This window comes from Cupressus sempervirens, chromosome 5, assembly GCF_028749045.1.
Source record: "Cupressus sempervirens isolate cs-2001-9-10 chromosome 5, ASM2874904v1, whole genome shotgun sequence".
NCBI lineage: Eukaryota > Viridiplantae > Streptophyta > Pinopsida > Cupressales > Cupressaceae > Cupressus > Cupressus sempervirens.
Window position 1 is genome coordinate 718,021,183 of NC_143122.1, and position 144,179 is coordinate 718,165,361.

The window sequence follows — 144,179 nt, forward strand, 5'->3', positions numbered from 1 at the left end:
CCTCATTTTTTACATGAAGTCCCCCAAACATTATCAAGCACACTGCATAGAAGTATACCTAAGGGTCTATAAGCAACATTGGGCAGTGATATTTGAGTAGACATATTTCCAAGGTTTTGTGAGGTATTAACAATTGGTCAAGTGCTACAAGATCATATTATTGAGTTCTACAATAAGCTATGTCAATATTAAATTTTTTGGAATTAGCATCCCTTTCTCACCTAATGCCAAAAGTTGCTTTGTTGCTCAGTTCAAATGAGCAAGTTTGAGTAAATTTCAAACTCTTCATCATAGGATCGAACCATATTATTTGTTAGCTTCAATTGGCTAGGTTTAGGATAGTTCCAATCTCATTTCAGCCACAAAGTTGCTTAAACATTATTGAGCACACTACATAGAAGTGTCCCTAAGGGTCTTTAAGAAACATTGGGCAATGATCTTTGAGTAGGCATCTCTCTGAGCTCATGCAAGGTATTGACAATTGGTTAGGTTATACATGATGACATTATTGAGGCTTACAATAATATATCTTATTTATAGGAGATCTAGCTTTTTTTTTGGATTTGGCATCTCTTTCTTTTCTAATGCCAAAAGTTGTAGTATTTCTTAAGGTTGTGTAAATTTCAAATTGTTTATCTTGGGATCAAATTATCTTATATTTTAGCTCTAGTTGGATTGATTCAGGCTAGTGTAAACCTCATTTTTTTCACAGAGTCCCTCAGACATTATTGATCACTCTACACAAAGCGTCCTTAAGGGTCTCTAAGCAACATTGGTGACATTGAAAGGCTAATTACTTTAGTAACTCAATCTAGTAACACTAAAATTGATTTTATTTGACCATTTTGTGGTGTAAGTGTTAGTTTGAGGCTTTTTTACATCATAAATATTCCAAAAAATCTTTGGCCTTCCACTCTTTAAGAAAAATATGTAAAGTTTCCATATTGCAACTTTTGATGTAAAGACGACAAATATGGAAAGTTTTCAAGAATTCTTACAAAACATTATAAGAGCACCTACTTACCTTGGTTGATCCTTTCCCGTGTTGGCTTAAGTATGCATGCCAAATGGGGATCAAACCATAAGATAAGGGCTTCTAGAAATACATCAAAAATAAGTGTACAATTTTAATATTTTGACACAAATATAGAAATCATTCCATATTTTTAATTTTCATGTATTATTACATAAAATGAGTCACATATGAGTTTTATTACATGTTACACTAAATTTGATTAACATGTTACATTTTTCATATAGAATAATGAATGTTCATGTGTTTGATTAATTACAATAAAGTAAGATGAAGTACAACTTTGTATGCACACAATAAAAAATTTGGATGGAAATTCAAGTTTAATGTATATCGAAATGAAAAATATTATGCCATATCAATCATATAGTTATAAAAAGATGTCATGTCTCATAGTTATAATACAAATGTGGAATGCACACAAATGTCAAATGTATACAGATGTCAAATGTGTACAATACAAATGTCAAATGTGCACAATAGAAATGTTGAATATATATAATAAAAATGTCAAATATATATCAATGTTATGTACTCATCACAACTACATATGTATATATCTATCAATATCTATCACTATGTTGGATCATCAAAACTGAGTCTCTTTGATGCAGTATGTGGCTCACCGGGTGTTTACACAAGAAAAATTAAAATGCTATATCAAATATCTTATCTAAAAATAATATGAAAATAAATAAAAATTGGGTTGTAAATTATTGCTATTTGAGTTGTTGATTACCTCACATATTTTTTTCACACTTAGACTAGATGATAACGGTAATGGGCTCCTTTATGGATGGGGAAGAATTCTAACAAAATGATGATGTAGAGTGATGATGGGAGACACAAGTACTGATCAACGAATGCTCACAAGAGGCACAACCAATGATGAAATAGTGCTGGTATGAGGCACAACTTGTATGGTAAGGAATAAAATATTATATTTATATACATAGGTGTTAAGGGATTTCTAGATAGAGTAAAAAACAAATATTAACTAGAGACTGAGATGGATCTCCCATGCTAGTAGGAGGCACAAACATTGATGATACAATGTTGGCATGAGTCACAACCTATATGGTAAGTAATAAAAGGTTAGAGTTTTATATATAGGTTTTAGGGATTTATAAATAGAGTAAAAAAAAAGAACAAGAGCCTGAGCTAGATCTCCCATGCTAGTAGGAGACATGACCACGGATGAATTAATGTTGCTATGAAACACAACCTGCATGGTAAGTGATTAAATATTAGAGTTGTAGAGTAGGTGTTAGGGATTTCTAAAAAGAGTAAAAAATTAAATATGTACTACAACTTGAGATAGATCTCCTATGCTAGTAGGATGCATAAGCACCGATGAATCAATGCTGGTGTAAGAAACAACCTTCATGGTAAGTGATTCAAATGTTAGCATTATAGATGTAGGTATTAGGGATTTCTATCATACATGTGCAAACAATACAAAATGAGATCACAAGAGGGATTCAACTAAGTATCTACATGCATACCTCTATCCTTTTTTGTATTTGACCCTATATTTGATGCTTGAGTCTCCTAAACCATGTTAATAACCCAACATTGTTGATAATTACTATAAAACTAAAAAATTCATGCACTCATTTGTAAATGAAATTATTTAATATGTAAATAGAACACATGTATAAAAGGAAACACCACTAATGAGGTAGCCTTTATAATTTCCTTGATGAAAAAATATAACATGTTATGATATAGTAATGAAATTTAATTGAAAGAAAATATGAAATTTTACCTCTTCCTTGTCCTAGACATCAATAGAGTCAGGTGCATTCACCAACTCTACAAAACTCAATTATTTCTACATATATTCAAAAAAAAAGTTAGCACATATTCATCAATATTGATTATATGTATATAAATTTTTTCATAATAAATTTCAAAATATAAACTTGACTTGTATTTAATATATTTTTGGGTTTGGGTGTCCTTGCTGATTTCTTTTGCTTTTCACCTAAGAACCTTGAGATACATGGGGTGTCCTAAAGAAAAATAATAATAACATAAGAGATGAGAAAAAATTACATCATTTTTTCAACTCAAATTATAAACTTGATAGGTGTGAAAAATATGATACCATGAAGCTTTCAAGGCCAAATCTAATGATAGAAAGCATGCCATCACCAACTTGGGAAATTTCAACCCTCGACAAGCCCTGTAAAATAGTAAAGAGCATTGTTAGAAATAAGAGATAATGTTGTAAATGAAAATAAGGCATAAGAATGACAAGAAGATCATATAAGGGAAAGAAGACACAAGAAGGACATGAAGGTCATTGAATGTTTTATTGATCATTATTCATCATAAGCACTATTTTGTATACACTAACATAAGGGATTTGATAACAATGAGTTGCTTGTTGCAGTGGTTGATTGAAGGTACAAAACCAATGGTTCTTATATGTTTAGTGGACTTAAACAAGGCATGGATGAGATTGGAATGATAGTTGGAAGATAGGAAAAAAAGCCCAATTGGGGCTTAGAAAAGATACAAAGCATAAATTGAAAACAAAGAGACCACAAAGGAAAATAGAGATATGAATGGGCTTTTGGTACCTTTTCAAGAAATAAAAGTGTAGATTCATGACCTCCACACTCCTACAAGACACCCTAGGTGATATGGAGGTTTATAGGTTCTTCAATGGGTATGGGTATATGGAGGATGGAATCATGAGGTTCATTAGATGGGGTTTGGGTAATGATAGGAGAAGGAGATGTAGATAGGAATTTGATGGATTTTATGAATGGGAGAGTTTCAATGATCTAGTAGTGTTGTGGTGTCCACAACACACACCCCATTCCTTGCTAGGAATGGGGACCCCCTACTTTTTTTTACTCTTGGACTCACAGTTCAAGTGTCAAGAGAAGAAAATTTGGTTAAAAGTTATAATTCTAGAGTTGAAATTGAAAAAACACAAAAAATTAAAAAAAATTGAAAAAATTACAAAAAAAAGAAAGAGTCAAAAAACACAAAAAAAAATTAGAAAATGGAAAAAATTGAAATGCAAGTTTCAAAAAAAAAAAAAAAGTTTCTCGCGCGCGCGGGCAGAATGCGCGTGCACCCCAACCCAACACTGGGCTATAAAGCCCCGGTCCACTCCCTTTCTTCTCTCAAAATTTTTTCACTGGTTTCACTTAAGGAGCACGGTAGGGTAAGTCCCCCCCCCCCCCAATAACGTGCATGCACTAGCCTTCCATGCCCGCACAATGCCCCATTTGGGTGTGCGCGCACACATTGTGCCCTCTAGGCATGCGTGCACAATAGCGTCCTTTTTTATGTGTGCATGGCACTGCCCTCAGGTGCTCGCGCGATGGTGTTTGCACGTTGCATGTGCATGACAGTACTTGTGTGGCGCTACCCTTGGGTGGGCACGCAGTAGCACAGCATGGCACTACCCTCAGGCACGTGCGCAACATCACTTTTAGTGCACCCTATTTTATTTTTTTAATTTTATTTTGCAAAATGTTTAAAAAATATAAAAATATAAAAAGTTTAAAAATAAAAATAAAATAATAATTATACTAATAATATATATAAATATTTTAAAACCCCAAAGGGGGGACGTTTGACACTTCCCTTAGGTGTGCACGTAGAGGTGCCTGCATGGCGCAACCCTTGGGTGCACTCGCAATAGCGCAATGTGGTGCTACCCTCGGGTGTGCATGCAACATCACTTTTAGTGCACCCTATTTTATTTTATTTAGTTTTATTTTGCAAATGTTTAAAAAATAAAAAAAATATAAAAAGTTTAAAAATAAAAATAAAATAAAATAATATATGCATACATACATACATACATACATACATACATACATACATACATACATACATACATACATACATACATACATACATACATACATACATACATATATATATATATATATATATATATATATATATATATATATATAAGTTTTAAAACCCCAAAGGGGGACATTTTTTTTACTTATGTTTTTGCACTATCTTGAGACTAATAATGTTTTTTCTCACAATGTACAAGCAACATGATCAGATGGCATCCACGTTTGGAGTAGCACCAAAACCTGTAGTTTTCAAGTTCCAAGGAGTACCCTCAAAGTTGAGGCTACATGATGATTACACTGAGATCAAAGATATTGACCTCGAACACACAAACTTGGGAAATTTCTTGAGAGTTTGCAACAATCTAACAGAAAGTTCAACCATGATGTTTGCACTGATCCATTCCAGATTGGTGAATGCAGCATCACATCCAGGGACTGTATAGTTAGCTAAATTAATCATGACCCTATCTCAACATTTTGTTCCTGATGAAAGGCTAGCTAAGAGTTTCATCGGAGAAGTGGTATTGGATCTGTGACCTGATAACATTGAGAGAGTCTTCCATTTTCTTAGAGCCGATCAGTTCTTCTGACTCTCCTATGAAGCAGCTAAAAGATGGTATAGGAAGCATCACCAAGACGCCATTGATATCATACATTCCTCATACCTCATTGAGAAGCCACCTCGGGGAAAGACAATCAACAAAGTAGATATGACTTGGGGATACATGAAGGATGACATAGGATACTCTATCATTCTCCTAAGAAGAGTCATGGGCTTACCTATAGCGGGTCATCTCACTCCATTCATGGTCAACTTCATTGAGACCATTAGGCATGCAAAGATACCACTTGATTGGCCCACCACACTAAGTAAAAACTTGTGTGAGTAGCTGAGGATGATAAAGGACAAGAAGAAGTTTTATATGACTTCTTATATGGTGTACCTACTTGTAGCAAGGGAAAAAAATTATCTTAGGCCATATAGGAAAGGTAGTATGTAGGACCCCAATGCCTAGTCATAGTCTACCCTCAATTGGTGAAGAAGAAGCTCTCAGCATAGAGTAGGGAGTAAAAAATTGTGAATGATGCGTTTATCTTTGCGATCATTTGATTCATTGAGGGAGATTATGGGAAGAGGTTATCCAATGAAGCTAAACAATAGATCATAGCTCTTGGAGCCTACTTCATCCAGTTTAGGACATTCATGCATATTTGGATAGGTGGTGCATCCATCAATCCTAAGAAGTTCCCAAGATATCCAAGTGATAAGATGGTCTTATTGGAAATTTCTTGACAGATTGAGTCAGCCTATGAGAGGATCAAGAGACAATAGAGACCTTGTTGGACATGGCCATTGGTCATAGGAGCATATCAGGTGTAGAGGAAATAGGATATTCAAACCTTTGAGTGGGAAGGGGAGAACTATCCCTTTGAAGAATACAACTCTCCTCAGCCATATTTTGATAATGTTGAAAAAGTAGAGAATCTTGCAGGAAAGGACTTCTATCATGAGGATGCTATTGAAGATCATTGGATGAATGCCACAAATGACTACGATGTCCACATTAGAGACTATCGTAGGATGACTTTGTATCTAGCAGAAAAGGCTCTCCATTTGACCATCCCTGATGAAATAAGGCTACAAGACTCTAAGGAATTACTAGATCCCCTGTTCAATGTAGATAAGGTTGGTGAAAGACCCATTTTGAATGTAAAAGTTGATAGAGATGAAGGAGATGACATAAATCATCAAGCGAGGCTTGTCATTAGAATGACAAAGAATTAGATCAAGAAACCTTTTCCACTTGACCCAATTCCTGATACTGTAATCTTCCATACACATGCTGACCCAGAAAGGGGTAAGGAAAGAAAAGTCACAATTCCTATCTTTGCACTCTAGTCTCCTATTAGGCCAGAGATAGTCTACCAGCTTGATCACCCAGTGGGATATTATCACCATTCTAAAAGGAAAAGAAAGAGGAAGAGAACCTCAACTTAGAGGATTTAGACAGTACGTGTTGTAGAACTTGTGTCTCCTTAGTAGTAGGAATAGAGCCCACAAGAGTCCTAAGATATTAAAATTACTCAAATCCAGGATGAACCTTAGTTGCCTCCTATTGTGACAAGCCAACAAGGAGAAGGAGAAATTCTAGAGACCTCCATTCCTCCTGTAGAAGGAAAGTCCATTTCTCCTTCTGTCCTAAAGAGACATAAGAGAATACAGATTAAGATAAAGAAAAGGAAAAGGATTAGTGGAAGATTAGTGCCTAATCCATCTATTCTTGAAACCATTTTAGAGGAAGAAATAGATGAGGAAGAAACAAAATCAGAGGAGGAGGAGGAGCAAGTGTCCCTACTAGGAAGAACTCAACTAACAAAAGCCACAAAGTTGGAAAGAAAAAAGAGTGCCATGAGTACCTCGCCACCCACCCAAAAAGAACCTCCAGAACTATCTTCTTTAGAAGATGAAGTGTAGTAGTGGGTGAATGAGCAAAGGGAGCAAGGTGAGGATGTTTTCTCCATGATAGATTTTGATTTCATGCCTATGGGTATAGAGTTGGTTGGAGATAAGATCAGAGATACCCCTATAGGTGAACTCCAATAGGAAGACTAGATGTAGATGCCACTAGAAACACAAGTTCTTGGTCTCACTCCTCCATCTTCACCACAAGTTACGGTGGTAGATAAGGGTTTAGTAACTCCCCCACCTCCAAGTTTAGTAGAGGAATAGGTTCAAAAGGAACCATCATCACAGGAGTAACCAAAGCCAAGGGCTATTGATGAAGTGTCAAAAGAGGGATAGGTAGTAGAATATGTGCAACAACCTCCCCATGATGTTGAGGAGCAAGCTACATGATCTACGAAGACTGAAGTTATAGAAGGAGAATCCTCACAAAATGAGATGACTCCAAGTAAGAGTGATATAGGGAAGGACGTAGTTGAACATAGCCCTTCACCATCAATAGCTGAGGTTGTAAAGAACCACATTCTAAGATGGTTCCAAAAAGAGATTATGAGGAGTGCTAAGCCTTAGTTCCATGCTTTAGAGGATGATATTTGTGATATTGCAGAGATCTTAAACAAAACTGAGTCTCCATTACATGATGCCATGCCATTTGCATTTGTCACTACCATATAGAACTAGGATTTAGTTGCACAAGTGGCTCTCCCTCCTGAAGGTACAGATGCAAAAGCTATTAGTTTGGAGGATTATGAAGTGAAGGATGTTATGTTGGGAAAGCCTACACGGGATTCAACCTGACAGGTGATGACTATGGGAGACAAAGAGGTTCTTAGGCACATGGAGTAGGATGAGATTGAACTCTAAACTCTTCAAAGGCAAGTTGAGATGCTAAAGGAATATCTAGCCAAGGTTGTTGGTCCTCTTGATCCTAAGCACCCCAAGGAGACTCTAAATACCATTCTTAGAGAAGGGGAAGGTGTATGGCTCAATCCATTTTTGAGAGCTTGTCATGAATGGTGAGAAAGCCTTGATGAAAGAGGTGTTACCACGATCATAGAAAATTTGAAGTTACTACATGCTACACAAGAGAACATGAATAAAATCATAGCTATTTTGAGGCAGGGCTTCAGTATCATGGATGAGGTATGGGCACGGATCAAGGATTTGCAAACTCTACAGGCCATAAAAGGGCAAAGGTACCGCACTTTGATCGATGTATATACCAGAGAAGAGCTAGACTTGATTGATGATTGTATAGAGAAGATAGAAAATGGCAATAAAGTAATGGGAACATTACACAAAGAGATCCATTAGCTCAAGGACCAAGCTCGAGAGCAAATTTTGGAAGCAAAAAAGTTGTACAATGATGTATGCTTGGACATATTTGAAGATGAGGAATGAGAGAAGGTATTGCTAGTTGAGGTAGTAGTAGAAAATTTCAAGAAGATATTAGAGGAAGCATCTAGTGATGAAGATATTAGGCAAGCCTTTAGGAAAGAGGAAGCATTTTTAGAGTTGGACACCAAACTTGGAGATTTAGTAGAGACTCAAATTGAGGTGGACAACTATAGATTGAAGGTAAAGGTTAAATATGAGGCTTTAGATCTTCCAGATGTGGCCAAAATTATTGAGATGATAGAGAAATTCAAGGGCAAACATCCAAACATAGCTTTGGGATGAAGAAGAACAAAACAAAGATGCCAAAATTTCAATTTTGACACTTAGTAAAATTTTGAGATTTTGAGACTGTCGAGGTTCGTAGCTCCACAGGTCTGGAGGTCTGCAGCTTCACATTTTCATGTATCTCTGTAGGTCTGCAATTTTTCATTTTCATATAGATTCATAGGTGTGCAAGTACATAGGTCTGCAGCTTTGCAATTCAAAAGTGCACTGATAATTAACTGCCAGTTCCAAAAATAGCACCTTCCATGCATCAGGAGCATATTTTGATGGTAGTTTAACTCCAACACATGCCTAGTAAAGGATCAACTTCTATTTTTGGTGCTACCATGCACCTCCACTTTGATTGATGACTTCCTCCTACTTTCTCTCTCATATTTTCTTTGTTTTTGACAAGTAAAGGGCTCATGCATCCCATTAATGAATAAAATATGGATGGAGTCCCTCTAAGCACCAGATTAATGGTTAGTTTGTATATATTTAGTTTGCTTTAATGTTTTAAAAGAATTTTATTTCATGAAGATATCTCTCACTCTCAACACAAATTGAGGAGATGATTTCTTATAAATACCCCATTGTAAAATGTAACAAGGGCCACTATTATTATGCAATAAAATTATGCTTTTGGTGCTCGCATTTGGAGTGTAGTCATTCTTGCCTAAATGTGTCATATTTTTGTGGATTTTATTCATGATATTGTGATTCAACCAAAGGTTTATTGCATTATTTCTGGTTGTGTGATCTTTTAGTTCTGGTGTTTGCTACAGATTTATGAATTTCATTCATGTAACGAGCTTGAGGAGAGATCATCAAATTGTGCCTACATAACTTTTTGTCTCACATGAGTGCACTTTCCATGGCCTTGCAATTTGATGAAGAGTGAAATATCATTCAGTTATTGAAATTTCCCAATGAGGATTGCATCAGTGGATTCGAGGAAGCACTGCTCCTATTTTCATTGGTTTCCTACCAATTTCTTCAAAAATTTAACTCACAATGTGTTGTTTTCTATAGCTTATGTCCATTTGGGATTTCAATTTCAAGTTATTTAAATTTCATGTTATTTTCTTTCAATTTATTTATTTTCTTTGCTAACCCCTTGTTAGAATAAGAATTCATTTCAGTTGCATTGTTAAAATCACATTCATTGAAAAACTAGGAAATGCAAAAAATATTGTTCTTTTGTGTGTTATTTTGAGATAAAAAATAGATTTATTTCATTCTAAGATCATAGGAGAACTAGCAAAAGCCTCCTCATGAACAATCACATTTATCTTCAATTGAGCAGATTTTGGTACGTTGCAAGACAAATACTAAACCTTGGAGTTGATCCCAAAAAGATTAGCTTTTCAAGAGAGGAATTGTACGATTGATCCCTGACATTGACCTCATGTAAAATGACTGCCCAACAGAAGTGGTGCTAGAAGGAGGGCCCCCTTTTGACTCTCGGAAAGAAAGAAAATTTGTTAAAGTTTCAGAATTCTACACTTCTACAATAATTTGTGCTTCACAAAAGTTTAGAAAATTTTCTTGAGTTGTTGACAAATTCAGATCTATACCTCTATAGGTATGCAAGTCCACAGGTCCGTAGCTATGTAGGTCCATAGGTCCATAGCTTCGTAGGTGCATAGGTGCGCAAAACTCTGTGGTGCACAAAATTTAGAATAAACAGAAAGTGTACTTCTACATAGGTGCACTTTTCTCCAAATAATGATGCAAGCTAGAGGATATTGATCCAAAATCCCCATTTTAGCAAGCATTAAGGTCTATGCCGAGTGTACATGAGTTTTTGAAGCTTCCCACTTTTGTAAACCACATAGTGACAAGGGAACATCTTGAGTTCAACCACTTCCATTCAAACTTTCATCATCTTCCTCAACTCCACCTCTACTCTAACCACTTGGTGGACCACCACATACTCTAATATCTACTCCTCAAAAACCACCATTAGGTCCACCAAACCCTCTAATGGCCTTTTTTGCAAATGATATAGATTCACCAATAAACTTGAGAGGTGCACTCCATGAACTCCCAAAGAATCCTAAGAAGTTTTGCCAAAGATTCATCTATGGTGAAACACGAACTACTAAAGATCATGTCAAGGTTTTCAAAGAAATTTGCAACTGAAAACAAGTCGCTAATGAGGATATGGTTCTTTGTTTATTCCCCTATTCTTTGGGGGAAATTGCCTTTAATTGGTATGTCAATTTGCTACCCGGATGCATTGGAGATTGGGATACATTCAAAAAAAATTTGTAGAACAATTCAAAATAGTCATCAATCTAGCTGTGATACATCAACAATTCATATCAATAAAAAGGGACCCAACTAAGACAGTTTCCTACTTCAACCATCACTTTCATTTGGCCTACCACAAGTTAGAAATGCCATACACCATACTAGTTGAAGCCGTTATTCAGATTTATCTAAATGCTATGGACCCTCTTATGGTGATCTTTTTGAGAAGACTTCCTACAGAAAATATTGAAACATTAGATAAAGTCTTTGCAGAAGCGATCACATTCAGGAAGCAAGCCAATCCTAATGGAGGAGGAATGATGCTTCTAGCACAAGTAGTCCCTACAATACCAACATACCCCATGGGAGCACCCACAGTGCCTAGCAAGTTCATACCTATGAACCTAGTTCCATTACAACAAGAACCTACTCCACAAACTAAAGCGATAACATATCCTGGGTATGAGCCTCCAAAAATAGGTTTCTTTGAATAGAAAGCAACGGTTCCTATGGAAACAAATAACATTCTTATTTTGGAAGTTGGTCAAATGAAGAAGACTATGTCACAAATGAACAATGAATTGACATGTCTTAGATTGTCACAAGGACAAAATAACAACTTCCAAAGAAATAATGCTAGCCCCTACCACAACAATTTTGGTCAAAATTACAAAAGGAACTTCAATGGGAATAACAACAAAAATGTAGGAAACAATGGCGAGGGAAACAACTTCAATCCTCCTGATCACAACAATGGCTTCCAAAGGCAAAACTGATAATGGAACACTGGTCCCAATAATGGAAGCATTCCTGCTAACAACAATGACAAAAATGTTTAATAAGCTGATATCAATCAGTATAATGATAGCCAAAATGTGCCTAACAATGATGGTTTGTACTACAATGGTAATCAGGAGGTGAATCAAAACTCACAAGTAAATGACAATCCTCCTCTTGTTCAATTCAATGCTATGCTATTGGAATCTTATGATTCTACATAGAATACATAAGTGGAACAACAAGTAAATGAGGAATTCTCATTCACGTTTAGCCAAGAACCAGACCTTCAACATGATGAGATGTTTACCTTTTGAAATGAAAATCAGAATACATACAATCTTAGGAATAGAAAGGATCTGTTGACGAATGGGATTCCTCCAAGTTTGCAACCAACTCCACTTAATCCAAGAGCAAGTAAAAATCCACCACCAGTAAGACCAATGCAGGGAGGACAATAGAATCAAAATCAAGTAAACATACTAACAATACTAAAGAACCCTACTTGGTCTATTGAAAAGTACAATGTAGTAGAAGATTTGAAGAAAACTAACGACAATATATCCATGTTTGACATGTTATGGAATTTTCCACAACAATGAGAAGCTCTTATGAAGACATTGGATAATACAAAGGCTTCCAAGAATATGAATGTTTTCCCTCAAAAGACAGTGCCGCAGCAAGAAAATGCTGCAGAAGCAATGCCCACTATGTTGAAAGATAAAGTTGAGGTACCCCCATTTTTGTTGAGCATAAAGATATGTGGGAGGAACCTTCACAATTGCCTCATTGATTTAGGAGCTTCATGTAACATAATTCCATTATCAATAGCTCAAAGGCTAGGAGTTAGTCCTCAACCCTCTAATCGAGTGGTGATATAGTTGGATAAAACAAAGGTAAAAGTCATTGGTGCATTGAATGATGTGCGAATATAGTTAACAACTGACCCTCAAATCTAGGATGTTATTGACATACATGTGGTGGATATCCTAGAAATGTATGGATTGCTTCTAAGCAGAGAATGGATGAAATGTCTAAGAGGATAGTTTTCTACAGACTTCACTCAATTGTGGTTGCTATGGAAAGGACTGAACAATCAATTCAATAGAGATGTTGAGCCCAAATTGAAAACAATAATCATAGATTACAATTCCTTGAATGAGATAGCATTCTTAAAATCAAATTTGGGTTCATACAAAGTGATGGTATTGGATATGGTTCCAAGCAATACACCTCAAGATCAGAATGAAGAACCTATGGTGCCAGTGCCCAAAAGTGAAACCATGACATAGTTCATAGACAGTATGGTGACTAATTTACAATGTTTAGGAGAAGAAGCTGATCCCAACATTCTCCTCCTTCTAGGATTTATTCGATTACAAAAAGTTAGTCACTCTGAATTTGAATGTTCATAATGTCAAGAAGCAGTTACAAAGGTATTGACCCACATGATGAAAAACAAGGATACAAAGACCTCAATAGATGAACTCACAAAAAGTAAAAATTCTATGAACTCATCCCATGTTGTTGAAAAGATAGAAGAAGAAAGTGAAGATCTAAATGTGTCATACAGTGATACCTCTTCAGATGGTGGAGGTTTTTCTTCTCCTCCTCCAGGGGTGATCAAAGCCCAAAGAAGAAGATGATATGTGAAAGGTAAAGGATGGACTTCAATATTCATTCATCCTAAACCTAAAGTTGAAGAAATCAAATAGCTGATAGGGGAAATTCAAGATAAACAAGAAAAACACACACTTCCTTTATCTACAAGTTATGAAGGGGACTCATCAAGTCCTATGCAAGGAAAGTTACAATGGGTTCCTAAGAAAAAATCATTCAAGGCTCAAGTGAAAAAGAAGTTAAGGAAAAATAAGAATAGAGTTAGAAAACCAAAGGAAAATGCAATTTGGACACTCTTCTTTGATGGTTCGAGGTGCAAGATGGGAGTTGGTATAGGAATCAAATTAATGAACCCAAAAGGTAGGTCTTTCTATGTCATATATCGATTGCAATTTAGGTGTACTAACAATGGTGCAAAATATGAGGCATTAATCTGAGGACTCCTCTTTGCACTGGAGAAAGTAGTCACAACTCTTAAAATCAAAGGAGATTCCCAATTGGTCATATGAGAAGTAAAATCCTTATACTCTTGCAAAAAAAAAATATTAATTGCTTACAAGAAAAGGGTATGGGACATATTGGATGACTTTGAGGCCTTAAACATCAAGTCCATTCTAAGAAGAAAGAACATGGTAGTAGATGCTCTTGCCATCTTAGCTAGTGCATTGCAACCAATTGAAAGAACCAAGCTGAAAATATTTTCAGTAGAATTGTTCGCTATTCCATCCATCCCTAATAATATCACAAACTTTTAGGTCTTTCAAGATGATCAACATATACTTGAGTTTATCATGTGTAGTCATCATTTTGAGGGATAGGAAATTGATGATACACCAGATGATAGACCTGAAGATGATGGACTTGAAAATGAAGATAGGATCCTAAATTTAAAAACTAACACTATTCCAAAAGGAATGGTTGAACTTGAACGTATCTTTGATCGTGATGAATCGGCACTCAATAGAAGGGAAACTCAAGAAAAGGGAATCAAAGAATGTGATCCATATAATTTGCGTATTGATGAAGAACCAAGAATGGTATAGAAAGGAAAACTGTGCAACTCACAAGAAAGGGATGACATGCTCAAATTACTCACCAAGTATAAGGATGTCATTGCCTAGAGCTATGAAGAGCTGAACACTTATGATCCTAAGATTATCACACATGACATCCCACTGAAGCCCGATGCCAAGCTATTCTAACAAAGAAAAAGACTAGTAAATCCTCTCATTGAACCATTGATCATGAAAGAAGTAAAGAAGTTATTGGATGCTAAGATCATATTCCCTATCCCCCATTCCACATTGGTGGCCAATTTGGTTCCTGTGTGGAAGAAGACAAGAGAGATTTGTCTTTGTGTTGACTTTCATAACTTGAATCTAGCATCTTAGAAGGATAACTATCCTCTACCCTCTCTAGATGAGGTATTACAAATTGTTAATGGTTCAAAAATGATGTCATTCTTAGATGGTTACTCAGGATATAATCAGGTGATGGTTGACGAATAAGATAGGCTAAAGATAGCTTTCACAGTGAAGTGGGGAACTTTTGCCTACAGAAGGATGCCCTTTGGACTAATTAACGAAGGAGCTAAATTTCAACATGTGATGGATGAAGCTTTCAAAGGATTGATTAATAGATGTATAGTTATCTACATGGATAACTTGATTGTCTTTTCAAAAGATTGAAGTACCCATATTGCTGATCCAAGGCAAGTATTCAATAGATGTCATAATTATAGCATATCTCTCAATTCCAAGAAATTTTCATTTGGAATTACTAAAGGAAAGCTCCTAGGACATGTTATTTCTAAGGCTAGAATATCCATTGATCCGAATAGAGTTGAGTCTATTTTGAAGTTAGCACATCCACACAATCAGAAGGAATTGAAGTCTTTCTTCAAAAAGATAAACTTTGTGCGAAAATTCATAAGTGGATTTGTAAAGATAGGCCATCCCCTTAATGACTGACTCAAGGAAGGGGCTAAGACGAAATGGGTGTGCGAGATAAAGAAGTCATTTGAAGATATCAAGGTTTCCATTTCAATCGCCCTAGTTTTGGTGAGTCCAAATTTCAAGTTACCTATCAAGATATATTCCTTCACTTTCGAACACTCTTATGTAGGGATCCTAACACAACAAAGAGAGAAGGAAGATGAGAGACCAATTTATTTTATGAATTTTCCTTTGAACAATGTAGAGTTGAAATATTCAAACCTTGATAAATAGTCCTTTATGTTGATCAAGGAAATAAAGAAATTCCATCACTACATACTCAGAAGTAAGGTGCATGCAATTGTACTTGATCCAGTAGTAAAGATGCTTTTTATGTAGAATGAACTTGGTGAAAGGAGAGGAAAGTGGATGACCATACTTCAAGAATTTGATCTCAAAACTCAATCTATGAGATTAGTCAGAGGTCAAGGGTTGTCAAAAATGATAGACAATAACCAAGATGGAAATGAAAAGGAATTCAAGTTTGATGATGAGATAGATGAGGATGATTAGAAGAAGATTGTTGCATCATAAGTTGACAGGGAGTGGTGACAGATGTTTGGTATCAAGACATTGTTTATTATCTACTACAAGACCAATGCCCAAAGTGGATGAATAGTTCACAATGTAGGGAACTTAAAATGAAGTGTGAATCTTATATGTTGCATGACAACAAGTTGTATAAAAAGAATTATGAAGGGATTTATTTGAAATGTTTAGGCCATAAGGAGGCAGAAGAAGTCTTGGAGAACTTTCAGACATGGTGCAATAGAAGCAATGGCCCACATGATTCTAAGATCGAGTTATTTTTGGCCCTTGATATTCAAAGACACTTTTGACCATGTACGCTCTTGCCATATCTACCAAACCAGTGCCAATAGAGAAAGGAATCTGGCAATGCCCTTACAACCTGTGTATGAGATACGTCCCTTCGCAAAGTGAGGGCTACATTTCATTGGTCTGGTAAATCCACCATCATCAATTGGACATGCATTTATTCTCACAGCTATGGATTACTGCACATGATGGACCAAGGTAGAAACATTCAAAAATTGCACTGCAAAGGTGGTGATGGATTTTTTGGAAGAACACATTGTTACCAAGTTTGGAATGCCATTTGCCCTTGTGTGTGATAACAGGTTTGCTTTCACATTCGCATTCTTGACCCAATGGGAATTTGAAAACAAAGTCATTTCAAGTTCTCTTCAAATTACTAACCACAAGGAAATGGGGTAGCAGAATCTACAAAAAAGAACTTGATCACTATGATAAAATGATTGTTGAAGAAGAATCCTAGGGAATGACATACACAACTGGAATACACCCTATGCATAGATTGAGTGAGAGTAAAAAATGACTTGGGGACTTCTCCATATTTGCTAGTTTATGGACAAGAATCAGTGTTCCCACTTAATTTTAGAATTCCAGTTTTAAAATTCATGAGTGGGTATGTTGAAGATGTTGAAAAAGTACAAATTAGATTGATGAATCTTCTAGAGATGGATGAAAAATGAATAGCTGCATTGGAGTATTGGCTAAACATCAAGAAATTGTTAAAAGATGGTTTGACAAGAGAGCCACAATCAAATCACTCAAGATTTCTGACCTTGTTCTACTCTAGGATAAGGTGAAAGAAAAGCTGGGCAGTCATACCAAGTTTCAATGCTTGTGGATAGGCCCTTATCAAATTGCAAAAATTCTAGGAGAAAACACATTTAGGCTTAGTTCCTTATAGGGGGAATTTCTTCCCTTGCCCGTAAATGGGCAGTTTCTGAAGCATTATTTTGAAGCCTAAAAGAGAAAAGAAAAGAAAATTTAGTTAGATTTTATTTTCGCATTTAGCTTAGATTTTACTTCTGTAAGTGTGTTTGCGTTCATGTTGTGTGTTTGCTTTCAGTCATGTGTTTCCTTTCAAAGTGTGTTAGTCCTGGGGGGTAAGGTGTACTTGAGATTTTCTCTTAAGATTTCACTAAGCACTTTTTGGTCTCGATTCTAGGAAGAGGTATTTCTTTGTCAAAACATTTAGATGATTGTGTGTCTTATACCAACCAAGCAACGAATATTTCTTGTGGAAATAGGGGATTTTCAATTTGGAAATCAGAGGCCTAGACCACCAAGTTCTCAACACTTTGTAAATTTATAGATTTGATTGTTTAAGGTGTTGTTGATTTGAAGTCAAAGATGGCAAGAGATGATCCAAATTTCAACTAGTTCAAGCAAGAGGGCTCTCCTCGCAAGGTTACTAAGATCATTGATTTGGTCTAAGATTTTTCTTGAAAGTTCTAAGAGAGGAGTGCAAGGGATGTTCACAAGATATCAAATTCGAGAAATGAAATCGATGTTCTGACTACATAGTCTAAGCGTAGTTAGGATACAAAAAAAAAATGGTGTTTAGTCTAAAGGATTCCAAAGATCTAAAATGGCAAAAGATACCTTTGCAAAATGAAGTATCTTGTATTCAAAGTATTGTTTCATCATAAGTAACATTTTGGAGCAACATGGAGCGATTATTCAAAAGCCAAAAATTTAAAAAAAAACATAGCATCCCGCCAAGAGCCATCAAGTTGGTTCTCTCACCTGGTCAAGTAATTGATTGATAAAAAGCCTTCGTGGAGATTCCAAATGAATGAGTTGGGAGGAGTGGAAGATTGTTTCAAGTTGTCAAGAAACTTTGATTGACCGCATCCTGGCACATCAAAGGGAATGAATACACAATGCACACACAATAAGTTTGAAAGTTTTGAGTTTTGAGATTTTGATTGAAGAGTCATCCAAAAGAAGCTTGAGATGTTCAAAGTCTCATTGGTGTTTGACACATGTTGGAAGAATTTTTGTTGATGAAGAAATGCATTGGTCATTTCTTCTATTTTTTAGGCTATTTGCTGTGGTGTCCACAACACATGCTCCATTCCTCGCTAGGAATGGGGAACCCCTACTTTTTTTAACTCCCTGACTCACAATTTGAGAGTCGAGAGAAGAAAATTCAGTTAAAAGTTATAATTCTAGAATCAAAATTGAAAAAATTACAAAAAAATAAAAAAGTCAAAAAACACAAAAAAATTAGAAAATGGGAAAAATTGAAATGCAAGTTTTTAAAAAAAATAAAAAAAATCTTGTGCACTGGCACATGCGCCAAGGAGTGCCACGCACCCTGACCTAGCACTAGGCTATAAAGCCCCAGCCCACTCCCATTTTTCTCTCAAACTTTTTTTGTTGGTTTCACTTAAGGAGTAGGGTAGGGTAAGCCACCCCCCCCCCCCCCCCCCCGCCCCCCACAAGCATGCTCTAGCCTCCCATGCCTGCATAGCATCCACATGCTGCATCCTTTTGGGTGTATGCACAATAACACCTGCATGGCGTTGCCCTTGGGCACGTGTGCAACAACGCCCTATGGGTACACTCACAGAGCGACATCTGTACACTATGTGCGCATGATGATGCCCACATGGCATTGACCTTAGGCATGCTTGTGTGCAACGTCCATGCATTGCACATGCATGATGATGTTACCCTTGGGCACGTGCATAGTGGCACCCTTCTAGCCTGCTTGCATGTGAAAACACTCATGCAGCCCTCTATTGTGTGTACAGTAGTGCTTCATGGTGCTACGCATGGGCACATGCACGGCATCACTTTTAGCATGCCCTATTTTATTTTATTTAGTTTTATTTTGCAAAATATTTAGAAAATAAAAAAAATAAAAAATGTTTAAAACAATTAAAAATATATATATAATGTTTAATAATAAATTTTAAATATATATATATATATATATATATATATATATAAGTTTTAAAACCCCAAAGGGGGGACATTTTTTTTACTTATGTTTTTGCACTATCTTGAGACTAATAACATTTTTTCTTGTAATGTGTAGGCAACATGATGAGATGGCATCAACATCTGGAGTGGCACCCAAATCCATAGTTTTCAAGTTCCAAGGCGTACCCCCAAAGTCGAGGCTACACGATGATTACACTAAGATCAAAGATAATGACCTTGGAGACACAGACTTGGGAAATTTCTTGAGAGTTTGTAACAATCTGATGGAAAGGTCAACCCATATGTTTGCACTGATTTGTTTCAGATTAGTGAATGCAACGTCACATCTAGAGACTATACAATCAGCTAAATTAATCATGACCCTAGGTCAACATTTTTTTCTTGATGAAAGGGTAGTTAAGAGTATCACCAGAGAAATGGCATTGGATTTGTGACCTGATAACATTGAGAAGGTCTTCTGTCTTCCTAGAGCTGATTAGTTCATTTGACTCTCCTATGAAGCTACTGAAAGATGGTATAGGGAGCATCACCAAGAGGCTATCGATATCATACATTCCTCATGCCTCATTGAGAAGTGACCTCAGGGAAACACAATGAGCAACATAGATATCACTTAGGGATACATGAAGGATGACATATGATACTCTATCATTCTCCTAAGCAGATTCATGGGCTTACTTGTAGTGGGTCATCTCACTCCATTCATGGAGAACTTCGTTGAGACCATTAGGCATGCAAAAATACCACTGGATTGGGCCACCACACTAACTAAAAACTTGTGTGAGCAGCTAGGGATGGTAAAGGACAAGAAGAAGTTTTATACAAATTCTTATATGGTGTACCTACTTGCAGCAAGGGCAATGAATTATCCTGGGTTATACAAGAATGGCAGTATGCAAGACCCCAATGCCTGGCCATACACAGTCTACCCTTAGTTGGTGAAGAAGAAGCTCTCAACATAGAGCAAGGAGTATAGAATTGTGAATGATACATTTATCTTTGTGATCTTTCAATTCATTGAGGGAGATTATGGGAAGAGGTTATCCAATGAAGCCAAAGCACAGATCACAGCTCTTGGAGACTACTTCATACAATTCAGGACATTCATGTATATCTGGGTAGGTGATGCATCCATCAATCCTAAGAAGCTCCCAAGATATCCAAGTGAAAAGCTAGTCTTATTGGAGATTTCCCAACAAATTGAGTTATCCTATGAGAGGATCAAGAGACAATGGAGACCTTGTTGGACATGGCCATTGGTCATAGGAGCATATCAGGTGAAGAGGAAACAAGATATTTTGACCTTTGAGTGGGAATGATAGAACTATCCCCTTGAAGAATACAAATCTCCTTAGCCATAATTTGATAATGTTGGAAAAGTAGAGAATCTTGCAGGAAAGGAATTTTATCATGAGGATGCTATTGAAGATCATTGGATGAACACCACAAATGACTACGATGTCTGCATTAGAGACTAGTGTAGGATGACTTTGTATCTAGCAAAAAAGGTTCTCCATTTGACCATCCCTAATGAAATAAGGATACAAGAATGTAAGGAATTAATGGATCCCCTGTTCAATGTAGATAAGGTTGGTGAAAGATCCATTCTAAATGTAGAAGTTGATAGAGAGAAAGGAGATGACATCAATCATCGAGCGAGACATGTCATTAGAATGAAAAAGAATTGGATCAAGAAACCTTTTCAACTTGACCCAATTCTTGATACTATAATCTTCCATGCACATACTCACCCAGAAAGGGGTAAAGGAAGGAAAGCCATAGCTCCTATCTTTGCGCTCTAGTCTCTGACTAGGTCAGAGACAGTCTACCAAATTGATTTCCCAATGGGATATTATCACCCTTCTAAAAGGAAGGGAAAGAGGAAGAGAACCTCTCCTTAGATGATTTAGAAAGAATGTGTTGCAGAACTTGTGTCTCCTTAGCAACAAGAATAGAGCCCACAAGAGTTCTAAGATATTAGAGTTACTCAAATCCAAGATGAACCTCAGTTGCCTCCTATTGTGACAAGCCAACTAGAAGAAGGAGAAATTTTAGAGACCTCCATTCCTCTTGTATAAGGAGAGCCCATTTCTCCTTCTATCTTGAAGAGACATAAGAGGATCAAGATTAAGATGAAGAAAAGGAAAAGGATTAGTAGAAGATTAGTGCCTAATCCATTTGTTCTTGAAACCATTTTGGAGGAAGAAAAAAAATTAGAGGAGGAGGAGGATCAAGTGCCCCTATAAGGAAGAACTCAGCTACCAAAAGCCATAGAGTTGGAAAGAGGAAAGAGTGCCACAAGCACCCCACCACCCACCTAAATAGAACCTATAGAACTCTCTTCTTTAGAAGATTAAGTGTAGTAGTGGGTGAATGAGCAAAGGGAGCAAGGTGAGGATTTTTTCTCCATGATGGATTTTGATTTCATGCCTATGGGTATAGAGTTGGTTGGAGATAAGATAAGAGACACCCCTATAGGTGAACTCCAATAGGAAGACTGGATGCAGATGCCAGCAAAAACATAGGTTCCTGGTCACACTCCTCCATCTCCACCATAGGTTATTGTGGTAGATAAGCGTTCAGTAAATCCCCCACCTCCAAGTTTAGAAGATTAACAAGTTCAAAAGTAACCGTCATCACAGGAGAAACCAAAGCCAAGGGCTATCGATCAAGCATCAAAAGAGGGATAAATAGTAGAATATGTGCAACAACCTCCCCATGATGCTAAGGAGAAATATATAGGATCTAGAAAGATTGTAGTTATAAAAGGAGAATCTTCATAATAGGAGATGACTCCAAGTAAGAGTGATAGAGGGAAGGAGGTAGTTGAACAGACCCCTTCGCCATCAAGAGCCAAGGTTGTAGAAAAAATTATTTCGAGATGGTTCCAAAAAGAGATAATGAGGAGTGCTAAGCCTCAGTTCCATGCTTTAGAGGATGATATTTGTGATATTGTAGAGATCTTAAACAAACCTGAGTCTCCATTACATGATGCAATGCCATTTGCGTTTTTCACTACCATATGGAACCCAGATTTATTTGCACAAGTGGCTCTCCCTCCTGAAGGTATAGATGTAGAAGCTGTTAGTTTTGAGGATTATGAAGTGAAGGATGTTATGTTGGGAAAGCCTACACATGATTCAGCCTAATAGATGATGACTATGGGAGTCAAAGAGGTTCTCAGGCACATGGAGCAGGATGAGATTGATCTCCAAACTCTTCAAAGGCAAGTTGAGATCCTAAAGGCATATCTAGCCAAAGTTGTTGGTCCTCTTGATCCTAAGCACCCTGAGGAGACTCTAAATACCATTCTTAGAGAAGGGGAAGGTGTATGACTCAATCCATTTTTGAGAGCTTGTCAGGAATGGTGAGAAAGCCTTGACGATAGAGGTGTTACCACAATCACAAGAAATTTGAAGTTACTGCATGCTACGTAAGAGAACATGAATAAGATTGTAGTAATTTTAAGGTAATACTTTAGTATCAAGGATGAGGTATGGCAATGGAGCAAGGATTTGCAGACTCTACAAGCCATAAAAGGGCAAATGTACTACACTTTGATCGATGTATATACCAGAGAAGAGCTAGACTTGATTGATGATTCGATAGAGAAGATAGCAGATGGCAATAAAGTAATGGAAACATTACATGAAGAGATCCATCGGCTCAAGGACCAAGCCCGAGAGAAAATTTTTGAAGCAGAAAAGTTGCACAGTGATGCATGCTTGGACATCTTTAAAGATGAAGAATGACAGAAGCTATTGCCAGTTGAGGTAGTAGTAGAGAATTTCAAGAAGACATTAGAGGAAGCATCCAATGATGAAGATATTAGGCAAGCGTTTAGGACAGAGGAAGCATTGTTAGAGTTGGACACCAAACTCAGAGATTTCACAGAGACTTGAATTGAGGTGGAAAACTACAGACAGAAGGTGAAGGATAAATATGAGGCTTTAGATCTTCTAGATGTGGCCAAAAGTACTAAGATGATAGAGAAATTCAAGGGAAAACATCCAAGCATAGCTTTAGGATTAAGAATCTAACAAAACCCAAATGCTAGAATTTCAATTTTGACACTTAGAAATTTTTTGAGATTTTGACCCTGTCGTGTTATGTAGCTCCACAGGTCTATAGGTCCATAGCTGCTCATTTTCATTTAGCTCCATGGGTCTACAGCTCTACATTTTCATATAGGTTTGCAGGTGCGCAAGTACACAAGTTTGCAGCTCTGCAATTTAGAAGTGCATTGACAGTTAACTGCCAGTTCCAAAAATAGCACCTTCCATGCATTAAGAGCACATTTTGATGGTAGTTTAACTCCAACACATGTCTATTAAAGGACCAGCATCTATTTTTGGTGCCTCCATGCACTTCTGCTTTGACTGATGACTTTGTCCTAGTTTCTCTCTCATATTTTCTTTATTTTTGACATGTAAAGGGCTCATGCATCCAATTAATGAATAAAATATGGATGGAGTCCCTCTAAGCACCAGATTAATGGTTAGTTTGTATATATTTAATTTTTTTTAATGCTTTAAAATCATTTTATTGCATGAAGATATCTCTCACTCTCAACACAAATTGAGGAGATGATTTCTTATAAATACCCCATTGTAAAATGTAACAAGGGCCATTGTTATTATGCAATAAAAATATGCTTTTGGTGCTCACAGTTGGAGTGTAGTCATTCTTGCCTAAATGTGTCATATTTTTGTAGATTTTATTAATGAGATTTTGATTGAGCCAAAGGTTTATTGCATTGTTTCTAGTTGTGCAATCTTTTAGTTTTGGTGTTTGCTACAGATTTACGAATTCTACTGATGTAATGATCTTGAGGAGAGATCATCAAATTGTGCCTACATAACTTTTTGTCTCTCATGAGTGCACTTTCCCTAGCCTTGTGATTTTATGAAGAGTGAGATATCATTTGGTTATTGAAATTTCCCATCAACAATTTTATTAGTGGATTCTAGGAAGTGCTGCTCCTATTTTCATTGGTTTCCTGCCGATTTCTTTGAAAGTTTAACTCATAGCATGTTGTTTTCTATAGCTTATATCGATTTAAGATTTCAATTTCAAGTTATTTCAATTTCATGTTATTTGCTTTTGCTTTTAGGAATTCATTTTAGTTGAATTGTTAGAATTGCATTCATTGAAAAACCAGAAAATACAAAAATATTGTTCTTTTGTGTGTTATTTTGAGATAGAAAATATATTTACTTCATTCCAAGATCATAGTAGAACCAGAAAAGGCCTCCTTAAGAACAATCACATTTATCTTCAACTGAGCAAATTTTGGTACGTCGCAAGACAAATATTGAACCTTGGAGTTGATCCCAAAAAGATTAGCTTTTCAAGAGAGGAATTGCATAATGGATTCCTGCCATTGACCTCATCTAGAAGGACCGCCCAACAAGTAGGAGATTGAAGGGTATCTATAAGAGGGGTTTCAATAGTGGTAGGAAATGGAGAAGGATCTATAAGTGGGGTTGATAAAAGAGGGATAATAGCTATGGGAGATGGAAGAGGAATGATGGGTGTTCGAGATGGAAAGGTTTTAGCACTAGAAACTTCACATGATGTAATTAGATGACATGACTTGTCAACTTAAATTGGAGATGGATATTCTATTATATTCCATGTAAAACTCCTTAGAGACTTGGGTGTTACTAGATGAGGGGGACGGTTAGCAGATGTAGATAGTAGAAATATATATAAGTGCAAACTATATCTTAAGGCATCAAATAGATGGAATGATGTAAGATTTCAAAGTCTAAAAGATCCTAGCAAGGATCCTTGGACCAAATAGGGTTGGATAATGTCATAACAATTATGAAACAATATTTAGAGAAATTTTTCTCGTTAGTGCCATAGAAATTATGAAACAATATTTCAAAGCCAATGTATTATTGTAGGTTCAAGAAAATTTAAACATCTAGAGTGTTCTATAAATAAAAATTTATTTATGTTTCTGATATTTAGGTGATTAAATAATACACAAAAACTCTAACACATAAACCTATGTATCCTCTCCACCAAAGACCATCATCATGAAATCATTTGTGAGAGTGAAATTTTGACCTCTAGATACATAAAAGTTCCTCCTGCAATGTACACATAGATGACATGTCAATCCATCCCAAGTAACCTTACTATCTAACACATCACATACATGTTGGCAACTAGAATACACATGGTGATTGGTCCCTAAATATTTTAAGGATGCACATGATGATGATGCTAGTGGCACAAGTGAGGATGAAATTGGTGGTGCAGGTGATGATGATGGAGCTGCCGTAGACTACGATGACCCTAAAGGTGCATGTGATGATGATCAAGGTGTTGTAGGTGAAGTAATACCACCTAATAGTGAGCCATGTTGAATGATGACATCTATCAAGCTGAATGAAGAGTTTGTAAATCAATGAACTCCTTTATAACTCTTCAGACCATAAATGAGACATGGTTTTTCATGTTGTACATCTACTCTCATGTTGTGGCACCACCCTACAAGCCCCAAGTTTATCCTCCACAGACCCTTTCTCTCTACCTTGTAACTCACATATTCCAAAGTAATTTGACTTCTCACCAAGAATGAACTCACATTATAGCTTTCTCAAAAAATATAAAGGAAACTCATAATTATTACATGGTGGTAGGTCAAATACTACATACCACTATCCCAAAAACATGATCTCAAATTAGCGCAACTACATTAATGAATAGAAAAAGTTTTGGTTGTTTTTAATAGGGAGTTGCTAGAATTAGGATCAGTGAAAAGATCTCATATAGAACCTTTCTTGAAGTCCTTATCTTTGACTTGGTAATATGATAATCCATTGATATTAAATGCACAACACCTATCCCTTTATGAACCCTATTTCATAACCTCCCTAGAAGCCTCATTCGCATTTTGGGTTATTTGTTCAAGTGTATCTAGCAAGGTTGAGTGGTAAGCAAGAGTTGATAACCTCAACCTATTCACTATTTGGCTAATGTGAGAGGTATTTTATGTAAGGTAGTTTATGAGGTCCTCTTGCATAGCATTTACATGATCTAATGGTATGCACTAAGCGTTAATAGGGAGTTGTCATTATTGAAGGGGAACACTGACTGGAGGGTTGTGTGCCAGTATCAGAACAAGTGGAGGGTTTTGTGCATGTGTCACAGTGAGTGGAGATTTTTATGGGCGTGTCATAGCAAGAAGATTTTTTTATGGCCACCCCACAATCAATGGAGGGTTTTATGCTTCAAGGGTTGATTTTGTTGTTTGTGTATGTGGAGGTATTTCATGTCTAACTCATTTTCTTATTTTTCTTTATGGATCTGATAATAAAATTATAAATTAAAAAAAAATATATTATAAACCTTGTTCTTTTAACAAATATGAGAAAATGAAAGAAAAAAGAAGAAGAAAACATGAAAATTCACCTTCTTTATGGGGTGGCTTGGTCGAAAATATTGAAAATTACTTCAAAAATGCTAAAGCTCAACATAGTTATGAGTTTTCTATATTCCTTAAGCTCTTCCTACACTATATGGGGCATTGAAATGAGGGTAGAACCATATTTTTTGAGCCACTCATACCTATTCAAAACACAATTGAGTTTTATAAAACTCGATTGGGCTTTTCTTTAATGTTATAAGGCTAGGCTTGTTACCAAGCTTGGCCACATTTTTAATTTTGAAATAACTTGATTGAGTTGTTGAAGATTTGAATTTTTTTTTTGTGGGTGTCCACTTTTTTGTTTGAATAAATGAAGAATGATGGAAAATTTACAGAGGTTTGATGTGCAAAGAATAAGTGATCACAATGTGAGGAAAGAAGGTTGTTTATATAAAAAATTTAGGAAATCCACAAATGGTTGAGATCAATTATGAGATATCATGATTGATAGACGAGGATGAAAGAGATTGAAGAAATAATTGTAAAGTTCTCAATTTAAATTGAAAAAGATAGAGGATAATGCCTGAAGATATCTTCAATTTTATAGAGATAAAGTTTCCAATAATTAGAAATGGAAACTTCAAAATATTTTACAATTTTGACTTTTTAGAAAAAAATAAAATTTCAATTTGTGAGGTTTTTAACAATTTCAAAATCCATAGTTCCTCATAAATTTAATTTTTCAGATTTTAGAAGATTTAATTGAATTAATAATTCAATTCAATTAGATAGATAGAATTAGTTAAAATTAAATGCAAATTAAGTAGAATCTGATTGAAATTGAAATTGAAATAAATTAAGATAAAATTTAATTTAATTTAATGAAGAGGAATCAATTAGCTAATTTTTTTTTTTTTTAGTTTAAGTAAAGTTAAATTTAATTATGTGATAATTATTGATTCATTAAAGGTTACTTAATGGAATAAACATAATTATTTAATTAATATTAGAGAATAATTAAATGATGCCAAGTTTAAACTTTTAGAGGGAATGAGATGATTGATTATTGATTATGATTTTATAACCTTTAGATAATAGTAAAATAATTAGTGCATAAAATACATATTTGCTAGTATGTCCATTTTTGGGTATTTATAGTTAGAGGGTTACGTACTTTATTAAAACTAGATAATATTATGTGCAAAGATTTCCAATTAGGTAAGTTATCAATTTATAAAACAAAAAAAATCATCTAAAAAGATTTTAAACTTGGTACTATTAGATATTTGTAGGTTGGTTAGAACTAGAAGTCATTATGACAGTAATAATTTCATTATTATTTTTGTTGGCTATTCTAGAATGGTATAGGGTACTTTCTTGGGAAACAAGTATGAAGATTTTAATAAATTAAAAACCTTTAAATATTTTGTTGAAAAGGAGAGTGAGAAGAAACTGAAATGCTCAAGATCTGACAGAGGTGGTTACACTTAGATTTTTTTAAGTATTGTGCTAGGAATGGAATAAAGTGATAGTAAGATGTTAAAATATTTTAATATAAAGGTTGGTGAATTTATAGATACATATTAAGTGAATGATGATTTAAAAAAGAAGGAAATAGAGATGAGTCAAGATAGGATGGTTATCTAATAGAAAATGCAAGAAACTATTACACCTAATAATGAAGAAAATGTAGAGGTACAACTAGTGAATGAAAAAGAAGAACATATACCTAACATAGTATTTCCAAGGCATATGAGGTTAAATCATTCTACTAATCATATTATTGGAGATAAAAAATAATGTACAACAAAATGGAAAATCAAATAAAATACATACTTTATTCCTAAGATGGAACCAAGAATAAAAATAATGAAGGCTTCAAGAGTAAGGATTGGACTAAATCCATGGAAGAAGACCTTGATCAAATAAAATGTAATTACACTTAGACTTTGGTTCCTAGAATAAACAACATCAATGCGATTGGTTCAAGCTGCATCTTTAGCAAAAAATTGAACATGATGACGAAGTCATAGAAAGCAAAGAAAGATTAATATGCAATGGTTATGCTCAAGAAGAATTTTTGGATAATGGTAAAAAAATTTCACCATTAGCTAGACTTGAATGAGTAAGAATGATACTTACATATGCCAGTTATAATAAATTCAAAATTTACCATATAGATACAAATTCTTCATTTTTGAATTGTGTATTTGAAGAAGAAGTTTATGTAGAGCAGTTGAACGAGTTTAGTCTATCAAAGGATCAAGACATAGTTTTCAGTTGAAAAAAAAATTATATGGTTTGAAAAAAGATATAAGAGCATGGTATAAAGGTCATATTCATACTTTAAAAATATTGGTTTTAAGAGAAGAATTGAAGATAGAAATGTGTATCCAAAATTGGAAGTTGACCAATTGTTAGTTTCTTAAGTTTGTGTGGATCTTTAGAGGTGATGATAACTTGAATAAGGATTTTGAACATGGTATGAACAAAAAAAAATTAAATTTCCATGATTGACGAGTCAAAAGTCTTCATTGGATTATAGGTAATGCAAATTGTTGCCCCAAATAACTATACAAAATCTATTTCGATTAAGAAAGTCTTCTAAAGTATGAATGAAAAGGTTATTACACTAATTACAATCTACTCTAATATTTTATAGAAGGAAAAATGGGGAATGAACTAAAGAACATTCAAAAACCATTCTACATGAAAGGTGACATAAATATGGAAGAAAACACAATATACATTTATTGGTTCCAAATGTAGATACGATAAGACAATCTCCTTACAACATGCTAGGCATAAAGCCTACCTAGTTACAACCATAAATAAAAAAAAACAATCTAATATCTTAGAAGCATATTCTTACAGGCCTAAATAATGTTATCTATCTTCTACTATTCCATACTACTTATTCTAATCATACATCTCCAATTTATTTGGCTAGAAAGACCACAAGTTGACATATTAGACAATTCATTACAAAATATAGGTCGTACCCCAAAGGAGAAATTAGAGACCAAAAATTTAAGAAAAATAATAGACATGGGGAAAAATATTGGTCTACATATGATCCAAGAAGATATCCCCAAGGTTTTTGAAAGCCTTCATATCACAAAAACCTTGCAAAATAAATTAACCACACATTACTCAATATGAAATGAACATGCTTCGAGCAAAGAGAATGATAACTTTTCAATGACATCAAATAAATTTTTGTGAACACAAGAGAGTGATACATGTAGGTCCTCATCATATAAAAAAATTTTATGAAAAGAAATAGCACAAATTGTAAGGGAAAATTCATAAAATGTTAGATAGGAACAAAATGAAATATTTTTGGTTGATGCAAGATTGCTAAGAACCCAAGATGCTTTTGCATCAATAACACAAGTACTATCAATAAATCTAAGAATATGGTACAATATTCCAAGATAGAGAGGAAAAGAAATGAGGCGATATATAGAGATGAAGTTAAGTGTGTTGAATTAAGCTAGGTGATTCAAATATATAGTGAGTAGAAGGGCTCAAGAATACAAGTGCTAAAAAAAGAAGAGCTGATGTCTAGGTTACAAAGTGAAGGAGAATTGATCAAGTTTTAGACTGGTACATGAGCATCAAATTTAGTTGACTCAAGCTAGGATAACTAGCTATCTTTGATGGGTAAAGGTCCTATTATTCTTGTTTAAAGGGAAATTAGCATCAATGAATATGATAATGAAACTAGATGTAGCTAGTTTAACACTTTCTCCCTAATTGTGATATTACTATGAGGATTTAACTATGTGATTTTGAGTCAAACTCATTGACTATTGTTTCATGAGTAGTGATCCAACATAAACCCATCTCTCATGAGAATAAATGGAACACTTAGCACTCATTGGATCTAGGTGACGCTCATAGGGGTAAAGCACTGAGACTTTTTGGGAGGTCACCCATCCCAATACAACTCTAGCCTAAGAGTGCTTAACTACAGAGTTTCCTCCATGGTTAAACCCAAAGATTCAAACCCCATTTGTAGTTTGAATCTTTTGGTTTAACCATGGAGAAAACTTTGTAGTTAAATATGCTCAGGCTGGAGTAGTAGTGGGATGGGTGACCTCCTTGGAAGTCCCGGTACTTCACCGCTGTGAGCATCATCTAGATCCAATGAGTGCTAAGTGTTCCATTTATTCTCATGAGAGATGGATTAATTCTGAATCACTACTCATGAATCATGGGTAAATGAGTTTGACTCAAAATCACATAGTTAAATCCTAATAGCAATATCACAATTTGACTTGTTGTGGAAATTATCTCCTACTTATCACTTTCTCCCTAAGCCATTCAATACAAGAGAAAAAGGGACTTACAAGTATAACTCTCATTATGACATAGGTTAGATTAGTAAAAACCCAAGTGTGATGGAGGAATACCAATACTTAACGAAATTTTATTTCAGGAAGTACACTAGTAAGGCCCCTTTCATGCAACATTATGTGATCAATTATATCAAATGTGAAAGTGATAATGAGCTAAATAAGATATGTAAGAAAAATAGAGATCTTAAATGTGTATAAATATCCCAATACAGGTGTGATAATAGGTAAATAGTGAAAGGTAAAATGAATGACGAAGGATTCATCTTGAAATATGCTTGGAAAAGTGACTTTTTTCTCTAAACAATGTAGGTCTAGACTTGTTTTTTGAAAATTTGACTACAGGTTTCTGAATGAAATGAGAAACCCCAAACATTTATTTTTGTTGAGGTCTTTCAAATAGGTCAACCTAGTGGAAACATATCCATAACACATTCCACAAGGTCACCATACTCCTCATGAACTATATGAAGGTCGACCTAACTTTTCCAAAAATGTCCCAAGATGTAGTTTTTAGTTCTAAAATTGCAAATTTCATATCTTCTAAATTTGTTAAAAAATTTGGTGTGGGTGGGTGGCTATAGAGAGATTTTTCTTAACAAAACCCCAAATTTTATAATTTCATTATTTTTATGTACTTCTCATGTATCCTAGATTGTTAGTCTAGAATGTAATAGAGCTAAAAATGCTAATAATATACTCTATGAGTGAAACCCTAGATGTAAATGTTCATTTATGTAAAGAGTGTGAAGGTGCAAAGATCAAATATGAAAACTAGTATAGAAATCATACCAAGCTCCAAGGCTAAAGTTCTTTAACTATCTTTGTGATCCCCTTGCATCTACATGATGATATGTGGTTTTTTGAATATTTGATTAAAGAAAAGAAGATGAAGACCTCACTTTTCAATGAAAGAATCAACTTAAATCCTTAGTTTCCACCTTGCAATAGCTCTATGAAATATTGGGGTGTGGATGCATTCTTATGCATTTCTTCCTTTGTGTGAAGAGGGAGTATTTGATGTCATTTTATTAATTACCCCCATAGGAGATGACTGCAATGAGTGAGAATTAACTAGAAGAGTAACATAGGTCTAAGCCTAAAACCACTAGACCCTCTAGGAATATGTCAGCATTGTTGACCTATTATGGAATAGGTTGGTCTAAGGTTGAACTAATCCTAAAAGAGATCGAGGTTGACCTTTTCTCCAAGAGGCTAGTTTCCTGAGTTTTCTTGCTCTTGCATTGGGGATTGTAGAAGCTTGAGGGTGTAATGTGCATCAAAGTTTGATGATTCAATATTAAATCTAAGAAATGAAGGCTAGAAAGAGGAGGATGCTTAAAAATTAGATCCTACCTCAACCCATATGAGAGAAAAGAGGAAATTAAGGAGGATGTATTAGGTGCTATCTCAATTTATCTTAAGAAGAGAAGAGTAAAAAAAGGAAAAGTGCTTGCTCTAAGTGAAATCATGAAATACAACACACTAAAGATAAGCTAAAAGGTCATAAATTAAAGTTCTTCCAATTTAATATGGTACATTTAACTGACACTTTAGCAGTTTATGACACTATGAATATGCAAGCTAAATTAAGAAAAGTATAAATATAATTGGAAAATGATATATCTCCACATGCACAATTTGTAGAAGAAAATATTAGTAACCATGCCCTATAAAACTATAATTTAGTAATAATGAAAATCACCTAGGACTTACTAAAGAAAGATGGTAAAGTTTGTGGGTAGCTGTATGCCCACCTTATTTTGGATTTCTCATTTAGAGAATGTGAAATAGGGTATCATGTTTACCAATGCAAGCTAAATATTTGGATATAATGGTAGGTAGCCTTCAAATAATCTCAAGATAAAATCAAAATTCTCTTAAGCATACTTGGATAGAAAGCCAAGTAAATCATGATTTCAACACATGTAATAATGTTCAAATTGGGGCTACCAAGCTTAAGATATGATTAAAGGAGTGACAAGATGTACTAATAATAATCTTAAATGTTAAAAAAAATTAAAAAGTAATCTAACTTAATGAAATTATATTAAGTGAAGTTACCTTTACAACATTTATTTGTGACATTGTGGTTAAAGGTGATGGTGAAGAAGGAGAAAGACATCAAAGAGAGAGGATATGATATCGATCCAGATGGAGGTTCTTTGAGAGGCCATCCCAAAGGGTATTGAGATTTAGGAGGTAGGTCTTGATTCTCATCCTTGTTTCCTTTTATCTTCCTTTAACATTTGTACCTTTTATGGGTTTAGGAAATGAAGTTATATATCATAGATATGTGTTTTGGATGTTTATGCTAGGAGGTCAACCTATCCCTAGGAAGTTGACCAATTCTTAAGGGCATGCTAACTTAATCCTACGACTATTATGGAACCCAAGAGAATTTCAACCTATTCCTAAGGAAGTCAGCCTATTCCATAGAAGATTAACCTATTCCCAAGGACGTCAACCTATTCCTCAAAGTTCAACCTAATTTTAAGATAGGCTAACATATGTAGCTATAGATGTTATTTTTTGATATTTTGATTTCATGTTATGATTAAAATCCATCATTTATTTTCTGTAGGGATTTTCGATGATGTGAGAACACTATGTGTCAAATCTCATATTAGTATACATAAATGAGAAAATAGGTGAGAGGAACATAGAGGAGACTCAAGATCAAAGAGATTCAAGTCTCTACTAGGTAGCCTAATTGCTTCATGTGAGATTTTTTTGAAACATGCATCTAGCCTTTATGGAAATGTAGGATGACACCAAATGCTCATTCCATCTACTAGTTGGTGAGATGATAGTGAAACAAAAGGATGCATATTAGATCTTACACTTACTAGTTTGTGGATTGACAGTTAGAACACGAGTCAATAAGTCACTAGATGAGGTTAGAGGACATTTTGAGTACTGCATGGGGGTACTGTACATTGAGAGAAAGAAACTTGATTATCTTCATTTGAGGAGCATCCTACTAGGATGGATTCCATTTCTCAGGAAGATCATTCTTTGTGTTGTCTGCACCTTGATGGTACACAATACAAAGGGCACCATGTTATCTACGCCTCAGACACATATTATTCAACATATAGAGAGATATTTGAGAGTTTACACATGGGGACAAAGTATGGTTGCACACATGTATTATGAGATTAGGAATTTTGTGAGGTACCAACAATGTATTTGATGAAGGGTAATTACCTTAATACTACAAAAAATGATAGAGATAGAGAACAACACAAATTTAGAGAACAAAATATGGGCTTCTTATTATCTCTATAGATGTGGAATTATAGAAGTAAAATATGAAAACCCACATGGGTACCTTTCTTACAATAATTTGAAAGACAAATATGCAACTATCACCCAAAACTGCCCTAGACAACCTACAAGCCTTCTTTATATTGGAACTTTTAATAACCTAAGAAGGTTTATATACTAATCCCTAACCCTTGAGGCCGATTGACCTCATATTATATCATTTCATTACACTTTATTACATAGAATCGAATCAAGATAATTTACAAATTTTTTTTTTGGATGGGTCCACTTCTGGAGACCATAACTAGCAAACTATTGACTTAATGGGCTATTATAACCCAATTCTAGAATCCTCGACAAGAGATCTACAATGGATGATGGCGTAAGTGTCTATTAGTTTAGGTTTTTCCTTTATTTAGAGGTATTTAGGCCTTCATCAATAGACCAAATCTTGGATAGCCAAAATTCATACCAAAAATATGCAATAACTACACCAATACATATGATATGTCAAAGATAAACCTCCATATATGAGATTAGAATAATCTCAACACATAATAACAACTTACTTAAGCTAATAAATCTCCCACAAATGGAAACTTTGTATAGGCATAACCCCTATTGAAGACACAAAAACTAGAAAACTTAAAATAGAAATATTTTGAGGTGATGCAAGATTGCCCTTACACAGAGGATGCTCCTACATTAGACTCCCAAGGTAAATTAAGAAGTCACCATATCATGTGTTAGGTTTTTAAAAGAAAACCAAGAAACTCAACCTTATCTCATGCTATCCATAATGAATCCTCCACTAGTCTCCCTTTCCATTTGACCAAATACTCTTTATCTATTTCATTCCTTGTGCTTCTTCTCTCACAACTATCCAATATCTTCTTAATCTCTTGTGTAGCTGAAGTAGATATCATAATACTCCACTGGGCTTCTGCAAGTTTATCTCCATCACCTCCCTCAAATGAACCATGACTTCATCTCCAATGTGAAATTCCTTATACATCATTTTCACATATTCCTTAGCCTTATACTATGTATTCATATTTGTAATGCACTTCCTCACCTCCTTATGGATGTTCTTCAAATGCTCAACAAAATCTTTTGCTTTAGCACTACTTATCTCTCCTTTATCCAAATCCCTCAATTTAGAAGCATTTCTAGGAGTGCTCCTATATACAATCTATAATGGTGATTTACTAGTACTCCTATTGACAAAATTATTGTATGCAAATTCTTCTTATGGTAAAATTAGATCCTAGCATTTTGTCTTATCTCCAACCAAGCATCTCAACAAATTCCCAAAATTCTAGTTCACACCTTTTTTTTGTCCAATAGTATGAGGATGATGGGATGAACTAAACTTAAAATCTATCTTTAAATTCTTCCATAATGTATGACAAAAATACCCAAAAAATTGGTATGTCAATCATAAACTATACTCTTTGGTAGAACATGTAGTCTCACCATTTCTCTAAAAAATAACTCCACCACATGAACAAAATCATGTGTCTTCTTGTAGGGAATAAATTGTGTCATTTAAAAAAATTGTAAACCACCGCACATATCAAATTATGCCTTCACAATGTCCTTGGTAAACCAAGAATGAAATCCTTGTTGACATCTTCCCATGGCTTCCCAGATGTAGGTAATGTCTAACATAGCCCCTTATTTTTCTTCACTTGCTTCACCATCTAAAATACTCTATAAAACTACACAAACTTCTTCACATCTTGCTACAACTATGGCCAATAATAATTCTCAACAACCAAAGCAATAGTTTTATCTCTACCAAAGGGTCTGGAAAATCCTCCACTATGCTTCTCCTTGATGAGACTCTCTTATAGAAATTTTGAGATTATACAACTGACTTCCCTTGAACAACATACAAACTTTGATTATGAAATCCAGCCACTTTGTCTTGTCAATTGTAATAGATTATATACAAGCTTTCCAAGCCTTACTAAAATCAAGATCCTCTAGATACAAATTCTTGAGTTCCTTGAATCCAAACACCTCAATCTACATCTCTATCAATGAAAGTTGTCTTCTACTAAGAGCATCTATAACTCTATTAGACTTCCCACTCCTATGTCTCAAAAATATGTATAACTCTACAAAAACTCAACCCACTTCAAGTACCTCTAATTCAATTTTACTTGAATATTCAAGTATTGCAAAGCTTGCTAATAATTATACAAAATAAACTACTTAGGAAGAAGATAGTGTCTCCACTTATTCAATGCCTAAACTATAGCATTGAATTTCTTATCATAAACATAATACTTTCTTTTTTAACATCATTTATTCTCTCATTGAAATAAGAAATAGGTCTACCTTCTTGGCTCGAAATAACTCCTATTGCAATACCACTAGCATTATAGTATACTTGAATCAAATTATTAAAATTTGGAAGTGCTAAAATAGGCTACTCTATAACTTTTTGTTTCAATAGATTAAAACTCTTATCTTCTCCTAAGGTCCACTTAAATTCTTTCTCATGTCCTCTCATGGTTTCACTCAAAGTCCAAAATTACTACTAGTGTGTCTAATAAACTTTATCTAAAAACTATGAAGTCCATAAAAATATCTTACCTCTATTGCAGTCATTTGAGTAGGCCATTTGAGGATAACCTTCACTTTCTTAGGGCCCATTTAAAGATCTTATGTCTATACTACAAACCCAAAGTACACCAACTCCTTAACAAAACTACGCTTCTTCAAATTTATTAGTGTGTGCTGGAAAAATGTACAAATTGCTGGAAGCCTAAGGAATCAAGCTAATTTAAAAGAAATTCACAAAAGCAACCAACAAACCAAAATTCCAACCACCTCTACTACCCAAAAAGGGCAGCTATGTGTAGCCATTGTTGGTGTATCTTTGATGGATGGTGTGTTTGGTATGCTCTCACAAACACAAAAAATAAGTAAATCCCTTGTGTGGAAGTGCAAATGTGAGTGTGAGTGCAAAGTGAATGTGCAATATGATCCTAGACTATATGAAAAGAAGAATAATTTCAAGATATGACTATGGAAGAAGTCACACTCAAAGGTATTCTATGATGCAATGAACATGAAATGATGAAAACTATCTATGAATGCAAGCTAATAACTAGAATGAAAACTAAAACTAGAATGTAAACTAAATATGAATGCACAACAAAAACTAAGATGCAATACAAAATGTAAATCTTACCAACTATCAAGTCACTAATATGCAGCCTATGAACTCCATATGGAAATGTAGCTATAATGCAAGCTCTCAATGTGGTGATTCTAGACTCAAAGCGACAGCATGTCAATGCAATCCAATAATCCTCTATATGCAATGCTTGAGACAAGGCTTCTATTTAAAGACTCTCAGGAAACATCTAGAGGGTGTCTAAAAGATAAGGATAAGAATTAACAATTAAGCACCTTATCTCATATCCTTAGTTGGGAGGATAAAATGATGAGGTGACACATGTGTGTAGAAAGTTCTCAAGTTGTAGACACCATGTGCTTAAAAAGAAATGTAAACCCTTATGATGACAACTCATAAGAGTACACATACTCTTAGTCTTATAGATTAGGATAAAAATTAAATTAAATGAAATTTAATTTAATTTAGGTCTAGAAGAAATTAATAGGATATGGAGGATTTAAATAAAATAAAATTCATTTAAAAAAGGGAATAGATGGAGAATCATGTGTTAAATTAAATTTAACACATTAAGGCTAGGAAGTATTTAAATTAAATTTAAATACTTAGGCCAAAAAATGTACCTATTTAATTAAAATAATTTTAATTAAATAAGTAGAAGAATGTGACCATTATTAATTAAATTAATAAAGTCATTCGGGACAATTTTTAGTGTCTACAATTAGCAACTTTTCCTCCCTCAACTTGTCAAACACCTTTAAAATTTGCATCAAATGCTTCTCCAATGTCTTCCTAAAGATCAAAATATCATCTAGGTAAACAATGAAAAACTTACCCCAAAAATCACCTAGTACCTCATTCATGAGCTTCATGAAAGTGCTCAGTGAATTGATTAGCCCAAAATGCATAACTAACCTTCTGTACAACCCTTCCTTTTTCTTAAAGGTAGTCTTCCACCCACTTTCATCCAAATCTAGTGGTACTCACTCTTCATATCTATCTTTTTGAAATACACTACTCCACTCTAACAATCCATAATATCATCCATCTATGGCAATGGAAATATGTGCTTCATAGTGATCTTGTTGATAGCTCAAGAATATATACACATCCTCCATTCTCCATTCTTCTTAGGTGCTAATACTACTAGTACAACACATGGAATTAGACTCTCTCAAATCAACCCTTTCTACAACAACTCATGACCTTGTTTGTCCAACTCTTTACTTTCTATAGGTGTCATTCTTTGTGCTGCCTTTTTTGGAAAACTAAATCCACGAATCAAGTCCATCTGGTAAGTGATCTTTCTCACTCGGGGTAATCCATTAGGTACATTATATGATAATATATCTAGAAACTCTTTTGACAAATTTGTAGCTTCTGTAGGTACCTCCTTTACTTCTTCTTTACCACCTTTTCAAATTACTAAAAAATACATATTCTCATGCCTCATATCCTTGAGAAACTCCTTTCCATTAATAAGACATACTCTGGTAGCGCTAGATACATTTTCTTGTTTCTTATTGAATATCTTCAGCTTATGTTTCACTCCATCCTTGGTCAAAGTGTAGGATTTGTAGCCCCCATCATGTATAACATTCCTATCAAACTAGCACAACCTATGCAACAACATATGACATATGTCTATAGGTATAATATCATAGAGCATCTCATTCTGGTAGCTTCCAATCTTGAACTTCTGTAGGCACTACTCATTGACCATAACCTTTGTGTCATCTTGCTCCCGTGGAATATGGTATCTACACAATTATTTCTTCCTTTTGAGATTAGCTTTATGACCATCTTTTCTAACACCATATTATTATTACTTCCACCATCAATTCTCACATTACAACACTTATCTTCACATCTGCACCTTGTGCAAAACAAACTCTTCCTTTGATCATGTTCATTCTCACCACTCAAAAAGACTCTTCCATTAACTAGGACTTCTCCTTTTTTAGCATCTTCAGAATGTGATAATTTGGCATCTTCGTCAACATGCACAACTCTAGTCTAGATTTTAGTTCTTCTATCATTCCTTCCTTGGAAATTGGAACACTCAAATTCTCTATCACCTTCTTCTCCACAGTAATTTTTTTTCCACAAAAACCTCCTCTTCTAGATCCTTTCCCTCTTTCTCTTTCTCTTTCTCTTTCTCTTTCTCTTTGATCTCTATTTTTTTTATCATGGAAATGATTGGAGTTATTTCCCCTCTAGTTCTGAATGCTAATGTTGGCCTCATTCCTTTTCTTCTAATCATCATTTTGTCCTTTGTAATATTGTCCACTAGATCTTCCACCATGACCTCTACCACTTTTTTGGTTATCAAGCTAATTTTTTAATCTTTCCTCAACTCTTACAAAAAATGGTACACTTCCTCAATACTAGTTATTCAAACTAGACTCACCTCATATTGAATGGTTGGCCTCAACTCATTAAGATAACAACCAACTTTATCCTTATCAACTTTCACATGGCTGATTCTAAGGTGAACTTAGTAAAGCTCTATGGTATACTCTTGAAAAAATATTCTCACTTGCTTCAACCCTTGCATTTTCTTCGGTAGGTCAAGCTCTGAGAATAAATTGTCACTTCAATTTAGCTATCATCCATTCCCATCTCATGATTTTGTCCTTCCCTCTTCTAATTTTCTCCAACTGAATCCCATTCCACTAGATCTTTGCATGGCCCTTTAGTTTGGCTTTTGCAAATTTGACCCTATCTAGATCTTCAATGTTTTCATACTCAAAGTATTCCTCTAATTCATTGATCTAATCAATCAATTCCTCCAAGATTTCCCAAAAATGTGGGAACCTCAAACTTAGGTTTATTTCTAATCTTGGAAATGGCCCTAAAAACCCTCTCTTCTTATGGGTACATAATTGCTTCTTCTTCAAAAATTTCTTCTTCTTATCCATCATCCTTACTTCCATCTATTATGACAAGGTTTATTCCTCTATGCATTTGTTCTTCCAATACTTTCATCTATCTCTAGAGGGCTCTAAACCCTTAGGTGTAACACCTATGACTCTTCTACCATTCTCTCTTCATGGAGAATTTTTTTCACTTCTACTGAAACCCTAGTGTAAATTTCCTCACAATCAATGATCTATCCAAAAATTGAGCCCAAACAATGGTCATGATACGAACTACCTTCCAATCGGTGATTCATTTACATAATTAGGAACTCCTAGTTTGATACTACTTGATGAAGGGTGCTCCCCTCAATACTGCAAAAAAAGAAAAAGAAATAAAGAACAACACATATTGAGAGAAACAAATATGGACTTCCTATAATTTTTTTAAATATAGAATTATAGAATTGCAATATGCAAATCCACATGGGTGCCTTCCTTGCAATTGTCTACAAGATAAAGTTGTGACTATCACCCAATAAAATTTTGTAGACAACCTAAAAGCCATCCTTATATAGTTACTTTTAACTTCTTGAGAAGCTTCTAGACACTAAGCCCCAACCCTTGAGGCTGACCAACCTCATCTTATATCATTTCATTACACTTTATTACATAGGATCGACTCAAGACAATTTAAAAATTACATTTTTAGATGGGTTCACTTCTGGAGACCATAACTTGTAAATCATTGACCCAATGGGCTATTATAACCCCATTTTAGAATCCTATGCTATAGATATACATCAATAGATGGTGCAAGCATTCATTAGTTGAAGTTATGCCTTGTTGTGAAGCTATTTAGGCCTTCATTGCTAGAAGTGAAGTTTGGATAGCCAAAATTGATACTAAAAATTTGCGATATCTACATCAATACATATTATATGACCATAAAAGTCTTCCACCAAGCTCATGTGCCAAAGGTGAACCTCCATATATGTGATTAGAACAATCTAAACACATAATACCAACTTAATAAAACTAGCAAGCTCCCACAAATAACAACTCTATATAGGAATATCCTTGATTTAAAACACAAAAACTTGAAAATTGGAAATAGAAATATTTTTGGGTGATGCAAGATTGTCCTTATGCCTAGGATGCTTCTCCATTAATATCATAAACATGTGCATATAGGTGTGGGCCTATGAGCATTTTATGTGCACTAGACTTGTAGAATTGTTAGTGTGAATAATTAATTATTATTACACTTTACTTAAGTTTACTTAGATTAATGAATTATTTTATTATTTATTAGGTTAGACACCTTGGAGTATGCATACTCATATGAGTTGTCTTGTTGACAACACAGGAGTTAGCATCTCATTTTAGCACATGGTGTCTACAACACTAGAGTTTGCATAATCATCTGAGTTGTCATGTTGACAACAAAGTTGTCTGCACTCTAAATAAGCACATGTTGTCTACAACATATTTTTACATGACACACCCATGTTAACCTTATCCTCTCATCATCACACTAACTTCTATTCTCAATGGAGTATAATCCACTCTTAGTCGACATGTGCGTAGTTGTGAGATTTATCACTATGTTGACTCCTAGTCATTCTAGAGGCCTTTATATTCAGGCACTCCTAGTGTGTATGCACATATATATAATATCATATTATTATTTTGATCATACTTTATTGGTCCATATTGTGCTAGTTCTTGAGCTTCTTGATCTTGGATGATTTTTCCCTAAGGAAAATTCTTACATGGTATCAAAGCTGAGGGAGCCTCTCTTCACATAGCCATTGGAGACCATTTTTGCTTCACCTCTTAGATGACCTCAATTTAAATCTAGAGTATTGTAGTCATTGGGAGCATCTAGAGCCAAAGTGGACCTCACCATTGCATCTGGAACATCGACTAAGTGAATTTTGACTATAATTTTTCCTACCATAGGCCATTGTCAAATTTGAGGCTAATTTTTTCTACAAATTAACACCAGAAGGCCTGATTTGTAAATTTAATATGATCATTTTTAGATCTATATAATTTATTTTTTAGATCTATATTTTCTCTACAATATTTTCAAATTTTTGGATTTGCAATTTTCAATCTTAAATTTTTTTTTGGCCATTAGGCCTTTAAAGGAATTTTTTTTGTAGGAACTAGGTGATCAAATCCCAGTGCCCACAATGGAATTTCCTCTACAGATCTAGCACATTCATCCACTTGGAAGAATATTCCAACAAGAAGCAAAAACATACTAGAAACTGATGGTTCATAATATAATTTGACACATATCATAACTCATTGGTGGTTTTGAGTTATTTTAAACAAATGTGACTTCTTGTTTTTAAACTGTGTTTTTCTTTATCTTGGCGTGCATGTGGGACTAAAAGTCCCACACAACACTATTATATTCCCTCCATTGGCTAACACTTCTAGCTCCCACTAGCTTCCAACATTCAATGATGCTCAGGCCCTCAACGAACTCTTGGGTGTTGTTAATCCACCTGCTAGCTCTTCCTTCTGGCATCATCAGTCTGCGTCCTCCCCGCTGACGACTTCAAAAACTCTGGCCCCTTCTATTCTGTAGTAGCCAGATGACAATCCATCCCAATGCCCATTCACACCACACATGTGGTGACTTCAAGCCCAGTTAGCAGCTCCACAACTCACCACATTTGTGCAGATTCAGAGCACAGTTAGCTCATGATCTACCTCCATGTCACCAAATTGACACATCAATAAGCCATTGTGCCCTACATCAGTCAATCCATGTATTACACATAGTCAGTGCATCCATATGCCTAGGCAGTAGTATTATAGTCCACATCAGATCCAATTATACAATTATGTACAGTATGGTCTGCCACATCGTCAAGTAGACCCTTTTTTGCTGATGTCGTCCAATCACAACAATAAATTTGACAATCATTTGACCATCACCAACAACCTAGATTACACTACCACAATGGTTGTTTGCACATCAAATTTAACATAGTGTTTTATTGATTAGACCCCTCACTATATTTAGTTTTGATTTGACAATCCAACTTCGGGAGGCCATATCTTAGTGATCTAGACTCCAAATCAAGTGCCTTTTTTTATGATTTTGGCTAGAATTTTCTGAACTTTTTAGTGGTGCTATTATTTTTTGGTTTTAGTTCATGCTTTTTCTTGGGTTCATAATTGTCTTCATTCATTTCAGCCTATAAATATTTTATAAGGCCTTGCAAATCTATATAGATTCATAATAAATGCAAATAAAGTATCAAATATCTATTGAAATAATGGTAATAGGGAGTATTGCATGGTGAGAATAATTGTAGTTACAATAGTTTAAGACTATAATATAAAAAAATGTAGGGAGATTATGAAAGAGTTTTAATTTGTCTTAGTGACATTAATATTGTCTTGAGAGCTCTTTTGATAAATTAAGGGTAAGAAACCAAACATGTTTGTCATTGGAACAACAAATTCATTCTGAACTCACATATGGGTATGTGCAAGATCATGGTGTGCCAAAAAGTTCCTAAAAATTATGTAGTTCCAGAATGCCTCAAAGAATTTCAAAATCTATTCCAAAATTTTTCCACCCATCTGGATACCAAACCCAAAAGCTAGTACCTTTATAATGCCTATTATTGTTCATATTGTGGCAATTGATCATGTAGTGGGGGTTCATGTTGTGGTGCCTTCTCTAGTAGTTTCCCTAAAATGTTTTTAAAAGTGGCTAAGATGCATAATGCAATGTAATGTTGGTGAACATTTTCGTTAGATAATAGAAAGGTTGAAGGTTGTGTAGGTGGGCGTAGCCCAGGTTTCAAGGGTGAACCACATTAAATTTGTGTGTTATCTGTGTTCTTTGTGTTTTCTTCTATTGTTTCTACATATAACTATTTATTCTTACATTGTTCCAGATTTTTTAAACCCTAACAATTATATCTTTGGATAGAAAATGTATATGGCCAACTTTAAAAATATCCCAAAAATATGTTTTTAGCCTATTCTTGTGTGTTTTTTTACTTCAAACATGTAGCTGACAACTTTGTTTTCATCCAAATTTGATGAAATGAAAAGGGTTTCTTAAGAATGTTCTTATCTTACCATAAATGTAATGTCTATCAAATTACAAGTTCAGTAAGTAATTATTACTTATTTTCTAATGAATTTACTTTTAAAGTGTTGATTGACACATTGATTTAAAAATAACTATAAATTTCAAATGGTACAACATTTTTAAAATCCAAATGTAATTAAAAAAAGAAAATTAAAAATTTTCAAAGTTTTGAATTAGTTAAGGTGATCAAACACGAGAGTTTTTTAATTCCAGAAATACTGTAGTAGAAAAATTAATAATTAATTATTTATTTAGAATAAAAATACCCAAAATATGTGTCACATCTATGAATGAGACTAATTCTTATATATTTAATCTTTTTTTTAAATATTATCATTTGATTTTGATTAAGGTGGTTAGACATACGTCTACTTCTTATTTTTTTCCTAAAATTTTTGTACTATTGCATTAAAATTAATTTTTTTGACAAATTATTATTATTATTATTTTCAAATAAGGCCTAGTAGTTTAGAAACAAAATTTAATTTCCTAGAGATTATTTTAAGCTAAAAATTGCACATCAAGTTGACATGACCTTGATTTGTTGATTTTTCATTGCCACTTAAGGGCATAGTTTGGTTGACCATGATCCTGCACATACCTATATTTGTAATTTTTTAATTTGAGGTGGGATTTTCATAGCTATCTGAACATCTACTCTAGTATTTCATGTCTCTTGTTCTCATTATTTGTGGTATTTTAACTTTCTTTAAAACTATTTCAACTATCCCTATTATTGTACATAAATAATAATAATATTTTGTGTTTATTATATACTTCTTGTCTACTCAACCTATATGTTTTAAATTAAAAATGACATGAACCTTATTACTTCTAACTATTATGGCAATTTCAAAATCCTCTTTAACCTTCAAACCTCAAAAAGTTCTATGGTGCATTGCTATCAAGTCCCTATATTTCCTTGCCTCAACACAATCATGACCATCTTTAGTAGGGATGAGTTTTCCATAGACTATATAGTATGTGCCAAGTGTTTCTGGATCAACTATGTTATCTATAAACATTGATTAAAAAATATACATCATTTATCTCAAACTACTTGGCATGTGACCCTCTTTCTTCTTCATTATCATGCTATAATGGTAACAAACACTAACACCAAGTTCTCCTATCAATGAATGTGCCTACAAGAAGACCACCAATCACTACTTAACCATTTACCTTTAGTCCTTTCTTACCCAAAAAACCAATTACTAACTTCACAAAAACCAAAAAATATTAATTAAGAGCTCATTAAAAAATATATCATGTATAAATAGCTGCCCACTTGTACAACTAAATTAAAAAATTGAATGATTGTTGGGACATCTATACAAGTTTTAATAATTAAATTAGCACATTTGTGAATAAGTATACAATAAATAATAATAATAATTGCTATTTTTGTTAATTCTTTGAACTAGAATGCAAGAATGTGGTAAACAAAAACTCAATAAAAATGACATAGTATGTTGTTATGGGAAAACCCTTCGCTTGAGGGTGAAAAACCAAGCTCCAAAAAGATAGATCCTTTGTTTAAAAAATATATAATGTTCTCTTTCTTATGATTGAAGAATCCAAATAATCAATCAATAAGCTTTTAACACAACATACTGAATATACAAAATTATAAGTATCACACAATGCTTCTCACAATAGATATGTCTTACAACAATTAATCAATGCTACACTAATTGAATAGTCAAAGACCATGCTCCTCTAGAGAATATATTGAACCTTTAAGAAGAATATGCTTTTGACATTTGAATTACACAAAGAACTTCCAACACAATAATCTTTGATGATTCTATGAATGATCTACATATTGAAAATCTCCACACATGATTCATACAACAATATAGGACCTTCCTCAATAATAAAAGAATGAATCAAATAGTTTATTTTTTCAAATGATCAAATGTATGAGGGAATATGAATGGGAGAGAGATAGTCCAAATACGTAATAAATATGAAATGGGAGTTGTGTTGATGTGATAGATGGAAATATAAATGAAGCATATTTATGGGGGTGAGATGGGATCATTGGTTAATAAATATGCAAAAGAAAGAGTGATGAAGTAGATAATTCTTTGTGTTTTATCACACTTTGTGATTAGGAAGAAAGAGTTCTTAAGAATAAAAAAAATGAAAATTGATAGTTTTTGTAATTATCATTTGTTTATTGTAGACAACATATATAGTTAAACTAAAGTATTTATGCAAAATATTTTTCATCTTTATACCAAGTTTGCCAGCTAACTTATTGGGATTCACAAAAAAACAACTTATATTTATAATAAAAAGTACTCAAATGATATTGTATGGTCAAATTGTATTTATATGTCATGTGCCCTACATCCCATAGGCACATTTTAATGTAGTTGAGTGAAGAAATACATTGTGATTTTAATGTAGTTCATTGAAGAAACACCTTGTTTAATAATTCTACTAGATTAAAAACCATATGTGAAGATATAAACATTAGGTATAAAATGTCCAATATTTTTGCAGGTGTACACATTAATTACACCAATTTTTTTCATTGAAAACCATATGTATAGATATAAACATTAAGTGCAACATCTCCAATTTTTTTTTGTATTTTTACACATCAAGTACACCAAATTTTTTCTTTCAAAACCATATGTGTTGATATAGACATTAAAGCACCATGTCCAATTTTTTTCTAAGGTTTTCTCTCTAATGTCAATGTGTATGTTGAAATGTTATCAATGATAGATCTAGCAAGCACAACTAAGTCAATAAGGGTACAAGAATAAGTTATTCCCATGAAGAAGGATCATGTTAGATAATACAAGGGAATTTGATCAAAATAGGGAGACAATCACTAGATTGTTGTCTAACTTTCAAAGAGAAGGTGATCGAAAATGTTATTGTCCTTACAAGAGCTATAATAGTTTAAAGAAAAGAAGAATCAAAATTAAAATAGCTAGGAGACATTGTAGGGAGAATAGTCACATTGGAGAGGGGTTTGATTATCATCAATTATTAAGTTGTTTGTTATATTGTTTTCACAATTAATATACATATGAACCATGAAACAAGGGTTTGATTATCTCATTGAAGGGGGGTTTGATTATCCTGATTTTTATATGGGTCATTATCCCTATGGTAGTACGTTATATGGACCACCACATCTTAGAGGAACATGGAGGTGTGAATATGGAGTGATGGGGACACAACCCAAGAACAAAATGGACACAACAGAAAGGGAAAATTATATTAACTAAGAAAATAAGCTATTACAAATAGTACAGAGAAAAAAAACTTCAGAACATGCCCTAAGGGCTTACGATAGCATAAATCTAGAGATAATTTCTCCTTTCAGTACCTCCTCTCAAACTCCATTCCGAACTGCCTTTTACAATGCCAGAAATCTCCTTAAATAGACCCCGGAGGGTTAAGGACTAGGAGTACATTCTAGAAAGTGCTAGTAGGCATCCACCGACAAAATAGCAGGTTCCAGAAGCTGCGTTAGAAGTCGATGCAAATCTAGAAGAATCTAGAAATGGTAACCGAACTTTCGAGAGGCATAACTTTTGAACCGTAGCTCCGATTGATGAACCGTTTACATTTTCAGAAAGCTCTCAAAGCGCTCTATAGCCCTATGGACAAACTTCACTCGTCCCCCATTTTTTGACCCTTTTTGAGGTCATTTAATGCCCCAAAACTGACTTTGAAGCATTCTTAGGAGGTCTCCAAAACTCAAAAAATTGCAATAACTTTCAAACCGTGGGGCCTTTTGACCTGATTCTTTTTCTGGAATGCTCTAAATCATAATTACATTCATCTGGCCAATTCACACCTTCTAGGTCACCAAAATGATGGCCAAATTGCATGCTCCTATTTTTTCGAGATTTTCTAGCACACTGATAGTTGAACTATGAGAGTTGGACCCTTTATTTGACCCAAATGGGTATCCAAAAATGTAAACACATGAAACAGAAACTAAGTCTAAGTAAATTTTTTTTGGGTGACACAGGATTGCCCTTATACCTCTGGATGCTCCTGCATCAGACACCCAGGGTAGATTGAAAAGTGACCCTATCACTTTATGGATGGTAGAGGAAATCCCAAATGGGAAACCTCAGCTGCTGAAATCCAAGTTGAGTCCTCGATCGGCCATCCTATCCATTTGACCAAATACTCTTCATACTGCTTGTTTCTGGTATTCCTACCCACACGATGATCTAGAATGTCTTCTATCTCCTCCTTCTTAGAAGCAGGAATTGGACATGGCTCTAACACCAGCTCCTCATCTGCACCATCATTATGATACTCTGTTAAATCTGCAATGTTGAAAATGGGAGAAATGTGAATACCGTCTGGCAGCTCCACTTCATATGCATTTCCTGAGTCATGTTTCTTCAGAATTTTGCAAGGGCCAAATTTCTTCATTTTCAGCTTGTTGTAAGTACCGACTGGAAATCTTTCTTTTCGTAAGTGCACCATGACTAGATCTCCTACTTGGAATTCCTTATGTCTTCTCCTTTGATCAGCCCTAGCTTTATACTCTTGATTCATCTTGGTAATGTGTGCCTGAACCTCCTCATGTAGACGCTTGATATGTTCAGAAAATTCTTTCGCTTCAGCACTTGTCCTCTTCCCTTGCTCTATCTTCCTCAATTCTGGTGCAGTCCTTGGGCTATTCCCATATACAATTTGCAATGGTGATTTTCCAGTACTCCTATTTATAGAGTTATTGTAAGAAAACTCTGCTTGTGGTAGAATCAAATCCCATCCCTTGGGCTTATCCCCAACTAAACATCTCAGCAAATTGCCCAGACTTCTGTTTACCACTTTTGTTTGGCCGTCAGTTTGTGGGTGATGCATGGAACTAAATTTCAAGTCTATTCTCAACTTTTTCCACAATGTCCTCCAGAAATACCCCACAAATTTAGTATCTCTGTCAGAAACTATACTCCTTGGAAGACCATGTAGTCTTACCACCTCTTTGAAAAACAAGTCTGCAATATGGATAGCATCATGAGTTTTGTGGCACGGAATGAAATGTGCCATTTTGGAGAACCTATCAACCACCACGAATACTGAGTCATTACCCCTTTGTATCCTTGGCAATCCAAGAACAAAATCCATACTTATGTCCTCCCATGGCCTTGATGGAACAGGCAATGGCTGATATAGGCCAGTATTGTGACTAAACCCCTTGGGAACTTGACAAACCTGACAAATCTGTACAAACTTCTTCACATCCTGTGTAATTTGAGGCCAAAAATAATGTTCTCTAAGAATGGCAATGGTCTTATCTCGACCAAAATGTCCTGCCATCCCTCTACTGTGTTTCTCCTTACTCAGGTTTTCCCTCATGGAACTCCTTGGAATGCACAATTGACTACCCTTGAACAACATGCCATCCTGAATCAAATAGTCTAACCACTTGGTTCTATCTACAACAATAGGTTCTTTACAAGCTTTCCATGCTTAAGCAAAATCGGGATCCTCGGGGTACAAATTCTTGAGTTCATCAAACCCAACTACTTCAACCTGCATTACTGTAAGCAAAAACTGTCTCCTACTTAGTGCATCTGCAACCCTGTTAGATTTTCCACTTCTATGCTTCAACACAAATGTATAGCTCTGTAAGAACTCTACCCACTTCATATGCCTCTGATTCAATTTACCTTGGCTATTTAGGTACTGTAGTGCCTGATGATCAGTATAAAAAACAAATTATTTTGGCAATAAATAATGCCTCCATTTCTTTAAGGCCTGAACTATTGCATAGAAATCTTGATCATAAACAGAATACTTCTTCTTTGCATGATTCAATTTTTCACTAAAATATGCAACAGACTTACCTTCTTGGCTTAATATAGCCCCAATAGCGCTGCCACTGGCATCACAATCTACTTGGAACACTTTTCTAAAATCTGGAAGTGCCAACATAGGTTGTTTTGTTACCTTCTTCTTCAGCAATTCAAAACTTCTCATAGCTGCTACAGTCCATTTGAACTCTTTTCTATCCCCTCTTATTGTATCAGTTATAGGTGCACATATACCACTGAAATTCTTAATAAACTTCCTATAAAAACTAACCAGACCATGAAATGATCTTACCTCAGTAGCAAACCTTGGAGTAGGCCATTCCAAGATGGCTTTTACCTTCTCTAGATCCATTTTGAGACCTTCAGGTGATATAACAAACCCCAAATAGACTAATTCTCTTTTTGCAAAGTTACACTTCTTTAGATTAATTAACAATTTCTCTTCCCTTAGTCTTTTAAGGACACTATGAATATGCAATAAATGTTCTTCCAAAGTCTTTCTGAAAATTAAAATATCATCCAAATAGACAATAACAAATTTTTCCAAGAACTTCTTAAGTATCTCATTCATGAGCCGCATGAAGGTGCTTGGGGCGTTCGTCAATCCAAAGGGCATGACTAACCACTCATAAAGACCCTCCTTGGTCTTGAAGGCTATTTTCCACTCATCTCCTTCTCGAATCCATATCTGGTGATAACCACTCTTCAGATCTATCTTTGTGAAGTACTGAGCTCCACTCAAGTAGTCCATAATATCATCCATCCTTGGCAAAGGAAATCGGTACTTGATGGTGATCCTATTTATAGCTCGAGAATCTGTACACATCCTCCACTCTCCATCCTTCTTTGGTGCAAGTATTGCAGGTACTGCACATGGACTCAGGCTTTCTCGAATCAAGCCCTTCCTCAACAACTCCTGAACCTATCTATTTAGCTCCTCTATTTCAGTAGGAGTCATCCTGTGGGCAGCCTTGTTAGGAAAACTAGCTCCTGGAATCAGATCTATATGATGACTGATTTGCCTTACTAGTGGTAATCCATCTGGAACATTATTAGAGATAATATCTCCAAACTCCCCTAGTAAATCTGAAACTTCAAATGGTATTTCACTACTACCTTCTTTATCTTTCATAGGAATCAAAGCATAGCACATATGTTGATGTTTCATGCCATCTAAAAACTTCCTTCCATCAACAAGACAAATCCTAGCACTGCTACATACCTTTTCATCTTCCTTTTTCATGGACTTCAATTTATGGTGAACTCCATCCTTTGTGAGAGAGTATGTTTTTGCATGTCCATCATGTACTGCATGTCTATCAAACTGCCATGATCTACCCAACAATAGATGGCAAACATCCATCGAAATAACATCACAGAGAACTTCATCATGATAACTCCCAATTTTGAATTTTACTAAACATTGTTCACTTACCAGGACCTTATGATCATCTTTTACCCAAGCAATCCGATAGGGCTGTGGATGTTTCTCCCTCTTGAGCTTCAACTTAGAGACCATCTCTTCTGATACCAAGTTATCAGTGCTACCACCATCAATGATCATGTCACAACATTTATCCTCACACTTGCATCTGGTACAAAACAAACTCCTCTGTTGTCCTAGTTCAATCTCACCACTTAGTAGGACTCTTTCATTTACCAAGGTCTCTCCTCTTTTTGCATCCTCTGAATGTGATGATTGTGCATCCTCATCCACATGAGCAACCCTAGCTTGGCCCTCAGCTCTCCTATCTGTCCTTCCTTGTCATTGAGGGCATTCAAAGGCACGATGACCTTCTTCATTACAATGGAAATAAGTACCACGAAAGCCTCCTCTTCCTTGTCCATGTCCTCTACCTCTTCCTCTCTGATTTCCAAAGTCTTGATCATGGGAGTGGTTGAAACCCTCATTCCTCTGGTTCCTGCTAGTACCCACATCTTCATTTTTCTTTTGGGTTTCATTGCGGCCTCCAGATGATCTACCACTTCCCCTTCCTCCTTGACCACACCCTCTTTTTCTTCCTTCAAACCTTTTATTCAACTTCTCTTCAACTCGTAGGGAAAACTGGTATGCCTCTTCAACGCTGGTCATTCTTACCAAACTTAATTCCTCCTGGATGCTAGGTCGCAACCCACTGATATAACAAGCAACCTTCTCCTTATTTTCTTCTTCATGCCCCGCTCTAATCAAGAGTCGGTAAAACTCCTCTGTATATTCTTGGACTGATCTTCCTGCTTGCTTTAACCCATGCATCTTCTTAAACAGATCAAGCTCGTAGTCCACAGGAATGAATTGCTTCTTCAATTTGTCCACCATGCGATCCCATCTTGTGATCTTCTCCTTTCCTCTTCTATTTTATTCCAATTGAACCTCTTGCCACCAAATTTTGGCATGGCCTTTTAGTTTTGCCTTTGCAAACTTAACCCTATCTGGGTCCTTGATATCCTCATACTCAAAGTATTCTTCCAGTTCATTGATCCAATCGATCAACTCATCTGGTTTCAGATTTCCTGAAAATACACCCACTTCAATTGTAGGTCTTTTCCCAAACTTAGTAATGGCCCTAAAAAGCCTTTCCTCTACAGGATTCAGAACTTCCCCGTCAAGTTCCCCTTCTGGTCCCATTTCTTCTTCTTCATTATCATCCTCACTGTTGTCACCTGCAGCAACATTTGCTCCTCTATGAAGCTCCTCTTGCAATGCCTGGACTTGCCTTTGGAGGGCTCTAACCTCCTCAGGATTAATAGCTCTGGCCCTTCCACCATGATCTCTTCATGGAGGCATCTTCTAACTCAAACCCACAACCACACAGTCTTGGTGCAAACTACCTCACAGTCGGTGCTCTGTCTACACACTCAGGAAAACTTGCTCTGATACGACTTGATGGGGACACAACCCAAGAACAAAATGGACACAACAAAAAGTCAAAATTATATTAACTGAGAAAATAAGCTATTACAAATAGTACAGAGAAAAAAAACTTCAGAACATGCCCTAAGGGCTTACAATAGCATAAATCTGGAGATAATTTCTCCTTTCAGTACCTCCTCTCAAACTCCATTCCAAATTGCCTTTTACAATGCCATAAATCTCCCTAAATAGACCTCGGAGGGTTAAGGACTAGGAGTACATTCTAGAAAGTGTTGTAGGTATCCACTAACAAAATAGAAGGTTCCAGAAGCTGCGTTAGAAGTCAGTGCAAATCTAGAAGAATCCAGAAACGGTAATCAAACTTTCGGGAGGCATAACTTTTGAACCATAGCTTTGATTGACGAACTGTTTACATTTTTGGAAAGCTCTCAAAGCGCTCTATAGCCTTATGAACAAACTTCACTCGTCCCCCATTTTTTGACCCTTTTTGAGGTCATTTAATGCCCCAAACCTGACTTTGAAGCATTCTTAGGAGGTCTCCAAAACCTGAAAAACTGCAATAACTTTCAAACCATGGGGCCTTTTGACCTATTTCTTTTTCTGGAATGCTCTAAATCACAATTACATTCATCTGGCCAATTCACACCTTCTAGGTCACCAAAATGATGGCCAAATTGCATGCTCCTATTTTTTTGGGATTTTCTAGCACACTGATAGTTGAACTATGAGAGTTGGAACCTTTATTTGACCCAAATGGGTATCCAAAAATGTAAAGACATGAAATAGAAACTAACTCTAAGTACATTTTTTTTGGGTGACACAGGATTGCCCTTATACCTCTAGATGCTCCTGCATCATGGAGGAGCATGGAGGTGTGAGTATTTAAGGAGAAGATCATGATCCTATGGAATATGATGATCATGCACCATAAAAACACATTTGAAGATAATGGTACAAATGCATTGATTCATGAAACATTTGGTACTAGTGCTAATGATGATGATGATGACATTGAGGTCATCCATGCTATACCTATACTTGAGAAGGAAAACATGACCCTTTACGAAGGATCCCAGTTAACTCTTCTCTATGTTTTATAGTTGTTAGTGAATTTGAAAGCTACGAATGGTTTATTTGAAATAACAATGTTGTGTGGGCTAAGCTTTGTCATATGCATCATTATAGTTTATAAAAGGTGAAACATGTACCATTAAGATTATTTATACTAATGCTTTATATTTTTTGTAGTAGATTGATAGGTGACTTTTTGTTACCACCATCAAATGTTCTCCCTTGCTCATACTAAGAAGTATGTACCACCATGAATCATATTTGAATGGATTATCAAGAAATAGATGCTTGTCCTAAAGATCATGTTATTTATGATAAATAACTCAAAAATACAATAGAATTCCCCAAATGACATAGAAGCATATTTTGAGTTGATCAAGTGACATAAAAGGAACCTCCCAAGGTTCTTCATTACATCCCCATTATTCCATGATTATTATTCAAGTGTAGTATCTTGGCATAATTTATGGATTATCATGCACAAAATAGAAGTCAGGATGACATTATTCAAATATATGTGGATGTTTCAATACTTATGGACATAGAGAAAAAGTGATCACACTTTAAAGAAGAACCTCAAAATCTCAAGCTTTCTCTAGCAACTATGGTATCAATCCATTTGGAGAGATGAGATCTGTTTACTTGGTATGGCCTATTTTTTTTATCAACAATAACCTTCATTGATGGATTTCAATAAAGAGGGAGCACATTATGTTGGCAATGCTTGTTCTAGGTATTTTCTTATTTTATTGTGATCTACATGTAATTATAAGTCTTGGATTGAAATGACCACAATAATTATATGATGTTGTTCATTCAACTAGGTAAGTACCAAGTGAAAGATGTGAATGTATATATTGTGCCTCTTATGGTTGAGTTTGTGGTGTTATGGAATGGTTTCACTATGTATGATATCTCTAGACCAATTGGACAAAAACAAATTGAATTCCATGCAATGCTTGTGTCGATAATTCATGATGCCCTAAGGTTTAAACATTTCTATGGTATGTCATACTAAAATCTAGTTGTATGTGATAATACTATTTCTAAAAATTAACATATTTAATCCAATTGTATCATTATCTTGTAGGTCTTAAAACAAAGGGAGAATTTTCATGTCCATTGTGTTGGCTTGGTTTTTCACCTAATAGAAATTCATAAAATTCATTGTGAAAATCTAGGTATTATATGAGCAACTAGGGTTTGTATTCTTCATGATCAATTATGTCCTAGAAAAACCCTCACTGTTGTACCCTATTGTCTCATTTTACCTAACGTGTTTGATTTTTAATGCACATTTTTAAAAATTTGATGTGGGTGATTTAAAAGAAAAACCATATATCTTTTAAAAATTCCTTATCTTAATGTTTTTTTGTGATCCTTTTAAAATCTTTTGCTAAATGTCATTTTTCCCTAGCTTGTAACTCATTTTAATCCAAAGTTACATCATGGTTAGTTCATATCAAATTATCTCCTTAGTTCAAATAACCCTTTTGATGACTTGTTATTTCAGCCATTGATTTTTTCCAAGATCAATGAGTATCACATTCTTGTAGATTGAAGATGCAAAGATCTAAACTAAAGAGAACAAATGATAGAATGATAGCTATCCTTATGGATCCCCAAAGAATGGAATGATAAGAAATAATCCCAATTATTGATCAAAATGTAGATCAAGGGTCATTTCATTCTCGCACGATGAAGTTGCTAATAGTTCAAGCTAAGTGACAATGTGATGAACTAACCAGTGGCCTCATGGGCCCATACTATGTTTAGAAAAATTACCTAGACAAAGTGCATCTTTATAGCCACAGATTTAGATGGAGATCAAAAATTGTCATAACTTTGCAAAACCAAAGTACTCAGGTTTTAGCCAAAGTGAGGTTGCAAGACTTTGACACATGGAATTTGTGCAACCAACCTATGTTATGAGTTGCAAAAGAAAGCTATCATTAGAGAGTTCCAGGTGGTGTTTTGATTTTCCATGAGTACTAAGTATAACAAATGTCATTGATTTCTCATAGCCTTTAGATCTTTATATAATTGACATGGTTGTTGTAATCTTCCATAATGAAAATGTTTGGAGTTCATGCAAAGAAAGAATGTGAGACCTTTCCATGTGTCCTTGTGGGCCACACTTTGCATATAGCCATGGGTAGAAATCTTGACCTTCTATTACTTGAATATCAATGATCATCACATTCTCGCAAGATGGAGAAGAAACGTTGTTAACCAAAGTGAGAATGTGAGGACGTGACACATGTCTGAGTGGGCCCAACTTTTAAAAGGAATAGAGTAATAAGAAGGATATCTCTTGATCATAGGATTTAACATGATCGATAGTAGTTGTATTCATGCATAATGAAGGTTCTTGGGGCTTGGCAAAAAAGTGATGCAATCATTAAGTTTAAATTAGGACCATCAGATTGTGCTTAGATCAACTGCTAGTTTTCAAATTTATTGCATGACATAGACAATTTGACTATTGGAGCATTAATGGTGTATCAAAGAAAATTTATGTGAAGGAAATCAGCATAAAATCTTTGATTTATTACATATCATGTTACAAAGAAAAAGAGAATTGATGCATAGAGAATTGGAGCTTAGAGTTCAAATTTTCCACACAGTGAATTGTTGTGAACAAACTATTTTGCTAAAGTAAGAGATTTTTGGCTAAGTACCTAAAACTTTAGTTTTTTGAAGAATTTCTTGTCTCAATTTTATTTAGTTGATAAAAATGCCTCCACAAAGGGTTTTTTTTCGGAAAGGTAGATTACCAACACAAGAACATACATGATTATTTCTTGGAGCAATTACCCCTCTCCACAAACAAAGTAGCAAAAGAAAAAGAGTTGGTTCCTAATAACCCTAGATTATTAATTGACAAAGGTTTTTATAATAAGGAAAACTAGTTAAGGGATGCTGAGACAACAATGGGTAGACTGGAATTGTTCAGAAAATGGTTTTCTTAGAGGAAAAATGGTACCCCATTAAGCAATGCTTAGGTGTTTGATGTGGGAAATTTGGTCATTCCTAGTGTATTCTTTAATGATGATGTGTTGACCATGTTGGCAAAGAGATACTATCCTATGCTAAGGGTTGTCAAGAGCCACACAAGAGATAATCTCTTTAGGGTGACTTCTAAAGTGATTAAGGAATCCTTAATGCTAAAACTTAATCATGAAATGCATGAGAAAATTGATTTTGATGTTCTGCAAACAAGATACGATCCTTAGAGGGCATACCTTTAGTGAGGGCTAGTGCAAGATCATTTTGTAAGAGTAGGGAATCTTCCACTGGTCATATCTCATATGGTCCCTAACCCTTGTTGAATAAATATTTCAATCCTAGGGCATAGACCCTTTATATTTCATTATGGAATTTTTTTTGGTATGGATGAACATGATCACATCCCAGGGTTTCTTTTTTTTATGATTGCTCAGATCTTGCAATACAGTATGAGCTCTATTATTTTTTATGCATCCTACTTAGCTAAGGTGATACACAATGGATTGAATTTTGGAATCAGCAATGGTAAGGTGGACAAACCCTTCTACTGGTATTCTTTACATGTTCTTGTACATAGGAATTTCTATCCTTTCAAAAGATATGAAACTAGAGTTGGAGAAAGATGGGGAGAAGTTACAAATTTATATATCAAGTGTTGATATGACAAGGGATGTCATAGATGCTAGTTTTATGCATTTTTATAGGTATTTTGCCTCCAAAATGAGGATCTTTCTAACTAGAGATAACCCTAGGATACTCGAACCCTTATTAGATTTGATCAGAGCCAAGGATCATGCAAAGAGTTTGAAAGTAACCTATAAATAGGAAGATATTATCCCTTACTCTATACCTATTGTCTCTAGAGTATATGGTTTCTATGGGAAACCTCATGTTCTTCCTTATCAAGTGCCTTTAAAGGTAGGAATTGCTGAGCTTCTATGGAAAATAGGAGGGTTGGAAGAAAGAGCTAGTTGGTAGATCAAGAGGGACAATCTTTCCCAATTTTATAGTTTTCCACAATTTTGTGCTCACCTAGGGAGGATGGAGACATTTGGAAAAGTATCTTGATAGATACAAATGACTTAGTCTCATACTCATTTTATTGACCTTGAAGACTTCTATGATATATTTAAAGATAGAACTAAATCTAAATATTATGAACATATTGTTCAGTTTCCTAAGGATATTATAAGAAATGAGTTTCCTTTGCAAGAATAGGAAGTAAAGAAGGAGAAATGGAAAGTATATAGTAGGGTCTAAGAGTTTACTAATTCTTTAGATAAGAAATATGATCCCCTTGCTTATATTAAATTATGTAGAGATAAGATTAATAAACTTATAGAAACTTTTTATGGATTTATGTAAACCCTTAATGAGAAGAAAGGGATCCTAATACAAGCATATCCAACCCAAGCCATAAAAATTGAGAAAAGGCTAGAAAATAAGATAATAATAATCCTAGGATAATACACTTTACAAAGGAAAGTAAGGTATATTGTGGATAGGAATGTTGATATACAACATGTTCCTTTATACAAGAGGTAATTTTCAAAGAGCCCGCCCTTAGCACCAGTAGCTAAAAGGAAAAAAATTGGAATAGTGTTCTTCATCCAAAGCTAAGGAGTACTCCCCTTCAAAGACCCCATCCATATTGATAATGAAGAGCCCTTAAGGGAACAACTAAAGTAGATGGGAGCTCAAGGTGATATTTTGATAATTGCATCAGAGGTAGAGGAGGTATCACTTAAAGAGCCTCCAATGCCACTCCTAGCCCTTACGTTATATGACTATAAGGGGAATAAATTAACCCTATGGTAGAACAAGCAACAAGTTTTTTTTGGATGATGATAGATTTGTAAGGTCTAGCACCTTTATTCAATTTTTGTGGAGAAATAATATAGTACTTTTTGAGGCCAAATGCAAGAAGTTGATAACAGAGAAATCTACTAGATAGGACTCTAACATTGAAGAGTAAATAGAGGCCAATTAGATGCAAGAATTAAATTAGGTAACCCCTTCAGAGGGAAGATACTTACTGAAGGATTTGAGAGTAATGCTACTACCAAAATGGGACATTGCTAATGCAATGATCTTTGATACAACAAGGAAAGAGAAGGAGACAAAGTACATAACTAATGATGACATAAAAGAAGCCCATAAGGGGGTAAAATTAAACAATGACTACAAGGCCTTGGTGATGTGGTTAGTACAATAGAGAGACAAGGCTAGAATTCAAGAGGTCTTTGATGCTAAACATACTAGAGCTTGATAGTGCATAGGGTAGTAGAAGTGGACAATGAAAAGGTGGCCTAGATAAATAAAGAGATAGCTGATTTTGGGTTAGAGGTAGATGCAAAGGACAAGAAAATGTTTCTTGAACTTAATGCTAAATTTGAAAAGGTACTTGAGGCTTATGATGAAAGGGGTAGAAGAATAAATGAAATGGAAAAAGATCATTTCAAATATTTAAAAGCAATATGGAAAAAGAAAAATAGGAGGAAAATGTAGCAAGATGTTGATTACTTCTTCCCCAACTCCTCCACCACCTACTAGACCCATAGTAGATATTCCTAATACAACTCAACATCAAGGAGGTACTACTATAGATGAAATAGATGAGGAAGAAAAAAAAAGATTTGGGAATCCAACATGAGGATAGAATAAGAGACACAATTTTGTTTCTAGTAGATAGAGTCAATTGTCCCCTTTTTCATTTGGAGTTGTCAAGGTTGGTGGATATGTGGAAAGTGATAAACAATAATGAAGCCACCTTAAGACAACTTTTGAATAAGTGGATTAGTAGAGATGATATCATCACTGCTTTATGTTTCTTTTTCATTGATGTAATTAATGACCAAATAGAGAAACATTTTGATCAAGCACATGATCTACTAACTTTTGATCACAAAAGAGATATGTTGTAGAGAAGATTAAAAATTTATTTCTCAAAGTATCTCTATAAATTTTTGATCTCTTTCCCCATACATTAAAAGGCTTAGGTTGTATAAAAGATAAGGAAGAATGGGTGGAATGAGTTAAAGGGGTTAATAAGTATTAGAATGAAAGATGTAGTCAGAAGAGAAAACTATATCTAGTTGCTAGAACCAATAAAGAGTTAGTGTAGGTAAAACTATTCTTTGATTCATTCTAGGAAGATTTTGTTGAAAAAAAGAAGTTAGGCAAAGATGTGCTGAGAAGAGAAAAAAGATAGCAACTTTCAATTGGCCAGATGACACTGTTTTAACAAGTGTATGGTAGATTAATCTTCAGCTACAAAATTATTACAAGTGGCTTCTCAAAAAGGGCTCATGGATAAAGCAACAAAAATAGAGAAATTGCAGTTGGTTGATATAGCTACTCAAACTGATGGTATGGCAGATAATCAACAACTTGCAATAAAGTTTAAAATATCAGATCTAGGCACAATATTAGAAGATAATGTGGTCCCACAACTTGACAAGAAAAAAAAGGAATAAAAATTATAATTAGGTATAGTGGAGGAAGATGAAACTGCCAAAAAAAAATTGGCCCCACCATAAAGGAATCGAGAAAAGGGATCATTTTGTTATCAAGGAAAAGGCCACAAATTTTGTTTCTTCTCATGCAATTTTTTATATTGACAACTTTGTCTTTTTGTAACCTTTTTACTCTAAAGATACTTGTCCTTTTCCCTCTTAGCCCGAAGCTTGTTACAACTCACACTATATAAGTGAGTTCCCAAGGCTAGAGGAGGGTTCGATTTTCTTTCTACTACACTAGTTTTGTAAATTTTGAGTTGGTCCATGTATACAGTAAATCTATTCCAGAATTGAATGTGAAAGTTAATAGTTGCTAGTCTATTGGTGTTATTTTCTCATATAAATAATCACTGAATTTTCTAAAATCTCAAAGAAATTATACAAATACACACAATTTTTTGTTCATCCCATATCTTGTCTCTTTTCTTGTTTTCATCTTGTTCTCTAAGATTTAATAGAAAAGTTGATTAAGTTTTAGTTGTAATTCATTTTGAATTATATTTCAATTTGATTTTTCTTATGATCTAATAGATTATTTAAATTCTTAATGTAAGTTGAAAGGAAACTATGGTTTTAAGTAAAGATATGATAAGTATAAGATCTGGAAATGAATATTGATAAGTCTTCACACAAAGTGTCAAGACAAGATCAAGAAGTAGGTGTGTGATCACTATGAATTGTAGCCCAATGGATAAAGCATTGGCCATCCTCATAAGTTGATCTAGTTGGGATATTTTACATATTGTAGAAAATTTATACCAATCAATCTTTTACTATTCTATTGATTAAATCTTAAAATGTTAGCCTATACTTGACTCATGAAGCTCTTGGGTTTTGATAAAATAGCTCTTATTTTTAGCTAATTACTAGGTTTTATGACATTGTAAAAGGTAGTTCAAATCACTACTAAATCATGAGCGAACAAAATGGAGACTCTACTAGGGAATTGTTGAAAAACCCATTGTTTAATTTACTATAGTATGTGATCTAAATTTGAACATCTACATTTTCTATTTTGGTTGTGTTTTTCTCATATTTGTATTGGTCTCTTTCTAGTGACAACCCTTGAGAATCTAGAAAATGCCAGTACAACCTGAGGAATATGACTTGGTTACTATTTGGATTGTGCCTTCTCTACATTAAATAGTTACTTTCCTCAAATTGTGTAGTATTAAAATCTTTCTATGTTGGGTCTTTGTGTTAGATATGTTTTAAGAGTTTATTTTTTGTGTGATATCTTTTCTATCTCCAACCCATTTAAAAAAACTAATTTTCCCTTCAATTGGTGGTGACTTAGTCAAAGGTTTTATAGCTATTGGTATATATTCAAAGTGATTCATTCAAAATGGAAGACAAAAGGGAAAAAACATGAGCATTCAAAAAAGCCAATCCAAAAGTTCCCCTATACATAGAGTCACCTCATGTGGGTAGGAAGAACCAAGCAAAGAAAAAGGGAGATCATAGCCACACATAAAAGCCTAGAGATAGTGTCTCTCCTCACTCACAATACCAGCCAGTAATAGAGAGAGAATCCTTATCTCTAAATTGTAAATTTGAGACCACTAGACTTCTAAGAGAAATCTTTACCACCTCACTACTAGAAGAAAGGATTTACCAAGATAAAAATGTCTCCTCTATACAAGAGATTTCTTTTAGACCTAATATGGTGAAATAAGTGAACAATAGGTGGGGATATAAAAATACTCAGAGCAATGGTCTAAATCCTAGGAAAATCCCATACATTGAGAGAGAACTTATAGACCTAGATGACCTAGTGGATTCTAAGATCACCTCTATAGACTAAGATGAGTTGTTGTAAAAAATTGAGACTCTTAGGAAGAAGGTTGTAGAAGAGGATGCTAAAAACATTCATTTAGAAAAAGAGAAGTCAACTATCACCATGAATGCTATTATAGAAATAGAAGATTTTTTAAGAAGGATGGAGGTTATGAAAGAGAAAAACATAAAGTTAGAAAAAAGGTCTTCTACCTTATGTTCTAACATCTTAGGAGATGTTGAAAAGTTGAGGCTAAAATTAAAGAGCAAGAAAGCCTTCTAAAAGAGAAGGAAGGACCTGTCATCTCCCAAATTCATCCCTACAAACCTATTGAACTAGATGTCATAGATTTAACTATAAAGAATTCTAATGAAGGAAAGAAAAAGGCTGTAGGGATACAAATTAATGAGCCCCGAGTTCCCTCTAAAAACCCTATCATGTCCAAGCTTGATTTGGAGCTCAAAAAGGAAAAGAAAAGAAAGGAAGACTTGGCCTAAGAACTTGAAAAGGTTGAAAATGAGGCCCAGGTTGTAGAGACTGGAAGAAAAATACACTTTTCCAAATCCACTTCTTCCCTAGCATCATGGCCAAACCAACCCTCACAAGCGATGTCCTCTATGCCAATTTGTGGACCTACAGTGACTAGCCAAACTTTCTCTTAGTCAACACCTACTTCTTCTTCCACAACAACTAGAGAAACATTTTCAACTCAACAAGCTTAACAAGCTTAAATCCTTATGCAAACCTAATGCAAGGAAGCATATTAAACATTTACAAGAACTTCCAAATACTCCATAAAGTTCAATGATCAACACAATCTCTTCATCCTGATATAGGCATTAACACACGTGAAATAAACTCTATTCTAGTCATGAATATACAGCTATGAAAAGTCATCAATAACTATTCAAATATTGAAAATCATGCCAATCACACCATTCATATTCTATAATAGTTAATTATATATAATTTATCCAATTTATACTAAGATCCAAAGGTGAAATAAAATGTTATGAATGTTTTCCCAAAATTGGTCATCGTGAATCAGAGTTTTGGGCAGTTACAAATGGTTTTTAGCAAAACTTTGATAACTTCCTAGATAGTGCATGAAATCATCTAAAATAAAAATAAATGGAAAGATTATTCAATGTAATAAACTACCATTATATAAATACACTTTTTTCTAAGCTATACATGGCCATACAAGACCTAAAAACAAGAGGACAAACTATCGTGACAACAAAACAATAGATATAAACAATGAAAATATGATACCAAAATTCTTCCAATGCTTTGCACTAATCCTCCCCTTTTTCATGATGCCTATGAAAAAACATTACAAGTTTTAGTAGCCTTTACAACTTCATGTGGAAGTTATAACTACTCAATTTCCTCTTATGACCATCCAACTTCCCATTTTGTGTTTTCACAACTTTTGAAAAGTTGCATTTCACGACTTCTACAATATTTGACTCAAATGACTTTACAACTTTACAACAACATTCAAAAAATATTAGAATATATTAATAATGTAATTTATCACCATTTACCATTTCATGGTTATTATATACAAATTTTATCAAATAACCAATTCAAGACCATAATAAGAGAAAATTAAATACTTTGTAGGTGCCCCTACACCATACTGCCAGACTTGAAATATTTCGATGTCCCATGGAAATGCTTTGGTGAGTGTCTGCAAAAATCCTTGGCCTCTTAGTCTTCACTTGATTAATGGCTCCATTGATTCCTCTTTTTTTCTCAAATGACTCCTATAAATGGAGTTTATGTGGGTACCTTCAATGGTGCTTTCGCCATTACACAATCCACTCATCCATGTTGCTACACAACTACTATCCCTCAATTTGGAGCCCCTTCATGCCTCTCTCCCCAAGACTATTGGTGACACATATTACCATCTCCTATAGCCTTTGGTAGACCTTCATTTCCACCTATGGGAGCTGAATGAATTGGCACCGATCTACAACCACAAACTTGCATAACAAAAATCAAAACAAACTGAACCATTGCCTAGTGTAGATTTCCCTCCATCTACATGCTTAGTATCTTTTGATCTCTAATACCAATTATTCAAAAATTTAAAGAACTTTCAAATCCACCATATAGTTCAATGATCAACACAATCTCTTCATCATGATAGAGGCATTAACACATGTGAGATAAACTATATTCTAGTTATAAAAATATAGTCATAAAAAGTCATCTATAACTCTTCAAATATTGATAATCATGCCAATCCCACCATTTATATTTTATAATAGTTAATTATATATCATTTATAAAACATATAGAAAGATCTAAAGGTGCAATAAAATGTAATGAATGTTTTCCCAAAATTGGTCATCGTGAATTAGAGTGTTGGGCAGTTACAAATGATTTTCACATAATCTTTGATAACTTCCTCAATAGTGGATGAAATCATCTCAAAAAAAAAAAAATGGAAATATTATTAAATATACTAAACTCACATTATAGAAATACACTTTTTTCTAGGCTATACATGGTCGTAAAAAACCTTAAAACAAGAGGAAAAGTTGTTAAGACAACAAAACAATAGATTTAAACAATGAAAATATGATACCAAAATGCTTCCAATGCTTTCCAATCCTTTTTCCCTTTACATCATGCCTATGAAATAGCATAATTTTTTTAATATACTTTACAACTTCATGTAGAAGTTATAACTACTCAACATCCTCTTATGACCATCCAACTTCCCATTTTGTGTTTTCACAACTTTTGAAAAGTTGCATTTCACAACTTCTACAATATTTGACTCAAATGAATTTACAACTTTACAAGAACATTCCAAAAATATTAAAATGGAGTAATAATTTCCTTTATCACCATTCTACCACTTCATGGTTATCTTATACAAATTTTATCAAATAACCAATTGAAGACCATAATAAGAGAAAAATAAATACTTTGTTGGTGCCCTTGCACCAAAACCCAAGGGGCTAGATGAAGCACTTCAAATATCATAGGTTTCCAAAAGATACTTGTCTATATGGAAAAATATAAGCAAATATCCTTTGTTGGAATCCCTAGTTTTCTTCATCCTGTCTCAAATGATCTGAGAGATAAGATCAATAAGTTCTTAGGCAATGATGTTATAACTGGTGAGGAGCATCACAAAAAATTCATTGATGTGTTAAATGAATATGGAGTAGAGCATGAGGATGTAGTTATGAAATTGTTTGTACATTCACTAAATATTCTAGGGATTGGTTTAGAAGACTACTTGATGATAGTATTGGCTCTAGGGATAATTTAGACAAGCTCTAGTTAAGGAACAATATGGTGATAATACCAATACAAGTTTATTGTTAAATAAATTCAATAACATAAAGAATAATCTAAATGAATTGACATTTGATTTCAATGTAAGATTAGAAGGGAATGTATTTAATTTATTCCAAGTAATGCGACTACATGATGATGTGTGTCTTACCACTTATTTCAATGCTTTTGATAGTAAGATGGCATACACTCTAAGAGATAAAGATCCTAGAACATTGAGGGATGCTTATAACATGGCTTTCAACATTAAAAATAATAGGAAAGTATATTTTAAGCTAGAGAGAAGAGATGATATAGATCTTTTCAATCCACAGGGTAATATAAAAGAGGGTGATAAGCCTATTATAAATAAGAAACTTAAGGATGACAAGATGGATCAAGTTTTGACTCTGTTTAAAAATTTGAATCCACTAGAAAATCATGCAAACAAGAAAAACACTAGTGATAAGCCTCAATTTAATAACCATTACAATAAGCAAACTAGAATGTAGAATTACGCCTACACTACATAATGGAAGGATGGAAAGACCATCCCTAATGTTACCCAAGGCACCAAAGATAAAGGTACACCAGACCTACTACAATGAAACTCTGTAAAAATGACAAAAGATGTGCCTTGGTGTATTATATGCCAATCCCTCATTCTCCTAATTATTATGTTGTTGCCCAATCATTCTCTGCAAACTAGCAAGCACAGCCTAAAGAAGATGAGGAAAAAAAGATCATGAAGATGTGGCACATAATATGAATAACCTATGTGATAATGGTTAAGAATATGATCTACAAGATTCTAAGATTGATGTTAGTAGTCAAAGACACATATCAATTGTATCATCAACCAGTATTTTCAAATGATGAGGATGACAATGAGGATAGGATGTGCAATATGATATCAGATGTTGAACATATGAATATGGGAAAACCCTTAAATAAATAAATTGATAGAATAATTGTTGAGATGGTAGCCCAAATTTATAGTACTTACAATCTTAGGAATAATACAATAAACAATGTTGCTGGTAAAGCATCTAGTATTTTCATCAAGGATATAACTTATAAAATGGATGATGGAAATAAACAATATAATCCAGCAATAGTAAATATTACAGATAGTAAAGATAAGAAGTGGGAACCCAAAAGGAAAGTGCATTTCAAAGATGTAGAGTCAGTCAAGGAAAATACACATGGAAATAGGTCAGTTCCATATGCTATTAGATAGATAGAAGAGCCTACTATTCAAGGACAACCAGATAGGTGTAATCTTTCCAAACCTTTTGTATTTAACCCTATAGATATGATTTCCATGTTGTCATAAATTAATATTAAAGTCCCTCTATCTAAGATGTTTAGGATAGAATAACATAAGAATAAAGCCCTCTCTTGGTTAGGAGGATTTGGGAATAGTAACATTGTTGAAAAGGAATCACAAAAGGTTCCAATCACAGTGAAAGATAAAGCAGATAAAGATGTATTTGGATAATTCATCATTAGCCTATATAGTATACATTGACCCTTTCTTTCTCAGTTTAATTATAAATGGTAGAACATTGAAGAATTGCATGATTGATTCAAGAGCCTCAAATACTATCATGCCATTCAAAATTATGAAAGTTCTTGGTTTAAAAGTGGATACAAAATAGGGTAGGTGTAGGGCCATGGATGCTAGAGAAGTCCCTATCATATGAAACATTAATGCATTGCCTTTTAAAGTAGCCACTTATCCAGATGTTGACTTGACAATGATTGTCTTAGTAGTGGATATTCCTTCATGGTATGGAATGTTTCTCTTAATAAAGTGGAGTACTATAATGGGAGGTAGCCTACAATGTGATCTATCATATGCCACATTTCACATAGGAGACAAGGCCATTAAGGATGACAAAGAGCCAAGGGTCACCCATATGATTGAGGATAATATTGACACGGATGCTACTTATTTTCTAGATATTGAGGTAAATGCTTTTAGAGCTGAAATTACCATTCATGAAATTGAGAAGCCAGTCCTAATAATTTCACAAGAAGCCATAAAGTGCATAAATTCATAAAATATTTGGATTATGTATTTTGATGGGGATAACTCGAAAGAAGGATCAAAAGGTGGGGTAGTTTTCATATCTCTAGAAAGAAATACATTTAGATATTCATTCAACTTGAAATTTACATGTACCAATAATATTGTAGAATATGAGGCACTTTTTCTTGGATTAAAAGTGGCAAAAAATCATGGTATCAAAAAACTACATGTTATTGGTGATTCTAATTTGGTTGTGTCTCTGATTAAGGAGACATATGCATCCAAGAAAAATAGGCTATAAAAGTATAGGAATGTTGATCGATAGGAATAACAATAAGATGGCTGATATGTTGGGTAATGTATCCATTCAACTTGATGACATATTATTTGTTCGTGTATCCAAGTTTGAGATGCATAAGAGACCATCCATTCCTAATAACTTTGAAAATTGGCAAGTTTTTGAGGATGATAAAGATATTTTGAACATTCTCCTTAGTGAAGACAAATACAATGGCTAGGAGTTGGATTACAATATATTAGTTGAGATAGTAGATGGAAAGGAAACCATTTTTTGCCAATAAATTTTGTAACTAAAAGAAAACAAAGTGACCAAAGGATTAGTGGTATTAGAAAGCATCTTTTACAATCAAGGAAGAGTTCACTTAGGAATTAAAGATAAGAAACCAGAGGAGATTGAAGAAGTAAACATTGGAATAGTTGAATCACCCAAGAACATATGCATTGGTAAGACTCTATTCCCTATAATTGGAAAATCCTTGATTGATTTTCTGGGAAAAATTAGGCATTTTTTTCATGGTCATATGATGGCCTTAAGGCTTATAGGGAAGACCTTTTCCAACATGTAATACCCCTAAAAGAGAATGTTAATCCTTTCAGATAAAAGAAAAGGCCTGTCAATCCCACATTAGCCTCTAAAATGCAAGAAGAGCTTATGAAGCTAAGTGATGGAGGGATAATCAAGCCTATCAAACACTCTTCATGGGTATCCAACCTAGTGCTAGTTAGGAAGAAAAATGCCAGGTTGTGTTTTGATTTTAGAAATTTGAATATAGCTTACCTATACAATAATTATGGCTTGCCCAATATTGCAACAAGTAACTTGTTTTGAATTAATGTCCATGATGGATGGTTTTTCTGGATACAACCAAGTGCTAGTTGATAAGAAAGAGAAGTTTAAAAAAATTCACAATTCTTTGGGGAACATATGTATATGTTCGGATGGCTTTTGGTTTAATAGATTATGCAGGAGCTACATTCTAGAGAGCCATGGATATTTTATTCAAGTAGTGCATTGATAATTTTATGGTTGTTTATCAAGATGATTTGACAACCTATTCCAAAAGGGTTGAAGAACATTGTAAGCACCTAGAAAATATTTTTATAAAAGGCTTGGAGTAGGGAGTGTCATTAAACCCAAAGAAATACACTTTTAGGATAATAGAAGGAAAATTGCTAGGCCATATAGTATCCAAAGATGGAGTCAAGATTGATCTTGAAAGAGTGGAAGCAATAGATAAGGTGCCAAATACTAAGAATGTCAAAGGTATTCAGTCCTTTTTTGGGAAAGTCAACTTCTTGAGAAGATTTATGAATTTTTTTGCTGAGATCAGTCAACCTATCTCCAAGATGCTCAAGAAAGGAGCAACAATCAACTAGGAAGGTAAGCCATTTGTTGCTTGTCAAGAAATTAAAGATGCCATTAAAATGCACTAGTGTTGAGGACACTAGACTATAAAAAATTAATGCATACATTTTCTTTTGCTTCTTTGCATACTATAGCACCGTTTTTTATTTAAAAGAACAAAGAAGGCTATGAACAACCTATTGCATTGTTTAGCAAATCACTCCAACAAATAGAGTTGAAATATGAGATTAATGAAAAGTGGGCCTATGCTCTGGTCAAAGTAGTGAAAGCTTTTAGATGTTATTTAGTTGGTGCAAGTATTATTGCATTTGTGCCTAGTGCAGTAGTCAAAGATATATTCTCCCAACAAGAGGTATTTTGAAGATTGTGTACATGGATAAATAGAATCCAAGAGTTTAACATTGAGATCCAAATTACAAAACTAGTGAGAGGCTAAAGGTTAGCAAAGTTGATGGCTCAGTCAAAATTTAGATGTTAACCAAAAAAATGTTGCATGTGAAGACTTTAGATCAAACATATGTGACATGGATAATTATGATTGGTAAAAAGATGTTATATATTACATACAACACATGGAAGCCCCATCTCATCTAATTGATAATGAAAGAAGATCTGTAAAATTGCATTTAATCAGATGTATCATTGTCAATGGAAGTCTATAGTGGAGAAATTTCGAAGGGTTGCTCTTGAAGTTTATTGATCGCAAGGAATCTAAAGGAATACTAATTGATATGCATTTAGGAGTATGTGAAGGTCATTACATGGCCAAGACTACTACCCATAAAGTTATGAGGGCTGGTTTTTGGTGGTCAATTTTATTTAAAGATGCACATGTTTTGGTTAGAAAATCTAATTCTTGTTAGAGATTTGTTGGAAATCTAAATTTCATTGGAAATGCACCTTTGAAATCAGTAGAAGTACAGACACCTTTCCAATAGTGGGGAATGGACTTCATAGGTGAAATTTCAACTAAGTCTAGTACTAGTTATTCATGGATTCTAGTAGCAACATATTACTTCACAAAATGGGTAGAGGTCATTCCTACCAGTAAGGATACTAGTAAAGTGGTGAATAATTTCTTGTTGAATAACATAATAACCAAATTTGGATGTCTTAAAATGATTGTGATTGATAATTCCATGTGTTTCAGATTAGAGGAATTTATAAAATTTTGTGACCAATATGGTATTACAAGATCAATGTCATTCTCTTATCATCTACAAATAAAAGCTTGTTAAAAATAATCAAAAGAATTTTGGATGATAATAAAAAGGCATTGGATGCCAAGCTTCATCTAGCAATTTGGGTTGATAGAGTAATAGTTAAAGACACAATAGGTGTTTCACCTTTTGATATAGTATATGGAATCCAAGCTAGAATGCCTCAAAATAACCTAATAGGCCCATATAATTACGTCTAAATGTATGAGGATGATATCATATCTATGACATTCAAGAGAGAATGGATGAATTGGTAGGATTGACTGAAACCACGAAGGAAGCCTCTATTAGAAATGTAAAATTACAGTTGCAAGTAAAGCATAGACACACACACACACACACACAAGCATATTTTTTTTTACCTCTCTATATTTTTTTTTTCATTCATCATCCCCAAATAGAGCCATTGTTGGCCTAGTTTTTCACCTAATAAAAATTCTAAAAATTCATTGTGAAAATCTATGTATTATATGAGCAAATAGGGTTTGTATTCTTCATGATCAACTATGCCCTAGAAAACCCTCACTATTGTGCCCTATTGTCTCATTTTACCCTAGGTGTGTGATTTTTAATCCACACTTTTTTATGTGATCATTTTAAAATCTTTCTCTAAATGTCATTTTTCCCTAGCTCATAACTCATTTTAACCTAGAGTCATGTTGTGGTTAGCCCATGTCTTATTTCCTTAGTTCAAATAACCCTTTTGATGAGTTTCTATTTTATTTGTTGGTTTTCTTCAAGATCAACGGGCGTCATATCCTCACAGATTGAAGATGCAAAGATCTTAACTAAAGTGAAAAAGCGACAAAACAACAGATGTCCTCGTGGGTCCTCAAAGCATTGAATGAGAAGAAATCTTCCCAACCATTGATTAGAATGTAGATCAAGGGTCATCACATTCTCTCATGGTGAAGTTCTTAACAGTTTAAGATATGCAACAATGTGAAGAACTGACAAGTGTCCCTATCGACCCATACTATGTTTTAAAATAGCTTGGATAAATTGCATCTTTATAGTCATAGATTTAGATGGAGATCAACAATACTTGTAACTTTGCAAAACCAAAGTACTTAGGTTTTAGCCAAAGCAAGGTTGTGAGATGTATACAAGTTGAATTTGTGGGACAAGCCTATGTTATGAGTTGTAAAAGGAAGCTACTAGCGTAGAGTACTAGGTCATGTATTTTGATTCACCATAAGTAATGGATATAACAATGGTTATTGATTTCTCATAGTCATTAAATCTTCAAATAATTGATGGATGTTGCATTCTCACATAATGAAGATGTTCAAAGTTTACCCAAAGTGAGAATGTGAGAACTCACCACATGTCCATGTGGGCCACACTTTGCATATAGTCATGGGTAGAAATCTTGACTGATTGTTACTTGTAGACCAACGATCATTGCATTCTTACAAGATGAAGTAGCAAGGTTGTTACCAAAGCAAGAATACAAAGAGGTGACACGTTATTGCATAATGAAGGTACTCAAGATTTAGCCAAAGTGACAATATGAGGTTTTAACATGTGTCCAACTTGATAAAAATTGATACAATCATTAAGTTTAAGTCAAGACCATTAAATCACGCTTAGATCAATGACCAATTTTAATAATTAATGGTGTAACATACATAATTTGACTATTGGAGCATTAATGGTGTATCAAAGAAAATTCATGTAAAGGAAATTTGTGTAAAAGCTTTGATTCATTCCATAACTAATTGCAAAGAAAAAGAGAATCGAAGCACAGAGAACTAGAGCTTAGAGTTTGAATTTTCCACATTGTGAATTGTTGTGAACAAATTGTTTTATTGAACTAAGAGATTTGTGGGTAAGTGCTCAAAATTTAAGTTGTCTGAAAAATTTCTTGTCTTAGTTTTATCCACTTGATAAAAATGCCTCCACAAAGGGATTTTTCTAGAGATGTAGATTATCAACACAAGAACACACGTGATGATTTCTTGGAATAGTTGCCCCTCTCTAATAGTCTTAAGAACCATAGATTATTAATTGGTGAAGATTTTTATGATAAGGAAAACTAGTTAAGGGATACTGAGACAACAATGGGTGGACTAGAATTGATCAGAAAATAGTTTTCTTAGAGCAAAAATGATACACCACTTAAAAATTCTTTGGAGTTTGATGTGCGAAAGTTGGTCATTCCTAGTGTGTTCTTTGATGCTGATTTTCTAACCATGTTGGCAAAGAGATATGATCCTGTGCTAAGGGTTATCAAGAACCACATAGGAGATAATCTCTTTAGGGTGACTACTAAAGTGAGTAGGGAAGCATTCATACTAAACCCTAATCATGCACTACATGAGTAGATTGAATTTGATGATATGAAAACATGATACAATGCTTAGAGGGCATACCTTTAGGTAGTCCTGCTACAAGAGCATTTTGTAAGGGCAAAGAATCTTTCATTGATCACATCTCATTCCCGTAAGACCTTGTTGAAGAAATATTTCAATCCCTTGGCATAGGGCCTTAATATGTTATTGTATAAGGTTTTTGGTATGGATGAACATGATCACATGCCGGGGTATCTTGTTTTTATGATTGCTCAGATCTTGTAGTACAAGATGAGCTTTATTTTTTATTATGCATCCTACTTGGCTAAGGTGATGCACAACATGGATTAAATAGAATTAGCAAGGGTAAGGTGGAAAAACCCTTCTACTGGTATTCTTTACATGTTCTTGTACAAAGAAGTTTCTATCTTTTCAAAAGACATGAAACTAGAGCTAGAGAAATATGGGGAGAAGTTACCAATTCAGCTATGGAGTGTTGATATGAGAATAGAGGTCATAGATGCATTTTTGTGTGTTTTGATAAGTATTTTTCCTCTAAAATGAGGATCTTGCTAATTAGAGATAACCCAAGGATACCCCAACCCTCATTAGAGCCGATCAAGCCCAAGGATCATGTCAAGAGTTTGCAAGTAAGGCATAACTAGGGGGATATTATCCCTTACTCTATATCTACAACATTTCAAGTATATTGTTATTATCCCTTACTCTGTATGTATACAATCTTCATAGTATATGTTTTCCAAGAGAAATTTCATGTTCTTCCTTATCAAGTCCCTTTGAAGGTAGGAATTGTTGAGTTTTATGGAAAATAGAAGGGTTTGAAGAAAGAGAGCTGGTGGATAGATCTAGAGGCACAATTTTTCCAAATTTTATAGTTGTCCACAATTTTGTGCTCACTAAGGGAGGATTGAGGCATCTGGGGAATTTTTCTCGATAGATACCAAATAGCTTAGTTTCATCCTAATTTTATTGACCCTAAAGGCTTCTATGATATGTTTAAAGATAAAACTAGAACTAAATCTTATGAACATATTGTTTAATGTCCTAAGGATATTATAAAAAATGAGTTTTCTTTGCAAGAATAGGAAGTAAAGAAGGAGAACTGGAAAGTATATAGTAGGGTCTTAGAGTTTATTAATGATTTAGATACCAAATATGATCCCCTTGCTAATATTAAATACTAGGGAGATAAGATTATTAAACTTATGGAAAATTTTGCTAGATTTATGCAAACCCTTAATGAAAAGAAAGGGATACTAGTACAAGCATGTCTACACCAAGCCATAGAAATTGAGAAATGACTAGAAAATAGTGTAATAATAGGCCTAGGGAAATATATTTTCTAGAGGAAGGAAAAGTATATTGTGGCTAGGAATGTTGATATATAGCATGTTCCATTATATAGGAGGCAATTTGTAGAGAGCCCACCCTCAACAGTAGTAGCTAAAAGGCAAAAAATGAAACTAGTTCTTCATCCAAAGCTAAGGAGCACTCCCCTTTATAGACCCCCATCCATATTGATAATGAAGAGTCCTTGAGGGAACAACTAAAGTAGATGGGAGGTCAAGGTGATTTTTTGATAACTGCATCAAAGGTAGAGGAGGGAGAACTTGAAGAGCCTCCAATGCCACTTCTAGCCCTTACTTTAGATGATTATAAGAAAGAAATTGACCCTCTAGTAGAATAGGCAACAAGAATTATCTTGGATGATGACAATTTTGTAAGGTCTAGGGCCTTTATTCAATTTTTGTGTAGAAATAATATAGAACTTTTTGAGGCCAAATGCAAGAAGACGAAAACAAAGAGACCTACTAGATAGGACTCTAACATTGAAGATGAAATAAAGGGAAATCTGATTCATGAATTCAGTAAGATAACCACTTCAGGGGGAAGATAATTGCTGGAGGATTTGGGAGTAATAATACTACCAAAATGGGACACTACTAATGTAATGATCTTTTATGTAGTGAGGAAAGAGAATGAAATAGAGTACATAACTAATGAAGAGATAAAAAAAACCTAGAAAGGGGTAAAATTCAGCAATGATCACAAGACCTTGGTGATGTGCTCAATATAGTAGAGAAACAAGGCCAAAATTCAAGAGGTCTATGATGCTAAACATACCAGGAGCTTGACAGTATATAGGGTAGAAAAAGTAGATAGTGAAAAGGTGGCCCAGATGAATAAAGAGAAAGTTGATTTTGGGGTAGAGGTAGATGCAAAGGACAAGAACAAGTTTCTTGAACTTAATGCTAAATTTGAAAATGTACTTGAGGCATATGATGAAGCAGGTGGAAGAATAAATGAAATGGAAAAGATCATTTCAAATCTTCAAAAATAATTGCGAAAAAGAAAAATAGGAGAAGAACCTAGCCAAATTTTGATTGCTTCCTCCCTAGCTCCTCCACCACCCATTGGACCCATAGTAGAGATTCCTAATACACCTAAGCATCAAGGAGGTGCTACTACAAAGGAAATAGATGATGTAGAAAAAATAAAGCTTTGGGAATTGCAGGTAGAGTTGGGAATCCAACATGAGGATAGAATAAGAGACACAATTTTTTTTCTAGTAGATAGTGTCAATTGGCCACTTTTTCATTTGGATTTATCAAGGTTGGTGGATATGTGGGAAGATTTGAACAATAATGAAGCCACCTTAAGACAAATTTTGAAAAAGTGGATCAATAGAGATGATATCATCACTACTCTATGTTTCTCTGTCATTGATGTAATTGATGACCAAATAGAAAAAACTTTTGATCAAGCACATGATCTACTAAATTTTGACCACAAAAGAGATATGCTATAGAGAATATTGAAAATTAGTTTCTCAAAGTATCTCAGTAAAAAAATTGATCTTTTTCCCCATGCATTAAAAGGCTTAGGTTGTATAAAAGATAAGGAAGAATGGGGGAATGAGTGAAAGGGGTTAATAAGTATCAAAATGAATGATGTAGTAAAAAAAGAACACTATATATGGATTACTAGAACTACTGAAGATTTGGTTTAGTATAACCATTCTTTGATTCTTTCCAGGAATAATTTGTTGAAATAAAGCAGTTAGGAAAATATGTGCTAAGAAGAGAAAAAGAGATATTAACTTTCAATTGGCTAGATGACATAGTTTTTAACAAGTGGAGGGAAGATTAATCTTCAACTACACAATTATTATAGGTGGCTTCTTAGGAATGACTCATAGATAAAGCAACAACAACATAGCAATCGCAGTTGGTTGATACAACTACTCAAACTGATGATATGTCAAAAAATCAATGACTTGCAACAAACACCCAATTATGAAAGCCAGGCACAATAGAAGAAGATAATGTGGTCCCACAACCTAATGAGAAAAAAAATTAATAAAACCAATCATCAAGTATAGTGGAGGAATAGGAAACTTCCACAATAGAATTGGCCCCACTAGAAAGAAACCATCAAAAGGACCATTCTGTTATCAAGCAAAAGGCCACAAATTTTGTTTCTTCTCATGTAGTTTTTGATAGTCACAACTTTTTCATTTTGTAACCTTTTTTCTCTATGGATAGTTTTCTTTTTCCCTCTAAATTTGAGGATTGTTGCAAGTCACACTATATAAGTGAGTTCCCAAGGCTAGAGGAGGGTCCAAGTTTCTTTTGGCCACACTAGTTTTCTAAATTCTAAGTCAGTCTATGTATACTATAAATCTATTCCAAAATTGAATATGAAAGCTAATAGTGTTGTTCTATTGGTGTAATTTTTTATAGGTATAATCACTAAATTGTATACATTCTCTTGAAGAAATTAATATAAATACAAAATTTTTTTTTGTTAATCCCATATCCTGTCTCTTTTCTTGTTTCTATCTTGTTCTTTGAGATTGAATAGAAAAGTTGAGTTTAAGTTGTAATTCATTTTGAATTATATTTCAATTTTCTTTTGCTGATAATATAATAGATTATGTAAATTCTTAATGTAAGTTGATAGGACGTTGTGGTTTTAAGTAAAGATATGATAAGTATAAGATCTAGAAATGAATATTGATAAGTCTTCACACAAAGTGTCAAGACAATATCTGGAAGTAGGTGTGTGAACCTTGTGAATTGTACCCCAATGGATAAAGCATTGGCCATCCTCATAAGTTGATCAAGTTGGCATATCTTACATAATTCAAAAAATGTATATCAATCAATCTCTTACTATTCTGTTGAATAAAGCTTCAAATGTCAACCTATACTTGACTCATGAAGTTCTTGGTTTTTGATAAAATAGCTTTGGTCATCCCTATGTTTTTCTAAAGTTAGAATAAAAAAGGCTCAATTATTTGTTATTTATGGAATTCAAGTTCAAAATTTGAATATTGTTTACATAAGAATGAATTCCTAAGTAAACCCACCTAAATCTTGTAGAGTTAAAAGAGGAGAAGACCACAAAGGTCTTGTTAGTTGGTCCTTTTATTTTGCCTCTCATAATACCCATAATGGTTTTTAGTTAATTCCTAGGTTTTTTGATATTTTGAAAGGTAGTTCAAATCACTATTAAATTAGGAGCCAACACAATGTGTTATCTAAAGATGAAATCTCGTCATTGAAAAGGTTTAAGAAAGAAGATTTTTTTGATGAGTATAGGCACTTCCTCCACATAAATCATAAGTATTGAAGTGTCAAAAAACATCTTTTCAATGGGAAAGAAGAGACTACATCAAAGCCACAAAGAATGACACCTCACCTATGGCAAGTGGGATATAATAGAATTCAAGGTAGTATCTCACCACCTAATGGTTTATTTTTGGAAATAATATATTTTGATTGTGTTTTGTGGGCTAATTATGTAATTGATGATTGTGAAGGTCATCAAGGCATCATTGACCACCTTCTAAAGGGACTAAAATGTTATCCTAGAGAATTTAGTAGGCTTCCCTACTATAAGCAACTACAAATTGTTCCTTTGATTAATACTATGCATATTAGAAAAAATGTAATAGAGACACTGTGAAAAATATTGGATGGAAGGTGCAACAAAGAAAAACTTGCAAAATATTTGTAGTGAGAGTCATGATTCTGATCATGCAATGAAAAATATCATTGAATAAAATAGCAATGGAGAATAGATTAATGAAAGTTCCCTTCCTTGGATATTAATGGAGCAACAAAGTAATGCCATAAAAGAAGTTATATGAAAATTTTGATTTCCTTTAGGATTTTATGCACATTTTAGCAATCTCATATCAAAGAAAAATGAATTTGGGCAAGGGCTAAAAACACATGATTGGCATATCTTCATCTAGGTCAGCCATGATCTTTTGTATTTACAAATTGTTTGTGAAACTGCATTCAATTTTCATTGTATTACATTAAAAACAATGAAAAGATTAGTTGACAATTGTTGTAGTATGTGCTACCTCTATTGCTCCCAGAAAAATTTGACAATAATATCAAACAAGTGATATATAATCTTCTAATATGCATGAGGTAAGAAGTAATTTTTTTCAATATATCAAATGAGTAATATATTGTAAAGTCTCATATTTATATATTTTTGTGTCTCAAATCCCTTGTAGTTGGTTGTAATCTAATGAAATCCATAAAGAAGATATAAAATATTGGAAGAAAAGAATTCATTGACTAATGTGTGAAATGCAAAAGTGTTACCTTCAACTTTTTTCAATGCACAAGAACACTACACTATACGCAAGTTGAGGAGATTGAATTGTGTGGACCTATACAACCTAGGTTAATGTGGATGGTTGAGAGACACTTAAATTTTTTGAAGGGTTTAGTTTGACAAGGAGCATGCCCTAAGGGTTCTATGGTTAAGGGATATACAGTATACTAGATGATGGTGTACTTTACTCAATATCTTCCTAATCTTGTAGCAAAGATCCATATAGATTGTATTTGGGATCTCGACTCCATTAAAAAATTTGAAGGGGAGTACTTGGTAGGGAATGGTACATTTAGAAAAGTGAAAGGTAATAAATAATAAGATATTATTGTAGTTAATTAATTCCTAATCCTCAAAATAAATATGTTGTAAGTCATCTATTTACTTTTGTATAGGTGCTAAAGAGTGGGATGCAATACATTTGTTTATTGCAAACAATCAAAGATTGGATGACAATATGGATTAATTGATGTTAACATTCTGGTCATAGATTACAATGGGAATCTATTTCTTCATAAATTATACAAGATCATTGTAATAGAGATCCCAATGTTACACAAAATGAAATAGATTTAGCATATAGTTTAAAAGATCTCCAAGTACTTATAAGTTTGTTAATCAAATGTATGTTTTTGAACTTGTGATGTAATAATTTATACATGTTTGACATTATTTTAGGTGAATCACCATAAGGATATTTTATCCAATGATTATAATTTTTTCATCAAAAAATTGGATGACATGAAGATAACTTCTAATTTTGGGATAAGTGCAGTCTTTCAAGTGACCAATATTTCATCTAGAAATGACTTACATCCTCGAGAGTCTCAAAACTGATACTATGGAATTTTGGTTGGTATGTTTGACTAGGAATTTAATTTTTTCAAATTAGTACTCTTTTTTATCAAATGGTATAGACTACGACTCAATCAAAATGATCTAGATAGAACTATTATTGAGCATGAGAATGGATTTCCCATTATTAGTACAAGGTTTTTTTGAGTCAGTTGGGGATGATCCCTATGTTCTTCCAAGCCAATATGAGAAGGTATTGTACTCAGAGCTTCCATACAAACTAGGTTGGTCATTTTTTATTAGACATGATCTGAGAGGAAGGTCAATAAAGTACAATGTGATGGAAGAAGAAGATAGTGAGGAAGAGGAAGAAGTGGATCATGATCAAGAGCTAGTCCATGATGCTCTAATAAAAATGATATTGCTACTAATCATGATGATGATGAGAAGGAGGAGGAGGAGGAGGAGGAGGATGAAGATGATGACAATGAAAATGATGATGACGAAAAGGATGATGATGATGATGATGACAATGACCATGATAGTGGTGGTGATGATGTTGATGACAAAAATGATCCTAATGATGAGATGGATGAAGAATAATATCAATGATAGGAGGTTTTATTAGTTAACATTTAAGGGGGGTTTGATTATTAATAATATGAATGAAATGTAGAGTTATGTGATCAATTCCTATGCTATTCAATATTGAGTTCTTGATAGATCAATGATTAATTTGACTAACTTGTCATATAGCTTTAAATGTTTATAATTCATATGCGATGCTAATAATAGATGTAACTCTGAGTATGCATGTCATGTATTTTTTAACTAACATAAGATAATTGATTTGCATATGTAGAAACCCCAAGCCTTTTCATGAGCATCCCACATAGTCTCATGGATCATCGAGTATAAGTCAATACACTCCATAGAGATTAATATTTTTTACCATTTGTAAAATATCTTTCTCATTTCCACATATCTCTCTTATTTTGTGAAGTGTAGGTACCAACGAATAAGTATTTGTTAGATTTGTCGTCCTTGAGTGAGGAAAATGTAGGAATGGAAGAAGAAAGCGAGACATTTAGTATGTCTAAATCAAGGAGATCGACTCAAGGTCAAAATATCAGAAAGAAATTCAATAAGTGCATGAAATTTTTCCTTTCTCAAGGGGGTCATGTTCTTATGATGATGAGAGTGAAGGATACTCTATTGTTCCCTTTAGGTACATACATATATAGAAATAATGGGTCCCTAATGAACTTCCTACTATAAACACTTTTTTTTGTGTTGCAAAGAGGATATATCACATAGCACCATCCTCATTACATGGTTTGTGCCTATTTTCCATTGATGGCATAATGGTGTCTTACAACATGTCTCAATGATTTTTTTTGAAATACAAGGTGATGATGGTTATCATGGGATCAACAACCACATAATATGCACAACGATGATGGTTATCATGGGACTTCTTCTTCCTGATTGGTAAAACTCATTATTGTTGTATAAATTAGATACAAGAAATATGTTAATGCATATTTTTTATTCTTCACTACTATTTTGGGTTGATTTTAAACATAGAAATAATAATATTGTTCTCACAAATGAGTGATGATTAGGAAAAGGGAAAGGAGAAAGTAGTCCATGAGGAGCCACATGATGAGAAAGATCCATTCATTATCAATTTTGCATCAAGTGTTGATCCTATGGAAGCACTGCAAAAGCTACTTTGTGTAATATCAAGAGCATTAACTCATTGGCATCAATTTGACCTTAGACTCCTCAAATATAGATGAGAGAGGATGAGTTGATGCACCTAGTTCAGACTTATATAGTAAGTATTAATGTACTTTTTAATTATAAGAAAAGTTCAATAATGGTTTTTATAGTATAATATTTTATTTATGTCATTAAATAAAATGCATATGTGCAAATGTGTTATTTTTACATAGGATGCAGAATAGTTTAAAGGGTTATGCCCTAGATGCAAATGCTTTAGGTAGTTTGAGTACATTGCATGTTCTATCCTACACTTGTGTTTTTCTAGAATGATATTTTTTAATAGCTCTAACAATCTTATTTTTTTATGCTCTTACAATCTTATTTTTCAACACCTAGCATTGATCTTATGTTCAATACACCACTTACTACAAGGAATAGAACCATAGATGTAATACCGAGTGCAATGTCGACAACACATTGCATGGGCATAGATGTAATGACAATGCCTATTGGTAAGTAGGTTCCTCTTTTTCTCTCTCATTTTTTAGTGTTTATTTCACTTGAACTATTATTTCTTAGGGGGAATTTTGTAATATAGGATTCATTTTATGCAGGATGCAATGAGGACATTCCTAGATGTACCCATGTTAGATGTATGGGAACATTAAAAAATTGTGATCAATTACTCATGAGCAATGAAGATGGAGTTCCCATGAGACTAACCCAACTTCTAGGTAATTTAAAGATTGATCCTTTCTTTTACTATACAATCTTATACTCATAATCAAATGTACTAACCTCCTATGTAGTACCATGCAATAACTACTAATACCATTATTATTTTGTAGGGAATAATCTATATTATAAAAAGCTTAATGATGAATGTTTGTGTATATTTAGGCCGATCATATGGCATAGGGTATCATATTTTGATTTCATTGCTAGATCAAATTTCCTTTGATCCATTTATTTTTAGTAAATTAAAAGGTAGCTTCAATTCATTTATGAATCAAACCATTTTTTTACTCAAAAGGTAGAATTTTTAAAATAGATAGTTAAAGGATAAACTCATTGATGTTATGAAAACACTTTTTGGACCCAATGTCTTTCAAAAACTTAGACTCTTTGAGAAAGAAAATACAAGACTCAAATGGAACAAAACCCTTATTATTAGTGGCCCCCCTATATTCCTATTATTGAATGGAAAAATCTTTAAAAGGATGTCACTAAGAAAAGTGCAAGACATGATGGAGAAATAGTACCATCCGAGGGAAGAAGGTATGTTATAATATTAAGAATGAAATTATGTACTAATTACTCTTAATACTTATGTCATCTAACATATTTTAAACTTCACATAGGTTTCCTAGAACATCAAAGGAAATTGAAGAAATAAAACAAAAGCTTAGCCTACACAAGCTTAGCTCGAGTGGATATTCAAAACTTATTGCATGAATTGTAAGTATAAGTAAATGAAAAACCATATGAAAATATTTATAAATTATAAAAAATTTGGTCTTTATTAAATTCACTAAAAAAAATCATGATACCAAGAAAATATGTAGGCCTTGGAGTTTTAAAAAATAATTTCTGAAGAGGACAAGAAAATAGCCTACAAAAAAGGCTATACAACCATGGTTGAATGATTATGAGAAATGAGTGTACACGATTCTTCTATTGGATCTATCAATCAAGTAAATAAGTCAATTTATTTTTATTTCAAATCGAATACTTTAGCAATTACTATAATTGACACTAACATGCAAAAATATAAGTCCTTATATATGTTTTAAGTAAGGAAACAATGATTATATATTTGTTTAAAAATTTTAAGCGAATATATTTATATGTATTAAAAATGAATGTTAAAATTTCTTAGTATTTTTCTTGTATTTATATGTATATATTTTTTATAAATGCACTAATTATTTACAATGGTTTATAGCCTACCAATCCTGATATACTACCAAAGCACTATGGAGGCATTGATTCAAATGTGCATTATAGTATTCAAGGTATATATATTCTATTCAAATTTTGATTTCTAAATTATCAATACAAGTAAATATTTTAAATTCAATTTGGTGTAGTAACACAAATTTAACTATAATATGTGTTGGGATTAAGAAAACATTTTGTATTGCAGTTGCAGGGGATGTAGAAGTTGTTTCTTATGAGCGTATTGATGTTTAAGCTATCAGGGAAGATGATGTGGTTGGATAAGGTAAAGAGCACTATGCTTATGTTCTTTAAAGTGTTTAAAGTCTATTTTAAAAAAAAATTAACCCTTTGATTTTTTATTACAAAGGACCCACCTTTGCAAAGGACAGTGGGATCATGTCCACAGGTGACAAGAAATGTCAATGATGACATGGGTATGCCTCTACAAGGATATAGGGAAGGACAAAACAAGAAAAATACAAAAAAGAAATAATTATCATTGATGTAACTTATTTGATAATCAATGATGTTTATGTCTCAATATTTTAATTATGTGTTATTGAATGTTCAAGTATGAATCTTATGTTTTAATGTTCATGTGAATATTCTAATGAGTCTTATGTATTACTAAATGTTATCATGTAATAATTGATGAATGTTATATTTTATTAATAGATGAATGAATGAATGAATTTTAGATGTTGATGGGGAATTTAGATGTTGTGTGGAGGGGGTGGGGGAATGAGCTTTGACCTTTACATGGTTGGCCTTGATTAGTAGAGAATAATAAACTATTCTTGGAACCAACTAAAGCACAACATTAACCTATGTTTTCATGACAGCTATCTATGTCAATATTTTGGTTTCATGCAATGTAGAAGGAGGCCATAGTTCAATATGCAACCTTAATTCATATGCATAGGACATTAGGTGGAGTTGAAAAATGTTACATGTTTGCATTTTCATTAGAGGTCTTTAATTAGGTATTTTAAGTTATAGACCATCAAGAAAATTATAACTTTGACTCTTATAGGAGAGGGTAATGTCCTCAACACATGTAAGAAAATCAAGACTTCATATGTGTTGGCTTGTTGAGGACATTCTCTCAGACATAATAGCTAGAGTTCTAATGGTTGTGATGGTCTATAATTTTAAAAACTTAGTAGACCTATTAAATAAATGTAAACATGCTGCATTTTTTAGATCCACCTATTATCCATGCATATATAACATAGGTGCATGTGTATTCTCAATTCACAATGGAAAAATCTTATTTTGGATGTGGGGGAAAAATGACATGCATCAAAAGATGGGAAAATGATGTCACTTTTGCAAGTCTAGAACCTTTTTTTGCTATATTGTGTCACACATATCCACATGAATATCAATATTTTGTCACACATATCATTTAAGAACATTTTTTTCTTCATATTTCAAGTTGAAATAGGTCTAGTTTTTCATTGATTATCTTGCAGTCCCTAGATAGCTTAGATAGCCTACTTCACCAAAGGACATGTATTACAAGGTACACATTCTAGAGTATATTTTTTTTCATGGATGATGTAGGAATTCTTAGAGATGTATGATCTAGAAGAACCAACTTATGAATGTTGTATTATTTGGTTTATTTTTTCATGTATAATTTCATCATTTGATGTGATATGGGAAAGATAAACAATCTCTAGATACACATCATTTATTTTCATAATTTTAAAATAATTAAGTGGGGAAGAGGATCCATGGTTGTGTTTAATTTCCATCTTTCCTTTGTTTATAAGATACTAAAATAGATACTTGAAATGTAATGCAACTATTATTATGATGATACAAACAAAAATACTTAGCCTTGGGTGGTGTAAGCTTAGTGTGATCCATTGATTTTGCAAGAGGTTAGGGAACAATATCAATTTTTTTGAAGTATTTTAATATAATATTTGGATGATTCAAATCACATTTTCACATCTCTCATCTTTATTTATGGAGTGGAAAACTTATGAAAAATACAATTGAATAATTATTTTTGTCGACTATATATCTCTGATTTTGAGCCTTTATTTATATGTCTTTGATATTGAACCACTAACCTTTGGACCTAAGAATATATCATTAAAGCATTGGAAAAATAATTTCATGATGCTCACATAATCTTAGGAATACATACATATCATTCACTATTCTAGAGCCTTGAATACATGCATGTCTTCTATATTTCATAGTACTAACATGTTCAACACACAATCTTTCTTCTTCTAGAAGAACTTCTTTCTTTCAAACAAATAAATATGCATGATCATGTGACCAAAAAATGCTTTAAGACCATAGTGTTTGAGTAAACACGAACATCTCTAGACCATATTGGTTTGCATTATAATTAGAGAATCATAGCCAAACATGTATTTCCAACAACAAGAACAAGAACACCAATATAAATTTTCCAATTATTAGTGTTCAAAATTACAACTATGTATAAGAATACAACAAGCAAATCAACCCAATATATCTTACTTGTAATGACAACAACATTTGACCTACCAACCTAGAATCATGCTTAACATGTTATCTCAATATAAATGCATCCAACTAAATCAAAAAAAAAATGTCTTGTCACATATAACCAAAGAGCACAAAAATTGACTTCCTAACTTGCACCCATTCCTAAAAACAAACCTGTTCTAGGACAATTATAATGAGTCCACCTAGAATTTAATGTATGTGGTTGAAATTGATGACATCAACCTTTACTCATGAAAGAATCTGCATATAATCATCTAATGGTAAATCAATATACATGTCACTTACAATGCACATCATAAATAAATCATGTTAGAGTAAAAGGTTATTTTAAATTTTTCATTTGCTAAATTAACTTTACTCTATTCATAAGATTTCATTTTATGCACCTTGCATTTCGATTTAATAATTAATTAGTAATTATTAAATGTCATTTATCTTTTAGGGTTTTCCTTTTAATGTTTCAATGTCCTTTATAAGGATGGATGGATTGTAAATTCATTCATTCCTTCTTTGCACAAGAAAATACAAACTTCTTATTTGTTGAGAAAACCCTACTCTGTCTACTTTTTGTTCTTACTTGTAACATGTTATTTGCATGTAGGATATCCAAGGTCTATGGATTTGTTTGTCATCAAATCCTACATGGTATTAAAGCCTTGCCTACAACTACCTATTCTTGTTTGGAGAAAAAGAAGAACGGGGTTTGACAGAATAGATTTGACATTTTTCTTGCATTTTTTGTGAAAATAGGGGGGTCTTTGATTTATTAAATGTCATTTACCTTTTCATTTTTTGTTTTGGGCTAGAATTTTGTGATCTACACATTAATGCAAGTTGTTTGTAATCTATGTTCCTAAAATTTTATGAAAATTACAAATCCCAATCTTTGCAACTTCAAAGGCTTCGTTCAAGCTCATATGGACACATATTCAGGTGCTATATTTTTCAAAGTGCATAATTTTTTGTCTACTTTCTAGATCTGGTATCAGTTTGGAGTAATATTGAGTGGACATAATACTTTCAATATTTGGTCTTTTTTGGCCTATTTTTACACTTGCAATTAATTAGATCTTTTAGAGATCTTTTTTCCTAATTGTATTGAGTAAACTAGAACTTTTTCAAAAAATAATCCAACACCTTCTAAAACAATGGTCAAAACCTCTTCTTTTCTAGAACTTCTAACCCCTCATAACTATCACACATGGAAGACCTTGATGATACAACTTCTCTAGTCAAAAGGGTTGTGGTCTTCTTTAGATGTCATGCAACTAGTTTTACATAGGCCTTTTGAGGTCATGGATCATAGGAACAAAATTGATGAGGCAATGGGATTAATTTCTTTACAGGTATCCAATAGTCTATAGTTTCATCTTGATGGGTGCAATACCCCTCTAGATATGTCAACCAATCTTAATGGCTTGTTTCGCAAAATGAATGAGTTCAAAGCACTTCAGGTCAAGTTAGAGTATACCTCTCTTGTACCAAATTCTTTTCCTTCGATTGAGGACTTTTTGATGAAGTTTAAACAATAAAGTTCTTTGTCGTAGGTTTGTTAGAAAATTAAGATTGATACTGAGTGCATCTAAGTGATTCTTTTAAAGATTTATGGAAACTTTCAAATTTTTTCTTCCACCTTATATTCCTCCAAAGATACTTTGGGTAATAGAGGTGCCATGCCATTATTTGTGGGTTTTTGTGATCGTTTGACTCAAGAGGAAGCTAGGCTCTCTAAGTTGGATCCTCACAAGCTCAAAGACTTATGCATTGGTAGCTAGGCCATCTTTTGGGATGAAGGAGAAGACACAAAAATCTCATTCTACAAAGTTTAAGATTGATTCTATCCATTATAGTTCATCAAGGCCACCTCCTCCTAAGGGGGGTAAACAAAAACCAAAAAGACAAAAGTGTGTGTATTGTAATAATTCTAGTCATGATGAGTCACATTGATATGAGAATAAGTTAGATGGCTATATCAAACAAGTTTCAAATTTTAAAACTTTCCTTGATAAGAGCAACATTGATATTTCTTCTACTTCTCACAAATATTATTCATCTTCATCATTTAAATCAGATGGTAAAGATATAGGAATGGGTCATGCACTATGTACAACTACTACTCCACCCTCTTCTAGAGGGTTACTAGATTCAGGTGCTTCACACCATATGGCACCTTCTTAGGATTTATTATTTACTTTTGAGGCTTCTCCTACTCCACACATTTTGATGGTGAACAACATTATTATGACTCTATATGGGAAAGGTTGTATTGGCATTGATGATGGTACATTTCATGATGTGCTTTGTGTTCTATATTTGTGCTCTAACCTTCTCTCTATTTATTAGATTACACATAGTGGGATAGGGAAGATAGTTGAGTCTGTACAAGATTCAATGTACATAAAAGAGAGTGAGACATACAACATTGTTGCTATAGGGACTATTGATCATACTTCCCACCTATATTCTATCTGATATTTTGGTCCACCTTCTCTACTATCAGAGACTCAATCTCCTTCTTCATGAGAGACTATTGAGACAAATTTAGGTTGCTTGATCATATGTGTTGTTCCTAGGACTAGTGTTGTGACCTCTACACCTCCACCTCTTGTTTAGATTTCATCTCTCACACAAGAGTACCCTTCAGAATTGCCTACTATTGCAGCTTTAGTAATTGAGCCACCTACTATAATTGTTGAGGATATATCAAAGGAGACACATATGCTCTCAGATGAAAGATTCAACAAACCTATTATCCATCTCCATTGGAGATTATATTTTAGGATTCTCATGCTTTCTCCTCTGAGCATCAACTAGGACTTCTATTTGCACCTTACATACATGGGTTGTATGGTCCTTGTCCACAACTTTTGTTTCCTTCAAATTGGAGCCACATTGTTATGTTCATTGACACAAGAGTTCTACCATTCTAGGGTGCTATGGAGTCTCAAGCTTCTATAATGGGGGCCTTCATTGCACTTATGATCTTGAGAGGGTCTCTTGAGATGTTTCATTTGTGCATCCTTTTCTAACTCTTTTTGGAGTAAGGTTTTTCTCACTGGGTTTTCTCTATTTCTCTAATTCATAGATATTTGATTGTGATTGGGTGCCTTATTAGGCTTTTTTGTTGAGACCCAAGTTTTCTTTTAGCATTGTAGCTTCCTTGCATTGTTTGTGGCTACATTGTTCCTCATCTTAAGTGGGGTGTTAGAGTAAAAGGTTAATTTGATTTCATTTATTAAATTACCTTTACTCCCTTCTTAAGATTTCACTTTATGCACCTTGTATTTTTATTTAAGAATTAATTAGTAATTATTAAATTTCATTCACCATTTAGGGTTTTTATCTCCTTCATAAGGATTGATCAGTTTTAAATTCATTCATTCTATCTTTGCACAAGAAAAATCAATTTTCTTGTTTGTTGAGAAAACCCTTCTCTATTTTCTTTTCTTTTTCCCTTGTAACAAATTATTTACATTCAAGATATTCAGGGTCTATGGATTTGTTCATCATCAAATCCTATAGATCCAACCACATGTTTCTCTAATGATAGTTACTCCCTTTCCAAAGAGGTTGGCTAAAAAAATTACTATTCTAAGCCTAATTTTTACCTTATAGGGATGTTAAAGAATAATTTTACATCATCCAAGATATTAAATAGTGGTAAATTAGGCATGCAATTTTGTTCCTATAGATGTGGCCATATAAATTATTTGACAAAAACATCCCAAAGTTGGCATTTCATAGACCAAAGAAAGTATAACATACAAAACAAAAACTTAAACCATAATAGGATGAGATCCCTAAACCTTTCCATTTTAGGTTATCTCTAAGACAATAAATTATATTCATTTATGAGCCAAGAAAAAATAATTTTCCTTGGGTACCCCAACTTGCCCAACATATGGAAAAGACTCATAATTCTTATTGAATACATCTTAAAAACACCAAGCACTTCAAAGTAAGGAACATAAGTTATAGATGAAATACTTCTTGCTCACAATGTTATTTTCTTCTACTGATGCTTACATTGGCACAAATGTTCTTCTTTGTTACAATGTTATTTTCTTTTGTTAATGGTTATTTTGACCCTAGAATTGAACAATATTCATGACCAATGCAATCTTCAAAAAAGTGTAAAAGCATTTGATAAGAACTCAAAATTATAAGTTCATTAAATATATATTTATGATTTTTATAGGGAATCAATGTGTTTTAGGTTGTCTATATATAATATCTCAATGTTGTTGCTTGATTCAATTTTATGAAGTGCTTGATAAAATTCTCTGATCATCCAAAGTCACTTAAAAATATGGTATATATTAGAAGCTAGAGAAAATTCCCCATGTTCATAATAGTATAGCAAATAGTAAATGAAATGGTTGCTTCCAATGATTTCTAGCTTACTGATATTTCTAATCCTCATGCAATTTATAATTTTTGAGTTTGGTTAATCCACAAAGTTGATGAAATCCTCCTCTTTTCAACTAGCCAAGCCAAAAAAATATAATTTTTACTCACAAAGTACTTTTTATTCATTGTTGGGTGGTTTACTTGAATTTTGCAAGATCTCATGCTATAACTACTAGAGTTCATGTTTTTGATGATATAGTTTGTTGTGAGGTTTTTCTATTTTCTTTGCATGTAGATATTTTCCTTAAATGTGAATTAATCTATGTCTCCTAAATTAAAGAAATAAAACTTGAGCATTATATGTAGAAAAATTATAAAATACCCACCATATACTCAATCTTCTTTGTGCTTTGGTTGTTCTTTCATCAGACGCTATAGTCAATGTCCCCTACAAGGAAAATACTTAAATGTTAAGTGATGAATATAAATATATTCATGAGGTAATATGTATCTGGAATTACATGCCAACATGTGACAAAGCCCTAACATACATAGGAATTGTGGCCTACCTATATTTTTTATGGATGTAGCTTGTATATCAAGAATAGAATACAAATGATCCTATCTTTCATGATACAATTTCTCTCTTTTTATAAAATTATTGCTAGATACATGTTTATCTTTAGATGATGCTACTCTATGTCTTGCATGATACAGTTTCACTGCTTTTGGAATATTTCCAATTAAATACACATATATCTTTAGATGATATACAATATACATTGTGTCATTAGCTTACAATGGATGATTAGGATTTCATGTAAGGCTCATATAGGTCAAACCATATGTGGAAATCTATCTACATCCATAGATATGTGCGAACACACTCACATCTTCCTACTACACCAAAGTAAATATGTGTGAATATGTGCATATTCTCCTACTACCCCACATAAGGAAGAAAACCTAAAATAAAAATATTAGGGAAATGTTAAAGAAATTCATGATGCAATTTGGCTTTAGAGGATGCTTTTTGGCATGCAAATTACTCAAGTAGGTCCTTCACTTCTCTTTTGTGACAATCAAACGAGGCTCAAACTTGCCAAAAATCCTATCTTCCATGAGCAGACTAGGCATTTTCAGTAGCACTTTCATTACATTTGGAAGGTTGTAGAAGACACATTAGCACACTTGCATTGTGTCCCAAATGATAATCAGACTACAAGAATTCTCACCAATTCTTTGGGCCCAAGCATGCTCATAAAATTGAGAGCAACTTGGTGTAATTGATGGATTAACCCTTAAGGGAGGATATTAGAATATTATTTACATGTTTATTTAGTTAATAGTCAATAATGAAACATTAGTTTGTCTAGATAGTTTCTATTTTAGTCTTCAACTATCTATTTTTTATTTAGGAAACATCATCAATGTGATTTCCTATAATATGTACATTTCAATCTTTGTAAATATATTGCAATTACCAATGTAACAATATTTCCAATTATTTTATAAAACTATACTATGAAATATGAAAATAATAGATGTAATAATTAATAAACATTGATGGCCAACAATAATGGTGGCATGTCAAAGAAGAAGATAGCATAGAAACAAATTATCAAGCAGCAACAAGTGGTAGACTAACATAGTAGAGAAAAGTGCTAGAGGATGTGTCAAGAGGCCTTAGGCGAGACTTCCTCTAGCTCTACCCATCCCCTATTTCAGTAGTAGAAACCGTGGTGCATTTTCCAAGGAAAACTTCCATCCCTAAACGTTACAGTCACTGCTAAAAAAATTGATAAACCCCTTTCATGTGATGCAATGAGATTTTCTAAACATTAATACTAAAATGTCCAAATCAGATTCTATTGCTTGTGGACAAAAGTAATAATTTTTTTTAATAATTCAACTAGTAGTCACAATTACAATGGACCCACCTTGAAAGAAATGATCAATTTTGATGGCTATCCATCCCTTGCATAGCATAGTTGTCACAAAAGTGTTGTAACCATGATGACATGTTGCAATGGATAACCATCACTTCTATAGTGTAACTATCACATATATGTCGCAATTGCAACATCATGAAAATAAAATCTTGTCCCTCCCTTATTCCAAGTTACAACAGTGTCTACCATCACTATTACAATAAATTCCCTCATCGTTGTAATTTGCAACAGCAAAACTCTGACAAGAGATGACAAGTGGGTCAGTCACTAGGGGAATGGTTAGTTGCAACAATTGCAATAGTTTGCCATCACAAAATGACACCAAATATTGCAATGACAACTAAAACATTCCCTATTATGCATGAAGACAAATTTCAACTTGCAACCATTATTTAAATTTAGAGGGCTCCAAAACCTTATATCAAGCTCAAGAAGCTAGTAGCTCTAGAACCCCTTAATAATAAATCTATATTTTATTTATTCTAAAACAAAAAATAATTTTATAGAGCTTCATAGTATTTCCCTTGCAAACTCTACCTAAACTTTTATCATTGACATCACTAAGAACATGACACAATTTGTGCAGAATGTTTGAATAAGTCACGTGGGCTACCAGATCACTTTTGTTGTGTTTTATTTAAATTCTGAAAAAAATTATTGTTTAATGAAAGCATTGGTACCATGGTTTTATTTGTGGTGAGTTTCATATACAATATTATTGCAATACCTAGTGTTAGGTCATTTATTTGTTTCTTCACATTGAGATGTTTTAAAATGTGAAATAAGTTTTACATTCATTTGGTGGTGTAAATTTTTTGTTTATTTTGTTTTATTTTCTCTTGAGATTATTTGTTTCCAAAATTTCCTAGTACATTCATTGAAAGTATAAAAGGAATGTTGATAAATAATTTAGTATTAAAAGTATAGGAGCTACTATTGATGTTGTAAATGCAATGGATGCCCAAGCTATTTCACATGGAAAGAATAAAGGAGATGAGATCATCTTCATATATTCAAAATAATATGTATTATTTTTTATAATGCTCATATATCATACAATAAGTTTCTTCCTAAAGATGGATTGGAAGTATGATGTGAAATGTTGATGTAAAAAAAACACACACAATCAAATCTAAGAATAGCAATTAGAAGTACATCTCTTCATAATTTTAAAACATTCTACTGAGTCTTGTAGTTTCAAGACCAAACATTTAAATAAAAACAACTCGTGAGCCACAAATAACTAATTTTTGAAGATTATACACATAATTGAAAAGTGACTTTCCTTTCCAAATTGATACATTCTCCATATGGTTATATCTTTGTTTGAATTAGGTACCAATATGCTTTTTCTATTATTATATATTCTTTCTTGAAACCACGTGACTATTACTTTGACAAAAACAAGGATGCCACAATTTAGAAATTATCTTTACGCTTTTTGCTGCATAAGATTAAAGGGTTAGTAGACATAGGAAAACTTTAACCTTGTCAAATCCAATCAAATCCAAAAGCTTACAGATACATTTTAATGGATTGCAGAAATGTGATTACATTAGCATCAAATGAAGTTATTTCTTTCTTTCATCCCAAAAATAACTACATGGGTGCTATATTGGATAGAATATCTTCCCACAAAAGAATGAAAGGGTACCACATGTTTAATTTTTTTAATAAATTTACAATTATTGAACATCCTTTTACAAGAAATTCTAGACATGACTATAGCATTTCTAATCATAAAGTATGAATTTTCTATAACTGCAAAGAAGAATCATTTGAAAACAATGAAGGAGGTATTTTTGGAACTCTTCTCTTGGTTTCATGTCTCATATAATATGCTTTTATGCACCCTTGTAAGGATTTATCTAATTTCCTTGCAAATGTCTTACGCATATAGGTGATGGTGGCAGTGAATGGAAAAAAAGTGTTAGAGATGATTAAGAACATTAAGAAAGTTTGAGTTTTATATTTTCCTATAATACATTTTAAGAGTTGGATGAATAATTACATGGCCTTTATATCCCAGAAATTTTTTTTGTTGTATTCATGTGCCTAGAAAAATGTATTTATTTTTTGTATTGTCATCTTACGGTATGTTCCCAACAGTTGTTGTATCATTAGTTCTATATGTACTATCGATTTGAGTTTTATATTTGCTTATAATACACTTTAGTAGTTGATTGAACAATTACATGGCATTTTTATTCTAGCAATTTGTTTTTATATATTCACATGATATGCAATTTGTTTTGTTGTATACTGGTCTAAGCAATTTTTTTTGGAATTCTACTAAAATTAATTACATCTATATAGAGATAATATGTTTTTCTCAAGTAATATGTACTAACTGTATAGTATATAAGACATAATATAATGAATTACTCCTTTTTAAAGCAGTCTTGACATAAGAGTCTAGGAGACATATATTTATTAACTACATTGTCAGCTTACAATATGTTGTCATTAATTCTTGCATTGTTATCTTGTATACATATAGTTAATTTTAGTCTACTTTTGCATGATAATGTGATTATTATATCTCTTATTATTTCTAAATTTTTAATCTACAAAATTAAGCTCCAATCTATATTTTACAATTCCCAACTACTTAGCACTAAAATTTCTTCACTAAACCAAAATCTCACTCAACCAAAGACATGAACTTTGACCCTTACATCCCTTGTTATTTTCATTGATAAAGAGGAAAATTATTATTCCCACCTACCTAAAGGAAAAGACTAATGTTTTCATTGATCTAAATTGGATTAATATCCCTTTCGAGAGTTGTGCAATCTTCTCTTATCCTATGGTTTGTACAATTATTTTTGTTGTTTTTTAATTTTTTATTTATGTTTGTCTATTGGTTATGACCAATTTCCTTAGTAGTATTTTTCATTTTCCCATAAAAATTTCAGAAGATATGAAGACAAGTGTCTAAGGATTTTGGAAAATGGCACTTTTTTAAAATCTTTACATGGCACTTGCTTACACTTTGCATGTGTGTACAACTACGCAACACCTAAAGATGATAAATTGACTGAATCTTTTCCCTTTTCTCATCTACTAATTTCTATTCAACATTTTGAAGAAAGAGGAATCACTACTAAAGAAAATTGAAAAACATGGAGGATGATTAAGTAGAGACTTCTACATCCAATTTTCTATGATGCATAACCAAGAAAAGGACTAGACCTTTTTATAGCAAGATTAGTCTGTAAAATTTTGTAGAAATACTCTTGCAATTTTAAAAATTATATGTTGTTTTGTGTAAATTATTTTATTTACTTATTTTTCTATTTGCAAAAACCATGTGAAAGTAAAAATCATGTTCATACAATGATAATATACACCATTACCACATATTGCAGCTACATGTGATGTATTTCGTAATGTGGGTACCAAAACTAAGGTTTTCAATACTTATACCCTATCCATATTTAAATGTTTAGTTATATACAGATGGTAGATGCCCCTCTCAGTGTTCTATGCATGCATTGCTTCTTTTGTATATTATTGTGATTGTCATTCACTTCTGCCTATATGGACTCTAGAGTAGTATATGTTGTTTCTAGTTTTCATGTTACAAATGCAAGAGTTGTATCAACCTCCTTTTTTTCCTCCATGCTTGTCTCTTTTTAATTTCTTTTCATTTCCATAAAATTATGATTATGAATTTGTTTCAAATTCTTGAAAAAAACTAAAGGTTTTCGAATTAAACCTTATACAAGATTGATGTATTCCTATCATTATTCAAGCTATAGTAACATGCATAGGATACCAACACCATTAGGGCTAGGGAGCTATAGGTTGTCTTTTAGCTACTCATACAAAGATGCATTTTCAAAATCAAGTGAGGAAAGCTTAACTATATATATTGAGTTGTCCACTACGATAATAAAAAATGTCTTTACACTAGTGGCTCTTTTGAAAAGATCATGTAGAACCATGTGCATTTTATTTAAACATTTAATGAAGGGTATGTGCAAGTTCATGGTCAACCAATCTATGCTGCTGAGTGGCAATGAAAAATTAGAAAATGTCATGCCCAAACTAAGAGGGAAAAAACACACACAACTTATTATATTTATATTTAAACATGCTCTACGTTTGATATGACTAAGATAGAAGTTTTAGCATAGGTTCCCTACATTGCATCCTAAGATTTTAAACAAGAGGACGATATCATCGTTAAAATTTTGAAACTTTCGTTATTAGATTAATATCGATAACTTAAGATATTACATTAATTTATAATGATATACAATCAAAATTACTTGAATAACAATGTACTTGAATTCCGAATTAAAATTACTTGCTTTATTGAATCAATCAATCCTACATTAAATCTTATTTAAATAGCCAATTAACCTTTCTATACTTTATTTAATTAGGACGAACTAAAATAATTATAACAATTAAAACAAAACACTACTATCTATACTTAGATAAAATTAATCATTAATGATAAAACTAATTAAATTACATCTGTAAAATTAAACAAAACTATATTCAAATAACAACTAACTAGAATAATTAACAAATAACAAAACAATAACTAACCTAAAACTTAAATAAACTTTAAATAACTTACTAACATTGTTAACCAAACTTAATTACATCTGAAACTAATTTTAATGCAAGCTTTACAACATTTTAAAAATTAAAAAAAATAAGATACTAACATTCTTAAATTACACTTAAAATTAACTAATTAAAAGTAATTAAAAATTAATCAATAACATAAGTAACTATAAAACATAATATATACTACTAATAACAACTTAGTTGCATTTTAAACTAACTAACTTCACTTAATTTAAAATTAAATTAATTTAAAAAATTAAAAAAACCTATAAAAACTAACTAAAACTAATAACAAAATAAAAACTAACCAACATTATTAATAATAAGTAAAGAAAAATAAACTACACATAAACTAAACTTTAAAAAAAACAACCTAACACTAATACTAACTTACTTTCTAACCCATCCTACACTAACCCTATGCCCCACTTGGGCAAGCGCTTCCCAAGCGCTGTCCTTGGGACAGTGCTCTGCCCAAGGGAGGCATGACAGACCCCCCCCTTTCCCTCAATAACCATGTGATCCAAGTGGATAGCAAGTGGAAGGAAGCAAGATAGAATCTCTTGCAAAATTTGCTATTTTAAACTCCAAAAAACTTTAATGCCTTCCCTCAAATCTGAGCGCCCAATCTGGAGGAAGATAGTGATGGGACATGGTGACGTCATCATGTGGAACGACAGTTTGACTTGCCCCAAATATTCATTGGTAAATTTTTATAGGTGAGAGTTAAGATATTAAGGATATCTACTAAAACTATATTATTTTTGTCATAATGAATAGAATTTGGTTTTAGATTTTATTTTATTTTATTGTGATGTGAATATTTTAATAGTCTGTAATAGCATCAACCAATTTTGAGTTTTCCATACAATTTCCAGAATGAAGATGTGCTTCTACAGGCCTCTTTTATATGTCTTTTTGAAAACTTATTTGATGGTTAAGGTCTTACTATATAGTCTTATAGAATTGGTGTTTTAATTCATAATGATATTAATCTACCACCTTTTTATGCATTATGCTCAACAAATCAACTATTGCAAGATCATCAAAATCTACGTAAATTTCTTATGAATTCCTGCTTAATAACTTTCATGAACCTCAGATGCTATGTATTTCAATGATACCTACATTACATGAAATAATCATCTACATATTTGTTTAACTATCTATTATAACTAATGGAGCAAAACTGAAATAACATAGTGACGAAACTAGTCTTAAGGAAATTGAAACAATAAAGAGATCAAAATGATAATGCTCTATTCATTTTTGATGGGAGTATCAAAACACACCACGTTCTTTCCTCTATCGTGTTTTCAGATTTAAGTTGGATATCTTGACATAATTATTTCCTTCATGTTCTTGCAAATTCACTTTCAACACAACCTTACATAAACTAAATCATACCAAACTCAAGGAAATACCATACATTTATAATTTGAATCTTGCATAATTGGATATCATTGTTCCATCTTATCTTTGATACAGATTCATATGACAACATAGAATACGAAAATTTTAAGAGAAGCAAAATTTACTCAATCACTTATTTTATTATCAACCTGATTCAAGGGCTCAGTCGGGAAAGAATCAGGAAGAAAACCCGGCTTCGTTGCCATATATAATAAGGTTTAAAAAAAAATACAATTTACAATAGGATCTCAATCCCAATTTTCAATAATTTTATCAAATTTTCTTCATGATCATAATCAAGGAGTTTGTAATGTTTTCTGAATCTCATTTCAAGAACCATGGAGGAAACCAATAACTGATCGGGTGACAACTAAGCAGAACCAAAAGAACATCAAGCATGCATAATCATACATGGTTTACACAATAAGATTCACAGTGAATCAAGACTAGGGAGAGGTGGATTCTTCCAACTGGAGAAGTCAAACACAACACTAATTCAGATGCCCAATCGGGGCCAATAACCAAGAACTTCCGTTCTTCCATTTAAACTTGCCATACTCATACCAGGTTTGTGTTGACGAGTAGGGGCCCATAACACCCTACCCTTTATCCCTCTTCTCATCCTGAGAAGAGACTCTACACAGGTTGGAGTCCAACTAAACAGACCTCTCCCAAAATTGGTCACTTCTGCTCTCTCCTAGGGTGAGTAATACCAAAACACCCATGCAAGGAAAACTCAAAAATTTCAAACATAAACAAGAAAGAAAAACAACCAAAAAGACATGGTTTACAAACCTTCCCAACATACCCACAACCATACAACAATGAAACAACAACAAAGTAACAAGAACATGAAACAAAACATAAGAACTGAATAAGGGAGATGGGAGTTTCCTACCTTCGCAAGAGGTAATGGCAATGAACCAGTTTGAGTAGAGTATCCCTCCTTCCTTCAAGCTTCAAGAAATCTTCTCTAAATGTAGAGATTGGGTAACCAAACAACTAGTCCAAGGAAGGCCTCTAAATAAGCCTCCAACTCAACCACCCAAAAGGGAGCAATAACTATCTCCACCCACTAGCCACACTAGAAACTCCTAACTCAACCTACACCATGGTTAAACCCTAAAAGGAGGTGGGGTAAGACAACTCATGACAACCACTTGCAATTTTCGCACAAAGGCAAAAAGGGGACTTTTGAGTGACCTCAAAAGTCAAAAAAAGGGGCTTAGGGGTTGGAAAAGACCCCTAACCCATACCCATACCCTTTAGATGGAATAATAACATGTTTTAAAGCTTTAGGAAAGAGGTTAGAGTCAAATAAACTCTAGGAATAAAATAGGTCCATCTAACCACTCTAACTTGAAATCTATGCACTAATCCGAATTGAGGAATGACTAACCTTGATTAAGAACCCAAAAAGGAAAACTGACACTAACTTAAACCAACTTGGTCCAAAGGTTAAACAATTAACCCTAAACAACACACTGAAGCACATAAACATTTTACGAGTGTTAAGCGACACTGAAAGAACATAATTACAAACATTAACACTCACTGAACAAGGACGATGCATACATACATCACACAATAAAATTACGTGAATTACGAACAACAAGGTTTTCAAAATTTAGCACATGGAGATCAGTTCTGTTCCTCCGTAGGGTTTCTTGGCTAAATATCTGCACACTCATTGCACACATCAGTAGTCCCGTAAAATCACATGTACATCAATGTATACATATTCAGAATTCACATAAATTAAAACATACATCAATAAGAGTTTCTTCATCCTACATAATTCTTAATCATTTGAAATATCTTAAATCAAATCTTAATCCTACATTTACTGATTTCGTCAACATACATATACATGAACATTAAATGACAATCATCAAATATATCTGGAAATAACATCACACAACATGAAATAATAAAATATGTTCTAAGCATCAGATAATGTCTCGACATCTCGAGTCGCGGATAACAAAATAAGAGTAATGTATCACTATGCTATGATGGGTCGGGGGCGAGGCCTCACAGAAAATTAGGTTTATGTCAACTTGACATGTAATTTTTAACTTGTTATGAACTTTCTATCAAAAAGTTGAAACCAAATAATCTCTAGAAAATTGAATTTATTTACTAAAATACTAGGCCTTATCTAAAAATAAATAAAAATTGATTGGTCAAAATTTTGAATTTTAATGCAATAGTACTAAAATTTCAAGACAAAAATAATAAGTAGATGTATGTCTGACCACCCTAAACAAACTCAGATGATAATACTTTTAATAAGATTCTAGATATAATAAGTATAGTCATTCTCAAATGTGAACATATTTTTAAGTATTTTAAATCTAAATAATTAATTAATTATGAATTTTCTACTATATTATTTTTGGAATAAAAAAACTCTCGTGTCTGACCACCTTAACTAATTCAAAACTCTACAATTTTTATTTTTTCCCCTTATAGTAAAAGAAACATAGAATGTGATGCATCTTTTAGATTTCAAAAATATTGTACCATTTGAAAGTTATAGTTATTTTTCTAGATCAGTGTGTGAATTAGCAATTTATATGTAACTCCATGAGAAAATAAGTAATTATTTTAGTTACTAAACTTGTAATTTGACAAGCATTACATTTATGGAAAGATAAGAGCATTCTTAAGAAACCCTTTTTGTTTCATCAAATTTGGGTGAGAAAAAGTTTTCAAATACATGTGTGAAGTAAAAATAAATAAACAAGAAGAGGCCAAAAACATATTTTTAGGATGCTTTTAAAGTTGACCATGTAGATTGGTATCCAAATATATACTAGACCTTATAAAGACCTATTAATTTTCTAGTTTAGTATCATAATGGGTGGGAAAAATGTCGGAATAGATTTGGAAATGCTGTGACACATTTCAAAACTACATATTTTTCATATCGCCACTTTTTGGCACACCATGATCCTGCACATACCCTAAATGTGGCAATTTCTTTAATTTTGTAAGGATATGTGCATACAGATTTAATGTGATACATTTATTTTAGGCTACCTATTTTTGGAAATAATTAAGCCTAAGCATCTCTAGAAATTAAGTAATGCAGGGGTGATATTTTCCCTCTTACATTCACAAATGCCCTAAAATACAATATAAATGTTATCGATTTCTATTTTATGTAAACCCTTAATTAAATGTTGTTATTTCAAGTGGATCTTCTTATTTGGTAGAAAATACTTTCCAGGAGAGTGAAGGGATGCAGAAATTTGAAATTCTTAGAAATGAATAAAATAACTATTCTAGTATTAGTTAAGGATCCTTAATTCGTAGCTCATTTTAGATACTTTAGTTACAAGAAAAGCAACACCCTCATTTCTTATCCTACACATTCTGTTGTGGAGAAGATAAATTACTAAACATCCCTCTTAGATATTTTTGTTACCTCCTCTAGGGTGGGCATGAGGATCTTCTATCTTGCTAATAAACTATTTGGCTCTGATTAAGGATTTAAGTGAGGCACCTACTTAATAGAATCCTATTTCATTCTTTCTCTCCATTAGGATGGTCTCATATAAGATTATGGTTGAAGGGAATGGAATATTATCTAAAACCATGCTACTTCACTAAAGGAAGGAGAAAACATGAGGAAAAAAATCGGTAATTAAGGTTGTTTTTCTAAGTTGATACATGAAGGAAATTACAAAAAAATATTTTAGCTTGTAAGCCAAAGAAATTTAGGTCATTTCTAGAAAGAAATGGGGGCCGATACTTACAATTATTATGTTGTGCAAATAGAGAAAAAATATGAAGTCAATTTTGAAAACATCTATGCTCTCAATCAATAATAATCTTCAATCTCTTTATACTTCTTGTTGCCAATAGATGGGCTTTCTTCTTTTACAGCTCTTGAATTCTCCTTTAAATATTATTTAACACAACTTCCTATTTCTTTTGTTATGTTGTGCCTTCTTACCAGAAAAGTAAGAACATTGAACTGTAACGAGTAGAATTTCTCACTCTAAAATCTAGATATGTTAAGAGATGCACATGAGTTGTGGTGTGGTGATCTCTAGAGAAGAATATAATTGTATAAAAATTTCAAAGGCTACAAAATAAAATGAACTAAAATTCCATTAAACACACATAAGAATCATTCATACTTATGATGGTGAACAATCATGTGGATTTGATATAAAAAATATATTTAAGCATAGAAAAAAATTGTATGAGTGTTAATGTATTGCAATATACTTAAGAATAGAACACATGGAATGAATAAATATCTCTTTGACTATAGTAGCACAACTCTTTTTAGTTTTAACAAATTTTAGGACTCATGCTACATGTAGATCTTGTTTCTTTATACATTCTATCCTCAGATATTTTTACACAATCTTGTTTAAAGCAAAGGGAATGAATATCTTTCCTCAACAACATATAGTATATATTAAAAAAAAAAAAAAAAATTGAAAGTGAAACATTTATATTTATTGATATTTGAGGATAGATATATAATCAATGGAAAAGCTATATTAAGTGGGATTCATCATAACCTATAAGACTTCGCAATCCATCTTGTATCTAGGAACAAGAAAGCCTCTCATAAAACCAACCAAGAAATATAATGTTTCCATAAATACATCTAATGTAAAATATGAGGACACAAATGTGTCATCTCTCTTTATACTTAGTGATGTCAACAAGATATGTAAGAAATATTTAAAAGAAGGTTTTAATCTTTGAGAATATTATGAGCACATGGTATATATCTTAATGATCAACTCTCTTAAATACCATATTTAAAAAGGATACGTAGATAACGTCTTTCTATGTTAATATATTTTGTGCCTCATGAAATGGACATTCTTACACTCTTTATGAAATGATATAAGTTAAAGGTTATCCTACACCAAATATAATTGTGACTAAAAGTATTGGACTCTATGTGGTAGAGCCAAGAAATTATATGTCCATTTCAAAAGAAAATTGAAGTTCATTTGTGTTTTAGTTGAAGCTAACAAGTAGTGGTTAAGCTACCCAAATGCTTGACCTATAAAAGAGAAAAGACAAATATGGAACAAGATTTTGTTAATAATTTCTTTGGGGAATTTTCATATGGTTCTTAAACTATCATAAAATGCCAAATGAGGATTTTTTGAGAAATCATAATTAGGGACTAGGGAATTGTAAAATACCAAAGGAAAATGCATAAGGATGGGATCAAGGAACTCCATCAAGTTCAAATAATTCAAAAGAATCTACAACCACTAAATTTTCTAAATAAACATTTCATTGAATATGGAAAATTTGATGATGACTCTTGTTTATGTAGAAGAACCTGATTATAAGGTGAAAGGTGATGTTATCAATTGTTCTCAAAAGTTTAGAAGGTTTATTCAAAAATTAATAAAGAGCAACATGAAATTTTTATAGGACATTTTAAAAACTTCTATAAATATTCTATTTTTTGTCATCCTTTAAATATCACATATTAAAGAAAGAATTAAACTTGGAAAAAATAGTCATTTCTCTCAAATAGATAATTCCAACCTAGTTGCACAATGGATGATCATGAAAGTTGAGAAAATTAATAAAATTATTGATGAAGTCAAGCTTTGTGGTAACATGTTTCAAAAGGTGGTAACCAAAATAAACAAGAGACACAAAGTGTCAAAGTTCCTACCTATAGCTAGAGGAGTGTAGGAAAGTAGAGATATACAGATAGAAATATAAAGACAAAATGAGAGGATATTTGAAGTGAGATTTAGAAGAATTGGGAAAAGTAAGTAATATGTAAATAACACCATTTTTTGTAAATCAGACATAAAATCAAAGTATGATAGATGCATACAAGCATTACATATACAAATCAAATTTTGAATTTTAAACATATTGGTAAAATAATTCTCAAGTCAATTTCTTCGGTATCAAGAACATATTGGTTGTCAAACAATCATAAACAACATATTGATTATCATATAACCAATGATCATCACAAAATACTCTTAAGGAGTGAATATACAAGCATATGCTCTCAATTCTGAGAACATGGTTTGATAAAATTGATTGTGATGATAACATCTCACATCAATGTAGAAAAAAAGATATATATGGAAAATCAAATCATCCAAACCTATGGTATGTCTAGCCTTAAGTTAAGCCTAGGCCACACATGCTTACAAAACACATATACAAAACATATGAATTAAAAGCCACTTTATTTAGTAATCATTCAAGATTTAAATACAAAAAATAATATAAACTTTAGAAATGTTTAGAATAATTGAGAGGGAGGGGGGGGGGGGGGGGGGGAAGTGAATCAGTTACTTAAGGTCCATAAGTACCATTTGAATAATTAAACATAAAACATTCACTATTTTTCTTATCTTGTTGTTGCTTAGTCTCTACTGAACTGATAAAATTACTATCCCAAACATAACATATTATGTTAAATTTAAAATTTAACAAATGTAAAACATATAAAGTATTCAACACAAGTTTGACACTATGATTTTACATCAAAACCCAATTTGGACAAACCACCAATAGCATGTCACCACTTTTTCACTATTTTGAAGTGAGCTTTGCTAGGAGCCAACCCTATTAAAGGTTTACAATACACACTATTAAATGTGACATGGTTAGAGGATTTAATCACCTTGTTAGGAGTGGCCTTGTTAAAGGACTTTGATCATTCTATTTAGAGTGTCATCTTGTTAAAGGATTTACATAGTCTGTTAAATCCTTTAAATGACTGTTAGGTCAACCTCTATTAAAAGGATTTTAATACAAACTTTTTACAATGATTAGAATGAAAAAATAGGTTTTGATATGTATGATTACAACTCACTTTAAAGGTTCAAATTATTGTTTGGTTCATGTGTTGATTCACCGATAAGATCCCCATAGTCATCTCTATTCTTGATTCTCTTAGAAACCCTTCAAGAAATCAGTCTTCTCCTTTCAAAAAAACTTAAGCCATTTTCTCAGATTCACTTATCAATATTAGTAGTATCTGAGTAGGCAATCTTCTTTAGCTTCGCATTAAATCTGACACACTTCTGTTCACACTTATACATCTCTGATCCACCTTTCTTTGTACACCTCTTGCACTTTCTCTGTCTCCCCTCTTGTTTGGCTCTATATCTCTTTAAATAAGCAATTCTTGAGTTTCCATTTTTCATGATCATCATAGATCTTAGGGTTTACAATTAGGTTCATTAGGTTCACCGTGTCTATTCATCTTCCTTCTTTTCTATAATCTTCTCATCCATCAAATTTACATCATAGGTAATATACCCAATCCTTACCTTGAATATAGTGAACCAACTCGCCAATCTTATCTTCAATACTATTTACATCGCCAAAGAAATCAAGTGAGTTAGCTAGAGCTCACAATTTCCTCAAAATCATTATCAATATTGTTACTCACCAATCACTAAATTCTGACACTCAATCCTCAATCACTCAATCATTGAAAAAATTCTAGCTCGGTATTAACTAAATTTCCTAGTTGATACTAATGCTTGGTCAACACTAGATTTTCTTAGTGCTTACTATAGCTCGATTGACACTAGCATCACTTGGTATTCCTTAACCTTTTACTCTATTGGTTAGTTTAGCTTTACTTTCTTGATATAAAAAATCACTTTGTCTTATCAGAGTCTAACTAATCAAATGTCCATTGTAGCTTCCTTTTAACAACTCAACCTTTCCTCTAGGTGCTATGGTTATGAATAATTTCTCAAATCCTCTTCATCAATCAAATAGATATTACATTTAGATTAGGTAGCAATATTTCTTATCACTAGATTTGACATCAATGACAAAAAAAGAATTGTTCCAATTGTAAGTTTCCAACAATCTTCCTCTTTGGAACTGATGAGAACATCTCAATTTTAGCAATATCTCAATATCTCAATGTAGCTTTATTACCATACAAGAGAAAAGATTTCACTATCCTTCGTTTCATTTTGATTTTCTTTATTGATTTTGTCCCTCTAAGGTAATATATCTCCCTCTTGGTTACATATATCCTTTAGTAATCACTTTCTTGGTAATAACTCTTCTTCCTTTTCCCTTTATATCTCTCCCTATTTTGCATCTTAGTATCTCTTCCTCTTTGACAACAATGCCAAAGACATGTAGCTTTTCTTATATTTAATCTCTTCATAAATTTGAATTATGTAGATATTTGAATTTTTGACTAATTTTTGTCATTTTTCTATTACTAATTTATTATGATGTACTTGACTATCTACCTTAGGCATTTCCCAGAGTAGAGTTGGTTTGCATCAATGTGTAAGATATTTTGATTAAAACATTTGATGCAATGCACCTTTTTCTCCTTAAGCTGCTTTGTTTAGGGGAATAACCCCTAATTTTCCTCTACGATATTCATGAGAATTTCTAGGTAATGCCTTAGTGAATATGTCAACAATTTTGTCTTTAGTGTGTACATATTCTAACTTCAATTCTTTGTCTTGAATTAGTTCTCTCAAGTAGTGATACCTCATAGCAATATGTTTTATCTTAGTGTGCATCATTGGATTCTTTAAAATGTTAATAGCACTTGTTTTATCATATTATATAACTACTGGATCTTTAAAATTTCTTCTTTCATACATTTCCATAATTGCTTTATCCACATAATATTTGAATAGTTCATTGTATCTACCACATACTCGGCTTCAACTATTGATTGGGAAATACAATTATGTTTCTTGCTTGTCCATGACACCAACCTCTTTCCTAGAAAGAATGCACCTTCACTAGTGTTTTTTTTGTCATCAATGTTTCCTACTCAATCAGAATCAATGAATACCTTTGGTTCAAACCTATCACTTCTCTTGTAATTCAATCCATGGTCTTCTGTACCATTCAAATATCTCAATATTCTTTTCATAGCCATCATGTGATTCTTTTTATGATTTATTGAAAATCTAGCAACTTTCCCAACTACTAAAGCAATATATCGTGTACAAAATATTGTAGCTTTCCAATCATGGATCTATATAATGTCTAGTTTACATCAATAGATTCATCATTCTTAGATAGTTTATGTCCTATAGACATAGGCATGCTCACTAATCTTGAATTTTCTATTCCAAAAAAAATAGTATCTCCTTGATGTATTTGGATTGAGGAATGAAAATATCAAGCTTCATTTGACATACTTGTAATCCAACAAACAATTTAATTTCACCTAACATAGACATTTCAAATTCCTTCTTTATTTAATCAATGAATGATTTTCATAATTCTTCTTTTCCTTCAAATATAATCTCATCAACAAATATTTCTTATAGCAGTACTTCATTGTTCTTACCATTCTTCAAATATAGATTACTATAATCATTTGTCCTTGCAAAATCAATCTTCACTAAATAATTATGTTGTCTTTCATACCATGATCTTAGGCCTTGATTCAATCCATATAGAGCTTAATTCATTTTACATACCATATTCTTCTTATCTAGATCTACAAATCCTTTAGGTTGTTCAATGTACACTACTTCCTCCAGTATACCATTCAAAAATGTATATTTAACATCAATTTGATATAACTTGAAATTTTTGTAGGCTAAGTATGAAAGCACAGTTATGAATCCATTAAGTCTTATCATAAGAGATAAAATTTCTCCATAATCAACTCCTTCTTGAGCATATCCTTTTCATACCGGTACTATAATGCTTCTTGTTACTTCACCATTTTCATTGAGTTTATTCCTAACAACCTATTCTATTCCAATAATAGTTTTGCCTTTAGGTCTTGGAACTAGAGTCCAACTATTGCTCTCCTCATCCATTACCTGAATCCAATCTTCATTGTTTAAAGCATCTTTTACTAATTTGGGCTCAAATTCACAAAGTAAGCATGTATCATCTTCGAGTATTTTCCTTGTCATAACACTTGATCCAACATCACCAATGATTTTTTTAAGGTTTGTGATGTCTTCTTACAATTTTTTCTAGTACAAGTGGTTTCCTTCTCTATTCTTCTACAAGCTCATCTTGAAAAATAATCTTGATCTCTTTTTCTTTTTCTCATTCAAGTTTTGGTTCAATTTCTATATGCTCAACATTCTCTATCTGATGGTTGGCATTTCCTATATGTGACTCGACATCTTCAATATTTTTCTATAAGGCCTCTTCCCCAGTACCCTATTTTAAATCCTAATAATAGGGATATGAATAGATATAGGCAGAGTCAAAAGATGAAATGTTATGTTTCTACCTCTTATGTATAGAGTGCAAATTTTATATAGTAATCATACACCTTATGATAGAATGATGATAAGTAGGCCATGACTAGCATTTCCTTTACCAATATGAACCTAAGATCTTATCAGGACTAATACACATTTTAGTCTTTGTTGTGTTAAGTATCATATTCAAAAATACATTAGGTTGATAAGCTAAGACCTATGGAATAAAGGCTCAAGATATCATAACCTGGAAACTATATTGATACTTTCATGATATAGTACAAGCTATTAGGACAATTAAGTTTTAGAAAGATAAATCAACATATACTCTTGTGAACATTCCTAATAATCACAGATGAGAATTGTTATCAAAACTAGATAAGGATCTACACGGTAGAACTTAGTATGATGTAATGCAATAATCCAATTATTGTGCAAGTAGTGTTTGGTGGATATGTTGATATTCATAAGGATAGATTTTATGGCCTAGAAAAATGTAATGGATTCATTCTATGATAGATTTTGAAACTATGAGACATGGATATGCAAACATCTTATTTACTTGACAAAATTGATACACCTTATAGTACTATCTCATAATGATAATGGGATATTGTTAGCAATCAAACCATACTTAAGTGAATCAAAGGATATTAGTTGTGATATTTACATTTTGATGATTTTAACCTAAAATATGTGTTCAAAACTAATTTTCATATTGAATATACACTCAACATTTCATCATTATGATAGGAAATGGATTAGGATGTGGTTCAGAATGTTAGTTGATCATTTAGATATTAATGTCAATATGGAGATTTTGATATTTTAATGCTTTAAATACTTTGTATGAAAATGATTATAAAATAAAAACTAATTATGATGCTAAGGTGAATTATTTAAAATGAAACTTGTCATGCACTTATATACATACATTTTATATGATTTTTCAATAGGCTACTGATGTTCAAGTTAGTGTGCAAGCAATTGAACCATGGAATTATTTAGGGGAAGCAAGGTCCAAACTTATGTGAACACAGTATAGCCAAGGAAAATCTTGGAAGATTCAAAAGCCTCGTTGTGATGTGTTTTTATTTCACAAATGTAAGCATGCATGTGTGTGGTGAATTTAAATTCATGAGTACGTAGGGACAGGTCATTGTGATTTGTAATGTGTTTTAATGTGTCACTTGACACTTGTTGTTTATGTGTTGATGACATGTCACCTAGAGTTTTGGTCATTGTTATACTTAACCTTAAACTAACTACCTTTCATATGATTAAGTAAATCCACTTGGAGAAAGGATAGGATGGGTCACCATGAAGGCAAATTCGAATTCAAACATGACAAGGATTTTAGAGGGTCAATAGGTGGTCCCAAAGTGCCATTTTTGTGAAAATAAGCTACCCATATGTTAGCATAACATGTTAGGGGCCTAAATTTGATAATTTCATTTCTTAGCTAGCCTAGGGGACCCCTTAACCAATGCATTCTTCCACCAATTCGAAAATTGAATTGTCACATCAGTTCAAACCCATCTTCATTTTTAATCAAAAGTAACAAGTTTGGTAGGGACAAAGTTGTAAGAGATAGTGGCTTGGTGTTTTTTCCCAAAAGGAGGTAGTGGAAGAGTCTTTTTAGTGAACTTTGACAAACTAGTGGAGTCTTCACCCACTCTCTAAGTTTAGAGAGAATTAGGGTTTGGGAGGAGGAAGGACTAAGAAGAAGGGAGCTCTACAACAACTTTTAGTTTGCCAGTAGCTTGGATCAAGGTTGGTGACCATGCCATAACTCTCATTGCACTTGCTCAATGATGTTGTTCTTGTTCATATTGTGGTAAAATTCATGTCATGTGTTTATGTTGAGAATGTTGGTATGTGCCATTATTGTGATGAATTTCTTTTGTAGATTTTTATTATTATTGTGTTTGAATGTTAATGGGTGTGAAGGCTTCACTCACCCTTGGGAGGGAAGAGATGCCTTGGGTGAAGGAGTTAGTTGGGCTTGAAAATGTAGTTGATAACCTTGGAGTATGACTCCATTGTATGCCATAATCATTCATTTCTTACTTTGGGGGTGATAACGGAAGTATAGTGTGGAAAGGAAGTTTATGGAGTATGGGCTCCAAGGAAGTTATAGCTGATGGTAGTGTGTTTGGAGGATGAATGTGAAAGCCCCAAAGGGCATGGTATTTGCTATTTTGTGAAAGCTCTAAAAGGGCATGAAAATTGTTATTGCAGATTTTGGTTGATATGGCAAGTCTCCTACTTGAGAAGCACACCTTCACCCATTGTTTCATGATTCCAATGGTGAATCATTGTGTTAAGCCCTGGAAGGGAGTTTATATGTGTTGTAATGATATGTTGTATGCATTGTTGGTGCTTGAGTGTAACCTATTTAAGCCTTGTTTCCCCAGATCGGTGGGTGGCTTCATAGAAGCCTAGGATGGGAGGTGAGCCTCCATGGTTCTTGGTTTTGCATTCTTTTTGCAGGTTTGTGAGGATGGGATCTATGAAGTTAGGATTTTCCCCTTGGCATTGTTGGAAAGTCAAGTTTTGTGTTGATGTATCATGTAGTTGAAGGAATCAATATTTTCCATGTCATCTTGTAATGTGTTGTGATGGAAAAATCTCCATTGTGGTTTTATGTATTGTGAGAGGGATTTACATCCTGTGGCATATTAATGTTAATGAATAGGTTGAGATTGGATGTTATGCATATAAATGACATTGTAGGAAAGGATGGTATCATATTCATAGTTTATTAAAATGGGAAGAAATAGTTCATGTATAAAAGAATATCCATAGCTGTGAAGTCTCTGTTGAAGTTATGTGATTGAGTTACTTCTCGTCATGCAGATTTATGTATCAATCAATAGTTAAACTTTATAGATTGCCTATGTAAGAGAAACATTGAATTTGTCATTCAATTTAAACTAAAGTGATTCATTATTTTGATGAAATGGAAATAAAAGTTCCTATGTTACAATATTCCCCTGAATGCATGAAAGGTATTTCACTATGATTCCAGGTAATAAGAAATTCAATCTATGAGGATATTCATCATCTAAAACATATTTTGACCTTGTGCAAATGTATCATTGTGATAAACTTTTGAAGTGGTAAATATTAATAATCTTATAGAATAGATGAATGCAAAAAATATTATCAAATTAAAAATTAAAAAGAATAAACAAGTCATCATCCGACCCATAATCATAGTCTCCTAAAATGAGAAGAGAGAAAGAATGCATTTAACTCATAGTGAAGCTTGCATGTACATGCACTTTTATTCTTTGGATTTTATATGAGAGAGGCAATTAAATCTCCTCCCAATTACAGTCCAATAAAATAATTCTAGAAAATATTCCCTAGAATCTCTCACTCTTCAAATCAAAACAACATACACCTAGTAAACAACAAAATAAAAATAAATAAATAAAAATAGCAATAATATCACTAACGCCTAGAAGGGTCACGTGACCCATGGAGGGTACATGACATTGCCTTTTAAAAGTACTATGCATGGATATAATAATATCCTTATTCCTATTTATCTATTCATCACGTTGTTTCAATGTACCAAATGAAGGGAAGGAAGTTTTAATTAATTATATATATATATATAAAATGTCAAATCAAACCGATGGGTCAAACACCCAAGGCAAGGTAAGCGCTCATTAGGTGCGCCCCACAATTTGTTTGAGGGAATCACATGAATTCCATTTCTTTATTCCTCCTCCCTAGACGCAGACAAAAGCATGCAAATAGGCCACCCAATAGCCAAACACGGGCCTTCATCGTACGCCTTGAACGAAGAGAATGTCGTGGGTTTCTCAAGGCACTAGGTATGTGGGGAGAGTACTTAGCGCTTGGGGATACGCGGAGTATGGTTAGGTGGAGTAGAGTTAGTGTTAGCATTGGTTACGTGAAATAATGTGAGAGAGGTGTGGTAATGCGTGTATCTGAACCTTATTGTTCTTTCCACAAAGCTCACGCATCCATGTACTCTTACGCCACCTTTTTACAACCATGTCACATTAAGCTAGGTAAGTGGTGAGAAAATAGTGGGATTAAAAAGTTTGGGAAGAAGGTATTGAGCGCCTACGTTAGGAGATGGCCCACGTCGATGGACTAAGGTATTAGTTATTGTGAGTTTCGAAAATGTTTGTGGTAAGTTAATAAAATTAGTTAGTAGATTTTGGATTTAAGAGTAATGTAAAATTTCATGGTAAGTAGGTGAAGGTGATTATGTTAGTAAAGTTTGGTAGTTATATAATTCATTATAACACTAGTAATTAATTATGTAGTTAGTGGCTACGTGACATGAACTAGTTAGAAGTTAGTATACGATTAGTTAGTAAATATGAATATAGTAAGATAGATTGTTTATAATATAGTAGAGCAATTAGGTTGTCATAGAAGTTTAGTTTATTCAGGGTGGCATAGTTAATAACAATAACAATATTTAATGGTCATATAATAAATAATATTTCATATTCAAATGGGAATGTATGATGTCTTGTTAGGTATCAAGTAACATCCCATATGTGAACATACATGTATTTAGTTACATTGCATATGGAAACAAAAATCGACATACAAATGAACGGTACTAAGGTTGTCATAATATAATTGTTAATTTCATAGTTATTGTTATTACCTTGTACATATTAGGTCTTGTTATGTATAGGGTGTGACACTAAACGATAATCCTTTTGAGTCACCATTGTGTAGTATAGTCAAATTTGTAAGTGGGAAGATGTGATGTTCCCACACACACACACACACACACACACAATTAAATGGTTTGATGAAATTGATAGTTGGTTTTATTAATTCAAATCATCTTGAAAAAGGATTCCTTAGCATAATTGGTTAATTATCACATCCTTATATAGATCTCTTAACTTTAGGTAGATATTATTCATCTAGGAGTAGTGATCTCGATGTACATTTGGAATATTATGGATACCTTATGTTGCGCAAATGAAAATATATAATGTCCAATGGTAAATATGGATAATTACTTATTTATATATTATTATCTAGCTCATGTGTATAACTTGAGTCCTAATAGATGTAACATGAACTCTCATCAAATTCCTAATGTTATGATAACTAGAGTTACGAATGAATCAAATCATCTATCAATGCCACCCAACTATTTGATAACCTGGTTGCAGCATGCACATGTCAATATGTGTTACCTTAAGTTTAGCTTCTTTTTAAAAAACAATTAGTTCTGTTTTGGCCCTATAAATTTCGGGCATGACATTTTCTTAGCACCCACTATCTATTGCTTGGCAATTTTTTGTTGCACTTGATCATTTCCAGTCTACTAGGAAGTTGTAGCTTAATTTTCTTGTTCATTTAGAGTACTAGGAGCATCATCATCCATATAGATGAATGTACTATAATCTTTAGATTCTTCATTGCATGGAATGTTACTTCAATTACTCAAGGTCCATAAGTACCATTTGAACAATTAAGCATAAAACATTCACTCTTCTACTTATCCCTTTCTTGCTTGATGTCTACTGTATTGATAAAATTACAATCCCAAATATAACATACTTTGCTAAATGTAAACTTTAACAACTATAAAACATGTAAAGCATTCAACACAAGTTTGATACTAGGATTTTACATGGAAACCCTATTTGGGAAAAACCACCAGCAACATGTCACCACTTTTTCACTCTTTCAAAGTGAGCTCTCTTAGGAGCCAACCCTCTTAAAGTTCTACAATACAAACTGTTAAATGTGACCTGGTTAGAGGATTCAATCACCCTACTAGCAGTGGCCTTGTTAGAAGACTTTGATCATTTCATTTAAAATGTCACCTTGTTAAAGGATTTACATAGAATGTTAAGTCCTTTAAATTATTGTTAGGTCAACCCCTATTAAAAGAATTTCAATACAAACTATTTACAATGATTAGAAATAAAACAATAGGTTTTGATCTGTCTAATTACAACTCACTTTGAAGGTTCAAATCATTATTTAGTTCATGGGTTGATTCACTGATAAGCTCCCCATTTTCATCTCTATTCTTGATTTTCTTAGCAACCCTTCAAGAAATAACTCTTCTCCTTTCAACAAACTTAAGCCATCTTCTCATACTCACTTATCAATATGAATAGCATTTGTGCAAGCAATCTCTTTTAGCTTTGTATTAACTCTCACACACTTGTGTTCACCATTTTGCATCTTTTGTCCACCTTTCTTTGTACGCCTCTCACACTCTCTCTGTCTCCCCTCTAGTTCGGTTCTACACCTCTTTAAATAGGTGATTCTTTCTTTTTTATTTTCCATGATCACCATAGATCTTAGGGTTTATGATCAGGTTCATTGTATATGTTCATCTTCCCTCTTTTCTAGAATCTTCTCATCCATAAAATTTAAATCATAGGTATTATACCTAATCCTCATTTGAATTTAATAATCAATTCATCAATATTATCTTCAATATGATTTACATCTCCTAAGAAATCAATTGAGTCAGCTAGAACTCAAAATTTCCTCAAGTTCATTCTCAACACTATTACTCGACAATTACTAATTTCTAACACTCAATCATCACTTAATCACTTAGTCACTAAAAAACTTTAGACTTAGTATCAATTAACTTGCTCGGTCCATATTGATGCTTGGCCACCACTAGATTTGCCTAGCACTTATTGTAGCTTGGTTGACACTAGCATCACTCGACATTCCTTAACCTTTTACTCTATTGCTTGACTTAGATTTACTTTCTTCATATAAACAATCACTTTGTCTTATCAGAGTCTAACTACTCAAAAATCCATTGTAGCTCCCTTTTCATAACTCAACCTTTCCTCTAGTTGATATTGTTAAGAACAATTTCTCAAATCCTCTTCATCAATCAAATTGATATGACATTTAGATTAGTTAGCAATATGTCTTATCAGTAGATTTGACATCAATTAGAAAACAAGAATTGTTCCAATTGTAAGTTTCTAACAACAAATTGATTCCATTTATTTAAATACAAATTCTAGATCAAATAAAAAAGTTCAAGAATAAATTTAATGGTCATTTATATCAAGTAAATTGTAAAAACATTTATATAAAATAGAATTAAAAATCTAGATAAGTTCATAAATAAAATAAAATTAAAAAAACCTATTTAAATAAAATAAATTAAAAAATCATTTATACAAATTAACTTGAAAATTTATTTGTATAAAATTATTTTAAAATATTTGTGTGTGTGTGTGTGTGTTGAAATTAATAAAAACTTATATTAATCTACGAAGACATTTATTTTATATTGAATATAAATTTGGAAAATGCTCCCCACATGAGTCAAGGAAGTGGAGATTGAATTAATAAAAAGAATTATATAAAATAGAACAAATCACAAATTTTGTAGTTGTACTAGTGTACTATGGTTTTCCTTTTTCATTAATCTAATATCATTACTTTATCTATATGAGACCAAAAATTTCTAAAACTCACTAACTATGACCTTTAATAATGCATTTATGGGGTAAGCTAAAAAAAATATTAGTCAATGTACTAGAAAATGATTTTTATCCTTACCAAAAATAATGGGAACTAATCAAAGATAAATACATATTATTTCAAATTTTAAATATATGAAAATTAAAGAATTATAGTACACACTAATAAAGTCTAAAAAAACTTGAATTTGATTGGTCAATTGAAAACAAAAATTGCAACTAATGAATGCAATAATATCTTGCCAAGGAACTTAAAAATATTATAACAACTATTTTACCCACTCAATCATTGCAAATATGGATAATAACTTTTAATATTACAAAATGATGAAAGTTGGTTTGGAAGATGATGAAGAAATCAAATAGCATATGGTGTAGGATAATGCAATCAAAATACCTAGACTCTATGGATCCCACTCGTATCATCTTTGTTGCTTCTCTACCCAAAGGCTCTAAGATATGGAATGTTATGGCCACCTCTAGAAAAATTGACGGTGATTACATATCTTGGGAAATTCACAATGGGCACAGGGTATGCTTTTGGGATGATTTTTGTAATGGCTTCCCCCCTCTAGTAAGTATTCTTGAATTTATTGATTTTATCCATATTTTTAAATCCTCTTGGGGGGATAAGGTGCGTCACTATATAGATCATGTGAATCCAGTGTCACATTGGGTCACTTGGAAGAAGCCTGGTATTCTTCCTATTTCTGATTTTCATACCAACCTATTCAAGGATATTCTAAAAGAGAGGCAAATATTTTATCAAGACAATGAGGATTCAATTTTTTGGGCCCCTACATATGATGGTAATTATTCAGTTAAGGCTAGGTACATGGCTCTCAGTAGAGTATTGGATACTAGAATTAGAAATAGGGCATTCTCTAGAATGATTGCACATTACCTAAAGTTGGATATTTCTCTTGGCTAGCCCTTCGAAAGAGACCACTCACTAGTGATAGGCTAGAAATATTCAACATCTCTCAGAGGTTTAGATGTCTCTCTTGCCAACAAGATCTTAAAGATGTAGATCATGTGTTTCTACAATGTGAGTTTGCACATGAATAATGGAAATTTATTTTTTATAAGCTGAATTTTTTTATGCCACTCCCTAACACCCTTTTAGATTTACTTGAATCGTGGCCTACATTGTATACTAAGTCTCTCCTTGCATCTATCTTGATATGTTCTCCATCTCTAATCATTTGGTCATTATGGTGGGAGGGAAACACGCATATCTTTAGGAAATCCCCTTCTACAGTGGATATTGTGAAGATTACTATTGAAAATTCTATATCAAAATTGGTTTCAGCCAATATTAAGAATAATTCCTCACACACCCTATTTTCTAATTGGGATGATGCTACAATCAAGGAGTGGAATATATTTCTCTCCCAACTTTCCTTACTATTAATAGGGCATCAAGAGGACTCGATAAGATAGAAGTTAAATGGTCCCCACCAAAACATGAAGTTATTAAGATTAATTTTGATAGAGCCTTATGCGGGAACCCAGGTAAGTCTAGCATTGAGGTTTTCTTGAGAAATCATCTTAGAGTTCCTATTGACTTATATTCATCTCTCATTCCATAGGATATGAATAATGTGGTTGAAGCATCTGCATTATTTTAGGGGTCAATGATTGCCAATTCTTTGGGATGCACTCATATCCATGTTGAAGGAGATTCTATGATTTCTATTCATGTCTCTATTAACAAAAAAATTATTAACAAAAACTTGGCCTATATTTATATGAAAATTTGGAGTCTTATTCACTCCTTTGATTCATGGAAAATTTCTCATATATAATAGGAAGGTAATTCACCTATTGATCATCTTTCTAACCTAGGTTGTGATGATATTTTTATTGTGGGCCATTACATGAATAAGGTACTTTATCTACATCCCACACTGGCGGGCATCATATTTTAGGAGCAAGCTAGGATTTGATTTCATCAATTTCTTATATTATTCTTTTAGTTAATATGAAGTTTGGGGAAGTCCAATCTGCCCTTTAACTTCATACTCAATATTGCAGTTGTTATGTCTTACTTTTAATGGGACTAAGAAGTGAGGTTTTCTTCCTAGTTCTTTCCCTGTAGAATCTTTAAACTAGGTTTTTATCTTTATATATATAGTAGCTTTGTCTACTTTGCTTTAATAAAAAACATTTAATATTACAGTTTTGAAAATCCTCCTACCCATATACATAAATATTTAGAGTGTTACATAAAAAGGATTTGAGTTCTTGTAATGAAATCATACAGTTACCTTTGTTAAACCTTCACGCTCAAAACAAGGAGGTTTAACAAAGGGTTTGTCTCATTTATCTCTAATTTAGCTTATAGAAATGTTGCCATAGAATGTGCTTCAGATGGTGACAATATGATGGAAATTGGTAGGATCATTTTACATGATCTAGAGCATTCTTCATTGTGCAACTTCATCACTTTCTTAGGGTAGTCTTTCATAAAATGAATGCCTATCTTAAATAGCATGTTACAATGGAAGCCTTGAAACATGTTATCAACATCCACTAAAGCATTGATACAAAACAAAACAAAATTATCAAACATTAATTATCTAGACACTCTGATAAACATCCATGCTAATTGAAAGCTTTGAAATAGGTTAAAGTGATCCTTAAAAGCATAATGGGAGATGATTATGGATTGGTATGATGATTGGAAATGTCACTCACATACATGTATCTAAAAGTTGGAAACACAAACAACACATATCTTGAGAGAAATGTGAAATTGGTATATGGGTAAGATTTCTCTTTAAGGACCCATTAACCTAAGAAATAAGATAAGAAAATAAGATGCTCTAATTGTCGAAAAAAAAAGAAAAAGAAAAAAATTGGTTGCAGATTTATGAGTAGACAATCCAATTTCCCATGGAATCAACTTCAGTAGTGGTTTTCTCCATCCATCAAGATTTTATTTTTCCATTGAGGTCTAGAAATCTTTGTTTTAACTTTACTAACTAAGATGCCCTAGCTAGCCTTTTTTTTCTTTAACATCGACATTATGGCGCTAAGAATATATTACAATATAACTTGAAGGCAAATACTTTGGATCATCATTTGAAACTATAGGCTTATTTTTTCCTACAAAAGTGAGGCTGACCATTTTATGTCTAGAAGATGAGGGGCAACATTTCTCATAGATGTAAAAAACCTCTTCATTATAGGAATGCATGTTCTAATTCTTAGAGAAGGTTCCACTAGAGTGCATGATGACATCATTATTATAAAAAATCTTAGTTTTAGAAATAAAACTTCTCTCAATATGAAAGGCTTTTGCATATCCTACCAATAATAAAATTAGGCCCTCATAATGGATGTGGGAAGTGTGATTTTTCTGATGAGATAGACCAAACTAATACTTTTAGAGGACACAAGTGGAAGTAATGATTTAGAGTGAAATAGTGATAATTAAATATGCAACATAATTTATAGTCGAAGGTAAGGTAACACTTGATGAGTCAGAAATCCAAAGCCATATTTTAGGAAGGTATTTTTTCTCAAAAATACTAATCAATGTTCTTCATCATCTTGTCTCTTAAAAGTAGCATGAAAAGGGCCTCCATGAGCTTATTTTTCCTATTTTCTTCCCTCTATAACCCAAAGAAAAGCCATCACTGCTAAACTCTTCATCATCATCTTTTTCAAGGCCATAGACACAAAAAGACCCATCTTTCAAGCCACAAGGAAAAATCCTCAATGCCTACAACATTGATACCATGGAGATTCTCTATGTGCTCTATCAAGCCACCCACCAATAGCTCAATTTATATTGACTCAACATTTTTTCATTTTTTATATAACATGCTTTTGAATCAATTTTTGTCAACCCTTACTGTACTTGACAATTTCTTCCTCAATTAGGGTACTAGGCCCTTACTAGCTTGGTAGGAAAGCAATCAAAGTGGAAATAACCAAAAGTTTTGGCCACTTCATCATAAAAAAGTTCTTCCAAAGGATATCCACTTATATGTATTCCATCACCATTTCCAAAGTCAAACTACACCTAGCAACTACCATGATCATTGCATAGAAGTATTTTGATATCCAATGGGATCCTATAACTAATACCCCATTCAATTTGATGTGTGAATTAATGCCAACACTTGTTAGCCTTTCCCCTTCACAATTACCCATATGGCATAAATGAGATATAATTGGATCATCAAAGTTGCTAACCATATCAAGATAACCTTTTATGATTTAACATATCATCCAACTAGGGGGATTAATACCCTTAAAGAAATTGACAATACTAAGAAATCACCTTCCATCTAATCATTATTTAAACCTCGCTTCCTAGCCATTTCTATAACAACATATGCTACAAAAGCCTAGAAAGATTGGTTTGCCTAGGTAGCCAAAGGGAGAGCATTGTTCAGCCAAGCGTATCATTGTTATGATAAAGTACTTCCTTACAACTATGGATGATCATAAGTTTTTTAGGATTGATTGATTGATTTAAAATAGAAATGTAAGTGATAATTTATCTACTTGAGAGGAGAGGAGGGGGTGTTCTTGTGAAATACAATGACCACATGATATGAAAAATATTAGTTTCAAGTAAGTGAAACTGCCATTGCATGATTGCTTTGAAACTCAAATGTCTTTTACATTCTCTTTAAAAAAGAACATAGCTTTATAATAATGAAGCACATTAATGTTGCATCTCAATAATTGGTAGCACAGAAAAGAAACTTCTAATCTCAAATTAAAATTTAGAGTACTTACTTAGTTCTAATACCAGATGTTAGTAGTAACGATCAAATATATGGGCTTCTTACTCCATGAATTGTTCTCTCAATTAATCATTTGAATGGAAGCATATCTTATAGTATAATTTTAAAAAAAAATTTAACAGTTAAGAAATCATTATCCATTAGTAGATTTAGATACTTATGTTTATCTATAATATATGACTAGAATACTCTACTTTTGGAGAGTGGTAGTTGATACAATGAATAATTTTTTTGGTGTAAAAGTACAAAATAAAACTTTGATTTCAATATTACAAATAATAGACCGTTGTCTTTTGAATTAAGATTTTAATTTTAAAGCTTTCTTGATATAAATTTCACTTAACTTACATTTTCATTTCTTTAAGAATCTACTTAACATATTTATAAAGTTTAAATTTAATAGAAAACAAAATGCTCTAATGATTCCACTAAACAATTAACATTTTTCCATAAAGAATAAATTCTATTAAAGAAATTCTCACTTTATTATTTTATAGTTTTATATGAAAATTAAAATTTAATCTTTGAAAATCTTTAAAAAAAAAAATTAAAAAAAAATTAACCCAATAAAACTCAAAATATACCTTTAGTTAAAGCTTTCAGTCATAAAGTTGGTACGATAAAAGGGTCTATTACTAATTGCACATTGTGTTACTTAGTTTCTAGATTAGATTGTGTGAAGATTTTTACCATCAACATTTCGAATCACACTAAGTAATCCATCATCAAGATGAGAGAACAAGAGATGTAAAACAATGTAAGTTGTAGATTTAGCAAAGATTCACCAAATAAAGGAGACTAGGAGAAAGGGATTGCACATGCCCCAAGGCAGACCTAGAATTTGATGGTCGCCCCTCCCTGTCATATGGTTTTTAAATAACGACTAAATTTTTTTCATATCTTTCATTTTATGTTTGAAAAAAAAAATTGATTGTCAATTTTTAGTTTTACAATAATTTAAGAAATAATTTTAAATTTAAATATTTTATAGATGAGAATAATAAATATTAATTAATAGTATATGCAAAATTCTTAATGAATAACTTAGAATTATAAAAGATACAAAAATTTGAAATAAAAGAAGTTTTTAAAATTCATTATATTCTTATTTCAACAAAGATTCTAAATTAATATAAATATACAATCATCAAAATAGAAACATATCTAAAAAGAAAATGAAATAAAAGTGGAAACATATATAATATAAAATAATACATATTTATCATGTATATATTATAAATATTATAAAATCACATTTATGTATATTATTAAATAAAATACTAAGTTGCCTATAACAAGTATTGATGGTTTACTAATACGGTTATTTGTCATATTGACGGTCTACATAAAAGTATAGCCTATCATATATAGTTAAAAAGTGCAAAAACAGCCAAACAACCATCAAATTCTAGGCCTGCCCCAAAAATGGAAAAAATAATAATAATAAACATAAAAATAAAACAAAACAATTGGGGTGAATGACTAAACAAGAAGACATCTCAAAATGCAAGTAATGAGGTTAATAGTAAGGGGGAGAAAGAGAGAAAAAGGAAAAAACTGATCTAGATCCTAGAGAAGCAAGCATATGGATTAAGGAGTATTAAGTATAAAAATTACCTATATATATATATATATATATATATATATATATATATATATATATATATATATATATATATATATATATATATATATATATATATATATATATATGCATATATATATTACATATATTATATTTATAATACATATATTACATATATTACATATATATATAAAGAGTATATATATATATATATATATATCTAAATAATATATATATATGTCTATATTACATATATATAAGTATTCAATATATATATATATGTAATATAGACATATATGTTATTTCGATATATATATATATATATATATATATATATATATATATATATATATATATATATATATATATATATTTATTTAAATAAAAAAAAAAAATTGCACATTGTCAAAATAAAACTTTTATTGATCGGTCGAATTCCCTGATTAAGTCCAGACTTCAGCATGATTGAACTGTAAGAATTCATCACAATTGTAATGACCAAATGCAATTCTTGCCAAATCTACCGGCAGAAGATAAAAATACTTGCTATTATAACTTTTGGTATACTAAATTCACTAAGAGGCACACAAAACAGTACACTTATTTATAGCAATAGTCATCATTGGATATATTGGCATGAGCTAAACTTCCTGTGAGACGTACTAAAGAGTAAAGACCAAATTTTGTCACCAAAAAAAAAATCACATTCACTGAAAGATACTAATTTTGTTGGCAATTATTTTTGTAGTTTTCTATATATCTAGATCATGAAGAAGAAAGTAACAAAAATCTACCTTATCATCAAATTTTTAAGATTTGGTGAACAATATATTTAATAGGGGTTTAATGAAAAGTTTAGTTAGGGTTTAAACATCACACAGTAAACTTCATTCCAACACTAAAAGTGTTAAATAATAAAAATTGATTTATTTTAAAAGTGTTAAATAATCAGAATTGATTTATTTTTTCTAAACTTAAATTTCTCCCATAATTTATGATATTTAAAGATAACCAAAGTTTAGCCATTGCAGGTGTAGCTATTCCACCCAAAACCATTGCACTCCTCTGTACTGAATCGTAATATGGTATGTACAGGACCGGTGCAATCATAAGAATTGTAAAGATAGATAGCTTCTCCTTCATATTTAAATTCAAATCCTCCATGGTAGGAAATCCTTAAACAACGAGTTGAATACGAACAGCCAATGTAATATTGGCTGTAGCCGTTACACCCAAGCCCTTGCCACATAGTAAAGTCACTAGGCATACCAGGTTTCAAAATCAACAGCAATATTACTCCCACTAATTTCAAAACATTCATTTTCTCCCTAACAATGTATTTGACAAATCAAATGCTTACATGTGCTACAAAATTAATTGTTCGTTGTATTTGTTGAGGGAAAAAAGGTTCCATTATCTCGACCTTTTTTTTAAATTGTCGAGAAAAAGATTCGATGATTTGTTGTTCTGCGTTTTGAAGGCCCGCAACAATTTTTTTTCACGCCCTCATTTCAAACAATATAATTTTAACTCTGAAATGTGATTTTTTTCAATGATTTTTTTCGTTAATATTGACTTGAATTGTTTCTTAATACATTCCAGTCCGTAGATATTTTCACGCCCACCTGGGTTGAAGCAAAGGGCGTAGGTATGTTTTTAAATAATAATAAATTTCATCAAAACCTATACGACGTCGCAATCCATCTTGTATCTAGTAAAGTCGTAAAAACAGTATTTTCTCAGGCAACGTACGTCTTAACAGTAAACTAAAATGTATATCTCATTAGGGGACAGTTTTTCAAAACTACCATCTAATATATACGTTTTAGTTATTTAGCCATTATGATATTGCTATCAGGATTTAACTGTGTGATTTTTGAGTCAAACTCATTGACCCATGTTTCATGAGTAGTGATTCAAAATGAATCCATCTCTCATGACAATAAATGGAACACTTAACACTCATTGCTTCACCCCTGTGAGCATCACCTAGATCCAATGAGTGCTAAGTGTTCCATTTATTGTCATGAAAGATGGATTCATGTTGAATCACTACTTATGAAACATGGGTCAATGAGTTTGACTCAAAAATCACACAGTTAAACCCTGATAGCAATATCACAATTTGACTTGCTGTGGAAATTATCTCCTACTTATTTAGCCATTATCATTTTCTTAGAAAAATGCCTAATAAATAGTTTTATTAATAAGACATAATTAATGCTCTTATCATTATGAAATCCAAATTTCACTTCTTGCCAAGGCCCCACAAAATCTCTTCTGATTGTATCTATCAAATGAGAAATTAAATCCAATTGTATTATACTAACAGGATTGATTTTTGCAATCATAGTTGTGGCAAGCTTCACCCAACATGGCCTGTAGTCACCCGCTAACATCTCTCTACATTATTACTAGCTTATATATATAAAAAGGTCGAGTTATCCTTCTCAAGGTGCCTATTACAGTCAGTTACATTGTGAACTCTCGTATTATATATATATATATATATATAAGCTAGTAGCAAATGTGGTGCACAATTACTAATGTTATTTGTTTAAATATATTATATTATATTTATTTTATTATTATTTTTTATTTTTAAAATTATTATTTTCATTTATTAAGTTTATTTAATTATTAGAATAAATAATTTTAATTATTAATAAATATTAAAATAAATTTTGGCATAATGCATTTGAATAATTTATTTTGAACGACTTAATAAAAATGTCAATTTTTTTAATTTTGGGTGCGCGATGGTGAGCTGCGATTGATGTTGTATGTATTCCTGCTGAGAGCTTGGGTTGTTGTGTGTTGGGGCCTATGTTTTGGCATGCCCTAGCATCATTCTCCTGCTCCTCCTTGTGGTTTTGGCCTACGTCCATTGCATGCACGGGGTCTCTTTGGTGCTACGTGGCGTGTTTACGAAGGCAGGTCCATTTTTATGGTGGGGGGTGTAAGCTTTTATGCATTTTGGTTTGTCTACAACATTATTGGTCGGGACTTTGGTCTGGGATCACAGACCATGGGTTTCCTATTCCAATTTTTATTGGTGGGATTGTTGAGCCTGCCGCATGGTGAATCAAGGTTTAGGGTTATCTCAGATTGCCTTTGAGGATATGGAGATGGCTAACTCATCAACTTCAGCACATGCTAATGATGGAAATCAAATGAGTAAACCTATAATGGGAGATGGGGTCTCATCCTCAAATGGGATGCCTTGAATTAAAAAAGTAAATGGATGTTTGGAAAGATCTGAAGACCGACCTGTTCTGGTTATTCAACTTGAGCAGATTTAAGAGGATGTTGAATACTAGCAGAATCATGTCCTTATCTACAAATTTTTGGGCCTTCGTGTCTCCTTACTTGTGTTGGATTCATAGGCTTGTCGGGTTTAGAACCCCAAAGGCGATATGGAGATCATTTTGGCAGTGAATAATTACTTTTTGGTTATCTTCTCTTGCATGGTGAATAGGAATAGGGCATTTGAAGGAGGCCCTTCTTTAAATAGGTGGGGTTTTTCATCAAGCCTTGGCACATGGGCTTCAATTCAGTCGAAGAGATTCTATCACAGGTCCCAGTTTAGGTTCATTTGCCAAGGCTTCCATTGGAGTTTTGGAGGGATGATATTCTTCATTCAATCTCATTACTTCTTGGAAAGCCTATGGGAGCGGCTACACAAACTCAGGATTGTAAGATAATTTCTTATGCTCATATTTGTGTTGAGGTAGATTTAACTAATCCATTACCAGATTCTATGGAAATACGCTTGGGATCCTCTTCCTAGGTCCAATAGTTGGACTATGAGACTCTCCCTTTTAGATGTTGAATTTGCCATGAATATGGTCACTTGCTCCACAAATGTCCTAGATTTAAGCCTGCTACTTTGGATGCCTCTAGACCTCTTAAGGGGTCAAGGGGAAGGCTCCTACATCTACTAGACCTACGGGTAATGAGGGCTTTACTCAGGTTAAAACTTGAAACAAAGGAAATGGTAAGAAGAGACCTTGGCAAGAGAGACACAATGATGGTACTTTAAACAGATTTGATGTTCTTGAAGACATAGTACAGGAGGAAGGTATTCCGGTTGAGCTTTCTTCTAGGGATAAGGGGTTGCATGAAGTTTAGGAGGAAGAGGCAAAGGGGAAGGATCAGTTACTATTGCCAGAGGATCCTCAGAGTGTACAGATTGATATGGATCTACCTCCTTAGGTTCAAGATACCAGGGAGCCCCAAGGATCATAGGTTCTGATGAGTTTAATTGAGGTGGTTCCAAATCCCCCTGTTCCTAAAGGGGCCTCAAATTTTGCCAAGGGTGGCAAAGCCCATCCTACTTTAGGGTTACAATAGAAATCCTTTAAAAAGGGGTCTCTAGAGAAACCGTGAAGGAGTGGTAGAAAGACTGCTCAAGAGAGGGTCAAGATTAGGGGGGATACTTTGGTTGAGTTTGGGTCTATGAAATCCATTGATTCCCATTTCACCCACCCCCATAAATGATTATTTTATCATGGAATGTACGGGGGTTGAACAACATCCCTAGACAAAAGGCTATTCATAGATTAATTAACTCTCAGTTACCTGATGTGGTTTTTATTCAGGAAACTAAGCTTACTGTGGATGGTTTGGCTAGTTGTGCTTTGCATATCTGGTCCTAGGGAAATTGGCAAGGGGTGGGAGCTCGAAATAGTTTAGGTGAGATTTCTTGCTTCTGGAACCCAAGAAAAGTTCTTCCCTTATGGTGGATTTCTACTTGATCCTCTATCTCTTTGGTTGCATCTTGTTTGGTGACTAGGGAAAGCTGCCTTCTATCTAATATTTATGCTCCTACTAATATTTCAAGAAAGTCTAATCTTTGGGCTCATATTAGCTACATTCGAGCCATGGACCCATTTCTCCCATGGATTTTGGCTAGTGATTTTAACTCTGTTACTAGCTTAGATGAAAAACGTGGAGGAGTTGCTAGGTTGGACACCTCTACAAATATTTTTAGGGATATGATTGAATCTAATTGATGTAAAGCCAACTAATGGTGTCTTTACATGGAATAATAGGAGGTGTGGTGTTGAGGCTATCATAGAAAGGCTAGATAGATTTTTGGTTTCTTGTTATTGGATGAACAATAGGTTGATCGTTAATTTAGAAATTCTTGATTGGAGAGGCTCTAATCATTGGCCTATCAAACTCTCAGTTACTACTTATGGAGTCACCAAGAACCCTTCTTTTAAATTTTAGTTAATGTGGTTAAGAGATCAGTCTTTGCAGGATCTTATGATGGATTGGTGGTATGAGGTCATGCCTACCCATGGGACGGAAATGTTTACTTTCTATAAGAGGCTTCAACATGTTAAGTATAGGCTTAAGAAGTGGAATAAAAAATGTTTTGGGTACCTATAGGCTCGAAGGATAATTGCTCAGGCTAAGTTAGACAACATCACTAAGTTGATTCAAGATCAAGGGAAGACCTTTGATCTAAGTGAAGTGGAGTCCTTGGCTCTTAAAGGATTAGAAGAGTGGGAGCTCTGGGAGGAGATCTTTTGGAAGCAAAAATCTTGTATTGACTAGCTTTAGGAGGGGGACAAGAACACTGCATTCTTTCATAACTCAATTAAGGCTCAGAGATAGGGAAATTCTCTATCCTCCTTGATCTCACCTAAAAGGATTCATGTTTCTTCCAATGTTGATATTTCTAGGGAAAAAGTTAACTATTTTTCAAATCTCTTTTGTAAGGAGGATCTTGATGCAAGGGTTGAGGAGAGGGCAATCTTGGATTGCATTCCTCACCTAGTCTCTACGAAGATGAATGAGGCCCTTTTATATCCTATTCTGCTATCTGAAGTGGAGAAAATGGTGTTTAACATTAAAAAGCTCTAGGCCCTAATGGATTTCTGATTGATTTCTTTTAGGAATTTTGGGAAATAATTAAGTTAGATCTCCTTGAGCTAGTACAAGAGCCTCATAGGAATAAGAAAATGCTCAAGTCTATGAATTCTACTTTTCTGGTTCTCATACCTAAGTAGGAGGGGGTTAATCAGTTGGCTCATTTTAGACCTATTGCACTTTGTAATGTTGTCTATAAGATCATCACCAAGCTGATTGCGAAGAGACTTAAGCCACTCCTAAGCACTCAGATCTCCCTAGAGCAGGGGGGTTTTGTTGACGGAAGACAAACTTTGGATGGTGTTGTGGTTGTAATGGAAGCTATTCATTCTATGGATAATTCGAAGGAGAGGCCTATGTTCATGAAGCTTGACATGGCTAAAGCTTATGATCAAGTGAGCTGGGAATTATTACAAAATGTTCTCTTGGCATTTGGCTTTACTGAGGAATGGGTTAATTGGATTTTGAGTTCTATGACCTCTTCATTTTCTGTCATTATAAATGGGGAATCATCAAATTTGTTTAGTGCTTCTCGAGGACTTCAGTAAGGGGATCCTTTATCTCCTTATTTATTCATTATCATGGTAGAGGGTCTTGGAAGATCTATTAAATCTCAAGTGGGGTGGGGCCTTATTCAAGGTTGGAGTTGGAATGACTCTCTTCCTTCCTATTCTCACCTTCAGTTTGTGGATGATACTGGGTTGATGGGCATGGCCAAAGTTAGTGAAGCTATAAATTTCAGGAGAGACTTAGACATTTATCTGAAGGCTTTAGGTCAGTGTATTAACGATGACAAATCTTCCATTTTCTTCTTCAATTCCCCTTAGCCTATTCAAAATAGGATTACTAGGATCCTTAGATTTTAGATTGGTTCTCTTCCCCTATTATACCTTGGAGTCCCCTTGGTTTTGTGATCTTAGTATAGAGTGTATTGACAGGGGATTTTGGATAAATTTTAGAGTAAAGTGAGTCATTGGACTTATAGGTGGCTTTCTTCTATTGGCATAGTGATTCTTCTTAAGACTGCGGTGCAGTCTCTCCCTATTTACAGGTGTTGTGTGCAAGTTCCCCCCTCCACCTTTGTAAGAGATTTTGATGCTCTTTCTCAGTAGTTTCTTTGGTCTGGTACCCTTCTCTCAATGAAGTGGAGTTTAGTTAAGTGGGAGTGTGTCTGCGGGCCAAAGTATGCTAGGGGCCTAGGTCTTACGTCCATGGCACTTGTTGTCATGACTCTAGCTGCTAGGCTATTTGGAGATGATGCAACAATCAACACTCAAATTGGGCCAAGATTCTTACTCACAATTATTTTCCTAGTGCAGATAGCTTAGATGTCTAGTACCTTGCTTTGTTGGGTAAAGGTTCTTGTGTTTGGAATACCCTTAAGAAAGCCGCTTAGCTGATTAAGGAAGGCCTCTTTTGAATTTATAATGGAGGTTTGAATGCTCTATTTTCGCAAGATTTTTGGGATGGCCATCCACCCATGACCTCTAGCTTTCCCCAGCTTTAGCCTTTCCATCATACTTTCACTAATGCTAGCTGGTTTAAGGTGGAGCATTTTAAGACTGTCAAGCATTTGGAACAGGTGGAGGTGACATGTTGGAAGGATTCTTAGGAGTGGCCTATCAGTGGCTTTGATGAGGATCATGCTCTTCTTGCTCAAGTGTTGGAGAACAGGTTTTGTAGCTCTCTTAAGGGGAGGGATGTTCTAGCTTGGGATCCTAGTCCAAAAGGAAAATTCTCTGTGGCTCAAGGCTATGCTATGTTGGATAGGAACTTACATGGTACAACTAAAGTGCATTGGTGGAAGAAGGTTTAGAATAACTTTTCTTGGCCTAAATGTAATATCTTCTTATGGTTGCTGGCCCAGAAGAAATGTCTTACGTGGGAGAATCTTTGCAAAAGAGGCTTCTAAGGACCTTCTATTCATTTCTTATGTTCACATAATGAGGAGTGTATCTCCCACTTATTTTTTATTTGCCCCTTTTCGAAGGAAATTTGGCATAGATGGTGGGAGGCTTGGAGTTATGATTGTATTCATGCAACTTCTCTCATTGACTTTTGGGAAGGTTTCGGCAGACCTCTAGCAAAGACTTCTTTCTTGCAAAGTTTTTGGACAATTGGGCCAATTTTTATCCTCTGGAACCTTTGGTTGGAGAGGAATCATAGGATTTTTTGTGACTCTAAGTCAGATAGTCTATAGTTGTGGAGGAAGATTCTTAGTAAGCTATAGGAGACTATTTTTGCTAAGTGTGACATGTCTAAAAGTATAGATCTTGGGGAACAAACTATTGTGAGGAATTTGAACTTGGCTGACAATAATTGGGGATGCACTCTTGGAAAATGGCCATGCCATGGCAAGAAATGTGTTTGCAGGGATGGGTGATGGACCCCTCCCCTAGCTGGGATCTTGAAGATTAATACTGATGGATCTTCTCAGGGAAATCCTGGTCATGCTAGTATTGAAGCTGTAAGTAGAGGTAATGATGGTGGTGCAGTTTTTATGTTCTCCATTTATAAGGGTCACCATTCTAATAATCTGATGGAGGCCCTTGCTATTAAAATTGCTATGGAGAGAGGATGTTTTTTAGGCTGGAAAAAGATCATATGTGAGACTAACTCACAAATTGTTGTTGATATGTTGAATAACCAGAGCTTGGAGAATGCTAATTAGAGATTAGTCTCTTTGGCTAGACAAATAATGAGCTTATGTAGTTCCTTGGACTCAGTCTCCTTTTGTCATATCCCTCACGAATGGAATAGAGTTGCAGATTATTTGGTGAAGTGGGCTTCATAGAACGTGGATAGTTGGGATATTAATGGAAGGGATGAGTTACCTTGGGAATACCATGAGATTGTTGATCAGCTAATTTTGGAAGATAAGAATATATAGTGTTGTTGTGGGCCTCTGACCTTTGCTTTGTAATCTAGATTTCATTGAATAAATTTTTACCACTTTAAAAAAAAAAAATAAAAATGTCAATTTTTTAAAGGGCTAGTATCAATTTTATATTTTTATACATTTTATTATTAGTTTTGATGATTGTGCATAGATAATATAACATCTAACATATCAATGAGAGCATAAATTTTATACATAATATACATATACATATCAAGGTCAGCATCAATTTTATAAATATTATTATAATATTTAGTGTTGATGATTATGCATAGAAAATGTAAGATCAAATATCATAAGTGTACCTTTAAACATCATTTGAAGAATGGAATTTATTTATTTTGTTGTTCATAAAACTTACCTAGATGAAAAAAAAATGTGTCCATGAGTTGAGTAGTGAAAACAACTTATTCATGTTGTTGTTCATAAAACTTACATAGATGAAATAGGAAATATAAGCTCAAGTAGAAGTATTTAGATGAAGTATAGGAAATATGAGAAGAAACTAAAAAAAGAACATTTCTCCATAATGATGTAGCTGCATCACATATTCCAAAATGATAAGGATGGTATTGTGACTTTTATTAGAGCAATGATGGCGGTAAACTTCTGTCATCATTTCTAGAAATGCATCTATTTTTGTGGATGCGTCACACATAACTTTGGCAACATCTACCATTTTCATTATTTCTAGTTCATCAATAGTATCAATTGACAATGCAACATTCTCCAAAGCTTTGATTATATGTGAGCACGATTCCTGAATTATTTATTTACATTTATCTAAATCAGTCTCAAAGAAATTAGTTGAGATGATGGAAGTTGCAGGACTCATAACAACAATATTTGACTCTCCAGTAGAAGAATCTATAGCTCAAATGATATGCTGCAAAATCTTAAACAAATATCACTATAAAATAATATAAAACCATTATAAGATATAATCAAATATAGAACACACAAATTAAATTTAGCACTTATACTTAAATATAGACCAAATAAGGTCAATAGAAATAAAGTTAAGTTCACTAATTTTAAAAGTATGAAAAAAAATCAAATTAATATTGGAGGATAATTAGAATAAGAAAATTATATTCATTGATTTTTCCTTTGAAATTATAAAATGAATCTTTTAATTTAATAGTTTAAATAAAGAATAGTTATCCGTGATATTGTCATCAAATATTAAGAGACATTGAAGCAAAAGTAAATGTAATTTGTAAACATAAATTGATATTACTAAATGAATCAATACAATTATTAATTAAAACATCAGTACAATTAGTTAAGATATAATTTTTACTTAATACATCACTACAATTAATTAAGATCTATAAAAATAAAATATCATAAAAAAAGATAGGGTTTCTCAAAATAGAATAAATTAAAATGAAGAAAGTTTTTTTTATCATTTATCATTGTATAATAGAGACATTTTTAAAACATGGAATATAGTAGGAAGTGTTACAAACGAAATACTAATGTGTCCAAAAAGACTTTTAAGGACATAACATTTAAGAGGAACATATCACATCAACTATCTTCAAGGCACTTAAGTCTAATTTCTTCATCCTTGCACTTGGAAATTTGTCTACCCTTTTTCATTTTCTAATAACGATCATATGTGAAAGGAGGCATTATCCTCAAACACTAGAGAGATTTTACACATAAAACTACCACAAATGTCAATCGTGCTCTTTTTCTTGGTCCTATATCAATTGTTTCTTTGGGAAGAGTCAATCCTTGAGATTTGTGAATAGTCAATGCCCATGCCAACCTTAATGACAATTGAAGTGTTCTACTTTTTTGTATTGGTGGTATTGCAATTATCTTTGGATTATGATCTTTGAATGGTAGTCTTGAATAACCATCAAACTCAACCATGACATATGTTGGAGACTTAGGCGGAGCACTACCTTGCTTGTAGACAATTTTTCAAATGTATCCAAGAGCCCCATTTACAAGACCTACCTCTATCTATAGATTTGAAGTTAGCACGACCCCTGAGTCCTTACAGATTAACAACTCCAAATCAAGCTCATCATTTGAACAACCATCTATTATATTAATAGTACCTGCTTTGATGCAACACAATGTGCAATAGGATGCTTCAATGAATGTAGCATTTTTTATTATGAGCATGAACATTTTCATATGTTGAGAACAAATGATTAGCATTATCAAATTCAAAATTTGTTGCAACATTTATGTTAATAGGGGTCCTTGACATTAACAACCTCCAATCACCAATTTGTGGGTTTTCATCTATAGTGCCTACCCCGAGTTCACATTTCTATTATTATTGCCAAACTCTTTTAGGCCAGTTTTATGCTTGATTACTAATAGCTTTGTTTTGAGATTATCAAATATTGTTTCAGATTTACTTGATTTATGATGAGATTACTTGGTACTTTATACTTCATGTGTGCATGATGATTATTACAGTGTCTTTAGTTATTATTGATGATTAGTTAGATGGATTATTATGTGTCTTCTTATGGATACTTACCCAATACTATATGTGTATGGTGTGCATGTGTGTTTTCTCTATGTATGGCATTTCTAATGTGGTTAAGGGAGTCGTAGTCACCTACTAGTCAGTATCTACACAATGCACTACTTCCTGCCATTGCTTATTTAGCTTAGAATATTGTGTCTGTACATGCATGGATTTTATGCAAGTTGCAAGTACTGAGTATTAACTTCCCTAAATTGCCAGGATGAGCATAGCATATTGCATTATCTCAATGGTAAGAGAGGGGAGATAAATTCTTAAGTCCAAATCCTAAACCCTTAAGCTATTTGTCCTAATTGATAATTAGGACAAGTATCTAAGTCATGTACCCTCTGAATGCATTGGATGACATTAATTTGTGATTTTAACCCTTTAGTTTGATTTTGCATGTGTTTTACGATGATGGGTTTTTGTATTTTACTTTATGAGTCTTTGGTGAATTTTCTATTAATTAAGTCTAATTAAAAGATTAAATTAATGATTTAATTTAATGAGAAATTAATATGATATTTTCATATTATTTAATTAATTAAAAAATTAATTAAAGATAAAAGTTATAAGTTTAAATTTAGAACATGATAATATTTATTTAATTTAATAATAATATATTTAGAGTTCATTTTTAAATAAATGCTAAATAATAATATTATTTAAGTTAATAAATATTTATCAAATTTAATGTTTGAAAATAAATTGAGAAGTGAAAATATATTAATTTATTAAAAATTTTAAGTTTGCATTAATTATGCATGAGATTAAAATATAACAAATTGATTAAAAAGTGAGAAAGAAATTAATTTATTAAAAGTTTCATGGTTGCATGATGCGTGCATGAGATTGAATTTAATAAATTAATTAAAATAGAATTCAAGTGAAAATTAAATAAAGTAATTTAATAATTCAATTTAACGTGCATGGAAAAGATTAAGCAAAGATAAAGAAAAGTTAATATAGAGTTTGAGTCTTGTGAGCAAGGAGTCCTCTCGAGTGAACACACAATTAGTGCCCCGATTTGAGGAGAGAACTCCTTGTCACCAATTGAGGGTTCATTTTCAAGGGGAGGAGTTTGGACGCAAGTTTTTGGAAACAAATTTTGGAAGAGAATTTTTAGGAAATTTTTAGAGAGAGATTTTTGGATAGAAGTGAATTCTCTCACAATCTTCAAGTGGTGGCATATTAGCATCAGGTTCAAGTAGGGTCTTGTATTTTGATCATTGATTAATTATGCAGTTTTTCTTTCCTTTCTTCTTTGTGCCTATGGATTGTAAATCCAAATTCTTTGTGATGAACACTTAAACAATTCAATTTTGTAAATTATTAAATGCTTGCCACTATCTTCTGCATATGTGGAGACTAGAAAAGTAATTAGAAACCCTCATTTTCTAGATTAAAGAAATTAAGATATAATTTGGGGAGGGTTTGAATTTAAAAATCAATATTCTAGATTAAAAATTTGGATGGTTAATAATATTTTCTCTATCAGAGTAATGTGGAAATACAAATTTTTAAAAAAAAAACATTAAAAAGAGAGTTATTTAATAAATTTTATATAATTATAAATTTTATAAAATAAATAAATCTATTTATAAAAAAAATGTTTCACAAAATATTATTATAATAATTTTTTTATAAAAAATTAATTGGGGAGGGGTAGTTTAACCACCCCCTACCCCTTATTTAAGGCAGGGAATTATTGTATGCAGTCGTACTTGCTAACACAATACAATTGCGACAGTAGCCGTGCACTACCAATAGGCCTGGGATTATCACATGGTAGCTTTATAATTAAGTTTTTTATTAAAAAGTTGTTATTTAATATTGTTAAATTTAATTTCTATTTCAATTTAAATTATTAATTCTTAATAAAATTATTAATATGTTATAATTTATTTATTAAATTAATTAAGGATTATAATATTAGTAATTTTAATTATTAACTATTAATTATAATATCAATAATTATTAATTTTAGTAAAATATTAATGATTGGTAATATAGCTAAGTCTTGTATAATTATTATTTAATTTAATTAAAATTAGTTTAATTGAATTTAATTAATGATTAATATTTTTTCAAGAAGATATAGAGTTATTTCATTGATTTTTTTAATAAACTGGTATTATTTAAGCATCAATGATTATTATTTTAATAATTTAAATAAATGATTACCCTTGATTAATTTGGAAAATTTACTTAAAACAAATAGGGGTAATTGTGTAATTACTTACAATTTAAAATGGGTTAATGGTAAGGGATAACTGTGAGACTTATTGCTTGGAAACATATATGAAAAAACTAGAGAACATAAACCTTACTTTAACTCAACCACGTGTTTTCAAATCAAACCAAAACTTTGATACCTACACTCTATTCTATGTGTGTTGTTGTTTTGGGTTTGGGGTTGATCTAGCGTTGACTAGTTTAGGTTGTTACCAGAGGCTTAGGGGTTATGTGTTGTGATGACATGCTGATGTTGATCTCAATATTTATTACTTTTACTTAACCATGGTATGTGATGGTATGCTCTATGTTGAGTGTGTTTGTATGGTTGATTATTGTTTTCAGTGTCTTTATGGAATAGCAAGATTTATGATATGAGATATCTAACTCAACCATTTTTGAGTCATCGATCAGTTATATTTGATTTGCTTTCCTGTCACATTGAGAGGACTGAGGTGTTTTGAATGATTTGTTCTTGTTGATGTCATGTTGTGACATGTTTTAACTTGACCATTTTGGAGTGTTCAATCAATATTGTTTTGGGATACTTTTTGGTTGCTCGTTAAGAACTGATGGATATTATGAATTGTCATTTGATGCTTTCTAGTTGCTCATGGAGAACTAATGTGAATATTGTGGATTATCTTTTGATGCTTTTCAGTTGCTTATATAGGGCTGAGGTGATTTTTATATGACTGTTGATTTGTGCTTTTATGAGCCTAGGGCAGGTTATCTACTTATAGTTTTAGGAAGTGGCTTGCAATGGGGGCTGGGGACCCTAAGTGGTCTTGGGGGTAACCCATTGTAAGTTGTTTTAATAAGTGAAAACTTTACACTAAATGAGAGTAAAATGAACCTAATAAGAGTCTTTGTATGTTCTTGCCCATGCCCCAAGTGCTAGTATAGACTATGATAGGAGTAGATAGAATGCTTGGTTGAGACCTTACATTCTGTAGTATGCCTTGTTAGTACGAGAGGATACTAGTGGCCACAATGGGATTACTAGGGACTCAAGAGTCCTAAGGGACTACTCGGGTAACTCCAAGCATGATTCATGCGATGACACTTGCTCACTTACATAGTAGGTTTCTTACATGTCTTCTGTGCCTCTGGGAATTAGATGTCAACTTGTCTTAGAACCTTTGAGGTAGAATACTTTTAGGATTTCCTAGACTTAGAGAGTACTTTTGATGTGTGATTTGATATCTTTTTTGGGACTTGAGACTATCTCCACAGCATGGTAGGAGTGGGCCATTTAGGTTCCACACAGTTGGGTGGTAGTGCTTTTTCACTCTTACCATTAAGATCCATCTGTAGTCACCATGGCTAGAGCTTCTTGGGATGCTTGTTTATCATGTTTAGATGATGTTATTTACTAACATTTTTACTTATATTGATGATTAGCATGTTATATTTCCTTATACTTATGTTGTAGCATGTTTTATTAGTGACATCCCTATTATGATAGTACTGACAATCTATTCTATGGCTTGGGATGTTATGTGCGGGGGATGGCTAGGGTCCATGATGGTCTAATGATCCTATTGATGGTTGGGAGGAACTATGCACTTAGTTGGATGTGTTTTATGTTGGATAGTTGTATTTCATGTTGGATGTTTATATCTTTTATGATGAATGGATGTATCATGTATGGTGAATGGTTTCATTTATTTTACTATACTTTGTATCATGGATTTGAGGAGGATGATGTATCTTTATTTCTATTTTTACATCTGTATATTCTTTTAGCCTTTCATACCCTGTGACATGTACAGTGGATGATTGAGCATTCTGAATTAATTTGCCATGAGGCATTTGAAACAAATGTATATTATGGACTTTAGACTTTATAATTATTCTTTCATGTGGATGTGGTAGTTTTTTGACTTAGTATTAGATTAAATTAAAATGTAATTCAACGTCATGGGATCCTTAAGAAATGTAACATGTTATGTATGTTTTAGTTGATTGTATGTTATTGCTTCTACTACTATGTGTTTGATGTGTATGTTATTCTTTCTTTAGGAAAAAAATGTTGGCAAACTTAGTAAAACTTTAGGTCATTTATTTTGGGTCCCTTGGCAGGGTGTTACAACATCTCTTAGATTCATCAAAAGTTTTCAAAATCTTTGTTGCTCAATATCTTCCCCATCTTGTTTGAATATCTTATCTAATGTGACAACAGTCTTGAATTCTTCCCATAACAACTTTTCCCACTTATTACTATCATATGCTGCTCTATCATTGACAGGAGGCAACTGGCCCAAATTTTCCACCAATATTATAGATGCACTTGAAATACAATTGAGGAAAATAATTATTTTAAAAACTATGTATTAATTCATGTATTTGATTGAAATACAATATATTTCACACATGAGTTAGCTATTCATGATGCAAAAATAGAATCTTTACCTCCAAAGCTTATATGTGTAGATTGTGGGAATGCTTGTCACAGTCATAAATCTATATTTTCCAACATGTTTTGACCAATGAAGCTCATTTCATCGATCGAAATGTATTTTATATGTGACATTTCTTCTAGAAAACTTGTGAGTCTTGCTCCTTCTAGCTGAGAAAAATCTCCTAATGGTATCTTCAATTTTGAATGAATTGTAGAAGCTCCTATATTGAATGTTGAAACTCCTATTGGTGCAAGTAATAGAAGTGGATAATGGGAGGGTATTGCCACATTTTGAAGAGATTGACTAATGGCACCAATTAGATATAATTTTCCTATTCCTATTGTTCCTTGAATTATCATAAACAATGGTTCTGCATTTTGATTTATGTGGTAGTGTGTCATGATTATGTTGACTACCTTTTTTTGTTTCTCACCAAGGGTCATGTAGTTTACATTAAGGAATTTCATCATAGATAAGACACCCATGATTCTTCATGTTACTTATGAAATTGATTTCTCTGGTAGTGTACTCTTCTCCTTGATTATCAATAGAACAATTTGTTTCTCTATCATTGCCTCTTCTCCCCAACATGTAAATTTCTAAGCAATGTATATTTTGACCCTAGTGCAACCTAGATATAATCTCCCATTCATGTTCTATAGTATTTATGTGAACATCTTCATTGTCTTCAGTTTTAGAATCATTTGGCTTTTTAACATTTTCTACAGACATTGTACGTTGAACATGCCAATGGTTGTAATTGAATGTCTCCCAATTTTGTATAATAAAGGCATCATCATGACCAATATCTCATTCAATATCATGAAATGGCTTATAGAGAAGTAAGTCTAATAAAAAAAAACTCAATCCATTTACCTAACTCACGTGAAGGGATAGATACAAACCTAGGAAATACTCTAACAATTGCAGCCTTTTCCCTAGGGTCCCATTTCTTGTCTCTTTTTCTTTTAGGATTATATATCCATAATCTAGATGCATCAATTAATGTGACACCTTCCATACATAATGACCTTTTTTATAACCATCAATGAGATATTTTGTTTTTTCTTCATTGTTCTCTTCATCATTTTCATTTTCATTATTTAGAGTTATAGATTTGAACATCTCAAGTGAGACATTTAGATTGACAAATCTTCTACTACACTCCACCAATGGAAGCTCTAATAACCTATGGAAAGTTTCTTGAGCACCAATATCTCTTTCTACAATTATCTTAGTTAGAATCCTCCTATATGCTCACACTACTAAATCATCTAGATTTTCCATGTTGGATAGATGCATCAACATTTGGTGGTATGTTTCTGAGCTTTTCTCTACTTTTTTTGCATACTTGGTGATATATTTTATGATAGCATCTTTGGAAAGAATAGGTTGCCAATCTATATTTTCTCTCCATAATTGTAGTATATGGAAATTATGTGAATTGACTCTATCATCATTTCTCATTGGTTCAAATTTCTTTTCCCCTATTTCCATGTCTTCATATAATTTTGATCCCCCTAGGTTTAATGGCCAGGGAGCATTATACCTACACTCCAAGTAAGAAAGATTATATTTAGCCCTATCATTTTGTAGTAATTATATATATTTAATAAATATTCATTGGGATGAAATAATTACTTGCAAACCATCTTTCCCTTTTTTTTTTTGTAGGCATGCACCCTCCTTATAGATTGTGTGTCACTCCACATAGTTTAATATTTCTTCATAGTCATGGTCCAAATCCACCTCTACAAGTTGTCTTGTATTTTTGAGACATGGATGTTGTTGAAAATTGACGAATGCCTACAATTCAAGGTAAGAAAAAATAAGTACACTAATTAATATCACATTACATGAATATACATAAATATTTGTTAACATGCCTATATATTTTATTGATGAGGATCATTTCTAGGGTTACATGCATGAACAATAGAATGAAAATATCTTTTAGTACTTCTTCTTTCCTAATCATTTGACCAATCAATTTTATCCATATTAGGTGCTCCTTTGATCCATATGAATCCATGTATATGTGAGGATCCCTTATATTTCCATTCATATCTACACCAAAAGTCCTTGACATTCATTGCCTTTTCTAAACATTAAGTGTCTTAAGTGCATATAGTGTGCGACTATGTGAGGATAGTCAATAATATTTTGTCTTCTTCAATTTTGAGCTTCCCATGGATCATTTGGCATTGTTCCTAACATAAGTGCATGCAAATTAGGCAAATACATATCTATTGCACTTAATGTGAAAAATATTGAAGGAGTACCAATTTGATTAAGCAAATCTGTCAATTCTACACAAGATTTAGTCCAATAAGACTGTAAGAATTTGTCTTAGGCCAAAATTCACCCAAGACCAAGGAACTCAAACACAGGCACAATAGTAGACCAATAGAGAGAGTATGATCAGAATGATGATAGGTTGATTCAATATGCTATATCAGCCATTACAAGAGTACACTAGGAGTGCATATAGATAAAGGAATCTCGAGAGCTTCTAGAATGCATAGAAGTTAGCAACATGATAAGTCATACAACCAAGTACATGTCCACCAAATATGGGTTATCCTCTATTAAGCATAAAATTAAGTGTGATGATGTAATGATAAGCCTACAATGGTGTAGCATGCAAGTCAGTGGTGTAGACAACATGTGCTAAATGAGGAGTGTGAATAATTGTGTTTTGAACGTGAAAACTCAGTGAATGATGCAAACTCTAGTGTTGTAGACACCATGTGCACAATTAGAGTTGCATACTTCTATGAGAGTACACAAAATCTTAAGTTTCTCATCTAAATAAGTAATAAAATAATGTAAAATAATTAAATAATGCATTAACCTAAGTAAACTTAAGTAAGTGTAATAAGTAAATACTTATTTACACCAACACCCCCCCTTCAGTGCAACTTAGGGGAATTCCCTTAAGCTTACAAAATATAGAATGAAGTGCATGATGGGTTCTGGTTACTAGGCCATGTTAGGTACCCATGTACATAATGATATGAAATATCTCATAAAGTGGAGAAAGAGAGAAAACTTCATGGGAAAAACCTTCCCCCCAAAAAGAGAGATAAATAGGGATGCATGGATGGATGGAGTAATCAAGACCCCCCCATTACAACATACATCTAGTATATACATAAGAGAATGATGAGAAGAGGAAGAGAGACAAGATAGGCTCCCCCACCCACAAAGAAAAATGTTGAATAATGACTGCTCTGATGAAGAAGCTTATCCAAGACTACAAAATGGTGTTCCTCCCCCTAGGAAGAAATAATACCAAGGGTAGAAATGAGATGCTTCTGCTATGCATGGAAATAATTTCATGGATAAATGATATCTCTAAAACCTACTCATCTAGTTGAAGAACCTATCTCAAAGAGCTATCTATCTCTACAACTAATGAAGAACCTTGTTGTAATTGTTGATCATAAGTATCCATAATCACTTAAACCTATGACAATTGATCATTTAGAGAATGAACAAGATAGTCTGATGGAGCCCTCATAACAATTGAACAAGGCACTTCTACATCAAGAAAAAGAGGTAGATTATCAATACTGTCCCCCAAATCTATCATTGAACCTGTATCTGGAAGACTAGATGTCCCTACTATGTTGGACCTATTACTGTGGCTATGTATGCATGTAGATTGAATTGATGTAGTGATCTCTCACTACAACTATTGATAGAACTCTACGTGTTTGAATCTGTTGAAGCACTATCATTGGTGTCACTATCAGTTTCCACACAATACGATGTGCGAAGAAAAGTAGAGGACAAGGTTGGTGATTTTTCCTCAAACTATACATCCTTCTCCAAAAAAATTTGATGTGTCTCAATATCTAAGAGTCTATATGCCTTTACATTATCTTCATAACCAATGAAAGTACAAGGTTGAGGTAACTGTGCCTAGCATCCCCTAGAAGATGTCTTTGCCCATGCAGGACAACCAAATACTCTAAAGTGTGTCACAATAGGTTTTCTACCACACCATGCCTCAAAAGGAGTCTTGCCCGCTAAGGCTAGATGAGGAGATTAATTAAGAATGTGAGTGGTACTAGAGATTGCTTTGACTTCAAGTGATGAATCTAGATACTTAGCTTGTATCATGCAACTTGCTAGTTTTGAGAGTCCTAATCCTCAGTGCTACAACATTTGTCTTATGTGGACTGAATGTTGGCAGAGTCTGAAGATCAATGCCCTCTAGTCTACAAAATTCCTTAAGTCTTTTGTTCACATACATGCTTCCATTGTCCATTCGGAGAACTTTGATGGCTTTCCTATATTTTTGTTCTACATGAGTCTTGAAGGCTAGAAACTTGTCCAACACTTCATTCTTGTTATGAAGAAAGTAGACCCAAGTGTATCTTGAAAAGTCATCTACAAAGGTAACTATGTAGCAACCCCAACTAAATGCAAAAGGACCTACTAATACCATGTGAACCATCTATAGAACACTTGGTGCTCTTGAAGACTTCCCTCTATGTAACTTCCCCTCTAGATGCATATCCACTAAATCTTTTGAACATTCATCCTTAGAAAAGTTAATTTGAGGTATACCTTTCACCATTTGGTTTGTGCAAAATTGTTGAAGATAGCGGAAGTCAAGATGACCATACCGCTCATGCCATAATTGCATGTTTGAATTTGATTGAGATAACAAGGCCTTTGAAGGAGACTTGGGCACAAAATGGGAGAAAGAGTACAACCTCTTGTTATGATTCACTTTCCCCATTGCAACCAAGGAATAATCTTTAAGACTGTGCACCTATACTGAGTTTGGAAGGAACTCAACTCTATGTCCATCTCTGAGTTGAGTGATTTGGTAGAATGAAAGGAGATTTGAACTTAGGTTTGGAACATAGAGAACATCTTGAAACTCTCCATTTTCCATCTCCATGTTTCCTTTTCCTTCAACTTCCATTTATGTATCATCTCCCACAAAGATGTGTGGTACCTTTGACTGCTTCATTGAAGAAAAATCCTCCCTTGAAGAACCCATGTGATAAGAGGCACTTGAGTCAAATATCCATTCCTTTGAAGAATTTGCATTTGCCATGAATGTTTTCCCTTCACCCTTTGAATCTGAAGAAGACCCTTTATCCTTATAAGCATTAGGCAATGAAACATTATGTTTCTTCATGATATTGGTCAAATCATCAATCTTCTTGAGATAGCACTCATGCTCTTCATGACCTATTTTCTTGCAATAAGAAAACTTCTTCTTCTCCTTATTATTGTCCCCGTTCTCCTTGGAATTTGAGGAATTGCTTTGTTGATTCGATTGTGGTGTTGTCTTTTTATGCATCCTCATATTTGTTCTTCCATTTTTTCTTACCCTTTCTTTTATTTGAAGACTGTCCAGTTAAATTTTGAGAACCCTCATTGTTGGCCACCAATGCTTTAGACTTAGGTGATTTAAGAATCCCCATTGATTTCAACTTCTTTTCTTTAGTATCCAATAGATCAACATATTCATCAAAAGTGAATTTCTGGTAGGCATACCCTAAGGTTGTCTTTAAGGTGTTAAAAGAAGATACAAATGTGGAATATCCGATAAAAACTTGTTATGGATGAGATAGATCAATTAGTCATCTTTGATAGAACTCCCACAATCAGTAAGCTTTGTCCTTAGTTCATTCACCTTGATGATGAAATCATGTATAGAATCATATGACTTAGGATCTAAGGAGACAACCTCAACTTCTATTTTGAAAAAATCCTCTTTAGAAACTTTCCCATAAAGGTTTTTGAGGGTATCCCAAGCTTCCTTGGATGTAGAAGACTTCTTAATTTGATACATGATCTTATCATCAACCCCCAAACATATATCACCTAGGGCTTTCCTATCCATTGCTACCCAAGCTGAAATATCACTTGCTAATATATTATCACCTACTAGTTTAGGAAGAGTACCATCTAAATATTGCAAGACTCATTAAGTGATACCACATTTTGATGGACCATGTAGCATAGATATGAGGAGTTGATTTAGGAAACTTAAAGTTTTCCATAATGTAGAAAATGAAAGAAAAATGTAGAAAAGAGAGAACACAACACCAAGAACACCCCCCCTTTCACTAAATCAAGTAACCCCCCCAAAAT